This window comes from Bombina bombina, chromosome 1 (genome assembly GCF_027579735.1).
Source record: "Bombina bombina isolate aBomBom1 chromosome 1, aBomBom1.pri, whole genome shotgun sequence".
NCBI classification, from domain to species: Eukaryota; Metazoa; Chordata; class Amphibia; order Anura; family Bombinatoridae; genus Bombina; species Bombina bombina.
Genome location: NC_069499.1, coordinates 748,011,336 through 748,155,514, shown reverse-complemented (window position 1 = coordinate 748,155,514; position 144,179 = coordinate 748,011,336). Strand labels below are relative to the sequence as shown.

The window sequence follows — 144,179 nt, the reverse complement described above, 5'->3', positions numbered from 1 at the left end:
CAGGGGTAATTGCCCCAGTCCCACAGCAGGAACAAGGATTGGGTTTTTATTTAAATCTATTCATAGTACCAAAGAAGGAAAATTCTTTCAGACCAATTTTGGATCTGAAAATTTTAAATAGTTTTGTAAGACTCCCAACTTTCAATTTGTTGCACTTCCGTTTGGCCTTGCAACAGCACCAAGAATATTCTCAAAAGTTCTAGGTGCCCTTCTATCTGTAATCAGAGAGAAGGGTTTTGCGATGATTCCTTATTTGGACGATATCTTGGTACTAGCTCAATTTTTTCATTTAGCAGAATCTCACATGAAACAGCTTCTGTTGTTTCTTCAAATACATGGTTGGAGGATCAATTTTCAAAAGAGTTTCTTGATTTCCAGATAGATTCAGTGTCCATGACTCTATCCCTAAAAGAAAAGAGACATTTGAGATTGGTTTCAGCTTCAGTCTCTATCATTCCCTTCAGTGGCTATGTGCATGGAAGTTTTAGGTCTCATGATTGCAGCATCGGACGCAATCCCTTTTGTTTGTTTTCATATGAGACCTCTACAGCTTTGCATGTTGCACCAATGGTGCAGGGATTATAATCAGCTATCACAACTGATATACTTAAATCCCAGCACTTAACTCTCTCTGACTTGATGGTTAAACCATTATCTTATTGTTCAAGTGGCCTCCTTTGTTCATCCTACCTGGACTATGATCACAACAGATGCAAGTCTCACAGGTTAGGGAGCTGTTTGGGGGTCTCTGACAGCACAAAGAGTTTGGAGTCCTCGAGAGGTGAGGTTACCAATCAATATCTTAGAGCTCATCAGGCTCGGCCTCTATTAAAGAGAGAACTGTATATTTGGCTTCAAACAGACAATGTCATAACAGTGACGATGTCAATCATCAAAGGGGGACTCGCAGTCCCCTAGCAATGAAAAAAGTATCTTTAATACTTTCTTGGGCAGAATTCAACTCTTGTCTAATCACTGCGATTCATATATCAAGTGTAGACAATTGGGAAGCGGATTATCTCAGCCATCAGACTCTACATCCGGGGGAGTGGTCTCTCCATCAAGATGTATTCTGTTAGATTGTGCAGATGTGGGGTCTTCTAGACATAGATCTGATGGCCTCTAGTCTGAACAAAAAATTTCCCAGATACCGCTCCAGGTCCAGAGATCCTCAGGCGGAAATAATCGATGCTCTAGTAGTTCCTTGGTATTACCAACCTGCTTACATTTTTCTGCCTCTGGTTTTTCTTCCAATAGTGATCTCAAAGATAATAATGGAACAATTGTATGTGTTTATCATAGGACTCTATGTCTATGTTAATGAACTTTGCTTTGCCACTTCTGACCACTCTCAAGGGACATTGCTTTTGTACTCAGAGGGAAATTTTGTGTTGCATATCATAGCACAGACAAAATAATAAAATAGCTACCTTAAAAAAGATAAGATATTTTATAACCTCTGGCGCTGCAATAATGCTTCTAAAATTGGAAAATAGAAAATTGGATGAATGTGATATAACTTAATTTATTTAAAAATAGATCTCAATAAAAAGTTCTTGTAAAAAACTTCATTAAAATATTCCTCATTAAAAAATTCTCAGGCACACTTTGGTCTTAATGATAACATATGAACGTTTGCTAAATGTGCAAAAAATATATTTTTATTAGACACAAAATTAAATTAGATAAACAAATAGCTGATCAGCTAATAAAAATAAAAATAGTAATAATAAAAACAAATAGATAAGTGCAGTATCAATAAATAAAATAAAATAAACACAACAGAAATACACAATAAAACTTGATCCAAAGAAAGTCCATAAGCCTTCAAGGGTTAATGTTGTGGGTTTGATCCAGAGCGGAATGAATTCAGAAACTCCTTCAACAGCTGAGATGTTGAATGTCAATTGTAGCTGGAAGGGAGCTGAAATGACAATGAATCCAAATCAAAAGAACAGCAGAGAACCAAAATTAAGGTGCTCAATTTTACTTACACCGTGTTTTGGTCTCTGCAGCAGCGGTCAATCACTATAGAAATAGCAGTGGAAGCGGATGTTTCTTCAGTGTAGAAACCGATGTCGGATAACTGCTCCACTCAGGGATTCTCACAGTATCGAAGCCGGTCTGTAATGACTACGTCACGTAACGTCAGAATGGGCGGAGCAACGCGTTTCAGCCCGTTCAGGGCCTTTGTCAAGCTCCAGAAGAGAGTGTGGTAGGGTCTTTTATACCCATAACTTTTATGTTGATTGGTTGAGTGCCATAAGTAGGAGTGTCTTGCAATTAAAGACAAGGTTAGTGATGGCAGTGTGCGATAATGATACGTTGTTCATAAGTACAAATTTGTTACCATATTGCTATACAGTATATTGCCTTATCTGTCTCAATCAGTTTTTAGATACAATAAAGACGATCATACTTATGCAGGGTAGCTGTAAAAAGCAGGATTTTTTTTTCTTCATATTTAAGGCAGAGATATGCAGTGATGTATAGTCATATCTTAAAAAAAGAGATACATAATTTGTTATCACCAAGACCAAAGAAAAAAAAAGCACTCTTTATAAAAACTAGATAAAACTGTATATATAAAAGTTAATATCTTACAAATGGTCATCTAAAAAGAACTAAAAAAGGGAACTAAAAGAATCAAAAGGATTTTAAATTGCAATATTATTAACCCTATATATAAAAAACTTTTGTGGGAAAAAATATATATTTCTCTTGTTAAGTGTATCCAGTCCACGGATCATCCATTACTTATGGGATATATTCTCCTTCCCAACAGGAAGCTGCAAGAGTCCACCCACAGCAAAGCTGCTATATAGCTCCTCCCCTAACTGCCATTCCCAGTCATTCTCTTGCAAGTCTCAACATAGATAGGAGGTCGTGAGAGTCTGTGGTTTTTTATACTTAGTTTATTTCTTCAATCAAAAGTTTGTTATTTTTAAATGGCCCCGGAGTGTGCTGTTTATCTCAGGCAGTATTTGGAAGAAGAATCTGCCTGCGTTTTTTCTATGATCTTAGCAGACGTAACTAAGATCCAGTTGCTGTTCTCACACATTCTGAGGAGTAAGGTACTTCAGAGGGGGAATGGCGTGCAGGTTTTCCTGCAAATAAGGTATGTGCAGTAAAATATTTTTCTAAGGAATGGAATTGACTAAGAAAATACTGCTGATACCGAAGTAATGTAAGTACAGCCTTTAAATGCAGTGAAAGCGACTGGTACCAGGCTGATTGATAGAGATATATGCTAAGGTATGTGCAGTAATATATTTTTCTAAGGAATGGAATTGACTAAGAAAATACTGCTGATACCGAAGTAATGTAAGTAAAGCCTTAAATGCAGTGATAGCGACTGGATCAGGCTTATTAATAGACATACATACTCTTATAAGAATGTGTTTTAAAACGTTTGCTGGCATGTTTAATCGTTTTTTAACATATGTTTGGTGATAAAACTTATTGGGGCCTAATTTTTCCACATGGCTGGCTTAAATTTTGCATAGAAACAGTTATAGGGAAGGTAATCCACAGCTCAGCTGTGGCAGTTTTGTTGTGTCTGTTTAAAAAAATGTCGTTTTTTTTTTTTTATCTGTTTTTTGCATTAAGGGGTTAATCATCCATTTGCAAGTGGGTGCAATGCTCTGTTAACTTATTACATGTACTGTAAAAATTTCGTTTGATTTACTGCCTTTTTTCACTGTTTTTCAAATTTTGACAAAATTTGTTTCTCTTAAAGGCACAGTAACGTTTGTTATATTTGCTTGTTAACTTGATTTAAAGTGTTTTCCAAGCTTACTAGTCTCTTTATTAGTTCTAACATGTCTAACATAGAGGAGGCTCTGTGTTTATTATGTTTAAAGCCATGGTGGAACCCCATTTTAGAATGTGTACCAGATGTACTGATTTCATGTTAAACAATAAAGATCATTTTTTGTATTTAAAAACATTATCACCAGAGGACTAACTCTCCCCACGTGTCAGACCCTTTGACTCCCGCTTTAGGGACTCACGCTCAAATGGCGCCAAGTACATCAAGGGCACCCATAGCGTTTATTTTACCAGAGGATTCTGTCGAGGGGGAAGTTATGCCGACTAACTCTCCCCACGTGTCAGACCCTTTGACTCCCGCTCCAGGGACTCACGCTCAAATGGCGCCAAGTATATCAATGGCGCCCATAGCGTTTATTTTACAAGACATGGCTACCTGAAATTAAAGGAAAGCAAAACAGCTCTGGGGGTAGATACAGAGCATACAGACGCTTTAAGAACCATGTCTGATACTACCTCACAATATGCTTAGTCTGTGGGTGATATTTGTGACTCAGGGAAGATGATTTAACCTGATTCTGATATTTCTACATTTAAAATTTATGCTTGAGAACCTCCACTTGTTGCTCAGGGAGGCTTTAGCTGCTCTGAATGAATGTGTACAATCGCAGTGCCAGAGAAATTGTGTAGACTGGATAAATAATATGCAGTGCAGGTGTGTACTTATGTTTTTCCAATACCTAAAGAGGTTTACTAAAATTTTTCATAAGGAATGGGATAGACCAGGTGTGCCGTTCTCTTCCCCTCCTATTTTTTAGAAGAATGTTTTCTAATAGTTGCCACCACACGGGACTTATGGCAGACTGTTCCTAAGGTGGAGAGAAGAGTTTCTACTCTAGCTAAGCGTACCACTACCTCTGGCGAGGACTGTTGTGCTTTTTTAGATCCAATGGATAAAAAATGTTTATTCAACAAGGTTTTATCCTGCAGCCCCTTGCACGCATTGCTCCTGTCACTGCTGCTGCGGCGTTCTGGTTTGAGTCTCTTGATGAGGCTTTACAGGTTCCATTGGATGAATATATTTGACAAGCTTAGAGCACTTAAGCTAGCCAATTCCTTTGTTTTCTGATGCCTTTGTTCCTTTGACTAGACTAACGGCTAAGAATTCTGTTTTTTACTATACTGGCGCGCAGAGTGCTATGGCTTATATCATGGTCAGCTGTCGTGACTTTAATAAATAAGCTACTTAACTTCCCTTCAAGGGGCAGACCCTATTCAGGCCTAGTTTGAAGGAGATTATTACTTATATCACTGGAGGAAAAGATCATGCCCTTCCTCAGGACAGGTCCAAATCAAGGGACAAAAAGGCCTAATTTTCGTGCCTTTCGAAAATTCAAGGCAGGTGTGGCATCAACTTCCTCTAAGGCAGACAACCGGACCTGGAACAAAGATAAGCAGGTCAAGGAGCCTGCTGCTGCCTCTAAAACAGCATGAGGAACGGACCCCTATCTGGTAACGGATCCTATAGGGGGCAGACTTCATTCTTCGCCCAGGCGTGGGCAAGAGATGCCCAGGATCCCTGGGCATTGGAAATTATACCCCAGAGATATCTTCTGGATTTCAAAGCTTTCCCCCCCAAAAAAGGGGAGTTTTTGCCTTTCACATTTATCTGCAAACCAGATAAAGAAAGAGACATTCTTGCATTGTGTACGTGACCCATTCAGTTCCAATAGAGGAACAGGGACACAGTTTTCCTCAAATCGGTTTGTGGTTCCCAAGGAAAGGAAACCTTCAGACCTATTTTGGATCTAAAAGATCTTAAACAAATTCTTTAGAATTCTATCATTTAAGATGGAAACTATTCGTACCATCTTAACTATGATCCAGGAGAGTCAATAGAGGACTACAATGGATTTGAAGGATGCTTATCCTCACATTACGATGCATAAAGATCACCATCGGTTTTTCAGGTTTGCCTTTCTAGACAGGCATTACCAGTTTGTAGCTCTTTCCTTTGGGTTAACTACAGCCCCTAGAATCTTTATGGAGGTTCTGGGGTCACTTTGGCGGTCCTTAGGCCGCGGGGCATAGAAGTGGCCCCTTATTTAGACGACATCCTGATACAGGCGTCAAACATCCAAGTTGCCAAGTCTCATACGGACGTAGTACTGGCATTTCTGAGATCGCATGGGTGGAAAGTGAACAAGGAAAGAGTTCTCTATCCCCAATATCAAGGGTTTCCCTCCTAGGGATTCTGATAGATTTTGTAGAAATTAAAATTTACCTGACGGAGTCCAGGTTGTCAAAGTTTCTAAATTTCTGCCGTGTTCTTCATTCCATCCGCGCCCTTTGGTGGCTCAGTACATGAATGTAATCGGCTTAATGGTAGCGGCAAGGGACATAGTACCGTTTGCACGCCTACATTTCAGACCACTGCAACTATGCATGCTCAGCCAGAGGAACGGGGATTACACAGATTTGTTCTCCTGTTAAATCCGGACCAAGAAACCAGAGATTCTCTTCTCTGGTGACTATCTCGGGTCCATCTGTCCAAGGGTATGACCTTCCGCAGGTCAGATGGGACAATTGTTACAACAGATGCCAGCCTTTTAGGTTGGGATACAGTCTGGAACTCCCTGAAGGCTCAGGGATAGTGGACTCAGGAGGAGACCCTCCTTCTAATGAATATTCTGGAACTGGGAGCGATATTCCATGCTTTTCAGACTTGGCCTCAGTTAGCAACTCTGAGGTACATCATATTTCAGTCGGACAATATCACGACTGTGGCTTACATCAACCATCAAGGGGGAACAGAAGTTCCCTAGCAATGTTAGAAGTCTTAAAATAATTCACTGGACAGAGACTCACTCTTGTCTAAAAGCTATCCCTATCCCAGGTGTTGAGAACTGGGAGGCAGATTTTCTAAGTCGTCAGACATTTCATCCGGGGGAGTGGGAATTCCCTCCGGAGGGGTTTGCACAAGATCAAGCAGGAGAGTGCTTTGGTGCTTTTGACAGCGCCTGCGTGGCCACGCAGGACCTGGTATGCAGATCTGGTGGACATGTCATCCTTTCCACCACGGTCTCTGCTTCTGAGACAGGACCCTCTACCTCAGGGTCTTTTCAACCATCTAAATATAACTAATCTGAGATGGACTGCCTGGAGACAGAACGCTTGATGTTATCAAAGCATGGCTTCTCCGAGTCAGTAATTGATACCTTAATACAGGCATAAAAGCCTGTCTCTAGGAAAATTTAACATAAGATATGGTGTAAATATCTTATTGTTATGAATCCAAGGGTTACTCATGGAGTAAAGTCTGGATTCCCAGGATATTATCTTTTCTCCAAGATGATTTTGAGAAAAGGGTTGTCAGCTAGTTCTTTAAAAGGACAGATTTCTACTCTGTCTATTCTTTTGCACAAGCGTCTGGCAGGTATTCTAGACGTTCAGGCATTTGGTCAGGCTTTGGTTAGAACCAAGCCTGTGGTTAAAAATGTTGCTCCGCCATGGAGCTTAAAGCTGGTTCTTAAGGTTCTTCAAGGAGTTCCATTTGAACCTTTTCATTCCATAGATATCAAACTTCTATCTTGGAAAGTTCCTTTTTGGTAGCTATTTCCTCGGCTCATAGAGTCTCCGAGTTATCTGCGTTGCAATGTGATTCTCCTTATCTGGTTCTCCGTACGGATAAGGTAGTCCTGTGTACCAACCTGTGTTTTTACCTAAGGTGGTATCTAACAAGAATATCACTCAAGAGATTGTTGTTCCATTCTTGTATCCTAATCCTTCTTCAAAGAAGGAACGTCTATTACACAATTTGGACGTGGTTCGTGTTTTAAAGTTTTACTGACAAGCTACTACAGATTTTCATCAAACATTCACCTTGTTTGTTGTCTATTCTGGACAGAGGAGAGGTCAAAGGACTTCAGCAACCTCTCTGTCTTTTTGGTTAAAAAGCATAATTCATTTAGCTTATGAGACTGCTGGACAGCAGCCTCCTGAAGGGATTACAGCTCATTCTACTAGAGCTGTGGTTTTCACTTAGGCCTTTTTTAAATGTGGCTTCTGTTGAACAGATTACAATACGGAGTCTTGGTCTGCGTTTCATACTTTTTCAAATTTAACAAATTTGATACCTTGCTTCTTCTGAGGCTATTTTTGGGAGAAAGGGTTTTTTACAGGCAGTGGTAACTTCCGTTTAAGTACCTGCCTTGTCCCTCCCATCATCCGTGTACTTTAGCTTTGGTATTGGTATCCCATAAGTAATGGATGATCCATGGACTGGATACACTTAACAAGAGAAAACATAATTTATGCTTACCTAATAAATTTATTTCTCTTGTAGTGTATCCAGTCCACGGCCCGCCCTGTCACTTTAAGGCAGGTAATTTTTCCATTAAACTACAGTCACCACTGCACCCTATGGTTTTCCTTTCTCTGCATGTTTTCGGTCGAATGACTGGTAATGGCAGTTAGGGGAGGAGCTATATAGCAGCTTTGCTGTGGGTGGACTCTTGCAGCTTCCTGTTGAGAAGGAGAATATATCCCATAAGTAATGGATGATCCGTGGACTGGATACACTACAAGAGAAATAAATTTATCAGGTAAGCATAAATTATGTTTTGCATATATCAAGGCCAGCGCATATATACACATATACAATGGTGCTTAAAGGGATAAATTAAGCACAATAGCCAAACAGTAGTTGTGCACACAAATGTGTATATCTTTCCTTTGTCCACATATACATGTGCATATATTTTCAGACACTTGTTGGATTTTCAAAGATTGTTTTATTTTTATTTTTATTTTAATATTAAAACGTAAAAAAATCTTTTATGTTAAAAATTGGAGAGTTGAAGTTGAAAATGAGAATGAAAATAGATTAACCTAATTAATTCTAATCTCTCAGAAAGCAACCTATATCAAAGTCAATATTTAAATCATTGGGTTGTAATGTCTTTAAATCAAAAATCCATTTTGTTTCTTTTTTGATTAAGTCAGACTGAATATTGCCACCCCTCCAATGTGGTTTAACTTTCTCTATTCCTATATATGAGAAATGGGCTAAATTCCCATTATTACATGCAGGAAAATGCTTTGGTACAGGGAGGTCTTTATTCCTGTCTAAATCATATTTTTCAATGGACCATATATGCTCCCGTATACGGTCACGTAATGGTCTTTCCGATTCGCCTATGTACTGTTTGCCACATTGGCATTGTATTAGGTAAACTACAAATCTATCAGAGCATCTTATAGTATCTTTAATCTTAAAGGACTTTCCTGTTGTATTAGATGTAAACTCCTTTTGTTTCCTAGAATGTTTGCAGGACTTGCATGTTAAGCAGGGAAAGAAGCCATTCATTTTCTTGCCTGTTAGGTCCTGCTGTGATTTATTTTTATTCTTATTTTTATTTTTATTCTCAGTAGGTGCTAAAATTGTTTTCAGGTTGCGAGCCCTTTTATAAACAATTTGCGGTTTAGCTGGTAAAATAGAACCCAATTGTTCATCATTCTTTAAAATCCCCCAATGTTTTTTTAGAATTTTTTCTACTAGATATTTGTTGCTGCAGTACCCAGTAATAAAAGGGATAAAGGTATTATCATTCCTTCTTTGAATTTTATTTTGAGATCTCGTATTGTTTTGAACTAAATCCTGTCTACTAACTTCTCTTACTTCCATACGTACTTTTTCTATTTTATTAGCATTATAACCTCTCTCTATAAATTTTTGTTTCAGCTTATCAGATTGGGCATTAAAATCAGTTAGATTTGAACAATTTTTCTTTACACGTAAAAACTGGCCTTTAGGAATATTCTCAATCCACCTTGGGTGGTGACAGCTGGTATAATGAATATAACTGTTAGCATCTACACTTTTAAAGTGTGTTTTAGAGAGAATTTTACTATTAACGGGAAATAATTCTAAGTCCAGAAAACTAATGTTTTGACTACTTTTTTCGTATGTAAACTTCAGATTTAATTCATTATTGTTCATCGAAGCAACAAATTCTTCTAGTATACTTTCTTCCCCTCTCCAAATAATGAGGATATCGTCTATATAACGTTTGTATGACACCAGGTTTGCTCCAAGGGGGTAGTGGATAAAAATGTTTGTTCCCAGTATCCCATAAATAAATTAGCGTAACTTGGAGCAAACCTGGTGCCCATAGCCGTTCCTCTTTCCTGATTATAAAATTGATCCATATAACTAAAAAAATTGTGTGTTAAAATAAATTCTATTGAATCTATTAAAAAAGATTTTTGTTCACTTTTGATAGTACTATCAGTGTCTAAAAAGTGTCTAACTGCTCGTAGGCCATCTGCATGGTTGATGCACGTATATAACGACGTAACATCACACGTGACAAGAAGAAAATCCTCTTGCCACGGGGTGTTTTCTATTAATTTTAATACATGCGTTGAGTCTTTTAGATAAGAGGACAAAGATCTAACATATTTCTGGAGGAAAATATCTAAGTATTCGGAAAGGTTAGCTGTAAGGGATCCTATTCCTGATATAATCGGCCTGCCGGGTGGGTTTGCCAAACTTTTATGAATCTTTGGCAAACAATAAAGTAAGGAGATTTTAGGAAATTTTGGAAGTAAGTAATTCATTTCTTTAGCATTAAGTATGCCCTTATTTAGTGCTCCATTTAAAAGTGTTTTTAGAACATCAGAATATCTCTTAGTGGGGTCATTTGCTAATTTCTTATAGGTTTCATTATCTTTAAGAAGATTATCACAGATTTTATGGTAATCAATAGAATCTAAAATTACTATGCTTTATTATCAAATCATCACTCTCCAGTTCTTTAATAACCTTTAATTGTTTCTTATTTAGATTACTGTGTGTTTTGTTAATTTTTTCTTCAGTTAGATTCTCAATATCTCTTAGCACTAATTTTTCAAATGTCTCTAAAAAAGGGCCTTTATCTTGTTTCGGACCTAACAGGCAAGAAAATTAATGGCTTCTTTCCCTGCTTAACATGCAAGTCCTGCAAACATTCTAGGAAACAAAAGGAGTTTACATCTAATACAACAGGAAAGTCCTTTAAGATTAAAGATACTATAAGATGCTCTGATAGATTTGTAGTTTACCTAATACAATGCCGATGTGGCAAACAGTACATAGGCGAATCGGAAAGACCATTACGTGACCGTATACGGGAGCATATATGGTCCATTGAAAAATATGATTTAGACAGGAATAAAGACCTCCCTGTACCAAAGCATTTTGCTGCATGTAATAATGGGAATTTAGCCCATTTCTCATATATAGGAATAGAGAAAGTTAAACCACATTGGAGGGGTGGCAATATTCAGTCTGACTTAATCAAAAAAGAAACAAAATGGATTTTTGATTTAAAGACATTACAACCCAATGGTTTAAATATTGACTTTGATATAGGTTGCTTTCTGAGAGATTAGAATTAATTAGGTTAATCTATTTTCATTCTCATTTTCAACTTCAACTCTCCAATTTTTAACATAAAAGATTTTTTTACGTTTTAATATTAAAATTAAAATAAAAATAAAACAATCTTTGAAAATCCAACAAGTGTCTGAAAATATATGCACATGTATATGTGGACAAAGGAAAGATATACACATTTGTGTGCACAACTACTGTTTGGCTATTATGCTTAATTTATCCCTTTAAGCACCATTGTATATGTGTATATATGCGCTGGCCTTGATATATGCAAATATATATTTTTTCCCACAAAAGTTTTTTATATATAGGGTTAATAATATTGCAATTTAGAATCCTTTTGATTCTTTTAGTTCCCTTTTTTAGTTCTTTTTAGATGACCATTTGTAAGATATTAACTTTTATATATACAGTTTTATCTAGTTTTTATAAAGAGTGCTTTTTTATATTTTTTCTATATTTTAATATTTTAATATATATCTTTTTATATTTTTTCTTTATATATATCAAATAATAGTTTTATTATGATGAATTGGATGGATTGTGATTGATTTATTTATTTATTTTAGAACAATGTTGTTCTTTGGTCTTGGTGATAACAAATTATGTATCTCTTTTTTTAAGATATGACTATACATCACTGCATATCTCTGCCTTAAATATGAAAAATAAAATCCTGCTTTTTACAGCTACCCTGCATAAGTATGATCGTCACTATTGTATCTAAAAACTGATTGAGACAGATAAGGCAATATACTGTATAGCAATATGGTAACAAATTTGTACTTATGAACAACGTATCATTATTTGTAACTGTCTTATCACACACTGCCATCACTAACCTTGTCTTTAATTGCAAGACACTCCTACTTATGGCACTCAACCAATCCACATAAAAGTTCTGGGTATAAAAGACCCTACCACACTCTCTTCTGGAGCTTGACAAAGGCCCCACACTGAAGAAACATCCGCTTCCACTGCTATTTCTATAGTGATTGACCGCTGCTGCAGAGACCAAAACACGGTGTAAGTAAAATTGAGCACCTTAATTTTGGTTCTCTGCTGTTCTTTTGATTTGGATTCATTGTCATTTCAGCTCCCTTCCAGCTACAATTGACATTCAACATCTCAGCTGTTGAAGGAGTTTCTGAATTCATTCCGCTCTGGATCAAACCCACAATATTAACCCTTGAAGGCTTATGGACTTTCTTTGGATTAAGTTTTATTGTGTATTTCTGTTGTGTTTATTTTATTTTATTTATTGATACTGCACTTATCTATTTGTTTTTATTATTACTATTTTTATTTTTATTAGCTGATCAGCTATTTGTTTATCTAATTTAATTTTGTGTCTAATAAAAATATATTTTTTGCACATTTAGCAAACGTTCATATGTTATCATTAAGACCAAAGTGTGCCTGAGAATTTTTTAATGAGGAATATTTTAATGAAGTTTTTTACAAGAACTTTTTATTGAGATCTATTTTTAAATAAATTAAGTTATATCACATTCATCCAATTTTCTATTTTCCAATTTTAGCAGCATTTTTGCAGCGCCAGAGGTTATAAAATATCTTATCTTTTTTAAGGTAGCTATTTTATGGTCTCACAGGTTCTGGTGTGCAGATCTTGTCCAAATGTCCAGTTGTCACTTACTCTAAGACCAGACCTTCTGTCTCAAGGCCCGTTTTTCCATCCGGATCTCATATCTCTAAATTTGAAGGCACGGAAATTGAATGCTTAGTACTAAGTCATAGAGGTTTCTCTGACTCTGTGATTAACACTATGATACATGCTCGTAAGCCTGTTTCAAGGAAAATATATCACAAGGTTTGGAAAACCTATATTTCATGGTGTTCCACTCATGGTTATTCTTGGCATTCTTTTAGAATTCCTAGGATTCTTCAGTTTCTTCAGGATGGTTTGGATAAAGCTTTGTCTGCCAATACTTTGAAAGGACAAATCTCTGCTCTTTCTGTTTTATTTCACAGAAAGATTGCTAATCTTCCTGATGCTCACTCTTTCGTACAGGCTTTGACTCGTATCAAACCTGTTATTAAATCTATCTCTCCTCCTTGGAGTCTTAATTTGGTATTAAAGACTTTGCAGGCTCCTTCTTTTTAGCCTATGCATTCTTTGGACATTAAACTACTTTCTTGGAAATTGTTATTCCTCTTGGCTATCTCTTCTGCTAGAAGAGTTTCTGAATTGTCTGCTCTCTCTTACGTGTATCCTTATCTGATTTTCCATCAATATAAAGCTGTTTTGCAAACTTCGTTAAAATTTTTGCCTAAAGTTGTGAATTCTAACATCATTAATAGGGAAATTATTGTTCCTTCCTTGTGTCCTAATCCTAAGAATACTCTTGAAGATCTTTACATTCTTTGGATGTGGTAAGAGCTGTGTGGTATAATGTTGATTCTACTTAAGATATCAGACAGACTTCTAGTCTGTTTTTTTCTGCTTCCAGAAAAGGTCAGAAAGCCTCTGCCATTTCTTTGGCATCTTGGTTGAAACTTCTGATTCACAAAACTTATTTGGAGGCGGGGCAGTCTCCGCCTTGACATTTTTTGCGTGTTCGGAAGCAGCTTTTGGTAAAAAGGTTCTTCGAGCAGCTGTCTCAGTTTGATTCTAGTGCCTATGATTTAAGTTTTTTTGAATTTTTAAAAAAACTTACTTAATTTTTTGGATTTAATTTCTCAGCGGAAATAGCTGTTTTTATTTTATCCCTCCCAATAGTTACTTGTGGACTTCCACATCTTGGGTAATATATCCCATCAGTAACTAGCTTGTGGACTCTCGCCACCTATATGAAAGAAAAACAGAATTTATGCTTACCTGATAAATTACTTTCTCCAACAGTGTGTCCGGTCCACGGCGTCATCCATAACTTGTGGGAATATTCTCTTCCCCAACAGGAAATGGCAAAGAGCACAGCAAAAGCTGTCCATATAGTCCCTCCTAGGCTCCGCCCACCCCAGTCATTTGACCGACAGACAGGAGAAAAAAACAGGAGAAACCATAAGGTGCCGTGGTGACTGTAGTTAAAGAAAGAAATTCATCAAACCTGATTAAAAAACCAGGGCGGGCCGTGGACCGGACACACCGTTGGAGAAAGTAATTTATCAGGTAAGCATAAATTCTGTTTTCTCCAACATTGGTGTGTCCGGTCCACGGCGTCATCCATAACTTGTGGGAATCAATACCAAAGCTTTAGGACACGGATGAAGGGAGGGAGCCAATCAGGTTACCTAAACAGAAGGCACCACGGCTTGCAAAACCTTTCTCCCAAAAATAGCCTCCGAAGAAGCAAAAGTATCAAATTTGTAGAATTTGGCAAAAGTGTGCAGGGAAGACCAAGTCGCTGCCTTACATATCTGATCAACAGAAGCCTCGTTCTTGAAGGCCCATGTGGAAGCCACAGCCCAAGTAGAGTGAGCTGTGATGCGTTCAGGAGGCTGCCGTCCGGCAGTCTCGTAAGCCAATCGGATGATGCTTTTCAGCCAAAAGGAAAGAGAGGTAGCAGTAGCTTTTTGACCTCTCCTCTTGCCAGAATAAACGACAAACAGAGAAGACGTTTGTCTGAAATCCTTTGTTGCTTCTAAATAGAACTTTAAAGCATGAACTACATCTAAATTGTGTAACAAACGTTCCTTCTTTGAAACTGGATTCGGACACAAAGAAGGCACAACTATTTCCTGGTTAATATTCTTGTTGGAAACAACCTTTGGAAGGAAACCAGGTTTAGTACGCAAAACAACCTTATCTGAATGGAACACCAGATAGGGCGGATTACACTGCAAAGCAGATAACTCAGAAACTCTTCTAGCAGAAGAAATAGCAACCAAAAACAGAACTTTCCAAGATAACATCTTGATATCTATGGAATGTAGAGGTTCAAACGGAACCCCTTGAAGAACTGAAAGAACTAAATTCAGACTCCAGGGAGGAGTCAAAGGTCTGTAAACAGGCTTGATCCTGACCAAAGCCTGAACAAAAGCTTGAACATCAGGCACAGCTGCCAGTCGTTTGTGTAACAAGACAGATAAAGCAGAAATCTGTCCCTTTAGAGAACTCGCTGATAATCCCTTATCCAAACCTTCTTGGAGAAAGGAAAGGCTCCTAGGAATTTTGATCTTACTCCATGAGAATCCCTTGGATTCACACCAACAGATATATCTTTTCCATATTTTATGGTAAATTTTTCTAGTTACAGGTTTTCTGGCTTGTACCAGAGTATCTATTACAGAATCCGAAAACCCACGCTTAGATAAAATCAAGCGTTCAATTTCCAAGCCGTCAGCTGGAGGGAAACTAGATTTGGATGTTCGAATGGACCTTGTACTAGAAGATCCTGTCTCAAAGGTAGCTTCCATGGTGGAGCCGATGACATATTCACCAGGTCTGCATACCAAGTCCTGCGTGGCCACGCAGGAGCTATCAAGATCACCGAGGCCCTCTCCTGCTTGATCCTGGCTACCAGCCTGGGAATGAGAGGAAACGGTGGAAACACATAAGCTAGGTTGAAGGTCCAAGGCGCTACTAATGCATCCACTAGAGTCGCCTTGGGATCCCTGGATCTGGACCCGTAGCAAGGAACCTTGAAGTTCTGACGAGACGCCATCAGATCCATGTCTGGAATGCCCCATAATTGAGTCAACTGAGCAAATATCTCCGGGTGGAGTTCCCACTCCCCCGGATGGAATGTCTGACGACTCAGATAATCAGCCTCCCAGTTTTCCACTCCTGGGATGTGGATCGCAGATAGGTGGCAGGAGTGATCCTCCGCCCATTTTATGATTTTGGTCACTTCTCTCATCACCAGGGAACTCCTTGTTCCCCCCTGATGGTTGATGTAAGCAACAGTCGTCATGTTGTCTGATTGGAATCTTATGAATCTGGCCTTTGCTAGTTGAGGCCAAGCCCTGAGAGTATTGAATATCGCTCTCAGTTCCAGAATGTTTATCGGGAGAAGAGACTCTTCCCGAGACCATAGCCCCTGAGCTTTCAGGGAGTCCCAGACCGCGCCCCAGCCCACTAGACTGGTGTCGGTCGTGACGATGACCCACTCTGGTCTGCGGAAGCTCATTCCCTGGGACAGGTGATCCTGGGTTAGCCACCAACGGAGTGAGTCTCTGGTCTTCTGATCTACTTGAATCACTGGAGACAGGTCTGTATAGTCCCCATTCCACTGTTTCAGCATGCACAGTTGTAATGGTCTTAGATGAATTTGCGCAAAAGGAACTATGTCCATTGCTGCAACCATCAACCCTACTACTTCCATGCACTGAGCTATGGAAGGTCGTGGAACAGAGTGAAGAACTTGACAAGTGTTTAGAAGCTTCGACTTTCTGACATCTGTCAGGAAAATCTTCATTTCTAAAGAATCTATTATTGTCCCCAAGAAAGGAACTCTTGTCGACGGAGACAGGGAACTTTTTTCTATGTTCACTTTCCATCTGTGAGATCTGAGAAAGGCCAGAACGATGTCTGTGTGAGCCTTTGCCTTTGAAAGAGACGACGCTTGTATCAGAATGTCGTCCAAGTAAGGTGCCACTGCAATGCCCCTTGGTCTTAGAACCGCTAGAAGGGACCCGAGGACCTTTGTGAAAATCCTTGGAGCAGTGGCTAGCCCGAATGGGAGAGCCACAAACTGGTAATGTTTGTCCAGAAAGGCGAACATTAGGAACTGATGATGATCTTTGTGGATAGGAATATGTAGATACGCATCCTTTAGATCCACGGTAGTCATAAATTGACCCTCCTGGATTGTAGGTAAAATCGTTCAAATAGTTTCCATTTTGAACGATGGCACTCTGAGAAATTTGTTTAGGATCTTTAAATCCAGAATTGGTCTGAAAGTTCCCTCTTTTTTGGGAACTACAAACAGATTTGAGTAAAACCCCATTCCTTGTTCTACGGTTGGAACTGGGTGTATCACTCCCATTTTTAACAGGTCTTCTACACAATGTAAGAATGCCTGTCTCTTTATTTGGTTTGAAGATAAGTGAGACATGTGGAACCTTCCCCTTGGGGGTAGTTTCTTGAATTCCAGAAGATAACCCTGAGAAACTATTTCTACTGCCCAGGGATCCTGAACATCTCTTGCCCAAGCCTGAGCGAAGAGAGAGAGTCTGCCCCCTACTAGATCCGGTCTCGGATCGGGGGCTACTCCTTCATGCTGTTTTGGTAGCAGCAGCAGGCTTCTTGGCCTGCTCACCTTTGTTCCAGCCTTGCATAGGTTTCCAAGCTGGTTTGGTTTGTGAAGCATTACCCTCTTGTCTAGAGGCTGCAGAGTTGGAGGCCGGTCCGTTCCTGAAATTGCGAAAGGAACGAAAATTAGACTTATTCTTGGCCTTGAAAGGCCTATCTTGTGGGAGGGCGTGGCCCTTACCCCCAGTGATGTCTGAGATAATCTCTTTCAATTCTAGCCCAAAAGGGATTTTAAGCAATTTTGTCTTGGAAGATACATCCGCTGACCAAGACTTTAGCCAGAGCGCTCTGCGCGCCACAATTGCAAACCCTGAATTTTTCGCCGCTAATCTAGCTAACTGCAAAGCGGCATCTAAAATAAAGGAATTAGCTAACTTAAGTGCGTGAATTCTGTCCATAACCTCCTCATACGGAGTCTCTCTACTAAGCGACTTTTCTAGTTCCTCGAACCAGAACCACGCTGCTGTAGTGACAGGAATAATGCACGAAATAGGTTGCAGGAGGTAACCTTGCTGTACAAAAATCTTTTTAAGCAAACCCTCCAATTTTTTATCCATAGGATCTTTGAAAGCACAATTATCCTCAATAGGAATAGTAGTGCGCTTGGCTAGTGTAGAAACTGCCCCCTCGACCTTAGGGACTGTCTGCCATAAGTCCTTTCTGGGATCGACCATAGGAAATAATTTCTTAAATATAGGAGGGGGGACAAAAGGTATGCCGGGCTTCTCCCACTCCTTATTCACTATGTCCGCCACCCGCTTGGGTATAGGAAAAGCGTCGGGGTGCACCGGAACCTCTAGGAACTTGTCCATCTTGCACAATTTTTCTGGAATGACCAGGTTGTCACAATCATCCAGAGTAGATAGCACCTCCTTAAGCAGTGCGCGGAGATGCTCTAATTTAAATTTAAATGTCACAACATCAGGTTCTGCCTGTTGAGAAATTCTACCTGAATCAGAAATTTCCCCATCTGACAAAACCTCCCTCATGGCCACTTCAGATTGGTGTGAGGGTATGACAGAGCAATTATCATCAGCGCCCTCCTGCTCTACAGTGTTTAAAACAGAGCAATCGCGCTTTCTCTGAAATGCAGGCATTTTGGATAAAATATTTGCTATGGAGTTATCCATTACTGCCGTCAATTGTTGCATAGTAACAAGCATTGGCGTGCTAGAAGTACTAGGGGTCTCCTGCGTGGGCAAAACTGGTGTAGACACAGAAGGAGATGATGTAGAACTATGTCTACTCCCTTCATCTGATGAATCATCTTGGGCAACTATACTATCTGTGGCAGTACTGTCCTTACTTTGTTTGGACGCTATGACACAATTATGAAGGGGGAGACAAATTGGCTTCCATACATACAGAACATAGTTTATCTGAAGGCACAGACATGTTAAACAGGCTTAAACTTGTCAATAAAGTACAAAAACCGTTTTAAAACAAAACCGTTACTGTCTCTTTAAATTTTAAACAGGGCACACTTTATTACTAAATATGTGAAAAACTATGAAGGAATTGTTCAAATTTAACCAAATTTTCACCACAGTGTCTTAAAGCATTGCACCCCAAATTTCAGACCTTTAACCCTTAAAATGACGAAACCGGAGCCTTTAACATTTTTAACCCCTCTACAGTCCCAGCTACAGCCTTTGCTGCGACTTTACCAAACCCAGGGGGGTATACGATACCAAATGAAGCCTTCTAGGAACCTTTTCAACTACTTTCAGACCCACACACATGCAGCTGCATGTCCTGCTCTCAAAAGTAACTGTGCAGTAATGGCGCGAAAATTAGGCTCTGCCTACTACAGAGAAGGCCCTTCCTGACTGGGAAGGTGTCTAAACCAGTGCCTGACGTAAAAAAACGTTCCCCAAAGTTTATAAAGTGTGAATTTCAACATCAAGCTGTATAAAATGCCCAAATAAAGCAATCGATCTAGCCCATAAAAGTGTCTACCAGTTTTATAGCCCATATTAAGCCCTTTATTCTGTTTGAGACTAAGAAAATGGCTTACCGGTCCCCATGAGGGGAAATGACAGCCTTCCAGCATTACACAGTCTTGTTAGAAATATGGCTAGTCATACCTTAAGCAGAAAAGTCTGCCAACTGTTTCCCCCAACTGAAGTTATCTCATCTCAACAGTCCTATGTGGAAACAGCAAACGATTTTAGTTACTGCTGCTAAAATCATACTCCTCTTACAAACGGAACTCTTCATCTTTTTCTGTTTCAGAGTAAATAGTACATACCAGCACTATTTTAAAATAACAAACTCTTCATAGTAGAATAAAAAACTACAACTAAACACCACATACTCTTCACCAACTCCGTGGAGATGCTGCTTGTTCAGCGGCAAAGAGAATGACTGGGGTGGGCGGAGCCTAGGAGGGACTATATGGACAGCTTTTGCTGTGCTCTTTGCCATTTCCTGTTGGGGAAGAGAATATTTCCACAAGTTATGGATGACGCCGTGGACCGGACACACCAATGTTGGAGAAACATAATTTATGTAAGAACTTACCTAATAAATTAATTTCTTTCATGGTGGCGAGAGTCCACGAGACCCACCCATTTTATTTTAGTAAAAAGCACATTATTTATCATGTTCCTCTTTTTTATGCTTTTACTCCTTATACACCTCACTTACTTGGCTATATGTTAAACTGAGGTATGAGTGAGGTGGGAGGTGTATTTTCAGGCATTTGAGGTTTGGGAAACTTTGCCCCCGCCTGGTAGGAATGTATATCCCATCAGTAACTAGCTCAAGGACTCTCGCCACCATGAAAGAAATTAATTTATGATGTAAGTTCTTACCTAAATTATGTTTTCATGCTCTTTATCAGTGAATGCCAGTATCAGTGGAATTATCTAAATGTGCCTGCATGTAAAAGTATTAGTTTGCATGGATTTGCCTTTGAACAGGACAGTAAACGCCTTGAGATTTTTTAAAATAAAATGTTTAGTTATGCATAATCAAACAGCTTTGCACTGTATTCAATACTTATTTTGCACACTTTTCACGTAATTTAGTTCTAAAAATTTAGCGATTTCTAATTCTCAAAATTTTAAATGCACCATGTTGACTTCTCAAGGCTTACTCTGATACATATTTGTCACTAATTGGCTTTTTTTTTTTTTATTGACCAACAAAACAGAAGGTATGATTATACAATGATGCCGGGTAATTCAAAACATAGAAAAAAAAGACTTCACAAGGTCTAAGAACAATGTTATGTCAGTCACAAATCAAGAATAAAACAAAACAGGATATTCCAAAATAGGATCAACATGACATAAATCTTTTATATAAATATACATAACGATTCATTCCGAATCTATTATTATTATGAATTAAACCTTGGAGCCCCAAGATAATTATACCAAATATCCCATTTATACCTATTGTTGGGGTTATACTTATAATATGGGAAAAAAGAAAGAAACGAAAAAAGGAAGAGAAAGAGAGGGGGGAAAAAAAAGAAGAAAAAAAAGAAAAGAACTACAAAAGGCCCACTATGCTCTGCACCCCCTCCCCACTCCGATCTCCCTTCACTATAGGATATTTTTCCATTCTACAGGATACCAGTCGGTTGTTAAAATTGCTAGAACTAATTGGCTTTTTTAGATGACAACTGCAAAACAATGCACTTTATACTAACTTTATGACCATTACTAACCTTGTTGTCTGTGGACTGAAGCCCAGATTGGTGGAATTTGACTGTTGATAAATATGTGCAGTAAAAAGGATGTTCATTTATTTTAAAAATATTAAGGGGTCGTTTAACAAACAGAAGATGCTGCTTCTGACCCCAATAGTTTCTGGTCCGCCAGAAACAGAAGTTAAAAAGCAGTGGTGGCGGACTGCAATCATCCTGATCCGATCAGGATGATTGACACCCCCCAAATGTGCAGGGGGCGGCATTGCACAAACATATTTTTCAAGAAATGCTTGTGCAATGTTAAATCCTGACAACGTGTACTGTTAGCATTTAGCGAGGTTGAGCGGATATGATTTAATAAATCTACCCCTTTGACGTGACATATATGTTATTCTATAGCAGCACAACAGAATTTTCTTTTAATTACAAAATGTTCACTGTAAACTAATGTGTTGAGCTGTCTGCATTCAGACGAGGTGGCTTTTGCAGGTCTGCATGCAGACGAGGTGGCTTTATTAGCAGGTCTGCATGCAGACGAGGTGGCTTTAGCAGGGCTTCATGCAGACAAGGTGGCTTTAGCAGGTCTGCATGCAGACAAGGTGGGTTTAGCAGGTCTGCATGCAGACAAGGTGGGTTTAGCAGGTCTGCATGCAGACAAGGTGGGTTTAGCAGGTCTGCATGCAGACGATGTGGCTTTAGCAGGTCTGCATGCAGACAAGGTGGCTTTAGCAGCTCTGCATGCAGACGAGGTGGGTTTAGCAGGTCTGCATGCAGACGAGGTGGGTTTAGCAGGTCTGCATGCAGACAAGGTGGGTTCAGCAGGTCTGCATGCAGACGAGGTGGGTTCAGCAGGTCTGCATGCAAAGTGGCTTTAGCAGGTCTGCATGCAGACAAGGTGGCTTTAGCAGGTCTGCATGCAGACGAGGTGGGTTTAGCAGGTCTGCATGCAGACAAGGTGGCTTTAGCAGGTCTGCATGCAGAAGAGGTGGCTTTAGCAGGACTGCATGCAGAAGAGGTGGCTTTTGCAGGTCTGCATGCAGACGAGGTGGCTTTAGCAGGTCTGCATGCAGACGAGGTGTGTTTAGCAGGTCTGCATGCAGACGAGATGGCTTTAGCAGGTCTGCATGCAGTCGAGGTGGCTTTAGCAGGGCTTCATGTAAGCACTAATGTTTTCGACTGTATGCAGCTTTTGTTATCAGAATAAGCACACTGAGTTTGGCCAATCTGTGGACAAGCATGTTTATTTCAGCTGTACATTAGCAGTTAGTTATTGTGGCCTCTGTATAAGCACGCCAAGTCTGAGTGTGCACTTTTTTTCTGCCAATTCTGTGCATATCCTGGTTTCAGTGGGTTCTGTGTGAGTCAGTGGTTTGTATGTAAAATGGGCTGGCTTGAAATGTCTGTTTGCTATAATGCTGATGTAAGCAGCAATGTATGAATGTATACGGATTACATCAGGCCTGCTCTGTGTGTATTGTTTGCACAAGCATGTATGTGTGCAGGTCTACTAGTTCTAAGTTTATATGTGATTCGTTCACTAGGTCTGACATGATAAATCCCATGTGTTAGAGTGCAGATGGATTGATCAATAGATTTGTGCAACTTCCTGGTTGCAGGTTTCAAAAGTACTTTATTTGAACACAAGGGTTTTAATGTCAGTGCAGGCATTCTGTATTCTGCAGGTCTGTGCGTGAGCAGTAGTCAGCAGTATGGGGTAAATGTATTAAATGCCGGGCGGACATGATTCGCTGTAACGAATCATGTCCGTCCGGCATCGCTAAATGCCGACAGCATACGCTGTCTGTATTTAACATTGCACAAGCATTTCTTCTGAAATGCTTGTGCAATGCCGCCAACTGCACATTTGTCTAGGTGTAAATGTGCTTGGGGCAACTGCTATGTGCATGTGTGTCTGTGTTTAAAGGCACAGTAATCACTTTTTAATTACTTAACAACAGAGTTCAAACTATATTAGAACAGATTAACACCTCATTTGCAGAAACTGATTAACAAATTCCTCTCATCACTTTCTTTATGCGTGGATCCAGTCTTGAATAGTGAGTGGAGACGACAGGGCTTTCAACTAATTGACTTCAGTAGATAAAAAAAACTGCAAAATCCACTTTTTTAATTTTCAGACTTAAGGGGACAGTCTACTCCAAAAATGTTATTGTTTAAAAATATAGATAATCCCTTTATTACCCATTCCCCAGTTTTGCATAACCAACATGGTTATAGTAATATACTTTTTACCTCTGTGATTACCTTGTATCTGAGCATCTTCTGACAGCCCCCTGATCACATGACTTTTTAGTTATCATCTATTGACTTGCATTTAGTACTGTGTTGTGCTAAATCTTAAATAACTCCTCGGGCGTGAACACAATATTATCTATATGGCTCACATGAACTAGCACTTCCTTGCTGTGAAAAGCAAATAAAAAACCACGTGATAAGTGGCTGTCTTTAGTGGTTTAGAAATAGGCTGGAATTTAGAGGTTTAAAGGTTATAAAGTATATTAATATAACAATGTTGGTTGTGCAAAGCTGGGGAATGGGTAGTAAAGGCGTTATCTATCTTTTTAAACAATAACAATTCTGGTGTAGACTGTCCCTTTAAATTAAAAGGAAAGGGAGCAAAATAAATAATGAAAGTATATTGCAAAGTTGTTTTACTATGCATCATTTAGCTTTTTGTATTTCAAAGTGTTTACTGTCCCATTTAGTGGACGTGTGTGAGCTTGCTGGATTCAGCTAACCTCATTTTGCATGTGATGTTATTAATAGACAAATGTGTAACAGGAGGGCATATTTAAAGTGACAAAGAAGGCCATTTATAAATAGGGCTATTTGACTCCAGCATAACTTTATTTAAAAAGGAAAAAAACAACAACACAATTTTCCTTTATACAACTACTGAAAATGTTTACTTGAACTTTATTATCCCCCTTTCTGCAAAACCCAGTGGCCAATTTCTGAGCACTGGAAGAAGTTGACTGATATGCACTGTGTGCTGGCTTGATCACAAGTCAACTGCACACATGGTGCATTAATATTTAATACGCTCCAAGATTTATACTGAATACATACTAAGGGGCCGATTTATCAAGGGCCGAATGGCCCCTGGTGCCTCTGTTTCCTCGCGTGCTTACAGGCTCACCGGAAACAGCAGTTATGAAGCAGCGCTCTTAAGACCGCTGCTCCTTAAGTGGTCCGCTTCCTCTGAGGCTGCGGACATCAATCCACCCGATCCTATACGATCGGGATGATTGACACCTCCTGTTAGCCATCTGATTGGCCGCAAATCTGCAGGGGGCGGCATTGCACAAGCAGTTCACCAGAACTGCTTGTGTAATGTTAAATGCCGACAGCGTATTCAGCGATGTCTGTCGGACATGATGCACTACAGCGTATCATAACGGACAGACATTGATAAATCGGCCCCTAAAGCTCAACATTTTGCAATAAAATAGAAGGGCATGAGAAGGGGGCGGATAGGATATATATATATATATATATCTTATATAAATATCTCTTATAAATATATCTTATTTTTATTACTGTTTTCTTTTGATTAGTTTAGAATTACTTAAGAGTACTTATTATAATTATAAAACCCACATAATATAGGTACATTACAATTATTTGAACATTTAATGGTCACAATGTTCTTGCCTAGACTGAGATTAATGTAAAATTATACATTCAAGTTGGTGTAGTACTATATTGCTTGATTTATGTAGGTTATTTGTGTCTGTTCTGTGTGATTAGACATATTATATATTACACAGTAGTACCAATTGTTGGATATAAATAAAATGGTTATTATAATTATAAAACTTTAGAAATGCAGGTACATGATGGGTAATTGCATATTTAGGGCCAGATTACGAGTGAAGCGCTAACAGTTACCACTCGTATTACGAGTTGAATGTAAACGCAATCACTTGAGCGCAATCGCAATTTACGCTAGAATGATTACTGCGTCCTCAGAGCTCTGGTTAACTGTTTTGCAAAACAAAAAAGTTGCATCAAAAATACATTACAAAGTACAGTTACACTCATAATAAAACCATCCGACCAAGTGCTTTAACACTGAGATACATACATATACATGTCTAAAGATGGATATATATAGATATTTATATTTATGTGTGTGTGCATATGTATTTATGTATTTACAGACATACTGTCTATACACATAAATACATACATACATATGTATATATATATATATATATATATATATATATATATATATATATATATATATATATATATATAAATGTATTGGAGCCCTTTGCAGAAGCATACTGTATGTATGTAATATTCATATTTAATAAAGGTTTTAACTATGTATTTATTGTAAATATTTCACATTCCAATGTTCTGGGGAAAATTTTCTAAGTATTTATTATATATATATATATATATATATATATATTTATTTATTTATGAATAAATAGAAAATATTCTGTTATGTGAAGAACATTGGAATATGAAATATATATTAATACTGTTTCAGGGGCATATGTACATATGCTGAGCATGCCCAGTGCACCTGCATTCAACCACTCCTGCTCAGAGTCATTGGTGGAGTGTATCATGTCAGCACAACTTATTTTTGCATCATACAAACCACCAGGGCTCACTGATCAGGTGCAGTGTTTGAATGTGGGTGCACTGGGCACAAGCAGCATATGTACGTATACCTCTGAAATTAAATTCACTCATGCACGTTTTGGTTTTGACTATTATAGCCTGACTCTGTATAAGAATGTGCTGGTTTCAGGTCTCTGTAGTATCAAGCTGTAGTTGTTTGCAAGGTTTTCTCATCAGATCCGTGTGTAAGCCTGCAGCTTTCAGCAGGGTTGAGTGCAAGCATTCAAGCAGCAAAAAGAGAAGTATTAGGTATACGGGCCGTTAAAATCACAATATATTAAGTATTAGTAAAAGTGCACAAAATTCATCCAACAGGATAAGACATAAGTAAGATCATAAGTAAGATCTAACAATATGAAGCATCAAGTTTTGCCACTTTTCTTGGAAAAAAATACCTGCCATTCTAATTAGCATACAGAATTATGCAGCATAACTCAGAGACTAACACCTAGATTACGAGTTTTGCGTTGGAGGCTGTGCAGTGCTAACGAGCAGTTTATGTTCACCGCTCACTTACAGACAGCGCTGGTATTACAAGTTTTTACAAACCAGACAAGAAGTGAGCGTTAAGCAAAATTTTGCTCATTACTGCACTCCAATACCAGCGCTGCTTACGTGCTCGTGCACGATTTCCCCATAGGAATCAACGGGGAGAGCCGGCTGAAAAAAAGTCTAACACCTGCAAAAAAGCAGCGTTTAGCTCCTAACGCAGCCCCATTGATTCCTATGGGGAAATAAAATTTATGTTTACACCTAACACCCTAACATGAACCCTGAGTCTAAACACCCCTAATCTTACACTTATTAACCCCTAATCTGCCGCCCCCTACATCGCCGACATCTGCATTATTTTTATTAACCCCTAATCTGCCGCTCCGGACACCACCACCACCTACATTATACTTATGAACCCCTAATCTGCTGCCCCCAACATCGCTGACACCTACATTATAACTATTAACCCCTAATATGCCGCTCCAGACACCGCCGCCACCTACATTATATTTATTAACCCCTAATCTGCCGCCCCCAACGTCGCTACCACTATTCTAAATGTATTAACCCTTAAACCTAATTCTAACCCTAACCCCCCTAACTTAAATATAATTTAAATAAATCTAAATAAAATTCCTATCATTAACTAAATTATTCCTATTTAAAACTAAATACTTACCTGTAAAATAAACCCTAAGCTAGCTACAATATAACTAATAGTTACATTGTATCTAGCTTAGGGTTTATTTTTATTTTACAGGCAAGTTTGTATTTATTTTAACTAGGTAGAATAGTTACTAAATAGTTATTAACTATTTAATAACTACCTAGCTAAAATAAATACAAAAGTACCTGTAAAATAAAACCTAACCTAAATTACACTAACACCTAACACTACACTATAATTAAATTAATTCCCTAAATTAAATAAAATTAGCTAAAGCACAAAAAAAACAAACACTAAATTACAGAAAATACTAAACAAATTACAAGAGATTTAAACTAATTACACCTAATCTAACCCCCTAACAAAATAAAAAAGCCCCCCCAAAATAAAAAAGCCCTACCCTACACTAAATTACAAATAGCCCTTAAAAGGGCCTTTTGCGGGGCATTGCCCCAAAGTAATCAGCTCTTTTACCTGTAAAAAAAATTACAAATCCCCCCCAACATTAAAACCCACCACCCACACAACCAACCCTACTCTAAAACCCACCCAATACCCCCTTAAAAAAACCTAACACTAACCCCTTGAAGATCACCTTACCGGGAGAAGTCTTCATCCAACCGGGCCAAAATCCTCTACGAAGCCGGGAGAAGTCTTCATCCAAGCTGGGCGAAGTGGTCCTCCAGACGGCATATTCTATCTTCATCCATCCGGCGCGGAGCGGGTCCATCTTCAAGACATCCGACGCGGAGCATCCTCTTCCTTCCAACGGCTAACACTGAATGAAGGTTCCTTTAAATGACGTCATCCAAGATGGTGTTCCTTCAATTCTGATTGGCTGATAGAATTCCATTAGCCAATCGGGATTAAGGTAGAAAAAATCCTATTGGCTGATCCAATGAGCCGATAGGATTGAGCTGGCATTCTATTGGCTACTTCAATCCTATTGGCTGATTGCATCAGCCAATAGGATTTTTTCTACCTTAATTCCGATTGGCTGATAGAATTCTATCAGCCAATCGGAATTGAAGGGACCATTTAAAGGAACCTTCTTTCAGTGTTAGCCGTCGGAAGGAAGAGGATGCTCCGTGTCGGATGTCTTGAAGATGGACCCGCTCCGCGCCGGATGGATGAAGATAGAAGATGCCGTCTGGATGAAGACTTCTGCCCGTCTGGAGGACCACTTCTCCCGGCTTGGATGAAGACTTCTCCCGGCTTCGTTGAGGACTTTGGCCCGGTTGGATGAAGACTTCTCCCGGGAAGGTGATCTTCAAGGGGTTAGTGTTTTTTTAAGAGGGTATTGGGTGGGTTTTAGAGTAGGGTTGGTTGTGTGGGTGGTGGGTTTTAATGTTGGGGGGGATTTGTAATTTTTTTTACAGGTAAAAGAGCTGATTACTTTGGGGCAAAAGGCCCTTTTAAGGGCTATTTGTAATTTAGTGTAGGGTAGGGCTTTTTTTATTTGGTAAAAGAGCTGATTACTTTGGGGTAAAAGGCCCTTTTAAGGGCTATTTGTAATTTAGTGTAGGGTAGGGCTTTTTTTATTTTGGGGGGGCTTTTTTATTTTGTTAGGGGGATTAGATTAGGTGTAATTAGTTTAAAAATCTTGTAATTTGTTTATTATTTTCTGTAATTTAGTGGGGGTTTTTTGTACTTTAGCTAATTTTATTTAATTGTATTTAATTTAGGGAATTAATTTAATTATATTGTAGTGTTAGGTGTAATTGTAACTTAGGTTTTATTTTACAGGTACTTTGTATTTATTTTAGCTAGGTAGCTAGTACATAGTTAATAACTATTTAGTAACTATTCTACCTAGTTAAAATAAATACAAATTTGCCTGTAAAATAAAAATAAACCCTAAGATAGATACAATGTAACTATTAGTTATATTGTAGCTAGCTTAGGGTTTATTTTATAGGTAAGTATTTAGTTTTAAATAGGAATAATTTAGTTAATGATAGGAATATTTATTTTGATTTCTTTTAAATATATTTAAGTTAGGGGTGTTAGGTTTAGGGTTAATAACTTTAATATAGTGGCAGCGATGTTGGGGTCGGCAGATTAGGGGTTAATAAATGTAGGTAGGTGGCGGCGATGTTAGAGCCGGCAGATTAGGGGTTAATAATATTTAACTAATGTTTGCGAGGCGGGAGTGCGGCGGTTTAGGGGTTAATATATTTATTATAGTGGCGGCGATGTCCAGTTCGGCAGATTAGGGGTTAAAAATTTTATTTTAAGTGTTTGCGATGTGGGAGGGCCTCGGTTTAGGGGTTAATAAGTAGTTTATGGGTGTTAGTGTACTTTTTAGCACTTTAGTTAAGAGTTTTATGCTACGGCGTTGTAGTGTAAAACTCTTAACTACTGACTTTAAAATGCGGTACCAGTCTTGACAGGAGAGGGTCTACCGCTCACTTTTTGGCAGACTGGTAATACCGGCGCTATGCAAGTCCCATTGAAAAAAGAAGATACGCAATTTACGTAAGTGGATTTGCGGTATTTCCAAGTCTGGCCAAAAAAGTGAGCCTGTACCTGCAAGACTCGTAATACCAGCGGGCGTTAAAAAGCAGCATTAGGACCGGCCAACGATGCTTTTTAAGCCTAACGCACAACTCGTAATCTAGCCGTAAAACTACTAGGACTTAATTTAAATGATTGTTTATTTCAAATTAGAATCACACACAGGTTTAAAATATGTTTTACAATAAACAGGTCATTTTTTTTTTACTATATTTATTCTATCTACATTGACCTGAGCCCCATATATCTGCCATGTCGGTAAAATGCTGGCTGAATGGTATCTTGTTTCAGTTGGTCTGTGTGCAAGAGTACTGAATATAGTTGGTGTAAATAGGTTCTGTATGTAGAAGGGTTATCAGCTCATACTCAACACAAGTTTGAATTTTCTTTCTTATATTTATTATTAGATTTAAGATACAATTAATTTGTATTGAACCAGACTTGATTCATGTGTAAACTTTCATAATACTGGAAAACAAACAAAGTATTAAAAAAAAAAAATTCATTTTCAATAAAAGTAATTTATAGGCATACACACATATAAAATGCAGTTTCAATTCACAGATATCGTTAAACAAAAGATTCTCGCTCATCCATAATGGACTAACTGGTAAAATTTTGCAGCCATTCAATTACAGTAGTTAAACAGTTAAAATATATTATTCCACAGTTTTGCATTTGAAAACTGCCAAGTCTTTCTGGTGGGCATAGTTTGGCCCCATTGGAGTATATAGCAGTCCACATTCATAATGAAATAAATGTACACAATAAATGTCCGATGAAATGCGATTTCATGTTCTTAGCACGACCATTGTTATAAGACCTGTAAAACAAGAAACAGGAAAAGTTTATGGATCGATCTAAGTGCAACAGCAAACAGGGGCAATTTCAATGTAGAATAGGGACAATCTGAGAACCAGTACAGCGTAGCATCATTTTAGATAAATTCTCAAAAACTTGTGCTTATGCAAAATATAATATATATTAAAAGGGACGTGCAACCCAAATTTTTTCTTTCATGGTTCAGATAGAACATACAATTTTAAACAATTTTCCAATTTACTTCTATTATCACATTTCCTTCATTCTCTTGTTATCCTTTGCTGAAGTGCAGCAATTCACTACTGGCACCTAGTTGAACACATCTAGTGAGAAAATGTGTGCAGGCCCCATTCACCAACTAGCTTACGTTGCTATAGGATATGTACATATTCTTTTTTAACAAAAGTACATTTGAAAATAGAAGTGAAATTAAAATAACATGCTTAATCTGAATCATGCAAGTTTTTTTCATTTTGACTCTCGTATCCCTTTAAAGAATGAAGTAAACATTTCTATATGGCGATAATTATTTATACAGCTTTTTTAATTTTATTTAAAATATCACTTTAATATATTTGAATAATAAAACATCTTTTATAAATTAAATTTTTTTTATGTAAAGTTCTCTATCTCTAGCAATGTATGCACAACTGATCAGTGCATTTGGGACTGGAATTATGCGCCAATGGACATCAATACCTAGGTATGTAAAAAGTATATCCTAATAATTTGAATATACATTTAAAATGTTTTATTTTACTTATTTTGTGCAAAAACATAATTGTTTTTACCTGATAAATTAATTTCTTTCTTGATGGTGAGAGTCCATAAGGCCTTATTTATGGGAAGTTCATCTCCTGACCACCAGGAGGAGACAAAGGCACCCTACACCAGAGCTTTAAGTATCCCTCCTACCCTTTCTCTCCTAGTAGTACGTATAGCCAAGGATAGGAGGAAGAAATAAGAAAGATAGTAGGGTAAAGAAGTGAAAACTAGGACTGCATTATTTTTTTTGGGCGGGTTTGTTGACTCTCAACATCAAGTAAGAAATGTATTTATCAAGTAAGAATAAATTATGTTTTCTTTCTTATGGTGGTGAGAATCCATGAGACCTTACTGTTGGGAACCAATACCCAAGCTGTGGAGTTCACACAAAAAAAATGGGTGGGACAAAAAAGGTAAAGGCAGGCACCTTTTATCAGGAACTACTGCCTGAAGGACCTTCCTTCAAAAAGCCGCCTCTGGAAAGAATGTAAACAAGACCAGGTTGCAGCCTTGCAAATTTGTTTAACGTAAGCCTACAAGGCCCAAGTAGTAGAAACAGAACAAGCAGAATGAGCTGTAATTCTTAAAGGCACCTGCTGGCTCGCCTCCAAGTAAGCTCTATGAATCAAACTTATTTTATTTTGCAAGATTATATCCATTTTATTAAAAGAAAAATGTATTATATAATTGTTTGTTTACATTATTTTTTAGCTCTTTTTTTTTTTAAAACATTTTTTAAACAAGCTTTATTGTAAGTAAACAACAATACAGAGACAATATTAACGACACATTCAGGAGATGTTTTTTACAGCATTAAATGTTTGCCCTGCTATGTTGCACGGCTTCAGTCCTCAGAGAGGTGAAGAAAGGTCTATCAAAAGTCTTGTGATGTAGGTGAGGTTTGAAAGTCCAGCAAATTTGAACTTGTTATATTACTTTTGCTTTAATAGTACAGGTAACATTGGTATTGTCAATATCTTTTAGTGGATAATATCGGTGATACATCAAGCCTTGGTCAATAGTGCAGTGATAACTTAGGTCCCTATTCTCTTTACACACTAAATAGGAAAGACATGAAGGAGTTAGAAGGGAGGAGAAAGGGGAAGAAAAGAAAGGGGGAGCATGTGTATATTGAGAATAAAAGGGGAGGTCAAAGAAAAAAAATGGGTGGGGGGGGACGAGTGGTGGAGATTCACGCACAGATATGTGGGGGATAAGGGGAGAATAGTGTGATGGTAGAATTTGAAGTTCTCTGGTATTGTATGGGCCCATAGGGTCTTGAGCCATGATTAAAGATCTTTGACTTCACATGTTAACAGCATAAGCTTGTGTGTCACCACTTTGCCTGTTTTCAGATAGTGAAACTTTTTCCAGCCGAAGCATGTCTCCAACCCTAGCCTTTCACTCCCGCAGACTTAGAGTTTGTTGTGATTTCCAGTACTTAGGTATGAGCCCCTTAGCCCCGTTCAGCATCAGATGGAGCAGGCGTTGTTTGGCCTCCCCGATGGCCTTGAGAAATTCATAATACACTATCTATGATTCAAACTTTTAACCAAGAAGCTAAAGAAACAGAGATAGCCTTTTGGCCCTTGCGTTTACCTGACAACAAAACAAAATAACTGGAGGACTGACGGAAGTCCTTAGTAGCCTGTAAATGATACTTTAATGCCCTGACCAAAACCAGATTATGTAACAGTCTCTCCTTTGATGATTTTGGATTAGGGTATAAAGATGAAACAACAATCTCCTGATTAATATTTTCAGAAGATACTACCTTAGGCAGAAATCTAGTACTAACAAGTATGCAACACTGCTTTGTCCTGATGAAAAACTAAATAAGGAGGCTCACAAGAAAGAGCATATAGTTCTGAAACTCCTCTGGCTGAAATAAAGGTAACAAAAACAAAACCTTCCAAGACAACAATTGAATATCCAAAGTATGCATAGGTTCAAACTGAGGATATTGTAAGACTCTAACAACCAAATTTATACTCCATGGAGGATAAATAGACTTTATAACAGGTCTGATTTTAACCAGAGCCTGAATGAACGCCTGAATATCAGGAAAACAAGCTAGTTTCCTATGCAACAAAACAGAAACATTTGAGGTATGACCCTTAAGAGAACTAGCCAATAAACCCTTATCTAGGCCATCCTAAAAAAATTGTAAGATACAAAGTATTCTAGCAGAATGCCAAGAATAACCTTTTAATACTTTGAGGTAAATTCGTCTGGTGACAGGATTGCGAGCCTGAATCAAAGTCTCTGTAACAGAATTAGAAAAATCTCTTTGAGAAAGGACTTAGGGGCCGATTTAAAAAAGTGTGAGCGGACATGATACGATGTAGCATATCATGTCCGCTGCACATCGATAAATTACGACAGAATACGCTGTCAGCATTTATCATTGCACAAGAAGTTCTTGTGAACTGCTTGTGCAATGCCGCCCCCTGCAGATTTGCTGCCAATCGTCCGCTAGCAGGGGGTGTCAATCAACCCGATCGTATAGGATCGGGCGGATTGATATCCGCAACCTCAGAGCAGGCGGACAAGTTATGGAGCAGCGGTCTTTAGACTGCTGCTTCATAACTGCTGCGGAAACAGGGGCATCAAACTCCATTCGGAGCTTCATAATTCGTCCTCTAAGAGTTCAATGTCCAAGCAGTTAAACTGAGAGACTGGAGATTTTAAAAAGAATGTACCCTCAGAGTGCTGCACATCCAAACTAGATTGGCGTACCATGTTCTGCCAGGCCATGCAGGGTCTATTAGGTTTGTTGAAATGTGTTCCTGCTTGATCCGAGCAACCACTCTAGGTAGCAGGACAATTGGAGGAAGCAGGTAAACTAGATAAGGCCAAGAAGCTGCTAGTGTGTCTACCAGTTACACCTGAAGATCCCTACCCCTGGGATATTAATGGCTGAGATGATACATTGATAAACCTCTGCCCAATGTAGGATACGAGAAACCTCCTTCATTGCTAAAGGACTGTGTGTATCCCCCTGATGATTGATTTAGGTCACCACCGTGATATTGCCTGACTGAAAGCGAATGACGGAAACTGAACTGAGTAGTGGCCAGGCCTGGAGAGCCCTGAAGATCGCACACAGCTCCAGGACATTTATTGGAAGATCCACTTCATGAGGCAGCCAAAGGCCCTGAGCACTTTGAGATCCCCAGACTGCTCCCCTGATAGGCTAGCATCTGTGGTAATTATTAACAACGATGGACAAAGGAACCCCATAGCCAGAGATACAGGAATGCTGGCCATCAACCAGGACAGAGACTGTCTGATGGGTCAAGATGAATCAACAGATATAGGTTGGAGTAATCTCCATTCCACTATCTCAACATGCAAAGCTAGAGGGGACGCAAGTGAAACCTTGCAAACGGAATGGAACGTCTGATGCCGCCACAATCAGGTCTACAAACTCCATGCACTGAGCAATAGAAGGATAAGAACATGACTGTGGGTATTGACAGGCTGGCTGTAGCTTGAATTTGCATTTATTTGTCAAAAATAGATCCTGGGAGAAGTGGCAAGATCAAATGGAAGAGCTATAAATTGATAGTGTCTGTCAAGAATTGCAAAATGGAGGAAACAATGATCCCTGTGTATCGGAATGTGTATATAAGCATCCTTCAATCTAATGTTGTCATAAACTAAACTTGAAGTACTAGCAGCAGAATAGATCTGACGGTTTCCATCTTGATGGAAGGAACTCTCAAAAATCTGTTCAAAGATTTTAGATCTAGAATGGCCCTGAACGCGCCCTCCTTTGGGGCAATGAGCAGATTGGACTAGAAACCCTTCCCCTGATACTCCACCGTAACTGAGACAATGACTCCCATATCCTCCAGAGTATCGGCTAGTACTCTTATGGGTTCTTTGAGATATGAGACCCTGACCGGAAACCTATTGAGCAACCCTGAGACACAATATCCATCAACCAAGGATCCTGAACAGATTGAAACCATGCCTCATGAAAAAGGCTTAATCTGCACCCTACTGGAGGAGAGTCCGGATAGGGTGCCGCACCTTCATGCAAACTTGTTATTGGAAGTGGACTTCTTAGTCTGCTTGGATTTGTTCTAGACCAGATTTAGTCTCCTGATAGGTTTGGAAGACTCTGGTTTCTGAGATGAAGACGAACCCTGGTTCTTAGACTGGCAAATGGAGCAAAAGAGATTACCAGATTTGCCCTTAGGTCTAGTTTTCTTGTCCTGGGGCGAAAAAGCTCCTTTGCCATCCATCACTGTGGAAATAATAAGCCAGGGCCAAACAAGACATCAAAAACCATGTCAGATGATCATGATTTCAACCAGAGAACCCTCCTAACGAGAATAGCTAAAGCTGTATTTATTGCATTAATGCGAATTATCTAAATGACTGCTTCACAAATAAAAGAATTTGCTATCCTTAAGCAAAGGATGCGTTCCTAAATATCCTCTAGGGATGACTCTTCTGAGACTAGGTCAGATAGAGAATCACACCAGAAAAATGCAACTCTTGCAACAGCAGCTATACCTACTGCTGGCTGAAATAACAATAAAAAAAAAGTAAAAAAAGCCTTCTTAAGGAAACCCTCTAGTTTCCTGTCCTTTCCTCAAGTGGGTCAAGTCCAGCAGCTACAGCACCAGTCTGCTCCATTACCACAGAAAATGTGCACAGATAATAACTTAAAACATTACTTTTAAGAAAGGTGTTGCAAGGAAAACAGACAATAAAGTCATGAGAATTCTAGCAATACATGAAGTAGCCATAACACTCTCTAACACTGCCATAGAGACTGAGGGATAAAATACATTTTCCAAAAATGAAGAAAGGCAGAAGTAGCTAGAATAACTCCCAATGCCAACACCCCAGCTCATGGTATAGGATGCCACTTACCCTCTCTGGTAACAAAAACAGTGTGGATGGAGAGCTCCTGCTGCACACTATGGCTGTGATGAAAGAGAACAGGAAGAGGCGGGTTGTGCTCCAATACGCTGTGCTTGGCAGGAAAATCAATTAAATCACTCCTGCCTGGCTTGAAAATACTGCACAAAGTCTCCTTCTGCCTCTTGACTTGATTGCAGTATCTGGCTCCATTAGCGCTCCTGAAAACAGCCCTCTGCTGAGAGATGAGCACTAACCTGTGGATATTTAAAGGATCCGCAACTAAAAACCTATATCACCAACATATATTTTCTTCACAAAAATTTCAGGCACAAATAGTAACCCCTTTTGCACAAACATCCAACTAAGCACTCTGCCCCTGTGGATTTGACTATAGGGAACCCTTTAAGTGTAGATGATACAGGGAGGCCCAGAAGTACCCTGCTGCTTGGGTTTCTCTAAGCCTGTGGGCTGTGTGAGACAAACTATACTCACCAATATAGAGTCCCCTACACTGATCTAACCCAACTGTCACTTCAGATGGTGCAGTAGAGTACTAAGGGAGTACGTCTTCATGGCCCATCAGGTGGAGGATGAAGGAACTGTCAAAGTGACATCCGTCGCCGGCTTGTGACCATAACTCAAAGAAGGAGATTTACATTGCATAGCCACAACTCTCCTACGTCCCTCTTTTCCAGGAACTATCCATGGAGGGACTGTCTCCAAAATTCTTCAATAAATTTAGAACACCTCTATCCTTGCCCTCTCCTTGACGACACAAATAACTACTGGGAGGGAAAGGGAAATAGGAGGGACACTTAAATCTCTGGTGTAGAGTGTATTTGCCTCCTCCTGCTGGCCAGGAGATGAACTTCCCATGCGTAAGATCTTGTGGACTCTCACCACCATAATAAAGAAATATAAGCCGTCCTTTTTTATATTCTAAAAAAAAAAAAGCAAACATCGTTGGTTTAAACAACAAGAAGATAGCTTTATAGTTTATTCAAGCCATAGAGAAGGCAGTTACCATTTTTCACATCTGTTTATGTCTGATAATTTGAGTAGCATCAAGCATCAGATTGAGCAACTAACTGTTCTATAGCTATATATGATGGTAAATGAGCAGTAAATTCACAGATACATCATACAATTTTAAAGAAATGTCCTTATTTTCTCTGGCTATCCCAATGTGTTGAGTTAGCAACCTGTAGTGCATTGCTGCTCCCTCAACAAGGGATACTAAGAGAATGAACCACATTGTATAATAGAATTAAATTAGAAAGTTGTTTAAATTTAAATCATGAGAGAAAATAAATGGATTTCATATCCCTTTAAAGGAACAGTACACATCTTGTAATTACATTTATCTGCAGTCTTCCAATTGATAACAATATAATAAGATAACATATTAGCAGAGTCTGAAATATATTAGAAGAAATTAGCACCTAGTGCACTGCAATTGTTTTTCAATGGTCAATCTCTAACTCTACCTACCACTTTCCTTATGTGAAGGAGCCTATCTGAAGTTATTGGCTCCTTCAGTAAGGAAAGTGTTGAGATGGCAGGGTTTGCCATGCCCCTGTGTTAATAAAATCTCCAGTGTTTGGAATCAGCAGAAAGGATTAGATAACAAACTGCAAATGACAAAGACATATGTAGCAAGGTTAGGCTTGTGTAGCCTGCCATATGCTATTGCATTTTTACTATGTATAATTAAGCATTTTATATTAGAACATCAAAGTGTTTACTGTCCCTTTAATGGTAATCACTGGTTATACAATATCAGACGTCTAGAAAAAGGAATGTTAAATCCATTATAAATGGACATGACACAACAGGCCGAACAATAGCTCTATAAATCTTCTTGCTTCTTATTTGTTGAAAAGGAAAAAAATATGTAAACTATTCAACTAAGAGATCAAAAACATAGATAAGTAGCTATAATTCCAGCTAATCCGTAAAATGTAATGTATATAGAGTGTGTTATATTCAGTGAATTTGGGATCTTATGTAAAGTATTGTCTTGATGGGACAGTTTTATCTGAATGATATCAATGCTATTTGTTAATGAAGACTGTTCTCAGAACTAGCTCATACCTGATCATTGTGTCATTAAACTTCAATATTATGTGTGCTGCAGTTTAAGCTGATAGCTTATCAAAACATTCTTAGGGGTAGATTTATCATGCAGCGTATCGGAAACATAAGCTAAGAAGCAGCGGACTGCAATCCTCCCGATCGGATACGATCGGGATGATTTACACCCCTGCTAGCGTCCGCGAATGTACAGGGGCGGCATTGCACAAACATTTCACCAGAAATGCTTGTGCAATGATAAATGCTGACAGCATATGCTGTCTGCATTTATCGATGTTGGGCGGACATGATCCGCTACAGTGGATCATGTCCATCCGACATTTGATACATTTACCCCTTAATGTTATTAAAGGGATACTAAACCCACATTTTCTTTTTCATGATTCAGATAGAAAGTTGCTTAAAATATCATGCTCTAATTTACTCCTATTATCAATTTTTCTTCGTTCTCTTGCTATCTTTAAAAAGCAGGAATGTAAATCTTAACAGTCAGCCAATTTTAGGTTCAGCACCATGGATAGCGCTTATTTATTGGTGTCTTACATTTAGCCACCAATAAGCAAGCATAACCTAGGCTCTCAACCATAAATGGCCCAGCTTCTATGCATCATATTTCTGCTTTTTAAATAAAGATAGCAAGAGAAAGAAGAAAATTTTATAATAGGAGTAAATTAGAACGTTGCTTAAATTGGGTTTAGTGTCCCTTTAATAAAAACAGTTAAAGGACCATAATAGTCGAAAAATGACATAATTAAATGATTTGCACATTTTAGAATGCAGGAGAATCTCATAAACAGACCCTATAGAGAATAGGTCTATATAGAAGACTATAAAAGACACTATTAACTCTGTGTCTGTCTATCTGCTTTACCCAGTGTTTTGCTCTCTCTTAACTCTTTATTCTCTAGTATTTTGTTTTATTGCCATTTATGTAGTTTAAACTTTCCTGTGTCTGTTTTCCACTTGTGATAAGAAGGTGCTATATCCACTGTATTCTCCTGTAGTACTGCTATTACCCATACATTGGATACCCCTAGCTTGCCAGGGTATATGTATTTGCAGCATGTGAGTGGAGTTTATAAGTGCACTTGAGTTATACACAAGTTATACACAAGTTATACAAAGGCGTGGACAACTTATAAATAGGTACGTATTTCTAAGAATAAGCACCTGTTAATAAGTTGTCCAATCTTTCCAAATTTCCCGTCAGTTCAACATGCTACACTTTTCTATTCCTGCCTTTACCTTATTCTCCCTTTTCCTTAAAGTCACAGCGCCTACTTTCACAAACAGCACTCAGACTATTCATATCTCTCCTTCTCTTCTATAGTCTCCCCTCTACAACACACATGAACTCTCTTCCTATCTAATATCACTCAGCCAACCATTCTCCACTGATACTAAACTTAGACACTCACATAAGACACTCTCATTCTCTTTCTCTTATCAACTTTATTCTCCTTGCAGCTGGGGATATCACGCTAACACAGCTTCACCTTCTGCTTCTTTCTACTCACTACCATGAATGATACCTCCAAAATCTTGCCCACGTAATCCTCTCAACCTCATTACCCTCACTTCTGTTAATACTTTGTAAATCTCTTGTGCCTTTAGAATGCCGTTTTGTATGCAATAAGCTAAATTTTATTCATGACCTATTAATTTCACTATCATTTAACCTGTTAGCCCTCACATTGGCTCCCCTCCTCTAACACAACTGCTGTAGCCGAACATGTCTGCTGTCTCTTCTAACCCTTACCACATTTGTTGTCCTCTACCAGTGGACAACATCTCCAACCCACTCTAAAGGAAACTTAATTGACCTGGTCTTCACCAATCTCTGTGCCATTTCCAAGTTCTCATTCAATTAAACGATGACCGACATCTTTCAACTCCTATTATCTCTAGGTCCCTCTCTTGCGCTGCTCCTGTCCACTGGAACTCTCTACCCTGCTCTTTGAAAACCCACCTATTCAGAGAGGCTTACCATCTCTCCTCTGTTTTTCATTCTACCCAAAATAAATCATGGACTGCCTTACTGCTGCAACTACAATCCATGTGACAAGCTACCCCAAACCTTATGTCTCTGCAGGGCCGCCATCAGGGGGTGAATAGGGTGACTCCTGTTAGGGGCCCAGTGGGCTCCATGAGGCAAGCACAACTATTATTTAAAAACATTTTATTTTTTTTTACATTTTGGCAGCCACCAGAGGGCGCTACAGCATATTTCTATTGAGTAAAGCATTAGCATTTGAGAGGATTTCTGAGTGTGCACTAAACCACTATTCACAGTGTGAGACAGACTTGTACAGTGTGTGCCTGAGTCAGGCAGCAGATCACTTTCATTTGCAGAGTAGGTAGGACTTACTTAGAAAATGTTTTTTTTTAATTTATTTATTTGTGCAATTTCAGATTGTAACTTCAGTGTGGTAGTTGTGTGGTGGGGCCAGGAGTCCATAAAAACACATTTTGTTAGCAATATGCAGCAGTGTATTTATTATTATTTGACAATGCTGTAGAAATTTCTATATTTAAAACTATGCAGAAATGTTTCCTCCTCAATACACAAAATAGTAGGTGCCCTTTTGGCAGCTATGATTTTTTTTATTTATATATATATATATATATATATATATATATATATATATATATATATATATATATATATATATTACATTCCAGTTTACTGCCCATTTATGCAAGGACTTTCCAGGAGGCATTTTATCTAAGATCTGCATAAAATGTTATACTCTCAGGCTAAGATTGCTCAGTGTTTGAAATGAGACAGGTTAAAGGGACACTGAACCCAAATTTTTTCTTTTGTGATTCAGATAGAGCATGTAATTTTAAACAACTTTCTAATGTACTCCTATTATCAATTTTCTTTGTTCTCTTGCTATCTTCATTTGAAAAAGAAGGCATCTAATTTTTTTTTGTTTCAGGACTGTGGACAGCACTTTTTTATTGGTGGATGAATTTATCCACCAATCAGCAAGGACAACCCAGGTTGTTCACTAAAAATGGGCCGGCATCTAAACTTACATTCTTGCAGTTCAAATAAAGATACCAAGAGAATGAAGACAATTTGATAATTGGAGTAAATTAGAAAGTTGCTTAAAATTGCATGCTCTATCTGAATCACGAAAGAAAAAAATTGGGTTCAGTGTCCCTTTAACACTGTTCCGTTTACACTACAGCTGACCTAATTTTGAAATTCATACAAACAAGCCTAAATCCTGCATTTAACCATATTTAATGGTATGAGACCTAGTGCAACAGCTTATAGTTCCACCAAGACCATATAGAGTACAGCATTTTCAAAATCCATAAGTACAGTTGACAGATTGTAACATTTGTACACCAGTGGTGCTCTTGGTTGGGGAAAATGGAGTGGAAAAAAAAAACCAAACATATGTCAACTTTTCAAAAGTACTTTTCTTCATCTACCCATTCTGACAGATCAATAATGTATCATTTTGAATTCACAGAAGTATTTTTGTTTGCACATTTACAAATATGATTCTTTAAAAAGTGATCTCTTAATTTCTAATATTTTTTTATCATGCATGTCACACACTGCTGGTGTAGGGGATGGCAATGTGCAGAAATGTTACCTTCTGTGGGTGTCTGTGTTTATGTCTTTGTGTTTTTGTTGGTGTCTCTATAAGTGTGTATTTTTTTCTGTGGATCTCTGTGAGGGTTTGTGTGTCTGTCTTTATGCATTTCTGTGGATGTCTCTGTGAGGGTGTGTGTATGTATGTCTTTGTGTGTTTCCTGTGGGTGTCTCTCTCTCTCTGTGTGTATGTCTTTGTGTGTTTTCTGTGGGTGTTTGTGAGTGTGTATTTCTTTTTTTGTTTTCTGAGGCTGTCTCTGTGGGTGTTTACTTGGGTATATGTGCAAGTTTGTGTTTTGAGTTTGTGTGTGTCCATTATCTGTTCCTTTTTAGGACATTTTGACCTTACTACTGATTATTCACATCTTTCTACAGACTTTGAGACTAATTAGACCTTTCTGGAAGTCACCAATCTACCACTTAACCTTTAAATTATTGTTTAGGCAGTTCAGAGCCCTTCCTTAAAGCCACTGCATGCTCTTGACATCATATGGTTGTTATCTTCCTTGACCAAAAGATAATGAGAACTCCATATTTTGTCTTGTAAATCTCGTTTTTGGACAAAACTGTAGTCTACCTCATTACTTGTCAGGTCAATGTAAACAAGTGCTGAGTGTCTGTGTGGGTGTCTGTGTCTGAGTGTGTTTCTTTGTGTGTCTGCTAGAGTGTCTATATGTGAATCCTTATGTGTGAGTGTGTGTGTGTTTCTTTGTGTGTCTGCTAGAGTGTCTATATGTGAATCCTTATGTGTGAGTGTGTGTGTGTGTTTCTTTGTGTGTCTGCTAGAGTGTCTATATGTGAATCCTTATGTGTGAGTGTGTGTGTATCTTTGTGTGTCTGCTAGAGTGTCTATATGTGAATCCTTATGTGTGAGTGTGTGTGTGTGTTTCTTTGTGTGTCTGCTAGAGTGTCTTTATGTGAAACCTTATGTGTAAGTGTGTGTTTCAGTGTATGAGTGTGTCTGTGTGTTTCTGTGTTTGTGTGTTACTACCTTTACAGCATTTCCAAGTTTGACTACACTTAAGCATAAAGTGCATATACGTTTTAGTCACTTGGTCAAAAATTGCACATGTCAAGGGGGTGGGAAGGGGCTGTTTCTCTGCACCCTTGACCTGTAAACTGTAAGCTCTTCGGAGCAGGGCCCTCCTCTTCTGTACCAGTTTTGTTTAGTCTGTTATGTATTTGTATCTTTTTCATTGTATATCCCTATCTCTGTACCCAGCATTACGGACGTTAGCAGCGCTAAACAAATAAATGATGATCATAATAATATTAAGACTATGTTATTTGCATTCTAAATTGTTTGCCTGTTGAAACTACCACCTATACTGAAAATATATGTGTAAATATATATGTAAACAAGATCCAGTCTCCCAGAAGGAGGTAGTACCCAGTGTGTGAATGCAATAAACTCTTATCAGCTACTTGTCTGATTACCTGGTCCCTTTGATGTTTCCCAATGACAAGAGAGCAGAGAGAGAGATACAGGGAAGGACAGACGATAAGGAGGCCCCTGTATACATAAAATAAGCAGGTCTGCTCTTCCTACAGGCTCAAAACATTTAAATGGTCATGTTCTTGAGAACAATGGATTGAGATTTCAATTAGCAAAAAGAGCTTATTAAAATACAAACATAAACACAAATAAGAGTACAGCATTTTCAAAATCCATAAGTACAGTTGACAGATTGTAACATTTGTACACCAGTGGTGCTCTTGGTTGGGGAAAATGGAGTGGAAAAAAAAAACCAAACATATGTCAACTTTTCAAAAGTACTTTTCTTCATCTACCCATTCTGACAGATCAATAATGTATCATTTTGAATTCACAGAAGTATTTTTGTTTGCACATTTACAAATATGATTCTTTAAAAAGTGATCTCTTAATTTCTAATATTTTTTTATCATGCATGTCACACACTGCTGGTGTAGGGGATGGCAATGTGCAGAAATGTTACCTTCTGTGGGTGTCTGTGTTTATGTCTTTGTGTTTTTGTTGGTGTCTCTATAAGTGTGTATTTTTTTCTGTGGATCTCTGTGAGGGTTTGTGTGTCTGTCTTTATGCATTTCTGTGGATGTCTCTGTGAGGGTGTGTGTATGTATGTCTTTGTGTGTTTCCTGTGGGTGTCTCTCTCTCTGTGTGTGTATGTCTTTGTGTGTTTTCTGTGGGTGTTTGTGAGTGTGTATTTATTTTTTTGTTTTCTGAGGCTGTCTCTGTGGGTGTTTACTTGGGTATATGTGCAAGTTTGTGTTTTGAGTTTGTGTGTGTCCATTATCTGTTCCTTTTTAGGACATTTTGACCTTACTACTGATTATTCACATCTTTCTACAGACTTTGAGACTAATTAGACCTTTCTGGAAGTCACCAATCTACCACTTAACCTTTAAATTATTGTTTAGGCAGTTCAGAGCCCTTCCTTAAAGCCACTGCATGCTCTTGACATCATATGGTTGTTATCTTCCTTGACCAAAAGATAATGAGAACTCCATATTTTGTCTTGTAAATCTCGTTTTTGGACAAAACTGTAGTCTACCTCATTACTTGTCAGGTCAATGTAAACAAGTGCTGAGTGTCTGTGTGGGTGTCTGTGTCTGAGTGTGTTTCTTTGTGTGTCTGCTAGAGTGTCTATATGTGAATCCTTATGTGTGAGTGTGTGTGTGTTTCTTTGTGTGTCTGCTAGAGTGTCTATATGTGAATCCTTATGTGTGAGTGTGTGTGTTTCTTTGTGTGTCTGCTAGAGTGTCTATATGTGAATCCTTATGTGTGAGTGTGTGTGTGTGTTTCTTTGTGTGTCTGCTAGAGTGTCTTTATGTGAAACCTTATGTGTAAGTGTGTGTTTCAGTGTATGAGTGTGTCTGTGTGTTTCTGTGTTTGTGTGTTACTACCTTTACAGCATTTCCAAGTTTGACTACACTTAAGCATAAAGTGCATATACGTTTTAGTCACTTGGTCAAAAATTGCACATGTCAAGGGGGTGGGAAGGGGCTGTTTCTCTGCACCCTTGACCTGTAAACTGTAAGCTCTTCGGAGCAGGGCCCTCCTCTTCTGTACCAGTTTTGTTTAGTCTGTTATGTATTTGTATCTTTTTCATTGTATATCCCTATCTCTGTACCCAGCATTACGGACGTTAGCAGCGCTAAACAAATAAATGATGATCATAATAATATTAAGACTATGTTATTTGCATTCTAAATTGTTTGCCTGTTGAAACTACCACCTATACTGAAAATATATGTGTAAATATATATGTAAACAAGATCCAGTCTCCCAGAAGGAGGTAGTACCCAGTGTGTGAATGCAATAAACTCTTATCAGCTACTTGTCTGATTACCTGGTCCCTTTGATGTTTCCCAATGACAAGAGAGCAGAGAGAGAGATACAGGGAAGGACAGACGATAAGGAGGCCCCTGTATACATAAAATAAGCAGGTCTGCTCTTCCTACAGGCTCAAAACATTTAAATGGTCATGTTCTTGAGAACAATGGATTGAGATTTCAATTAGCAAAAAGAGCTTATTAAAATACAAACATAAACACAAATAAGCATAAAGGAGCAATTTCCCATACTGCTGCTGATATAACAGGCCATTGAGAACACATTAGGGAGAAACCAATTTTACAGTATAGTGTCCCTTTAACTTTTCTAAAATGTTCAGAGGATAAAAATTATAAATGCATAGCACATGATCTGATAATTCTTACTTTGTAAACCAAAGGTTTTAACAATTTACACTTATTCAAAATTGTTGCAGAATATAATTTTCTTTTTTTTTTAATCAAGCAGAATGTGTTATTTTAAAAACATATTAAAGTAAGAAAGTAACACTTGAAAAACTACACAATTTAGTCTATGAAGAAACTGTAAATAAATGTGCATTTAGGTGTCTGGATAAAAATAATCATGTTTCTTAGGGAACTGATCCGTTTTAAACTGCACAACGTACAAAATCACAGTACAGAATAAATGTGAACGGTGTATTAAGAAATGTGTTTCTCTCATGGGGAATTGCACTGCGTAAAAATAGATCTGACTATACCTAAAACATAGGCAGCCACAAGTTTCTGATTCACACTTAAGTGGAGGTAGAGAGGCACCATGGATTCCATTTCCCCTAAGGTGGGCATCATCAGTGCAGCAATGCAAACCATGCCAAGGAAGACCATCAATAGGCTCGGCCCTGAAGAGGAATTTCTTACATCTACAAAATAGAACACACTTTTTTTTAGATGCAAAATCATGTTTCTATCTGATTCCTTATATACACTTATGTAGCAGACTGAAGTTGACCCTACAGTCATTTTATATACAGTAGAGATATATTGAAAACAGGAATACATTTTCCAAAATAAACACACACGTTTAAATGTACAAACACACATGCACACTTATATACAGTATGTACAAACACACATGCACACATATATACAGTATGTACAAACACACATGCACACTTATATACAGTATGTACAAACACACATGCACACTTATATACAGTATGTACAAACACACATGCACTTATATACAGTATGTACAAAAACATATGTATGTATATAAACATATAGAGTATATGTATACAAGCACACCTACACACATTTAAACACACACATATATATATGTATATATATATATATATATATATATATACTCCAAAGAAACAACTTGCACCCGGTTTCTTCAATAAGGATGTTACCACTTTATTCACATATTGTGGTACACTTCACATCCAAAAACATCTGTTTTTGGATGTGAAGTGTACCACAATATGGCCTAGATTACGAGTTTTGCGTTAGAGGCTATGCGGTGCTAACGAGCAGTTTTGTCTCACCACTCACTTTCCTACTGCGCTGGTATTACGAGTTTTCAGAAACCCGGCATTAAAAAACAAGAAGTGAGCGTTGAGCAAAATTTTGCTCATTACCGCACTCCAATACCAGCGCTGCTTAAGTCAGCGGTCAGCCGGTCGTACGTGCTCGTGCACGATTTCCCTATAGGAATCAATGGGGAGAGCCGGCTGAGAAAAAGTCTAACACCTGAAAAAAAAGCAGCGTAAAACTCAGTAACGCAGCCCCATTGATTCCTATGGGGAAATAAAATTTATGTTTACACCTAACACCCTAACATGAACCCCGAGTCTAAACACCCCTAATCTTACACTTATTAACCCTAATCTGCCGCCCCCGACATCGCCGACACCTACATTATATTTATTAACCCCTAATCTGCCGCTCCAGACACCGCTGCCACCTACAGTATATGTATTATCCCCTAATCTGCTGCCTCCAACATCGCCAACACCTACATACTATTTCTTAACCCCTAATCTGCCGCCCCCAATGTCGCCGCAACCTACCTACACTTTTTAACCCCTAATCTGCCGCCCCCAACGTCACCGCCACTATAATAAACATATTAACCCCTAAACCGCCGCACTCCCGCCTCGCAAACATTAGTTAAATATTATTAACCCCTAATCTGCCGTCCCTAACATCGACGCCACCTACCTACATTTATTAACCCCTAATCTGCCGCCCCCAACATCGCCGCAACTATATTAAAGTTATTAACCCCTAAATCTAAGTCTAACCCTAACACCCCCTAAATTAATTATAATTTAAATAAATCTAAAGAAAATTACTATGATTACCTAAATTATTCCTATTTAAAACTAAATAATACTTACCTATAAAATAAACCCTAAGCTAGCTACAATATAACTAATAGTTACATTGTAGCTATCTTAGGGTTTATTTTTATTTTACAGGCAAGTTTGTATTTATTTTAACTAGGTAGAATAGTTATTAACTATTTAATAACTACCTAGCTAAAATAAATACAAATTTACTTGTAAAATAAAACCTAACCTAAGTTACACTAACACTACACTATAATTAAATAAATGAACTAAATGAAAAGGAAATTTATGCTTACCTGATAAATTGATTTCTTCTATGATACGACGAGTCCACGGATTCATCCTTACTTGTGGGATATTATCCTCCTGCTAACAGGAAGTGGCAAAGAGCACCACAGCAGAGCTGTCTATATAGCTCCTCCCTTCTCTCCACCCCCAGTCATTCGACCAAAGGTATAGGAAGAGAAAAAAAAGGTAAAAGGTGCAGATGTGACTGAAGTTTTGAAAACAAAAATATAATATGTCTAAAATGAGGAGGGCCGTGGACTCGTCGTATCGTAGAAGAAATCAATTTATCAGGTAAGCATAAATTTTCTTTTCTTCTACTAGATACGACGAGTCCACAGATTCATCCTTACTTGTGGGATACAATACCAAAGTAACAGGACACGGATGAACGGGAGGGACAAGACAGATACCTAAACGGAAGGCACCACTGCTTGAAAAACTTTTCTCCCAAAAATAGCCTCCGAAGAAGCAAAAGTATCAAATTTGGAAAATTTGGAAAAGCTATGAAGGGAGGACTAAGTCGCAGCCTTACAAATCTGTTCAACAGAAGTATCGTTTTTAAAAGCCCATGTGGAAGCCAACGCTCTAGTAGAATGAGCCGTAATTTTGTCAGGAGGCTGCTGTCCAGCAGTCTCGTATGCCAAACGGATGATGCTTTTCAGCCAAAAAGAAAGAGAGGTAGCCGTAGCTTTTTGACCCCTACGCTTTCCAGAATAAACAATGAATAGAGAAGATGTTTGACGGAAATCCTTGGTCGCTTGTAAGTAAAACTTCAAGGCACAAACCACGTCCAAATTATGTAACAGACGTTCCTTCTCAGACGAAGGATTAGGACACAAGGAAGGAACAACAATTTCCAAGATAAAAGCTTAATATCCATGGAATGCATAGGTTCAAACGAAACCCCTTGAAGAACATTGAGAACTAAATTCAAACTCCATGGCGGAGCAATAGGTTTAAACACAGGCTTGATTCTGACTAAAGCCTGACAAAAACACTGAACGTCTGGGACATCCGCCAGACGCTTGTGTAGTAAAATTGACAAAGCAGAAATTTGTCCCTTCAAGGAACTAGCTGATAATCCGTTCTCTAATCCTTCTTGGAGAAAGGATAAAATCCTAGGAATCCTAACCCTACTCCATGAGTAGCCCTTGGATTCGCACCAATAAAGATATTTACGCCATATCTTATGGTAAATGTTCCTAGTGACAGGCTTTCGAGCCTGAATCAAAGTATCAATGACCGACTCAGAGCATCCCCGCTTAGATAAAATCAAGCGTTCAATCTCCAGGCAGTCAGCTGCAGAGAATTTAGATTTGGATGTTGGACCTTGGATGAGAAGGTCCTGTCTCAATGGCAGTTTCCACGGTGGCAGAGATGGCATGTCCACTAGATCTGCATACCAAGTCCTGCATGGCCACGCAGGCGCTATCAGGATTACTGAAGCTCTCTCCTGTTTGATTCTTGCAAGCAGACGAGGTAGGAGAGGAAATGGAGGAAACACATAGGCCAGGTTGAACGACCAAGGTACTGCTAGAGCATCTATTAGTACAGCTTGGGGATCCCTTGATCTGGACCCGTAACTATGAAGTTTGGCATTCTGACGAGATGCCATCAGATCAAATTCCGGTGTGCCCCATTGACGGATCAATGCCGCAAACACCTCCGGATGGAGCTTCCACTCCCCCGGATGAAAAGTCTGACGACTTAGAAAATCTGCTTCCCAGTTCTCTACTCCTGGGATATAGATTGCTGATAGGTGGCAAGAGTGAGTCTCCGCCCATCGGATTATCTTTGAAACCTCTATCATCGCTAGAGAACTCTTTGTTCCCCCTTGATGATTGATATATGCCTGAAGCGCATTGAATATTGCTCTCAATTCCAGAATATTGATTGGTAGAAGAGACTCCTCCTGAGTACAAACATCCTGAGCCTTCAGGGAATTCCAGACTGCACCCCAGCCCAAGAGGCTGGCGTCCGTCATCACTATAACCCATGCTGGTCTGCGGAAGCACAGATCCTGGGACAGATGATCCTGTGACAACCACCGAGTCTCTGGTCTCTTGATCCAGATTTATCTGAGGAGATACATTTGCATAATCCCCATTCCACTGTCTGAGCATGCACAGCTGCAGTGGCCTGAGATGAAAGTATGCAAATGGAACGATGTCCATTGCCGCTACCATTAATCCAATGACCTCCATACACAGAGCCACTGATGGCCAAAGAAGGGACTGAAGCGCTCGGCAAGTATTTAGAATCTTTAACTTTCTGACCTCCGTCAGAAATATTTTCATGTCTACCGAGTCTATCAGAGTTCCCAGGAATGGAACTCTTGTTAGTGGAACCAGTGAACTCTTTTCTATATTCACTTTCCAACCGTGAGTTCTTAGAAAAGCCAACACAATGTCCGTGTGAGATTTGGTTTGATGGTAAGTTGACGCCTGAATCAAAATATCATCCAGATAGGGCACCACTGCTATGCCCCGTGGCCTTATAACCGCCAGAAGGGACCCTAGCACCTTTATAAAAATTCTGGGAGCTGTGGCCAACCCGAAAGGAAGGGCCACAAACTGATAGTGTTTGTCCAGGAAGGCGAACCTGAGAAACTGATGATGATCCTTGTGGATAGGAATGTGAAGATACGCATCCTTCAAGTCCACGATGGTCATATATTGACCCTCCTGGATCATTGGCAAAATTATTCGTATGGTCTCCATCTTGAACGATGGGACTCTGAGAAATTTGTTTAGAGATTTGAGATCTAAAATCGGTCTGAAGGTTCCCTCTTTTTTGGGAACCACGAACAGATTTGAGTAAAAACCCCGCCCTGTTCCAGTTTTGGAACTGGACAAATTACACCCATGGTATAGAGGTCTTCTACACAGCGTAAGAACACCTCTCTTTTTGTCTGGTCTACAGACAAACGTGAAAGATGAAATCTCCCTCTTGGGAGAAAATTCTTGAATTCTAGTCGATACCCCTGGGTCACAATTTCTAATGCCCAGGGATCCTGAACATCCCTTGCCCAAGCCTGAGCGAAGAGAGAAAGTCTGCCCCCTACTAAATCCGATCCCGGATCGGGGGCTGCCCCTTCATGCTGTCTTGGTAGCAGCAGCGGTCTTCTTAACCTGTTTACCTTTATTCCAGGTCTGGTTAGGTCTCCAGACTGACTTGGATTGTGCAAAATTCCCCTCCTGCTTTGTGGCGGAGGAGGAAGTAGAGGGTCCACCTTTAAAGTTTCGAAAAGAACGAAAATTATTTTGTTTAGCCCTCATCTTAACAGTCTTGTCCTGAGGAAGGGCATGACATTTACCTCCAGTAATGTCGGAAATGATTTCCTTTAGTTCAGGCCCGAATAGGGTCTTACCTTTAAAAGGAATAGCTAAAATTTTAGATTTTGATGACACATCAGCAGACCAAGACTTAAGCCATAACGCTCTACGCGCTAAAATGGCAAAACCTGCATTTTTTGCCGCTAATTTAGCCATTTGAAAAGCGGCATCGGTAATAAAAGAATTAGCTAGCTTGAGAGCCTTAATTCTATCCAAAATATCATCTAATGGGGTCTCAACCTTAAGAGACTCCTTTAGAGCCTCAAACCAAAAAGCTGCTGCAGTAGTAACTGGAACAATGCACGCTATAGGTTGTAGAAGAAAACCCTGATGAATAAACAATTTCTTTAAAAGACCCTCTAATTTTTTATCCATAGGATCTTTGAAAGCACAACTGTCCTCAATAGGTATAGTTGTACGCTTAGCCAGAGTAGAAATAGCTCCCTCCACCTTAGGGACCGTCTGCCAGTAATCCCGAATGGTGTCAGATATGGGAAACATTTTCTTAAAAGTAGGAGGGGGAGAGAACGGAATGCCTGGTCTGTCCCATTCCTTAGTAACAATGTCCGAAATCCTTTTAGGGACTGGAAAAACATTAGTGTAAGTAGGTACCTCTAGATATTTATCCATTTTACACAATTTCTCTGGTGGTATTACAATAGGGTCACAATCATCCTAAAACCTCCCGGAGTAACAGGCGGAGGTGTTCAAGCTTAAATTTAAAGGCTGTCACGTCCGAGTCTGTTTGAGGGAACACATTTCCTGAGTCTGAAAGCTCTCCCTCAGACAGCAATTCCCCTACCCCCAACTCAGAACACTGTGAGGGTACATCGGAGATGGCCAATAAAGCATCAGAGGGCTCAGCATTTACTCTAATACCGGACCTACTGCGCTTACCCTGTAAACCTGGCAGTTTAGATAATACCTCTGTTAGGGTAGTAGACATAACTGCAGCCATATCTTGCAGAGTAAAAGAATTAGACGCACTAGAAGTACTTGGCGTCGCTTGAGTGGGCGTTAAAGGTTGTGACACTTGGGGAGAATTGGATGGCATAACCTGATTCTCTTCAGACTGAGAATCATCCTTAGACATACTTTTATCACCTAAAATATGTTCTTTGCAATGTAAGACCCTTTCAGTACATGAGGGACACAATGTAAATGGGGGTTCCACAATGGCTTCTAAACACATAGAGCATTGACTTTCCTCAATGTCAGACATGTTGAACAGGCTAGTAATAATCACAAAAAGTCTTGAAAACACTTTATTTAATGAAAAAAAAAACAATTTTAAAAACGGTACTGCGCCTTTAAGAAGTAAAAAAAGCGCACAATTTTTCCAAAACTAGTTTAAAATGTTATAACTCTCACAATTTTAGCATATATGTGACTTATCTTGTAACCTAAGATTGCACCACAAGTAAGGGACAAATTAACCCTTTATGAGAAAAACGTTACCCAAAAACGTTATAAAAAATAGATTAGCAACCCCCTGCACTTCGCCACAGTTCTGCTGTGGCGCCTACCTGCCCTCAGGGGTCTGAGAAATCTCACTATCACTTCATTAGGCTATGTCTTCAGCTTAGGCCCACCGGAGCTGGAGCTTGCTGCCTTCATATGAAAATCAACTGCGCATCTGAGGCGCAGGCCCCGCCCATCCTATGCGATGTCTCTCTGCCTAATAAAACCGCTGTAAAGCGGTGTAGGAACTAGCCATGTGGGTTTTTTGTATTCACAAATAACACCTATAAGCCATGTGAAACCCTCCAGTGCCATTAAACATAAAAATGTTTCCTCATAAAAACGTTATGTTGCCATTAAACATAAAAAATGTTTCCTCATAAAAACATTATGTTGTCAGTGTCAACCATGCTGCCATTCCTTTGCTGCATTTTAGCCCATAACATACAGGTCCCAGTAATACCCCTTCATATATGTAGGATTACTGCTTACCCCTTCCCTCATGGGAACTATGTCAGCCAGTTCTGAAATACATAGGCCTAGATTTAGAGTTCGGCGGTAGCCGTGAAAACCAGCGTTAGAGGCTCCTAACGCTGGTTTTAGGCTACCGCCGGTATTTGGAGTCACTCAAAAAAGGGTCTAACGCTCACTTTTCAGCCGCGACTTTTCCATACCGCAGATCCCCTTACGTCAATTGCGTATCCTATCTTTTCAATGGGATCTTCCTAACGCCGGTATTTAGAGTCGTTTCTGAAGTGAGCGTTAGAGCTCTAACGACAAAACTCCAGCCGCCGGAAAAAAGCAGGAGTTAAGAGCTTTCTGGGCTAACGCCGGTTCATAAAGCTCTTAACTACTGTACCCTAAAGTACACTAACACCCATAAACTACCTATGTACCCCTAAACTGAGGTCCCCCCACATCGCCGCAACTCGAAGAAATTTTTTTAACCCCTAATCTGCCGACCGCCACCTACGTTATACTTATGTACCCCTAATCTGCTGCCCCTAACCCCACCGACCCCTGTATTATATTTATTAACCCCTAACCTGCCCCCCACAACTTCGCCGCCAGCTACCTACAATAATTAACCCCTAATCTGCCGACCGCAAAACGCCGCCACCTACGTTATACTTATGTACCCCTAATCTGCTGCCCCTAACACCGCCGACCCCTATATTATATTTATTAACCCCTAATCTGCCCCCCTCAACGTCGCCGACACCTGCCTACACTTATTAACCCCTAATCTGCAGAGCGGACCGCACCGCTATTATAATAAAGTTATTAACCCCTAATCCGCCTCACTAACCCTATCATAAATAGTATTAACCCCTAATCTGCCCTCCCTAACATCGCCGACACCTAACTTCAATTATTAACCCCTAATCTGACGACCGGAGCTCATCGCTACTATAATAAATGGATTAACCCCTAAAGCTAAGTCTAACCCTAACACTAACACCCCCCTAACTTAAATATAATTTAAATCTAACGAAATTAATTAACTCTTATTAAATAAATTATTCCTATTTAAAGCTAAATACTTACCTGTAAAATACATCCTAATATAGCTACGATATAAATTATAATTATATTGTAGCTATTTTAGGATTAATATTTATTTTACAGGCAACTTGGTAATTATTTTAACCAGGTACAATAGCTATTAAATAGTTAAGAACTATTTAATAGTTACCTAGTTAAAATAATAACAAAATTACCTGTAAAATAAATCCTAACCTAAGTTATAATTAAACCTAACACTACCCTATCAATAAATTAATTAAATAAAATACCTACAATTACCTACAATTAACCTAACACTACACTATCAATAAATAAATTAAATACAATTGCTACAAATAACTACAATTACATAAACTAACTAAAGTACAAAAAATAAAAAAGAACTAAGTTACAAAAAATAAAAAAATATTTACAAACATAAGAAAAATATTACAACAATTTTAAACTAATTACACCTACTCTAAGCCCCCTAATAAAATAACAAAGACCCCCAAAATAAAAAAATGCCCTACCCTATTCTAAATTAATAGAGTTAAAAGCTCTTTTACCTTACCAGCCCTGAACAGGGCCCTTTGCGGGTTAGGGTTTGGGCCTGCAAAAGAGCTAACTGCTCTTTTAAGGGCAATGCCCATCCAAATGCCCTTTTCAAGGCAATGGGGAGTTTAGGTTTTTTTAAATAGTATTTTATTTGGGGGGGTTGGTTGTGTGGGTGGTGGGTTTTACTGTTGGGTGTTTGTATTTTTATTTTACAGGTAAAAGAGCTTATTACTTTGGGGCAATGTAATAAATCTAAATATAATTTAGTTTTAAATAGTAATAATTTAATTAATTATAGTAATTTTATTTAGATTTATTTTAATTATATTTAAGTTAGGGGGTGTTAGGGTTAGACTTAGATTTATGGGTTAATACATTTACGAAGTTTACGTAAGTCGTTTTGCGGTAATGCCAAAATAGTGTGCTGTGACCCTAAACCTTCAAGACTCATAATACCAGCAGGCGTAAAAAAGCAGCGTTAGGACCTCTTAACGCTGCTTTTTTACCCTAATGCACAACTCGTAATCTAGCCGCAAGTGAATAAAGTGGTAACATCCTTATTGAAGAAACCGGGTGCAAGTTATTTCTTTGGAGTGTGTTTGGAGACTCTGCACCGGCCATTATTACCTTACAGGGAGTGCTAAGGTTGTGTAAGATATGTATGTATGTCTGTATATGTATATATATATATATATATATATATATATATATATATACACACACACACAATATGATTTTATGCTTGTGGGGAATGTCACTGTACACCAGCTGTGGAAATTCTGCATCAGTTAGCGTCTATCCCACAGGCAAGTAGTACACAAAAATTGATTTTTTTTGTTTTGAAATAAATAACTTTCATTGAAAACCTTTGCCATGCACAAACATTTGTTACATATTAGTCCCCTTCACTGCTAAGCCTTTTTCACATCCCGGTGCAAAGCTGATTTTAAAGGGACATACTACCCGTATGCTTAATCACTTGAAAGTGCTGCAGCATAACTTTAAAAAGATGACAAGAAAATATCACTTGAACATCTCTATGTAAAAAACAGAATTTATGCTTACCTGATAAATTGCTTTCTCCAACGGTGTGTCCGGTCCACGGCGTCATCCTTACTTGTGGGATATTCTCTTCCCCAACAGGAAATGGCAAAGAGCCCAGCAAAGCTGGTCACATGATCCCTCCTAGGCTCCGCCTACCCCAGTCATTCGACCGACGTACAGGAGGAAATATGCATAGGAGAAACCATATGATACCGTGGTGACTGTAGTTAGAGAAAATAATTCATCAGACCTGATTAAAAAACCAGGGCGGGCCGTGGACCGGACACACCGTTGGAGAAAGCAATTTATCAGGTAAGCATAAATTCTGTTTTCTCCAACATAGGTGTGTCCGGTCCACGGCGTCATCCTTACTTGTGGGAACCAATACCAAAGCTTTAGGACACGGATGAAGGGAGGGAGCAAATCAGGTCACCTAAATGGAAGGCACCACGGCTTGCAAAACCTTTCTCCCAAAAATAGCCTCCGAAGAAGCAAAAGTATCAAATTTGTAAAATTTGGCAAAAGTGTGCAGTGAAGACCAAGTCGCTGCCTTACATATCTGGTCAACAGAAGCCTCGTTCTTGAAGGCCCATGTGGAAGCCACAGCCCTAGTGGAGTGAGCTGTGATTCTTTCAGGAGGCTGCCGTCCGGCAGTCTCATAAGCCAATCGGATAATGCTTTTAAGCCAAAAAGAAAGAGAGGTAGAAGTTGCTTTTTGACCTCTCCTTTTACCAGAATAAACAACAAACAAAGAAGATGTTTGTCTGAAATCTTTAGTAGCCTCTAAATAGAATTTTAGAGCACGGACAACGTCCAAATTGTGTAACAAACGTTCCTTCTTTGAAGCTGGATTCGGACACAAAGAAGGTACAACTATCTCCTGGTTAATATTTTTGTTGGAAACAACTTTCGGAAGAAAACCAGGCTTAGTACGCAAAACCACCTTATCTGCATGGAACACCAGATAGGGCGGAGAACACTGCAGAGCAGATAACTCTGACACTCTTCTAGCAGAAGAAACTGCAACCAAAAACAAAACCTTCCAAGATAATAACTTAATATCTATGGAATGCAAGGGTTCAAACGGAACCCCTTGAAGAACTGAAAGAACTAGATTTAGACTCCAGGGAGGAGTCAAAGGTCTGTAAACAGGCTTGATTCTAACCAGAGCCTGAACAAACGCTTGAACGTCTAGCACAGCTGCCAGCCTTTTGTGAAGTAAAACAGATAAAGCAGAGATCTGTCCCTTCAGAGAACTTGCAGATAATCCTTTCTCCAAACCTTCTTGTAGAAAGGATAGAATCTTAGGAATTTTTATCTTGTTCCATGGGAGTCCTTTAGATTCACACCAACAGATATATTTTTTCCATATTTTATGGTAAATTTTTCTAGTTACAGGCTTTCTGGCCTGAATCAGAGTATCTATTACAGAATCTGAAAACCCACGCTTTGATAAAATCAAGCGTTCAATCTCCAAGCCGTCAGTTGGAGGGAAACCAGATTTGGATGTTCGAATGGACCTTGAACAAGAAGGTCCTGTCTCAAAGGTAGCTTCCATGGTGGAGCCGATGACATATTCACCAGGTCTGCATACCAAGTCCTGCGTGGCCACGCAGGAGCTATCAAGATCACTGAAGCCCTCTCCTGATTGATCCTGGCTACCAGCCTGGGAATGAGAGGAAACGGTGGGAATACATAAGCTAGGTTGAAGGTCCAAGGTGCTACTAGTGCATCTACTAGAGTCGCCTTGGGATCCCTGGATCTGGACCCGTAGCAAGGAACCTTGAAGTTCTGACGAGAGGCCATCAGATCCATGCCTGGAATGCCCCATAATTGAGTTATTTGGGCAAAGATTTCCGGATGGAGTTCCCACTCCCCCGGATGGAATGTCTGACGACTCAGAAAATCCGCTTCCCAATTTTCCACTCCTGGGATGTGGATTGCAGATAAGTGGCAGGAGTGATCCTCCGCCCATTGAATTATCTTGGTCACTTCTTCCATCGCCAGGGAACTTCTTGTTCCCCCCTGATGGTTGATATATGCAACAGTCGTCATGTTGTCTGATTGAAACCTTATGAATTTGGCCTTTGCTAGTTGAGGCCAAGCCTTGAGAGCATTGAATATCGCTCTCAGTTCCAGAATGTCTATCGGGAGAAGAGATTCTTCCCGAGACCATAGACCCTGAGCTTTCAGGGGTTCCCAGACCGCGCCCCAGCCCACCAGACTGGCGTCGGTCGTGACAATGACCCACTCTGGTCTGCGGAAGCTCATTCCCTGTGACAGGTTGTCCAGGATCAGCTACCAACGGAGTGAATCTCTGGTCTTTTGATCTACTTTAATCGTCGGAGACAAGTCTGTATAATCCCCATTCCACTGTCTGAGCATGCACAGTTGTAATGGTCTTAGATGAATTCGTGCAAAAGGAACTATGTCCATTGCTGCAACCATCAATCCTATTACTTCCATGCACTGCGCTATGGAAGGACGAAGAACAGAATGAATTACTTGACAAGAACTTAGAATTTTTGATTTTCTGACTTCTGTCAGAAAAATCCTCATTTCTAAGGAATCTATTATTGTTCCCAAGAAGGGAACTCTTGTTGACGGGGACAGAGAACTTTTTTCCTTGTTCACTTTCCATCCGTGAGATCTGAGAAAGGCTAGGACGATGTCCGTATGAGCCTTTGCTTTTGACAGAGACGACGCCTGAATCAGGATGTCGTCCAAGTAAGGTACTACTGCAATGCCCCTTGGCCTTAGAACCGCTAGAAGGGACCCTAGTACCTTTGTGAAAATTCTCGGAGCAGTGGCTAATCCGAATGGAAGTGCCACAAACTGGTAATGCTTGTCCAGAAAAGCGAACCTTAGGAACTGATGATGTTCCTTGTGGATAGGAATATGTAGGTACGCATCCTTTAAATCCACCGTGGTCATAAATTGACCTTCCTGGATGGTGGGAAGGATCGTTCGAATGGTTTCCATTTTGAACGATGGAACCCTGAGAAATTTGTTTAGGATCTTGAGATCTAAAATTGGTCTGAATGTTCCCTCTTTTTTGGGAACTATGAACAGGTTGGAGTAAAACGCCATCCCTTGTTCTCCTATTGGAACTGGATGAATTACTCCCATCTTTAACAGGTCTTCTACACAATGTAAGAATGCCTGTCTTTTTATTTGGTTTGAAGATAATTGAGACCTGTGGAACCTTCCCCTTGGGGGTAGTTCCTTGAATTCTAGGAGATAACCTTGAGAAACTATTTCTAGTGCCCAAGGATCCTGAACATCTCTTGCCCAAGCCTGAGCAAAGAGAGAAAGTCTGCCCCCCACCAGATCCGGTCCCGGATCGGGGGCCATCCCTTCATGCTGTTTTGGTAGCAGTGGCAGGTTTCTTGGCCTGCTTACCCTTGTTCCAGCCTTGCATCGGTCTCCAGGCTGGTTTGGGTTGTGAAGTATTACCCTCTTGCTTAGAGGATGTAGAATTAGAGGCTGGTCCGTTTCTGCGAAAGGGACGAAAATTAGGCTTATTTTTAGCCTTAAAAGACCTATCCTGAGGGAGGGCGTGGCCCTTTCCCCCGGTGATGTCTGAAATAATCTCTTTCAAATCAGGCCCAAACAGTGTTTTACCCTTGAAAGGGATGTTAAGCAATTTTGTCTTGGAAGACACATCCGCTGACCAAGACTTTAGCCAAAGCGCTCTGCGCGCCACGATAGCAAACCCTGAATTTTTCGCCGCTAATCTAGCTAATTGCAAAGCGGCATCTAGAATAAAAGAGTTAGCCAATTTAAGTGCTTGAACTCTGTCCATAACCTCCTCATACGAAGATTCTTTATTGAGCGACTTTTCTAGTTCTTCGAACCAGAAACACGCTGCCGTAGTGACAGGAACAATGCATGAAATTGGTTGTAGAAGGTAACCTAGCTGAACAAACATCTTTTTAAGCAAACCCTCTAATTTTTTATCCATAGGATCTTTGAAAGCACAACTATCTTCTATAGGGATAGTAGTGCGTTTGTTTAGAGTAGAAACCGCCCCCTCGACCTTGGGGACTGTCTGCCATAAGTCCTTTCTGGGGTCGACTATAGGAAATAATTTTTTAAATATAGGGGGGGGAACAAAAGGTATGCCGGGCCTTTCCCACTCCTTATTTACTATGTCCGCCACCCGCTTGGGTATAGGAAAAGCATCGGGGGGCACCGGAACCTCTAGGAACTTGTCCATCTTACATAATTTCTCTGGAATGACCAAATTGTCACAATCATCCAGAGTAGATAATACCTCCTTAAGCAGTGCGCGGAGATGTTCTAATTTAAATTTAAATGTTACAACATCAGGTTCAGCTTGTTGAGAAATTTTTCCTGAATCTGAAATTTCTCCCTCAGACAAAACCTCCCTCCTGGCCCCTTCAGATTGGTGTGAGGGTATGTCAGAACAGTTATCATCAGCGTCCTCTTGCTCTTCAGTGTTTAAAACAGAGCAATCGCGCTTTCTCTGATAAGTAGGCATTTTGGATAAAATGTTTGCAATAGAATTATCCATTACAGCCGTTAATTGTTGCATGGTAATAAGTATTGGCGCACTAGATGTACTAGGGGCCTCTTGTGTGGGCAAAACTGGTGTAGACACAGAAGGGGATGATGCAGTATCATGCTTACTCCCCTCATTTGAGGAATCATCTTGGGCAATATCATTATCTGTGGCATCATTGTCCCTACTTTGTTTGGACACTATGGCACAATCATCACATAAATTTAAATGGGGAGAAACCTTGGTTTTCATACATATAGAACATCGCTTATCTGATGGTTCAGACATGTTAAACAGGCTTAAACTTGTCAACAAAGCACAAAAAACGTTTTAAAATAAAACCGTTACTGTCACTTTAAATTTTAAACTGAACACACTTTATTACTGAATATGTGAAAAAGTATGAAGGAATTGTTCAAAATTCACCAAAATTTCACCACAGTGTCTTAAAGCCTTAAAAGTATTGCACACCAAATTTGAAAGCTTTAACCCTTAAAATAACGGAACCGGAGCCGTTTTTACATTTAACCCCTATACAGTCCCAGGAATCTGCTTTGCTGAGACCCAACCAAGCCCAGAGGGGAATACGATACCAAATGACGCCTTCTATAAGCTTTTTCAGTGGTTCTTAGCTCCTCACACATGCATCTGCATGCCTTGCTCTCCAAAAACAACTGCGCATTAGTGGCGCGAAAATGAGGCTCTGCCTATGACTAGAAAAGGCCCCCATCTGAAAAAGGTGTCCAATACAGTGCCTGCCGTTTTTTTAAAACAATCCCCAAGACTATAATAACTATTTAGAGTTATAATCTGCAAAATATGCTTATCAAAGTAATCGTTTTAGCCCAGAAAAATGTCTACCAGTTTTTTAAGCCCTTATGAAGCCCTTTATTCTTTTACTTAATCTAAGAAAATGGCTTACCGGTCCCCATAGGGAAAATGACAGCCTTCCAGCATTACATAGTCTTGTTAGAAATGTGGCCAGTCATACCTCAAGCAGAAAAGTCTGCCAACTGTTTCCCCCAACTGAAGTTACTTCATCTCAACAGTCCTGTGTGGAAACAGCCATCGATTTTAGTAACGTTTGCTAAAATCATCTTCCTCTTACAAACAGAAATCTTCATCTCTTTTCTGTTTCAGAGTAAATAGTACATACCAGCACTATTTTAAAATAACAAACACTTGATTGAAAGATAAAAACTACATTTAAACACCAAAAAACTCTTAACCATCTCCGTGGAGATGTTGCCTGTGCAACGGCAAAGAGAATGACTGGGGTAGGCGGAGCCTAGGAGGGATCATGTGACCAGCTTTGCTGGGCTCTTTGCCATTTCCTGTTGGGGAAGAGAATATCCCACAAGTAAGGATGACGCCGTGGACCGGACACACCTATGTTGGAGAAAATGATATGATAAAATATATTTTGCCCCAAATTTTCTTCAGCTAACATTAGTAAGTGGTCTGTGAGCAGTTATCCTTCAGCTACTGCCAGCTGGAAAAATAAAAGCCAATCAACTTAATCAGTGCTGATGTCACACTTTGCTTTATTGTAATCACGAAATTTCATAGTAAATTTCCTTATACTGGTGAAAGAAAAAATGTGACTGAGCCTGCACATGCCATATGCACGCTCCCTTGCAAGTCACAGGACTAGAATCCTGATTGGCTGTTTATAGTCCCTTAACAATGGGATGTGGCTACTGAGGAAACTTTGAGGTAAAACATCCCAAGACAAACAGAATGACTTTATACACCATCCTGGAGTCATCTGACGATCATAAAACTACTGTAGAAGTCATTTGCACATCATCAGGCTTGTAAAGTCAGCTAAGGTAAAAATTCTGGCTGATGACTTCAGAATGATTATCAGATTACCTTACTGATTACTTTACAAGCATGAACATCCAGTAAATGACTCTAGAGTCATCTCATTTAAATATTTCGGCCTGTGGGCATACTTAAGGGTGGCTTCTGATGACTAGTCTGGAGTCATCGATTACATCAGAATGACTCCAATAAGATCATCCTTTTTGACTAGGGATCTTCCTTTTTTTACATAGAGATGTTCAGGTGATATTTTCTAGTCAGCTTGTTACTGCTATGCTGCATCACTTTTAAGTGCCTTTAACATTTAGGTATCATGTCCCTTTAAGCTGTTTTTTTGTTGTTTTTTTTGCTGTTGCTGCTGCTTACAACAGTATTGTAAGTCATTTTTTCAGTGAGCAACACAAATAATATGTTGAATTATTTTACAGCAGGCCCAGCAGATTCAATATATACTATTATTATATTTTTATTTTATGATGTCAGAAGACATGTATATTTTTGTTAAAGGGACTTTTAGGTCAAACCTTAAATGCACATAGATTAATTATATCCATGAATAGAAACATATTTGCAATATACAGTACATGTATTGGCAAACATGCTTCTATTAAACGTTATAACTGTTAGTGTTAACATTTTTCTCTGCATGTGAAGCATAGCTAGATATTCTCAGTGCACCAGCATTTTGTGTTATGTCAGCAATTAACAAATTGAGTCATTATCAGATGGTTCAAGCACCTTAGGCTCTCTGAGCAAATGCTGGTGCACGGTGCATACTTAAATACACATCTGAAACAGCTATAGATTTTATTAGAAGCATTTTTACAAAAATGCTTCTATTCAAAACTGAAATGTATCCATGTGGATTCCGATTTTGTCTGGAAGGTCCCTTTAAGATGTTAGTAAATAGCATTGCAAATAACCAGGTGTTACTGTGATCACCTTACTAATTGTCATCAAGGATAACCAAATACAAAAGAAAGGCCCATACAGGCTTTTTGGGGTTATAATATAAACTAGAAAGACCCCTTTGAGCTAGTGCAGAAACAGCATTTAAAACAACATTTTAAATATGCTGCCTGTGGTGGAAACAATGTCCTGTGTGCAATTCAAAATGATATACATGTCCCGTTCACATGATGAATTTTACCACACTGACATCTATCTTGTAAAATTTGTATTTCTTTTATTCATTTTCTAGAACACTTTACAAACCTGGCTGACATGGTGGCTGTTCAAAGAAGACACTTTCAGCTAAATGTTCTTTCATTCTTTTATCCTCCTCGTCATTGTGCTGTTGTTCCTTTGAGGACGGAAGGAGAGTGGCTATTACCTCTTTGCGTCCCAACGCCTTTCTCTGGCTTTGTTCAGATACTTGAAGACGGAATTTGTCAATGACACCAAAGTGATTGGCTCGGACATCTTTATGGCGAATAACACTGAGAAGCAAAATTACGGAGGTCACTTAAAACGTAGGGAATCACAAAACACAAACTCTAGCCAATCATTTTGTACGGTGAAAATGAATGCACATTTCAAATTATTCTTATTATATTAATTAAATAGGCTTTTTGATTGTCTCAAACATATTTGTTTTTATAATTTGTTGATGTTAACCTGCTCAGACTTGTGTGGTTCAGTCACTGGAATGGTTACATCAAATTTAAATTGAAAGCTTGAATAAAATAGATATTATTATCAACAATATTATATAAAATTATAAATACATAAGATACAAATACTAATCAAGCAATCTAGGAACATTATTTGTATTTATTTGACTAATCCTTTGCTTCCTATTGTGTTGTATATGGTGTGCTGTACTACCCCCCCCCTCCCTTATTTGCTCTGGTTAGTCTCAGTTTATGGAGATCTGCACAATGCTCTCCCACAGCTTTCTCAAGCAACAGTATCTAGCAGCAACAGCAAGGAGAGAGGGAAAATAATCTTGTGTAATGGCAGTCACACAGCACTGAAACATTAAAGAAGGTACATAAAAGTGCTTAAAGGGACAGTAAACATCTTGTAATTACAAGATATTTCTGTTGTGTTGCTATAGAAAAACATATCAGCCAGGTCTAAACATTTTTAAAACAACTTAACATAGTGTTTGCTGCGATTGTTATTCAATAGCCAAACTCCACCCACTACTTATCAATCTGGGCTTGAATCCTCAGAGGACAAGGCTAGCCTTGGTTGTAATGTTAATATAAAAGTCATTGTTTTACAGTCCTTATCTGTTAAAGCCAATGAGAGACAGATATGTAGCAGGGTTAGTCTTTAGAGTGCCTTTTCATTTATGAGAATTAGAAATGCCTCAATTTTTAGAACTAAATAACATGACAATGGGGAAAAATAAAAGTATATTGCAAAGTTGTTTTACTATGCATAACTAAACATTTTATATTAAAATTTCAAAGTGTTTATTGTCCCTTTAAATAATCAAATATGGCTGCCACTACGGGTGTATTTTTGCCTATGGAATGTAAGTTTATAGCTACAGAAATAGATTTATGAGGCAACAACTTCGCAGCATCCTGACTTGCTGCATTCCCAGATTTACTAAATATGTCATTTTTAAAAAAAATAATTTAACTTCTTTATTGGGGAGGCTCATAGGCACAGCAAGAAACCCCTTGGAAGCATTTGTTAGGTGGGGGTAATGTGACTTTTTGAAAGGGGTTATCACTGTGCGTTATGTTGCCTGGAAAAGCCTATGTATGGCTACCTGGAAGGGTTAATAGCTATCAATATGTAAAAAGGCAAAACGAAATGGATGGCGCTGGTCTTGATATGTAGTTAATTTCTAATGATAGATAGAAATGGACTTGATGTACAAGTTAAATCCGACAAAATGCAAACCTTTTCACTTGTTTTTATTGCTCTTGAAAAAGACGCTTGAGCGTTGAAACGCGTAGAGCTAAAATAAACCTTTTTATCTCTTATATTGGGAATCATTCTTTCCTGTGACAAGCCGGACTTTCTACTTTGTATAAGTAAGTTACTACATGATTTACAACAAAAGTTATTACCTTGAAATCAAAAAAATACTTTGCTCAGGTCTTTTTAAACTTTAGGACTTTGGATATATAGTAATATCGGTGCTGAGATATAATAATGCTAATACTATATAAAAAAAGAAAATAAAGATATCTCACACCAGCACTCTTAGTCCAATATGTTTTACTTAGTAACAGATAGTTTACAAATGCTTAAAACTATCTACTGTGCACAGTTAACATAACTAATACTTAGGCAGAGCATATGTAACAGGTTTATACACCCTATTAACATACAAAAGAATATTGAAACAAAAAAGGAAAAGGAAATATAAATAAAACATAAAATACTGAGGTAAATGCTCGCAATCAAAACAACAGATTATGATGAATAATAAAGTTCATGAGATAAAGTTCAGCGTAAATATACTTATCGTTGGCCAACGTAAATGCTGTATAGTAGCTGTCCTTGAAATAACAAGTTATCCCTTGAACCGATCATCAAAGATAAATCCACATAATTTGTAATCCGCCTGTGGCTTTTCTTTCGGTAAGAAGCAGTTTCTTCTCTGTAGCAAGGTGATCCTGGAGGGGGCTGCGTTCCACAGCCGAAGGCCGGTTGATCCCGGCACACACAAGCCGTGGCGTGTAATGTAAACGTAGCGATACTTCCTCCCTCTACACTCTGTTACTTGCTTATTTGCTGCTTGTCAGAAAGTCCTTCCATAGGAGCTGAACACTGTTTTGAATCTTCACAGTTGTACAGGCTATTGTGGGCGTTCTCCTCACTCTCGCTCAGATCAAACTGAGCCGTTAGAGCTTTTTTATCTCTTATATTGGGAATCATTCTTTCCTGTGACAAGCCGGACTTTCTACTTTGTATAAGTAAGTTACTACATGATTTACAACAAAAGTTATTACCTTACTGCTGATGGGGTTTTAATCCTTTTCCAGCCCAGCTGATAACACCTTTGAAAATTACCTGTTGATCCTTTGGAGAGAGACACACCTTAGAAGCTGAACTCACATTACTAAAGGAGTGAGTATATTGCACATTATTTTGTCGGATTTAACTTGTACATCAAGTCCATTTCTATCTATCATTAGAAATTAACTACATATCAAGACCAGCGCCATCCATTTCGTTTTGCCTATTGTCTGTACAGTCCCTGGGGAGAGACTGAGGAAGGGCAGCGGTCATCTGTATATTCTAACAAGGAGAGTATTGTTTTTTAGCACATTGTGTTGAGCATATTTTGTTTTTGTTAACATCTGACCTGTTTGCCACACATATTTTTGTACACAGCTATCAATATGTGGCTATCTGAAAGGGGTTAAAATGTGTCTCTCTTTGTTCAGTTGTCAGCAAGGAAAATATTACATATCTAGGTAGAAGCGGGAAGTGAGGGGAGGCAGAAAGCTTTTCTGTGCCTTTTATGTCAGTTGAAAATCTAAAATGAAACTGGCTGCCATCTTACTGTGATCTATATATTTATATTTATGATGTAAGTACACATTAAACAAGAAATCATTCACCATTCCACTTAGTCTGTGTCCCCAGACTGATGTATAACATCCATATCATTTGTTTTCTTATGTATAATTAAAGCACTAACGCTAAATTAATCACACTACCCTGAAACAGAGTATCTCAGTTACAAGTGACTGCACTTGATGTATGTTGTTAGTTAGCAAGATATGTAATAAAAAAAACATTCAACCATTTACAACCATTTACAACCTTATGAGGCCAACTGAAAGCATACACGTGCTAATTAGAAGTTAAAAATGCTAATATTTCGATACCTGCACCCAGTGTTTGAAAAAGTATAGCCCAGATAACAAGCGGAGCACTATTGATAACGCAGGGTGCTGCACTCGGTTTAGAGTGAAAATTGATATTACAAACCCATAGTAAAGAAGAATGATCAGAGAATGTTTAGCGCAGTCAACATCACTTTTGCACTCCCTATACATTCAGTGGATATTGCGCCCGCGTGACTCATATTTCAAGTTGAAAGTTATATGTTGTGCTTGAGCAAAACGCATAAAAGCGCCAAAATCTTAATTTTTACAATAATTTGTGTAATTTAGTAGTTCTCTGGGGTTTGTTTTTTTGTCTTAAACACCATTAAAACCTTCAACACTAAAGTGGAATGTCCTTGTACTGGCGTTCTGTATTATGCAAAGTATAACATATACTTTTACAGGACTATCGGTCCCTTCTTACATTTTATCTGTCCCAATTGTTCTGAAATGCGGCGATACTGTGTAACTGAACTGCAAGACAGAACATCTGGAAACCAGTGCAATTTTTTTAATCTGGACTCAAAAGTTAAAAAAAAGATAGATTCTTGTAATGTGTCTATATGAACTTAAATTACTACCTGTGTAATCACACAGAAAGGGCATTTAAAGAGCAGCAAAGGGCCCGATTTACTAAACCACAAGGGTGTTTTATTGCTTTCTAGGTCCTCAGAAAAGTCTGTGGAAAATGCCTGTGATAATAAGTAGTCACACTTTTATGATATAAGGGTTTGAAACGAGACCATAGGTTATATTTGCGCATTGATCTTTTTGTTATTTAACTAGGCCAACAAGGCCGGTGCCTAGAGCGCCAGATAGGGGATTATTTGGTGCTGCTAACTCTATACAGTAAATTAAATTATATAGGTGCACTGCTTACAATTTTTAGGGTAATCACTTATCAATGACAGGGACATAAGATGCCTTTGAGGAAAGATATCTGGCACTGTAATTTAAAAATGGGGCCTCATATAATTCTGTTTTTTATTTTTTTTATGAAAGAACACTTCTCTCTGTATCTAGTGAATCTTTATTTTTTTTTACGAAAGAGCACTTCTCTCTGTATCTAGTGAATCTTTATTTTTGGCACATTTATTGTCATTACATGAACAGAAGACTGACTACTAGACAATATATTTCTTCTTTGCCTTGCTTTTTTTCTTACAAAAATATCAAAGGATTGGTTACTCTAAGGAATGCTAATAATTGCTAACACAGAGCAAGCTGACAAAAATAAAAATGTCAGACAATATGAAATAACTGAATAACATTTAAAATGTATGTTTATCATTTGCTGCTACCCAACAACAAAAAATGCAGTTTCTTTGTACTTATAGCTTCATAATAATGCATTGCATTACCAAACCAATCAATGCTTTTCTGTTTTTCACATTATTTGGAGTCCAGTCCAGACAATTAACAGTTATTCTATGATCACTTTAGTTGCACTGTCATCACAAAAATTCTGCTTTCTCCTATTTCATACAGATAACATTTTCATTTTGTGTAGCAGTAGTGTACTGCTATACAAAATGAAAATATGTTATTTGTATCAAATAGGAGAAAGCAGCATTTTCTGAGGGCAGCAGGATTCTGAGTACCTAGGGCAGCACAAAACCTAAATACGCCGCTGAACTAAGCTGTTTAATTTTGAATGGTTTTGACATTGTTAATGTTCATGTAGTATCATACAAAACATTTTTTATAAATACCATTAATGTTCTTTCATGTGCATGCATGATAGAAATAATTTACACATGTAGTTAGAAGATCTATACTTCAGAATGAGTGAATATCGCTTTTACTACACTGACGGTTATTGCAGCAAAGGCATATTTACTTTAATTAGTGCTATATTATACTTACATATCAACACAGCATTGAGGTTTCACTGCACCAGCAGCATCTACTACAGCATATTTATTGGGTGATGTACAAAGAACTAGAAAAAAAAAAATATAATAATAATACTGTAAAATCATGACCAGTATTGATCACTAACATATCATACACTTTGTTTCCATTTACATGCCATTTTATTGTCAAGCCGTAGTCAGTAGCAGACCTACTCAACAGAGGGCACTGGTGCAAAATTCTTTTGGGCCTCTCAAAGGTAACTTAGTAATAAGCAATTATAATAATATACATGCTACATTGAATAATCATTTTGACTCTATACAGCATAGAAAATAGACAGATGGACCAGCAACCTACACTAATAAAAGGCTCCCCTATATTAGGATTCTGCACATTCTACAAATACCTATGTATAAACTGGCTGCTATGGGCCCCCCGGCACTAGGGCCCTGTTGCCACTGCACCTTCTGCACCAATGGTAGTTCCACCCCTAGAAGCTAACCTATGCACAGTAGGGACCACTCTAAGCTCAGTGTTAGATTTCGTTGAAGACCCAGGAAGCACTAAAAAGAAGGATGCGAGTGCAGCTGGAGTCCAGGGCAAAGAATCTAAGGTTTAGCGTTGCTGACACTGTGGGGTGTACTGTGTACATCTCAATGCCAGAATGGATTAAGTGGGGTGTGCTAAGTTTAGCGCACAGGATCTGCAGACTTCTAATAAGGTTGTGAACTGTGTGACCAGCACTGAAGATACGCTCTGTATCCAAAGTGACCCTATGGTCTGCTCTCCTGGTTTTGACCAGAGCGTGTACCTTGGTTTATGTATTTTGCCTGTACTTTGATTTATGTACTAATAAACTGGTTGCTGACTTTTGGAACAGAACTTTTTATTATTTATCTGCCTACCCCTTTTGCTGTAATGCCTGGCTTCTGTCTGTTAGTCTGGTATTTGACCCTTGTCTAAACACTGAGGATTCTTTTGGATATTCCTTGGCTGCCAACATCTGCCTAGGGACAACCTCGGCCTGTTCCTGACAATTGCCTGCAACACATCTCCTGCAAATTTGAAATTTGGTTCCAGTGTATAATCAAGGTAAATCCCTTTCTCCCTTATTTATTATTTTTTAAAATCGTTATTTTCTTCCCTCCTTATGTCCCTCCTATCTGGTGATCTTCCTCAGTCTAAAAACACAATATATTAATAATAGTGCAAATTATTCATGGTGAATGGATGAATTAACGTGGACTTTTAGGCTAAGATCCCAAATTCAGCAAATACTTTTTCTATATTAAGATTTTAGTGACTCAAAATGATTAAATTAGCAGAGATAGATATTACAAATTCAGTTGGCCTTTTCTCTCCTTCTTTAGCTCCTAAAGAGTCTAAATAGGCAATAGGCACAGAGAAAGAAGAAAAAACAGCAAATTGCTTTCTAGACTTATCCTAGAAATGATATACCTAAATAATAGTAAAAGAGTCACCAGTCTTGTATAGATCTAATGGTAATGTAGCTCAAATATATGTAGAATCAATTATTTAACTCTAATATACAGTTTAAATGTATATTACTTTCTAGGTTATTGAGCTTAAACTAATATTCTTTTTCTCCTTACTCTATAGGGAGAAAAAAGCGGAAAAAAATAAATTATACAGTATTAATTATCCTTCACTAGGCACCAAACATAAAAACAGCATAATCCTTTTTAAACAAAAACTTTTTGTAGACCACAGACTAAGATATTCAGGCCAGTGTCCCTCTCTGCATTGGGTAGAGGTGGTGCCGATCGTTGGTAGTGTGGAAGGGTTAGGAGGGAAACGGGTGGGCAGTCCATGCATCACTGGAGGGGGGAGGGAGGGGCGGTAACAGGTGGGACCGCTACATGCCGAAAAAAAAATCAATGGGGGGAGGGAGAGGGGGTCCTAGAACGGAGAGGGGGAATAGAGGGTAGGGTTTATGTAAATAAAGAGATACATAGATAGAAAACTGTGTACTGGCAGACAGCTGCTAGTACCTAAGATGGGAGACACTAGTTAGAGGGAGGAGGGTTAGAGAGCTTTTTGGGAGGGATCAGTGTGGTGGGAAGGTAAGTATATAATTTCAAAGTTTGTAAAAAAAAGTTAACAATTTTTTTAACCCTTTGAGTGCTAAGATTTTTGAATATTTTTTAATTTTTTTATTTTTTGAATATTTTTTTTTAAACTTTTTTATTATTATTTTCAGACCCGCAAGACTTACACGGTTAGGCAATTACCTTTCCAATGGTGGGTCTTGGGGGTCTGTAGCTGCTTAGATGCCTGAGATACAGGCTTCTAAGCAGCATGCCCCCTGCTCCTATACTTAACATTGTTAAGTATAAATAAAGTTGTGCGTTGACGCCATCACGTTATTGCGCGTGACGTCACCACGCAAAACGGGAAGCCCCGGCGATGCCTGTCACTCTACAGGCACGATCGCCGGGGTAGGAGCGGGTGGGAGCCACCAGATCTCCCTCAAGTTGGGAGAGTGCTTGTGACGGCTCTGAGCCGTCATTAGCACCAGAGTGGGAAACTTTGTAACGGCTCAGAGCCGTCATTAGCACTCAAACAGGCCCATTTATCAAAGGGCTTGCGGACCTGATCCGACACTGCGGATCAGGTCCGCAAGACCTCGCTAAATGCGGAGAGCAATACGCTCTCCGCATTTAACATTGCACCAGCAGCTCACAAGAGACAATCGGCCGCCAGCAGGGAGCTGTCAATCAACCCGATCGTATTCGATCGGGTTGATGTCCGGCGATTCCTGTCCGCCTGTTCAGAGCAGGCGGACAGGGTTATGGAGCAGCGGTCTTTAGACCGCTGCTTCATAACTTGTGTTTCTGGCGAGTCTGAAGACTCGCCAGAAACACGGCCCTTCAAGCTCCGTACGGAGCTTGATAAATGGGCCTGAAAGGGTTAATATGATCGCATTTTGCAGTGAAACGGTGGCATGAAATATACGAAAATGGGCCCAGATCAATACGTTGGGTTGTCTACTAAAAAAAATATATATAGTTTTGATAGGTAAATAAAAAAAAAACAAAGCTCTATTTCTGTTTAAATTAGAGGGCCACTAAACCCAAAATCTTCCTTTCATGATTCAGATAGAACAAACAAATTTAAACAACATTACAATTTACTTCTATTATTTATTTTGCTTCATATTTTAGATATCCTTATTAGAAGAAAAAGCAATTCACATGGGTGAGCCAATCACATGAGGCTTCTATGTGCAGCAACCAATCAGCAGCTACTGAGCATATCTAGATATGCTTTCCAGCAAAGAATATCGAGAGAATAAAACAAATTAGATAATGGAAATTAAAAAGATGTTTAAAATTGCATTCTCTTTCTAATTCATGAAAGAAAAAATGTGGGTTTCATGTCCCTTTAAGTGATGACAAAAATGCTAAATATTCTTTGGTCTTTTGGGCAAGTTTTATACTGAAATGCTTGGTCCTTAAGGGTTTAATGACCTGTGAGTGCTCTTATGTCATCCTTTACACGCAAACACACACACACACATATATAGCGAGTATGGGTGTTAGTTTTTTCCAGTTTTTGCGCTCCATTTTAGTCTATGGGGGAATACGTTAATGCAGTTGGAATATTCTAAGTTCTACTTGCGCACAACGGGTTTTCACTCACGTGTTAACTTTTTACTTTCAACTAATGCAACCGGACAAGAGAAAAAAGCGCTAATTTGCACCCCACTCATAATCTATTACTTAATGCTTCTATTTCATTTTATCTAGGTAGTTGTATAAAAAAACTGTAGAATTTACTTTAGTAATTCTTTCACTTTCTTAGGATCTGAAAGGCACTGTGCTGAAACCACATCTGGCAACAGGGGAGTAAACATATGTCTATCCGTTAAACACATTAAATTACTGCACTTGCCTAGTGAAAAATAATGGAAGATCCTGGTGTAATTCATTCTGAGCTCATCTCCAGGCAACTACTGAAGTGTTAGGCAATAGCACATAAAATGGAGTTTCTAACTTAACAGTATCTAATTATTTTTAACAGGGACAGAATTGTCTATACATATGGCTTTATTTGTCTCCAGTCTTCTTTCACATGAATTTAAAATATCAGAACTCTTTGTACCTTATCCTTAAAGGGATAGTCAACATTAAAATTGTTATTGTTTAAAGATAGATAATGTCTTTACTACCCATCCCCCAGCTTTGCACAACCAACATTTTTATATTACTATACTTTATAACATTTAAACATCTACATTTCTACCTGTTTCTAAGCCACTACAGATAGCCTCTTATCACACACTTTTTTATTTGCTTTTCACAACAAGATACTGCTAGTTCATGTGGGCCATATAACTAACGTTGTGCTCTCTCCCGTGGAGTTGTGGTTGACACTGCACTAATTGGCTAAAATGCAAGTCAATAGATAATAAATAGCTATGTGATCAGGGGGCTGTCAAAAGAGGCTTAGATACAAGGTAATCACAGAGGTTAAAAGTATATTAATCTAACTGTGTTGGTTATGCAAAACTGGGGAATGGGTAATAAAGGGATTATTTATCTTTTTAAACAATACAAATTTTGGTGTTGACTGTCCCTTTAACATTCCCCAAAGCTTTACTAATATTTTAGCCAAAAAATGTAATGCACAATCTTGTTAGGAAATATACTGTTCCTTTTATACAGTAATGCCTTTAATGGAAGCCTTTCTCAAGTCTGACAAGTCCAGCAAGTTACTATTTAAATCCTTAGACTATTCAGTTGCATGTTTACTTCATAAACATCAAACTGAACACAGCAAACAGTAAACGTGCATTTCAGCACATTTATATGCTTTGCTTTTTTTCTGTAGAACCTTTTCTTTTAAATAAAGTTAATGTAGATACCAAGTAAAAAAAACACATAATATAACATGATCGTAATAACGTCACAACCAGTGAAACTATATTTAAAGGAACATGAAACCCAAAACATTTTCTTTCAAGATTCAGATAGAGAATACATTTTTTAACAACTTTTCAATTTAGTTCTATTATCTAATTTGCTTCATTTTCTTAGTATCCTTTGTTGAATAAGCAACAATGCACTACTGGGAGGTAGTTAACACACTGGGTGAGTCATTAACATGAAGCATATATGTGCAGCAACCAATCAGCAGCTCCTGAGCCTACCTAGATATCCTTATCAACAAAGGATACCAGGAGAACCAAACAAATTAGATAATAGTAGGAAATTAGAACATTATTTAAAATTACATGCTCTATCTGAATCACAATGGATAAAAATGTGGGTTTCATATCCCTTTAAAGTAGGTTTTTTTTAAACCAGGTAAGTCTATACATATTTTATATTTCAGAGAGTCATTTTTTTTAACTTAATTTGTGCAGGGCTCATTTCTTCTATCACAGCCCCACAAGGGTGCTGAGGTCTCTACAGGAAGGCATATATAGCTTGATGTTATAAATCTTCTAGATCAACTTGAGCTGGCTTTCTCTAGAATTCACTAAACAATAATAGTTAGTTTCTTGCCCATGGTGAGAAGAGGTCAGAATGCAACTTAAGTTCTTAGCAGTTTCTTTATGTTACTACAGACAGTGGCTACACTGAGAATTTCTAAGTGCTCCTTTTGCAAGAAAACATGTTGTTTGTGGGGGGTTTTAACACAATCTGTTTCTTTTTATGTTTACTTTGATTAACATAGTTGTTTCCCCTCGCCTGTAATTATATATGAAATATTTCTATCTTTGTCCTCTCTTCACTATTATTACTGCCATGACCTGGCTGCTATAATGAATGTTACCACACAACTGAAAGAGTAACTACACACCCACACACGCTAACTGTATACATGCACCCATAGCAACTCATAAACACATTTGTGTAACAACATATGATGGCTCAAAATTAATTATACCCTTCAGAAACTTACCTTTAAATTTTAAGGCAAACTCGTAAGGGTTATATAAAGTTAACACCTGTTTGTGTGTTGACTGATCATCTGCGTAAAAAAGAAGTTCTGTAGGAAAAACAAAAACTGGAAGGTTTCCTTCCACTAGTTCTGGCTGCCTTTTTTGTTGCTGCATTGGCACTGAATCTTTGTTTCCTCGACTGCTCTTTGTGTCCCAGGGAATTTCCCAATTCTCTTTCTGATGCTGCTGAGACCTCTAGTGCATTTTGGCAGTTCTGCAGAAGCAAAGAAACACTTTATCCTTGTTTGAACCAGAATAACAGAGCTTAAAGCACAAAGGCATATTACATTGTATGGCATGTAATAAAAGCATCTGTAGAAGAAAGCTTTAGTACCTTAGCTAATGTTATAAGAAGTAGATATACTACAATCAACATAAACGCAATACATTATATCTTGCTCAATTTTCTCCATCTTATCTCTGAAGATTTCACACATAATAAAAGTTGAATGGAAGTGAAATGGTAAATAAAAGTTGTGACATTGCACGCGTAACAAGATAGTGCATGCAGTGGCAGATACCCATGAATAGTTTTGGGTCTTAAGTAGTCCATGAATAAGCAAGGCGTGTGTTTAGATAGGCTGGGGGTGGCTAGATAGGCTAGGGTGTGGCTAGATAGGCTAGGGGTGGCTAGATAGGCTAGGGGGTGGCAAGATAGGCTGGGGGTGGCTAGATAGCCTAGGGGGTGGCTAGATAGGCTGGGATGTGGCTAGATAGCCTAGGGGGTGGCTAGATAGGCTGGGATGTGGCTAGATAGGCTAGGGGGTGGCTAGATAGGCTAGGGGGTGGCTAGATAGGCTAGGGGTGGCTAGATAGGCTAGGGGGTGGCTAGATAGGCTGGGGGTGGCTAGATAGGCTAGGGGGTGGCTAGATAGGCTGGGGTGCGGCTAGATAGGCTAGGGTGTGGCTAGGCTAGGGTGTGGCTAGATAGGCTGGGGGTGGTTAGATAGGCTGGGGGTGGTTAGATAGGCTGGGGTGTGGCTAGATAGGCTGGGGGTGGCTAGAAAGGCTAGGGGGGGCTAGATAGGCTAGGGGGTGGCTAGATAGGCTAGGGGGTGGCTAGATAGGCTAGGGGGTGGCTAGATAGGCTGGGGGTGGCTAGATAGGCTAGGGTGTGGCTAGATAGGCTGGGGTGTGGCTAGATAGGCTAGGGTGTGGCTAGATAGGCTGGGGGTGGTTAGATAGGCTAGGGTGTGGCTAGAAAGGGTGGGGTGTGGCTAGATAGGCTGGAGTGTGGCTAGGCAGTAGAAACAGTTATGGAGGTGTAAACTAAAAGACTGGAGGCAGGTTTACAACCATGTAGAACCACCTCTGACCGTATGTCCTATTAAACTGTAGAGGAAATGTATCATTTTGGCTAGAATTGAGATTATCTTGCAGACCCCAGTGAATATTCTAAGAAAATCGGCTAAACTAGGGGATCCCACCTTTCTGGGAAAAAAAATATATTGGCCATGCCAAATAAGCATAAATAAGTATCCCGCATAAATCAGCAACTAAAGCTGCTAAGAATGAGCAAGAATTAAATTATCTTTTTTTTTTTTTTAATTAGAGTCCCACACTGGACCTTTATTTCTATGTTTATTCTTTAATAGCTATATTGACCTGAAACTTAAAAATATCGACCATGAAGTCGATCACAATCTATTGGCGATTTGCTCCTGAAAACGTTTCTTGTTTTCTAACTGAATTGGGAGCTGAATTTCTCGAATGATCACAATGCTATATTGAACTAACAATGCTCATTCCAGTTTACTTAGCAAGCATAGAGGCATGTCCCCTATAAAAACCCATTCATAAAGGCGCAATCTTGTTTAAGGGTCTCTCTGCAAGATACAAAGCAGCAGCAAGGCAGTGGGGTCACAAATTACAGTTTAAAAGAAGTTAAAATACTGTAATATATATATATATATATATACACACACACACACACACACACACACAGTACTGTGTAAAAGTCTTAGGCCACCATTAGTTTTGTTGTTTTAGCAAAGTTTTAATGACCATCCATATTTATTTTTCGGTCTCTTTATTAAGATACAAACAGAAAATACAGGAAATTTGTGCACAAAATATAAAAAAAACAAAAAAAAACACAATTTCAAAACAAAATGCCTTCTTCAGGTATAAGTCAGTATTTAGTTTGACCTCCCTTGGCACTAAGCACATCTTGAACTCATTTTGGGAAACTGTCCTAAAGTTTTCTGAAGTAATCTTCGGGTATATTATACCAGACTTCTTTCAGCAATTCTCAGAGTTCTTATTAAGATTCACGTTGTTTTTTATTTCTTTCTCTGTCTAGGTGATCCCATATTGCCTCTATAATATTCAGGCCGGTCCATGACTGTCAGTGTTTTATCAGCTGTTTTTCTCTCTAAATATGATTTCACTGCATTAGCAGTGTGCTTGGGATCGTTATCATGCTGAAAAATAAAACCATTTGTCAACTCCATAATACTTTTTAACGCTGATCTTCATTCCAATTTTTGTGAGCTTTAGCATATTTTAGCCATTTTCCCCTGTTCCCCTTCCGAAAAAATGGTTTCTTGGCTCCTACCCCATCCACAAAGACAATTCCTGATCAAGCTTCTTCTGACTGTAGAAGAGTCAACTTGGCATCCCGATGAAGCTGCCGGATGTGAGACAGGGCAGTTCTTGGTTTCACTTTGGAAACCGGGGCATTTGTCACGAAGGAAAATATTTCAGAGAAACAGTGAGGCAAAGCTCCAACCCATGAGAATCCTGCAATAAGCGGAATGGTTAGGAGCTCTGGTGTTTTATACTACACTTATTTCACTATAAATATAATAAATGTATTGTGTAATGTTTATTTTGAGACAACAGCACCAGCAGGGCCACAATTTACATAGAACAAAAATATTTATATTTAAATATTTTGTACTTTGACTATGATCTGAACTGGGGTCTCTGTCTTTTGTACATTGAGTATGATCTGAACTGGGGTCTCTGTGTTTTGTACATTGAGTATGATCTGAACTGGGGTCTCTGTGTTTTGTACATTGAGTATGATCTGAACTGGAGACTCTGGGTTAAATCCGCTCCACTTTGCGCGATCTGGTTAGCATACTATTACAACTTTGCGAACCGTGTTAATGTACTCTCCCGTGGACTTCAAGTACTCTCCCATAGACTTCAATGGAGAGAGAAACATGGAACAAACAAAACTAACACCCCTACTCATAACCTGCCACATAGCACACTGCAAAGTCCCCACTAGATTATTAACCCCTAAACAGCCACACACCCATCGAAAGTAACATGCTACACTATAAACCCCTAAACTGCCACAGTTTGTGGGTTACTTCGCAGTATGGGTTGTGGCGCTTTAGGGGTTAATAGTGTACTGGGTTACTTTGTGGTGGGTGTTGTGGCAGTTTAAGGGTTAATAGTGTATTGGGTTACTTTGCGGAGGGGGTTCTGGGAGTTTAAGTGTTAATAGTGTACTGGGTTACTTTGCAGTGGGGGTTGTGGCAGTTTAGGTGTAAATAGAATAGTTTAGTGCAACTGTTTAATCTGGCCAAACTTTTTATGCAACCTTTTTAGCGTTAAATGCGATTGGGTTTGAGCAATAGCCTTTACTTTCAACTTGTAATACGAGTGGACATCATTGTCACCCATAGAAAATATGGGGAGGATAAATTTACAGAGAGTTCACGCAAACAAATCTGCGGTAATTTAAACAGCGCGCCACTTGTAATATGGATTTGAGCTTAAAAAACACTGCAGTCTAGCAATCACATTTACACTCCCCGCACTAACGATAGCGATCCACTTGTAATCTGGCCCTCTGTATTTTGTTCTTTGAGTATGATCTGAACTGGAGACCCTCTATTTTGTACTGTGAGTATGATCTGAACTGGGGTTTCTGTATTTTGTACTGTGAGTATATATGAACTGGGGTTTCTGTATTTTGTACTGTGAGTATATATGAACTGGGGTTTCTGTATTTTGTACTGTGAGTATATATGAACTGGGGTTTCTGTATTTTGTACTGTGAGTATGATCTGAACTGGGGTTTCTGTATTTTGTACTGTGAGTATATATGAACTGGGGTTTCTGTATTTTGTACTGTGAGTATGATCTGAACTGGGGTTTCTGTATTTTGCACTGTGAGTATGATCTGAACTGGGGTTTCTGTATTTTGTACTGTGAGTATGATCTGAACTGGGGTTTCTGTATTTTGTACTGTGAGTATGATCTGAACTGGGGTTTCTGTATTTTGTACTGTGAGTATATATGAACTGGGGTTTCTGTATTTTGTACTGTGAGTATGATCTGAACTGGGGTTTCTGTATTTTGTACTGTGAGTATGATCTGAACTGGGGTTTCTGTATTTTGTACTGTGAGTATGATCTGAACTGGGGTTTCTGTATTTTGTACTGTGAGTATGATCTGAACTGGGGTTTCTGTATTTTGTACTGTGAGTATGATCTGAACTGGGGTTTCTGTATTTTGTACTGTGAGTATATATGAACTGGGGTTTCTGTATTTTGTACTGTGAGTATGATCTGAACTTGAGACTCCACAAAGTCTAAACCTCCATAGACATAGTAGGAAAAAATAATTTTGTTGACACAAATGAGAGAGCAGTATTTACACATGCAAAATATTATTTTTTGCCTGACGAACCTTAAAGGGGCATTCTAGTGCAAAAACTTATGTGCTCTAATTTGTTAGAACACGTAATTTTTGAACTAGTGACTTTCCAACTTTATGTGTTTAACTCCTGTAAAGGGGTTAAACATAGAAGTAAAGTAAAGTTATGGGGCTACATAGAATCGATTGTCCCAAGCAAGACATAGCGATTGAGACAATCGCTGGCTGTATAAAGCTTGGGAGCTGCAGTGCTTATGCCTACTGATCACAACTTTATCTATGTGTTTAACCCCTTTGTAGAGGTTAAACACATAGGGCTAGATTACAAGGGGCACGCTATTGTTAGCACGGGTCGCAATAACCAATACTGCGCCCGCTCTCATTTGTGCACATATTACAAGTTGAAAACAAACGTGTTCATTCAAGCACACACAAATTTTGCTCATCGGGCTTATGACCTAAGCATAAAGTGTAAGAGTTGAAAACTATTGTGCACCAAACACAACATAAATAAATTAGAATGAAGTGTTACACTCTTATGTACACTATCTGATAAAAAAATACTCATATAAATATTATTTAAAAATTTATATCAGGGTTAAAAGGTATATGATATATGACAATGTATTTGAATGGAAAGGGCTATATTGCATGTGTATATATATATATATATATATATATATATATACACACACACACCTTGCTAGTACCGGGTTGGACCCCCTTTTGCCATCAGAACTGTCTTAATTCTTCGTGGCATAGATTCAACAAGGTGTTGGAAACATTCCTTGAGATATTTTGGTCCATATTGACATGATAGCATCACGCAGTTTCTGCAGATTTGTCAGGTGCACATCCATGATGCAAATCTCCCATTCCACCACACCCCAAAAGTGCTCTTTAGGATTGAGATCTGGTGACTGGAGGCCATTGGAGTACAGTGAACTCATTGCCATGTTCAAGAAACCAGTTTGAGATGATTTGAGCTTTGTGACATGGTGCATTATCTTTCTGCAAGTAGCTGAAATGATGGGTACACTGTAGTCATAAAGGGATGGACATGGTCAGCAAACAATACTCAGGTAGGCCATGGCGTTTAAATGATGCTCAATTGGTCCTAAGGGGCCCAAAGTGTGCCAAGAACATATCCCCCACACCATTACACCACCACCAACAGCCTGAACCGAATATACAAGGCAGGATGGATCCATGTTTTCATGTTGTTTACGCCAAATTCTGACCCTACCATCTGAATGTCACAGCTGGAATAGAGATTAATCAGACCAGGCAACCATTTTCCAATCTTCTATTGTCCAATTTTGGTGAGCCTGTCCGAACTGTAGCCTCAGGATTGGCACCCGGTGTGGTCTTCTGCTGCTGTAGCCCATCTGCTTCAAGGTTTGACGTGTTGTGCATTCAGAGATGGTATTCTGCATAACTTGGTTGTAACAAGTGGTTATTTGAGTTACTGTTGCCTTGCTATCATCTCAAATCAGTCCGCCCATTTTTCCTCTGATATCAACAAGGAATTGTCGTCCACACAACTGCTGCTCACTAGATATTTTCTCTTTTTCAGACCATTCTTTGTAAACCCTAGAGATGGTTGTGTGTGAAAATCCCAGTAGATCAGCAGTTTTTAAATACTCAGACCAGCCCGTCTGGCCCCAACAACCATGCCACATTCAAAGTCATTTAAAGGGACAGTCAACACCAGATTTTCTGTTGTTTTAAAATAGATAATCCCTTAATTACTCATTCCCCAGGTTTTGCATAACCAACACAGTTATAATAATAATACATGTTTTACCTCTGTTATTACCTTGTATCTAAGCTTCTGCAAACTGCTCCCTTATTTCAGTTCTTTTGACAGACTTGCATGTTAGCCAATCAGTGCTCACTCCTCGGTAAAATATGTGCAAGAGCTCATTGTTATCTATATGAAGCACATGAACTAATTCCCGCTAGAGGTGAAAAACTGTGAAAATGCATTTAGATTAGAGGTGGCATTCAAAGTCTAAGAAATTAGCATATGAACCTCCTAGGTTTAGCTTTCAACTAAGAATACTAAGAGAACAAAGCAAAATTGGTGATAAAAGTAAATTGGAAAGTTGTTTAAAATTACATGCCCTATCATGAAGGTTTTTTGGACTTGACTGTCCCTTTAAATCCCCTTTTTCCCCATTCTAATGCTCGGTTTGAACTTCAGCAAGTCGTCTTCACCACATCTAGATGCCAAATGGCATTGAGTTGCTGCCATGTAATTGTTTGATTAGCAATTTGTGTTACCAAGCAATTGAACAGGTGTACCTAATAAAGTGACTGTTATATATATATATATATATATATATATATACACAGTATCTCACAAAAGTGAGTACATCCTAAACATTTTTTGTAAATATATTATTATATCTTTTCATGTGACAACACTGAAGAAATGACACTTTGCTACAATGTAAAGTAGTGAGTGTACAGCCTGTATCACAGTGTAAATTTGCTGTCCCTCAAAATAACTCAACACATAGCCATTAATGTCTAAACCGTTGGCAACAAAAGTGAGTACACCCCTAAATTAAAATGTCCAAACTGGGCTCAATTAGCCATTTTCCCTCCCTGGTGTCATGTGACTCGTTAGTGTTACAAGGTCTCAGGTGTGAATGGGGAGCAGGTGTGTTAAATTTGGTGTTATCGCTCTCACACTTTTTCATACTGGTCACTGGAAGTTCAACATGGCACCTCATGGCAAAGAACTCTCTGAGGATATGAAAAAAATCATTTTTGCTCTACATTAAGATGGCGTAGGCTATAAGAAGATTGTCAAGACCCTGAAACTGAGCTGCAGCACGGTGGGCAAGACCATACATCAGTTGTACAGGACAGGTTCCATTCAGAACAGGCCTCGCCATGGTCGACCAAAGAAGTTGAGCGCACATGCTCAGCGTCCTATCCAGAGGTTGTCTTTGGGAACTAGACGTATGAGTGCTGCCAGCATTGCTGCAGAGGTTGAAGGGGTGGGGTGTCAGTCTGTCAGTGCTCAGACCATATGCCACACACTGCATCAAATTGGTCTGCATGGCTGTCGTCCCAGAAGGAAGCTTCTTCTAAAGATGATGCACAAGAAAGCCCCCTAAACAGTTTGCTGAAGACAAGCAGACTAAGGACATGGATTACTGGAACCATGTCCTGTAGTCCGATGAGACCAAGATAAACTTATTTGGTTCAGATAGTGTCAAGCGTGTGTGGTGGCAACTAGGTGAGGAATACAAAGACAAGTGTGTCTTGCCTACAGTCAAGCATGGTGGTGGGAGTGTCATGGTTTGGGCCTGCATGAGTGCTGCCAGAACTGTGGAGCTACAGTTCAATGAGGGAACCATGAATGCCAACATGTACTGTGACATACTGAAGCAGAGCATGATCCCCTCCCTTCAGGGACTGGGCTGCAGGGCAGTATTCCGACATGATAAAGAGCCCAAACACACCTCCAAGATGACCACTGCCTTGCTAAAGAAGCTGAGGGTAAAGGTGATGGACTGGCCAAGCATGTCTCCAGACCTAAACCCTATTGAGCATTTGTGGGGCATCCTCAAACGGAACGTGGGGGAGCGCAAGGTCTCTAACATCCACCAGCTCTGTGATGTCGTCATGGAGGAGTGGAAGAGGAGTCCAGTGGCAACCTGTGAAGCTCTGCTGAACTCCATGCCCAAGAGGGTTAAAGCAGTACAGGAAAATAATGGTGGCCAAACAAAATATTGACACTTTGGGCCCAATTTGGACATTTCCACTTAGGGGTGTACTAACTTTTGTTGCCAACGGTTTAGACATTAATGGCTGTGTGTTGAGTTATTTTGAGGGGACAGCAAATTTACACTGTTATACAGGCTGTACACTCACTACTTTACATTGTAGCAAAGTGTCATTTATTCAGTGTTGTCACATTCAAAGATATCATAATATATTTACAAAAATGTGAGGGGTGTACTCACTTTTGTGAGATACTGTATATACATACACACACACTAACTATATTGAAAGGGCTATAATGTAAGGTCTACTCTAGAGCAGCAATGCACTATTGCAACCTAGCTACAGACATCTGTGTGTAGCCAGCAATCACCTCATCACTACCAGTAGTGTATTGCTGATCTTGAGCCTTGCTATGCTTTTCAACAAAGGAGAGAATTAAAGGGACAGTTCACCCAAAAACTTTCTCCCCTTTAAATTATTCCCAATGATCCCTTTTACCTGCTAGAGTGTATTAAATTGGTTGCAAGTAGCTCCTTTACTCATATTTCAGCATTTGAAATAGCTGATTTAGCTTGTGGTTTCCCAACCTATACTGAAAGTTTTGATACTGGCGTATACGCTATTGAATAGCCTAAGTAAACACAGCCAGCAGAAGAGATTACACCCTCAGTGGGGGGCATGATAGTTAAGTAATAAAATGATAATTTTCCATTGTTCTCTCTATGTATTGAGCTTTGGTGTTCCAGACAAATATAAGATAAGAAAGCAAGTCTGTGTACATAAAAGTGATAACATAATGAGATCTGATATTACCTGAAGCTCAACCCATTGTAATAGGCTGTGGTTTCAAAGCACAAAACCAGCTACTTCAGATACACAAATAAACCCGAAAATATTTTATACTCTGCAGTTGGTATAACAAGTCATTTAAAATACATTTATGGAAAAACAATTTTACAGTGTACTGTCCCTTTAAGTAAATTTCATAATGGACGTAAATTTAAAAAGTCTCTTAAAATGACATGCTCTGTATAAACCATGAAAGATGTAACATGATTGTTAAAGTAAAAAAAATATTTACAGTTTGGAGTGTGTTTTGGAGTTGTGAATTTCAACAAACATAGATGTGAGATTGTGAGGTATTCCATGTCCTGAGCATTCTGGAAACTTTAAAAAGACCTTTAGCAGCATCACATATAGAAGGATACTGTTGAGCATCACTGACACAGGTTAAATTTGTTTACAAGCAATCTCTGTAAATTATTTTCACTGCCATTGGTGTCATTGAGAATTATGGTTGGTGATCTACAGTCTCTGACTGTATTGCCTGCAAGATATTTTGCTTCAGGAATAGGCTAAGTTTCTTAAGCTTACAAGCTCTGGTTCAGCACCTGGGTAGCGCTTTCTGATTGGTGGCTAAATGTGATCTTTGTGCAAAAGAAATCCAATAAAGGTTTGTGCTAAAACAATGCACATAAATCAATTTTAATTCACTAATTTGTTCTAAGAATTCTTAAACTTAAAAAAAAATATGTTATTAGTGTTAGAAATGTCTTTAGAAATTGCCAAGATGTGTACCATATTGTGGTACAAACAAATCTACCTTCATGAACCACATGTACCGTCGAAGCAGATTTTGTTTTTATTCCACACTTTCAGTCTATCTGGTCAGTGTGGCCAGGCTAGTACTGAAATCTATACATCTGCGATATACTGAAAAGAGTAACTTACAAAACCAGTATAAACCCTTAGATGATCATAACGTACAAATTAGATATCAGTTATTATGATCTGGTTTTGAAAGCAGCATCTGCACATGCTCACAAAATTCCTTTTATTTTCACAGGCTCAGGATTTGCTAGAACTATGCCAACAGTTGTCCTGACATATGTATAACTGCAGGATAAATTAAGTTAGGAATCCCTATAGAGAGGATGGGACATTTAAGGGTGGAACCCCTGTTGGTATGGAAGGTCAATTCTAAGACATTGTTAGAAATATGGCCCCATGTAGGGGTTAGCATTTGGGTCTTGTAAGAGTCTTGCTTTTGGTAAATGAGTGTGGCATCCATGGGTGCTTGACTTGAGTGTCACATGTAGTGGAGGTCACTGTTAGGGGGTTGGTTGTGGTGGGCTAAGGATACTGTTAAGGTTAAAGGGATATGAAACCCAACAACAACAAAAAAGTTTTCAATTTACTTCTATCATCAAATTTGCTTCGTTCCCATGGTATTCTTTGTTGATGAACTACCTAGGTAGGCGACTGGAGTATTACATGGCAGGAAATAGTGCTTCCATCTAATGCTCTTGTAAATGGATAACTATGACTATGGTTGCCACCCGTCCCTTAAAATGCAGAACACTTATAAGTTACACATGTTGCAGGGTGTGCAGGGAGGAATATGAATAGTGCTGTCCAGAAGCACAATACATGTTCCTCCCTGCACACCCTGCAGCATGTGTAACTCATAAGTGTCCAGGAAAACATGACTGAGGTGGCAACCCTACTCTAGACATGTGCATGCTGCTGGGCTTATGTCCCTGCTTTTCAACAAAAGATACCAAGAAAACAAATAACATCTGATAATGGAAGTAAATTAGAAAGTTGTTTAAAATTGAACAATCTATCTAAATCACGAAAGAAAACGTCTGTGTTTCATGTCCTTTTATGTGATAGGAGGGGTCTCAAATAGGTTTAATAACCTGAGGTCAAGGTAAAGGTTAAAAGAAGTCAGTAAAATCAAGGTTATGGGTTAAAGCAATAAGCTGTCATAGAGTTTAAGGGCATTTGGGAAAAAGAGTGGTATCTTAAAGGTTAATGCAGTGGGTGAATGGTGGTAATGGTTAATGTGTTCATGGGAGTCCAGTAGCTTAAAGGGACATGAAACCCACATTTTTTTCTTTCATGATATAGAAAGAGCATTCCATTATAAACAACTTTCTAATTTCATTCCATTATCAAATTTGTTTTATTCTCTTGATATTCTTTGCTGAAAAGCATATCTAGATAGGCTCAGTAGCTGCTGATTGGTTCCTGCACATAGAAGCCTGTGCATTGCTTTTTCTTCAACTAAGGATATCTAAAAAATGAAGCAAAATAAATAATAGAAGTAAAATGTAATGTTGTTTAAATTTGTATTCTCTATCTGAATCATGAAATAACTTTTTTGGGTTTAGTGTCCCTTTAAGGGTTGATACTATGGGGTTTAATGGTGATTTAAGTTTAAAGTAGTGGGTAAAGGTTAATATGGAAGAAAGCATAAACAAGTAGACCTATATCAATGATTAAGTTTTTGATGCATTTTTTTAAGTTGAAATCACCACTACATTTAGCCACCAATCTGCAAGCGATACCCAGGTGCTGAACCAAAAATGGGCAGGCTCCTAAGCTTACATTCCTGCTTTTAAAATAAAGATACCAAGAGAACAAAGAAAAAATGATAATAGAAGTAAATTAGAAAGTTTCTTAACAGTACATGCTTTATCTGAATCATGAAAGAAATAAACATTGAGGCCCCCAGTTATCAAGCCGTCAACCTCAAATACGCTGGAATTCTGCAGCGTATTTGTGGCGAGGCTGATTCGCCCTTAGTTATCAAGCCCTGCTGCCCGGCAAAAGTAGAATTTTGTGACGTAAGCTTCGATCCGCCGGACTCAGTCCGACACAGATCGATTCTTACGTCACTCCAGATGTTCCCCACACAAGTTCGGCACAATCTGACTACTTTTGCTCCTAGACCCCGCCGCAACTATAATAAATGTATTAACCCCTAAACCGCCGCTCCCGGAGCCCACCGCTACCTACATTATACCTAGTAACCCCTATCCTGCCCCCCTATACCGCCGCCACCTATAATAAAATTTTTAACCCCTATCCTGCCGATCCCGGACCCCGCCGCAACTAAATAAATTGTTTAACCCCTAAACCGCCGCTCCCAGACCCCGCCGCCACCTATATTAAACTTATTAACCCCTAATCTGCCCCCCCTACACCGCCGCCACCTATAATAAATTTATTAACCCCTATCCTGCCCCCCCTAACCGTCGCCACCTATAATACATTTATTAACCCCTATCCTGCCCCCCTACACCGTCGCCACTATAATAAAATTATTAACCCCTAAACCTAAGTCTAACCCTAACACCCCCCTAACTTAAATATTAATTAAATACATCTAAATAAATATTATTCTTATTAACTAAATTAATCCTATTTAACCCTTTCGTGACAGGGTTAAAGTGCCTACATCGGAACAACTGTTCCGATGTAGACAAATTGAAACTACGCGATCGTGCATACGATCGCGAGATTTCAATTATTGGATCGCATCTGGGGGGCGTCCCTACAATCCTAGGAACGCCCTCCAGACCGCGATTAAATCCCTGAAGCACAGAAGGCTTCAGGACAGCCGTTAGTTATGACGTTCCATTCCGTCATAACGGCTTTAAAGCCCAGTCTAATTATGACGGAATGGAACGGCATAACGGCTTTAAAAGGTTAAAACTAAATACTTACCTATAAAATAAACCCTAATATAGCTACAATATAACTAATAATAATATTGTAGCTATTTTAGGATTTATTTTTATTTTACAGGCAAATTTCAATTTATTTTAACTAGGCACAATAGCTATTAAATAGTTATTAACTATTTAATAGCTACCTAGTTAAAATAAAGACAAATTTACCTATAAAATAAATCCTAACCTAAGTTACAATTACACCTAACACTACACTATCATTAACTAAATTATTCCTATTTAAAACTAAATACTTACCTGTAAATTAAACCCTAAGATAGCTACAATGTAATTAATAATTACATTGTAGCTATTTTAGGATTTATATTTATTTTACAGGTATTTATTTTAGCTAGTTAGAATAGTTATTAAATAGTTATTAACTATTTAATAACTACCTAGCTAAAAGAAATACAATACAATAAAATTACCTGTAAAATAAATCCTAACCTAAGTTACAATTAAACCTAACACTACACTATCATTAAATTAATTAAATAAATTAGCTACAAATAACTACAATTAAATACAATTAAATAAACTAACTAAAGTACAAAAAATAAAAAAAACTAAGTTACAAAAAATAAAAAGTTACAAACATTTAAAAAATAATACAAAAATTTTAAGCTACTTACACCTAATCTAAGCCCCCTAATAAAATAACAAAGCCCCCCAAAATAAAAAAATGCCCTACCCTATTCTAAATTACGAAAGTTAACAGCTCTATTACCTTACCAGCCCTTAAAAGGGCCTTTTGCGGGGCATGCCCCAAAGTATTCAGCTCTTTTGCCTGTAAAAAAAAATACAACCCCCCCAACATTAAAACCCACCACCCACACACCCCTACTCTAACCCAAACCCCCCTTAAATAAACCTAACACTACCCCCCTGAAGATCAATAATAATATTTATTTAGATGTATTTAATTAATATTTAAGTTAGGCGGGTGTTAGGGTTAGACTTAGGTTTAGGGGTTAATAATTTTATTATAGTGGCAACGGTGTAGGGGGGGCAGGATAGGGGTTAATAAATTTATTATAGGTGGTGACGGTGTAGGGGGGGCAGATTAGGGGTTAAAAAGTTTAATATAGGTGGCGGCGGGGTCCGGGAGCGGCGGTTTAGGGGTTAAACAATTTATTTAGTTGCGGTGGGGTCCGGGATCGGCAGGATAGGGGTTAAAAAATTTATTATAGGTGGCGGCGGTATAGGGGGGGCAGTATAGGGGTTACTAGGTATAATGTAGGTGGCGGTGGGCTCCGGGAGCGGCGGTTTAGGGGTTAATACATTTCTTATAGTTGCAGCGGGGTCTAGGAGCGGCGGTTTAGGGGTTAATAAATTTATTTAGTTGCGGGGGGCTCCGGGGGTGCCGGTATAGGGGGTAGAACAGTGTAGTTTAGTGTGGGTGCTTAGTGACAGCTTATCAATAAAGCTGTAGAAAAGCCAAAGAGCAGCGAGATCGGATGAGTGAAAACTATCACAGTCCACTGCTCATCGCCCTGTACTTGGTGCGCGGCTTTTTGACAGCTTTTTTGATAACGTTGGCGATATTATTCAGGTCCGCAGCGGCGATGGTAGGCGAGCTTAGGCGGGCCGGCGAAGGCAGGTAAGTAGACACGTTGATAACTAGGCCTCTGGGTCTCATATCCCTTTAAAGGGACAGTCAACACCAGAATTTTTGTTGTTTTAAAAGATAGATAATCCCTTTATTACCCATTCCCCAGTTTTGCATAACCAACACAATTATAATAATACACTTTTTACCTCTGTGATTACCTTGTATCTAAGCATCTTCTGACAGCCCCCTGATCACATGACATTTTATTTATTATCTATTGACTTGCATTTTAGTCAATTAGTGCAGTGTCTGCCACAAGCCAAGGGCGTTTACATGAACTAGCTCTCCCCTGCTGTGAAAAGCAAATACAAAAGCACGTGATTAGAGGCGGCCTTCAAGGGCTTAGAAATTATCATATGAGCCTTCCTAGGTCTAGCTTTCAACTAAGAATACCAAAAGAACAAAGCAAAATTGGTGATAAAAGTAAATTGGAAAGTTGTTTAAAATGACATGCCCTATTTGAAACATCAAAGTTTTTTTTTAACTTGACTGTCCCTTTAAATGTATTTCACTTTTTTTTTTATACTAAATTCTTCGACTACATCAACTGATCATGTATCATCATTATTTTCTTTAAATTGCCATCTTTTTGGTGAGAACAAAACAATAAAGCAGTTGGAAAGGAGTTTGAGTTTCATGTCTCCAAAAAAGCTCTTAAACGGTTGCTTATCAGGCAACAAAAATACACTTAATAAACCGATTGTGCAAGTTAAATTCTAAATGATTTTCCCTTGGGTGTTGTCATTTAACACAAACAATAACGGCTAGATTTGGAGTTTTGTCGGTAACGAACCGAAAAACTAACGCCGCGTTTTACTGGCCGCACCATAAAAATAACTCTGGTATTGAGAGTCCACAGAATGGCTGCGTTAGGCTCCAAAAAAGGAGCGTAGAGCATTTTTAACGCAGCTTCAACTCTCGATACCAGAGTTGCTTACGGACGCGGCCAGCCTCAAAAACGTGCTCGTGCACGATTCTCCCATAGAAAACAATGGGGCTGTTTGAGCTGAAAAAAAACCTAACACCTGCAAAAAAGCCGCGTTCAGCTCCTAACGCAGCCCCATTGTTTGCTATGCAGTAACCCTTCCGACGTCTGCACTTAACACTCTAACATGTACCCCGAGTCTAAACACCCCTAACCTTACACTTATTAACCCCTAATCTGCCGCCCCCGCTATCGCTGACCCCTGCATATTATTATTAACCCCTAATCTGCCGCTCCGTAAACCGCCGCTACTTACATTATCCCTATGTACCCCTAATCTGCTGCCCTAACATCGCCGACCCCTATATTATATTTATTAACCCCTAATCTGCCCCCCACAACGTCGCCTCCACCTGCCTACACTTATTAACCCCTAATCTGCCGACCGGACCGCACCGCTATCATTATAAAGTTATTAACCCCTAATCCGCCTCACTAACCCTATCATAAATAGTATTAACCCCTAATCTGCCCTCCCTAACATCGCCGACACCTAACTTCAATTATTAACCCCTAATCTGCCGACCGAATCTCGCCGCTATTCTAATAAATGTATTAACCCCTAAAGCTAAGTCTAACCCTAATACTAACACCCCCCTAAGTTAAATATAATTTAAATCTAACGAAATTAATTAACTCTTATTAAATAAATTATTCCTATTTAAAGCTAAATACTTACCTGTAAAATAAATCCTAATATAGCTACAATATAAATTATATTTATATTATAGCTATTTTAGGATTTATATTTATTTTACAGGTAACTTTGTATTTATTTTAACCAGGTACAATAGCTATTAAATAGTTAAGAACTATTTAATAGCTAAAATAGTTAAAATAATTACAAATTTACCTGTAAAAGAAATCCTAACCTAAGTTACAAATAAACCTAACACTAGACTATCAATAAATTAATTAAATAAACTACCTACAATTACCTACAATTAACCTAACACTACACTATCAATAAATTAATTAAATACAATTGCTACAAAGAAATACAATTAAATAAACTAGCTAAAGTACAAAAAATAAAAAAGAACTAAGTTACAAAAAATAAAAAAATATCTACAAACATAAGAAAAATATTACAACAATTTTAAACTAATTACACCTACTCTAAGCCCCCTAATAAAACAACAAAGCCCCGCAAAATAAAAAATGCCCTACCCTATTCTAAATTACTAAAGTTAAAAGCTCTTTTACCTTACCAGCCCTGAACAGGGCCCTTTGCGGGGCATGCCCCAAGAAGTTCAGCTCTTTTGCCTGTAAAAAAAAAACATACAATACCCCCCCCAACATTACAACCCACCACCCACATACCCCTAATCTAACCCAAACCCCCCTTAAATAAACCTAACACTAAGCCCCTGAAGATCATCCTACCTTGTCTTCACCTCACCAGGTATCACCGATCCGTCCTGGCTCCAAAATCTTCATCCAACCCAAGCGGGGGTTGGCGATCCATCATCCGGTGCCTGAAGAGGTCCAGAAGAGGCTCCAAAGTCTTCATCCTATCCGGGAAGAAGAGGCGATCCGGACCGGCAACCATCTTGATCCAAGCGGCATCTTCTATCTTCATCCGATGACGACCGGCTCCATCCTGAAGACCTCCACCGCGGACCCATCTTCTTCCGGCGACGTCCAACTGCAGAATGGCGGTTCCTTTAAGGGACGTCATCCAAGATTGCGTCCCTCGAATTCCGATTGGCTGATAGGATTCTATCAGCCAATCGGAATTAAGGTAGGAATATTCTGATTGGCTGATGGAATCAGCCAATCAGAATCAAGTTCAATCCGATTGGCTGATCCAATCAGCCAATCAGATTGAGCTCGTTAAAGGAGCTCCATAAAGGAACCGTCATTCTGCAGTTGGTAGCTGGCTGCGACGTTGTGGGGGGCAGATTAGGGGTTAATAAATATAATACAGGGGTCGGCGGTGTTAGGGGCAGCAGATTAGGGGTACATAAGGATAACGTAGGTGGCGGTCGGCAGATTAGAGGTTAAAAAAATGTAATCGAGTGGCGGCGATGTGGGGGGACCTCGGTTTAGGGGTACATAGGTAGTTTATGGGTGTTAGTGTACTTTAGAGTACAGTAGTTAAGAGCTTTATGAACCGGCGTTAGCCCAGAAAGCTCTTAGATGTCTAACGCTCACTTCAGAAACGACTCTAAATACCGGAGTTAGGAAGATCCCATTGAAAAGATAGGATACGCAATTGACGTAAGGGGATCTGCGGTATGGAAAAGTCGCGGCTGAAAAGTGAGCGTTAGACCCTATTTTGAGTGACTCTAAATACCGGCGGTAGCCTAAAACCAGCGTTAGGAGCCTCTAACGCTGGTTTTCACGGCTACCGCCAAACTCCAAATCTAGGTCTAAGAGATTAAACAAATTATAAAGATATATAGATATTATTTATTTAAGACTAGAAAAAAAACATTCTTCAGTGATTACATTTTTATGCTCCAATTTATTCATTAACAAAATATGATAAATATTGGGTGTCGCTGCTACAGGAATACTCTAACTACATAGAGGCTCTTGCAATACACTGAGAAAACATTTAACCATGACTCGTATTCTGATTATTGTTAATGATTACCTATAGAAACAAAATAATAAATACCGTGTGAGTATACTAAATTCCTGCAGGATAAGCTTGTAGACTGTAAACATATCAGCTGCACTTGCTTTTTAAAACCTGTGCAGTAATCACTGTTTAAACATGAAAAAACATAATTTATGCTTACCTGATAAATTCCTTTCTTCTGTAGTGTGATCAGTCCACGGGTCATCATTACTTCTGGGATATTACTCCTCCCCAACAGGAAGTGCAAGAGGATTCACCCAGCAGAGCTGCATATAGCTCCTCCCCTCTACGTCACTCCCAGTCATTCGACCAAGGACCAACGAGAAAGGAAAAGCCAAGGGTGAAGTGGTGACTGGAGTATAAATTAAAAAATATTTACCTGCCTTAAAAACAGGGCGGGCCGTGGACTGATCACACTACAGAAGAAAGGAATTTATCAGGTAAGCATAAATTATGTTTTCTTCTGTTAAGTGTGATCAGTCCACGGGTCATCATTACTTCTGGGATACCAATACCAAAGCAAAAGTACACGGATGACGGGAGGGATAGGCAGGCTCTTTATACAGAAGGAACCACTGCCTGAAGAACCTTTCTCCCAAAAATAGCCTCCGATGAAGCAAAAGTGTCAAATTTGTAAAATTTGGAAAAAGTATGAAGCGAAGACCAAGTTGCAGCCTTGCAAATCTGTTCAACAGAGGCCTCATTCTTGAAGGCCCAAGTGGAAGCCACAGCTCTAGTAGAATGAGCTGTACTTCTTTCAGGAGGCTGCTGTCCAGCAGTCTCATAAGCTAAACGAATTATGCTACGAAGCCAAAAAGAAAGAGGTAGCGGAAGCTTTTTTGACCTCTCCTCTGCCCAGAGTAAATGACAAACAGAGAAGACGTTTGTCGAAATTCCTTAGTTGCCTGTAAGTAAAATTTTAGAGCACGGACTACATCCAGGTTGTGCAGTAGACGTTCCTTCTTTGAATAAGGATTTGGGCATAAAGAAGGAACAACAATCCCTTGATTGATATTCCTGTTAGTAACTACCTTAGGTAAGAACCCAGGTTTAGTACGCAGGACTACCTTATCCGAATGAAAAATCAAATAAGGAGAATCACAATGTAAGGCTGATAATTCAGAGACTCTTCGAGCCGAGGAAATAGCCATTAAAAATAGAACTTTCCAAGATAACAACTTTATATCAATGGAATGAAGGGGTTCAAACGGAACGCCCTGTAAAACATTAAGAACAAGGTTTAAACTCCATGGTGGAGCAACAGTTTTAAACACAGGCTTAATTCTGGCCAAAGCCTGACAAAAAGCCTGGACGTCAGGAACTTCTGACAGACGTTTGTGTAACAGAATGGACAGAGCTGAGATCTGTCCCTTTAATGAACTAGCAGATAAACCCTTTTCTAAACCTTCTTGTAGAAAAGACAATATCCTAGGAATCCTAACCTTACTCCAAGAGTAACCTTTGGATTCACACCAATATAGGTATTTACGCCATATCTTATGGTAAATCTTTCTGGTAACAGGTTTCCTAGCCTGTATTAAGGTATCAATAACTGACTCAGAAAATCCACGTCTTGATAAAATCAAGCGTTCAATTTCCAAGCAGTCAGCTTCAGAGAAGTTAGATTTTGATGTTTGAAGGGACCCTGTATCAGAAGGTCCTGTTTCAGAGGTAGAGACCAAGGTGGACAGGATGACATGTCCACCAGGTCTGCATACCAAGTCCTGCGTGGCCACGCAGGTGCTATTAGAATCACTGATGCTCTCTCTTGTTTGATTCTGGCAATCAATCGAGGAAGCAACGGGAAGGGTGGAAACACGTAAGCCATCCTGAAGTCCCAAGGTGCTGTCAGAGCATCTATCAGGACTGCTCCTGGATCCCTGGATCTGGACCCGTAACGAGGAAGCTTGGCGTTCTGTCGAGACGCCATGAGATCTATCTCTGGTTTGCCCCAACGTCGAAGTATTTGGGCAAAGACCTCCGGATGAAGTTCCCACTCCCCCGGATGAAAAGTCTGACGACTTAAGAAATCCGCCTCCCAGTTCTCCACTCCCGGGATGTGGATTGCTGACAGGTGGCAAGAGTGAGACTCTGCCCAGCAAATTATCTTTGATACTTCCATCATAGCTAGGGAGCTTCTTGTCCCTCCCTGATGGTTGATGTAAGCTACAGTCGTGATGTTGTCCGACTGAAACCTGATGAACCCCCGAGTTGTCAACTGGGGCCAAGCCAGGAGGGCATTGAGAACTGCTCTCAATTCCAGAATGTTTATTGGCAGGAGACTCTCCTCCTGACTCCATTGTCCCTGAGCCTTCAGAGAATTCCAGACGGCACCCCAACCTAGAAGGCTGGCGTCTGTTGTTACAATTGTCCAGTCTGGTCTGCTGAATGGCATCCCCCTGGACAGATGTGGCCGAGAAAGCCACCATAGAAGAGAATTTCTGGTCTCTTGATCCAGATTCAGAGAAGGGGATAAGTCTGAGTAATCCCCATTCCACTGACTTAGCATGCACAGTTGCAGTGGTCTGAGGTGTAAGCGTGCAAAGGGTACTATGTCCATTGTCGCTACCATTAAGCCGATTACCTCCATGCATTGAGCCACTGACGGGTGTTGAATGGAATGAAGGGTGCGGCAAGCACTTTGAAGTCTTGTTAGCCTGTCCTCTGTCAGGTAAATCTTCATTTCTACAGAATCTATAAGAGTCCCCAGGAAGGGAACTCTTGTGAGTGGAACGAGTGAACTTTTCTTTTCGTTCACCTTCCATCCATGTGACCTTAGAAATGCCAGCACTAACTCTGTATGAGACTTGGCAGTTTGAAAGCTTGAAGCTTGTATCAGAATGTCGTCTAGGTATGGAGCTACCGAGATTCCCCGCGGTCTTAGTACCGCCAGAAGAGCACCCAGAACCTTTGTGAAGATTCTTGGAGCTGTAGCCAATCCGAATGGAAGAGCCACAAACTGGTAATGCCTGTCTAGGAAGGCAAACCTTAGGTACCGATAATGATCTTTGTGAATCGGTATGTGAAGGTAAGCATCTTTTAAAATCTACAGTGGTCATGTATTGACCCTCTTGGATCATAGGTAAAATTGTCCGAATAGTCTCCATCTTGAACGATGGAACTCTTAGGAATTTGTTTAGGATCTTTAAGTCCAGGATTGGTCTGAAAGTTCCCTCTTTTTTGGGAACCACAAACAGATTTGAGTAAAACCCCTGTCCCTGTTCCGATCGTGGAACTGGATGGATTACTCCCATTAACAAGAGCTCTTGTACGCAGCGTAGAAACGCCTCTTTCTTTGTCTGGATTGTTGACAATCTTGACAGATGAAATCTCTCTCTTGGAGGAGAGTATTTGAAGTCCAGAAGGTATCCCTGAGATATTATCTCTAGCGCCCAGGGATCCTGAACATCTCTTGCCCAAGCCTGGGCGAAGAGAGAAAGTCTGCCCCCCACTAGATCCGATCCCGGATCGGGGGCCCTCAATTCATGCTGTTTTAGGGGCAGCAGCAGGTTTCCTAGTCTGCTTGCCCTTGTTCCAGGACTGGTTAGGTTTCCAGCCTTGTCTGTAGCGAGCAACAGCTCCTTCCTGTTTTGGTGCAGAGGAAGTTGATGCTGCTCCTGCTTTGAAATTACGAAAGGAACGAAAATTAGACTGTCTAGTCTTGGCTTTGGCTTTGTCCTGAGGCAGGGCATGGCCTTTACCTCCTGTAATGTCATCAATAATCTCTTTCAACCCGGGCCCGAATAAGGTCTGCCCTTTGAAAGGTATATTAAGCAATTTAGACTTAGAAGTAACATCAGCTGACCAGGATTTTAGCCACAGCGCCCTGCGTGCCTGAATGGCGAATCCTGAATTCTTCGCCGTAAGTTTAGTACGGCCTCCAAAATGAATGTATTAGCTAGTTTATGGACTCTAAGCCTGTCCGTAATGTCGTCCAGAGTAGCTGAACCAATGTTCTCTTCCAGAGACTCAATCCAGAATGCCGCTGCAGCCGTGATCGGCGCAATGCATGCAAGGGGTTGCAATATAAAACCTTGTTGAACAAACATTTTCTTAAGGTAACCCTCTAACTTTTTATCCATTGGATCTGAAAAAGCACAGCTATCCTCCACCGGGATAGTGGTACGCTTAGCTAAAGTAGAAACTGCTCCCTCCACCTTAGGGACCGTTTGCCATAAGTCCCTTGTGGTGGCGTCTATTGGAAACATTTTTCTAAATATCGGAGGGGGTGAGAACGGCACACCGGGTCTATCCCACTCCTTAGTAACAATTTCAGTAAGTCTCTTAGGTATAGGAAAAACCTCAGTACTCGTCGGTACCGCAAAATATTTATCCAACCTACACATTTTCTCTGGTATTGCAACTGTGTTACAATCATTCAGAGCCGCTAACACCTCCCCTAGTAATACACGGAGGTTTTCCAGTTTAAATTTAAAATTTGAAATATCTGAATCCAGTCTGTTTGGATCAGAACCGTCACCCACAGAATGAAGTTCTCCGTCCTCATGTTCTGCCACCTGTGACGCAGTGTCTGACATGGCCCTAATATTATCAGCGCACTCTGTTCTCACCCCAGAGTGATCACGCTTACCTCTTAGTTCTGGTAATTTAGCCAAAACCTCAGTCATAACAGTAGCCATATCCTGTAATGTGATTTGTAATGGCCGCCCAGATGTACTCGGCGCTACAATATCACGCACCTCCCTCTGAGCGGGAGATGTAGGTACTGACACGTGAGGCGAGTTAGTCGGCATAACTCTCCCCTCGTTGTTTGGTGAAATTTGTTCAATTTGTACAGATTGACTTTTATTTAAAAGTAGCATCAATACAGTTAGTACATAAATTTCTATTGGGCTCCACTTTGGCATTGCAACAAATGACACAGGTATCATCCTCTGAATCAGACATGTTTAACACACTAGCAAATAAACTTGCAACTTGGAAATACAATTCAATTAGAATAATATTAAAACGTACTGTGCCTTTAAGAAGCACAGAAGATCTATGACAGTTGAAAATTAATAAATTGAAACAGTTATAGCCTCAATCCTTGTAAACAACACAACTTTAGCAAAGGTTTAATCCCATTAGCAAAGATAACAAATTCTGAAAGCAGGAAACAAATTACAGAAAAAACGTTTTTTATCTCAGTCAAACTATAATTCTCAAAGCTCTGCTGAGAGAAATTACCTCCCTCAAAATAAGTTTTGAAGACCCCTGAGCTCTGTAGAGATGAACCGGATCATGCAGGGAATACAATGAGTTGCTGACTGAAATATTTGATGCATAGTAAAAGCGCCAAAAAACGGCCCCTCCCCCTCACAACACAGCAGTGAGGGAGAACAGAAACTGTCAGAAAAACAGATTAAGCAACTGCCAAGTGGAAAAATAGTGCCCAAACATTTATTCACACAGTACCTCAGCAAATGAAAACGATTTTACATTCCAGCAAAAACGTTAAACATAATCTCTAGTTATTAAACAGCTTTATGTATTTCTTACAGTGTAATTCTAGTGAAGTACCATTCCCCAGAATACTGAAGTGTAAAGTATACATACATGACATTATATCGGTATGGCAGGATTTTCTCATCAATTCCATTGTCAGAAAATAAAAACTGCTACATACCTCTATGCAGATTCATCTGCCCGCTGTCCCCTGATCTGAAGTTTACCTCACTCCTCAGATGGCCGAGAACAGCAATATGATCTTAACTACTCCGGCTAAAATCATAGCAAAACTCTGGTAGATTCTTCTTCAAACTCTGCCAGAGAGGTAATAACACACTCCGGTGCTATTTTAAAATAACAAACTTTTGATTGAAGATATAAAACTAAGTATAATCACCATAGTCCTCTCACACATCCTATCTAGTCGTTGGGTGCAAGAGAATGACTGGGAGTGACGTAGAGGGGAGGAGCTATATGCAGCTCTGCTGGGTGAATCCTCTTGCACTTCCTGTTGGGGAGGAGTAATATCCCAGAAGTAATGATGACCCGTGGACTGATCACACTTAACAGAAGAAACAGATGTGATTGTATGCTGCAAACACTGAAGCAATTAATTTAGATCAGCAGGTTAAAGTGAAGGTAAACTTTGATGAATGAGCCCGTTTTTTAAAAATACTATTAAAAACAGGCCGGGGCATTTTCATTCATCAAAGTTTAGAAAGCAGCCGTTTTGATTAAAAACTTACCTTTGTTCTTTTCACAGCCAGAGCAGCTTCCCCCACCCGGAGATCCTCTCTTCAAACGTCATCAATGACTAATCACGGCTTTCCCCCCAGGGGACTCATTGCCTGAGGCCATGCTGTGATCGGAGGAAGCTGGATTAGTCATTGATGATGTGTGAAGAGAGGATCTCCGGGTGGGGGAAGCTGCTCTGGCTATGAAAAAATCAAATCAAAACGGCTGCTTTCTAAATTCTTCAAAGTTTACCTTCACTTTAAAAGGACATTCCAGTCAAAATTTAAATGCACATAGATCAGTTACATCTTTGGATAGAAACATATTTGCAATAAACATATATTGGCATTAATGCTTTTAGTAAAATGTATCACAATTTTTTTAGTGTTAGCATTTCTCTTTGGACGTGCATGTGAAGCATAGCAAGATATTCTCAGTGCAGCAGTATTTTAAATACTGTAGCTGCTCAGAGAGCTAGTGAGACTTGTATCATGTCAGCAATGATTCAAATTGAGTTGTTACCAAATGATAAAGCAGCTTAGGCTGTCTAAGCAAGTATTGTGTTTAAAGGGATAGGAAACTTCTATATATAATAAATATTATTAAAGTTCTCTTTTCTTTCCTTGCAATTTTAATTCTAAATTTAAATCTGTGCCAAAACCATTTTATATTCATTACATGGCCCTATTACAATGTTCTACCTAGGTAGAAACATTATGGCAGCCCGCATGCATAGCTAAACTATTTTATTGCAAAAGCATGCGCAGAATCGCCCTCCTCTGTCCACTTACCCAGCGGAGCGTCACGCTCTAAGCGCCGGATGCCGGTGTCATGCGATTAAAAAAAAAACAAATATGTTGGCTGTGTATTTCTGTACAAAGTGCGCATGTGAAAATAGCAAGCGTGCATGCTAAGGGGACAGACATTACATCACAGGCATATTAAAATGAACGGACACAGCCGCTTCTCCATTGGATGGAGCGGGTGGAAGTTGCATTAGCATAAACTCTTCCTCCTTTTATGGGCAGTCGTTACTGCTCGTTTCAAGATAACTTAAACATTATATTGAAGGTATGTAGAAGCGTTGGTTGTAAACAGGGATAGGTACAGAAAAAGGCTGTGGCGGACATTTTCCAAAGTACAGACCTTAGTGAAGGACACCAAGGTACATTTGAAATTAAAAACATTATTTTATAGTGCTTGGTGTTGTTATACTGATGCAGATACCACTGATCCTATAACCAGCCCTCCTCTAGCTATACGCATGTGCCAGTGTCACTACTGTGTCATTATATAGCGCTGGGTGTTATTATACTGATGCAGATACCACTAACCCTATAACCAGCCCTCCTCTGGCAATACCCATGAGCCAGTGTCACTACTGTGTCATTATATAGCGCTGGGTGTTGTTATACTGATGCAGATACCACTGATCTTATAACCAGCCCTTCTCTGGCTATACCTATAAGCCAGTATCACTACTGTGTCATTATATAGCGCTGGGTGTTATTATACTGATGCAGATACCACTGACCCTATAACCAGCCCTCCTCTAGCTATACGCATGTGCCAGTGTCACTACTGTGTCATTATATAGTGCTGGGTGTTATTATACTGATGCAGATACCACTGATTCTATAACCAGCCCTTGTCTGGCTATACACATGTGCCAGTGTCACTACTGTGTCATTATATAGCGCTGGGTGTTATTATACTGATGCAGATACCACTGACCCTATAACCAGCCCTCCTCTAGCTATACGCATGTGCCAGTGTCACTACTGTGTCATTATATAGTGCTGGGTGTTATTATACTGATGCAGATACCACTGATTCTATAACCAGCCCTTGTCTGGCTATACACATGTGCCAGTGTCACTACTGTGTCATTATATAGCGCTGGGTGTTATTATACTGATGCAGATACCACTGACCCTATAACCAGCCCTTGTCTGGCTATACCCATGTGCCAGTGTCACTACTGTGTCATTATATAGCGCTGGGTGTTATTATACTGATGCAGATACCACTGACCCTATAACCAGCCCTTGTCTGGCTATACCCATGTGCCAGTGTCACTACTGTGTCATTATATAGTGCTGGGTGTTATTATACTGATGCAGATACCACTGACCCTATAACCAGCCCATCTCTGGCTATACCCATGTGCCAGTGTCACTACTGTGTCATTATATAGCGCTGGGTGTTATTATACTGATGCAGATACCACTGACCCTATAACCAGCCCTTGTCTGGCTATACCCATGTACCAGTGTCACTACTGTGTCATTATATAGCGTTGGGTGTTATTATACTGATGCAGATACCACTGATCCTATAACCAGCCCTCCTCTGGCTATACTCATGAGCCAGTGTCACTACTGTGTCATTATATAGCGCTGGGTGTTATTATACGGATGCAGATACCACTGACCCTATAACCAGCCCATCTCTGGCTATACCCATGTGCCAGTGTCACTACTGTGTCATTATATAGCGCTGGGTGTTATTATACTGATGCAGATACCACTGACCCTATAACCAGCCCTTGTCTGGCTATACGCATGTGCCAGTGTCACTACTGTGTCATTATATAGTGCTGGGTGTTATTATACTGATGCAGATACCACTGACCCTATAACCAGCCCTTGTCTGGCTATACCCATGTGCCAGTGTCACTACTGTGTCATTATATAGCGCTGGGTGTTATTATACTGATGCAGATACCACTGACCCTATAACCAGCCCTCCTCTGGTTATACCCATGTGCCAGTGTCACTACTGTGTCATTATATAGCGCTGGGTGTTATTATACTGATGCAGATACCACTGACCCTATAACCAGCCCTCATCTGGCTATACCCATGTGCCAGTGTCACTATTGTGTCTTTGTATAGAGCTGGGTGTTATTATACAGATGCAGATACCACTGACCCTATAACCAGCCCTCCTCTGGCTATAGGCATGTGCCAGTGTCACTACTGTGTCTTTGTATAGAGCTGGGTGTTATTATACAGATGCAGATACCACTGACCCTATAACCAGCCCTCCTCTGGCTATAGGCATGTGCCAGTGTCACTACTGTGTCATTATATAGCGCTGGGTGTTATTATACAGATGCAGATACACATCCAGTATTTCACTCAGGGTTTATTTATTCCATAATTTATCACCCAATATTGCTAGCAGTCTCTTGACAAGCCACTAACTTTATTCACACTACATTTTTTTTTTATTCCTATTATTTAGTCAGAAAGAAAAGATATAATACAGTTGTGGCGGACACTGCAAGGGCTAGTCACAGACACCAATATCCGTGTACGGGCACCTTGCCTATCCCTGGTTGTAAACAAAAATAGTTTTATTTCATTACTTATTTAATGTTAATTCAAATAAAGTCTTTTATTTAAGCACGCATGTAGAAGAATTTCTAACCCTTTAAAATGCTGGTGCACGGAGCATATTTAAATACAATCTTGAAACAGCTATAGCGTTTACTGGAAACATTTTTGCTAATACATGTATATTGCAAAAATGCTTCTGTGAACCACTAAATGCAGTAGAATTGCATAATGAATAAGTACATAATAAAAAGACAATGATTTAACACCTATTCTCAATTTCAAATAAGCAGTCGACTAGATTATATGTCTGGCAAATTTATTTTTTCTCCTATTTTCTGCCACCCCCTGTACCATGTGACAGACATCAACCAATCACAGACTAGTATATGTATACCCTGTAAGCTTGTGCACATGCTCAGTAGGATCTTGGTCCTCAGAAAGTGTGCTTATAAAAAGACTGCAAATTTTCGATAATGGAAGTAAATTGGAAAGTGTCTTACAACTGCATGTTCTTTCTGAATCATAAAAGTGTATTTTGACTTGAGTGTCCCTTTAATATTATACAAAAAAATAACTATGAAATACATAAATGTATTTATACTTACAGGATGTATGGGGCTCTAACCCCTTAATACAAAAACATTTATTATACACTTAACAAGAGAAAACATAATTTATGCTTACCTGATAAATTTATTTCTCTTGTAGTGTATCCAGTCCACGGATCATCCATTACTTGTGGGATATTCTCCTTCCCAACAGGAAGTTGCAAGAGGATCACCCACAGCAGAGCTGCTATATAGCTCCTCCCCTCACTGCCATATCCAGTCATTCGACCGAAACAAGACGAGAAAGGAGAAACCATAGGGTGCAGTGGTGACTGTAGTTTAATTAAAATTTAGACCTGCCTTAAAAGGACAGGGCTGGCCGTGGACTGGATACACTACAAGAGAAATAAATTTATCAGGTAAGCATAAATTATGTTTTCTCTTGTTAAGTGTATCCAGTCCACGGATCATCCATTACTTGTGGGATACCAATACCAAAGCTAAAGTACACGGATGATGGGAGGGACAAGGCAGGAACTTAAACGGAAGGAACCACTGCCTGTAGAACCTTTCTCCCAAAAACAGCCTCCGAAGAAGCAAAAGTGTCAAATTTGTAAAATTTGAAAAGGTGTGAAGCGAAGACCAAGTCGCAGCCTTGCAAATCTGTTCAACAGAGGCCTCATTTTTAAAGGCCCAGGTGGAAGCCACAGCTCTAGTAGAATGAGCTGTAATCCTTTCAGGGGGCTGCTGTCCAGCAGTCTCATAGGCTAAGCGTATTATGCTCCGAAGCCAAAAGGAGAGAGAGGTTGCCGAAGCTTTTTGACCTCTCCTCTGTCCACAGTAAACGACAAACAGGGCAGATGTTTGACGAAAATCTTTAGTAGCCTGTAAGTAAAACTTCAAGGCACGGACTACGTCCAGATTATGCAAAAGACGTTCCTTCTTTGAAGAAGGATTAGGACACAATGATGGAACAACAATCTCTTGATTGATATTCCTGTTAGAAACCACCTTAGGTAAAAACCCAGGTTTGGTACGCAGAACTACCTTGTCTGAATGAAAAATCCGATAAGGAGAATCACAATGTAAGGCAGATAACTCAGAGACTCTTCGAGCCGAGAAAATAGCCATCAAAAACAGAACTTTCCAAGATCAAACTTTAATATCAATGGAATGAAGGGGTTCAAACAGGACTCCCTGAAGAACTTTAAGAACCAAGTTTAAGCTCCACGGGGGAGCAACAGTTTTAAACACAGGCTTAATCCTAACCAAAGCCTGACAAAATGCCTGGACGTCTGGAACTTCTTCCAGACGCTTGTGCAAAAGAATAGACAGAGCAGAGATCTGTCCTTTTAAAGAACTAGCTGATAAGCCTTTGTCCAAACCCTCTTGGAGAAAGGACAATATCCTAGGAATCCTAACCTTACTCCATGAGTAACTCTTGGATTCACACCAATAAAGATATTTACACCATATCTTATGGTAGATTTTCCTGGTGACAGGCTTCCGAGCCTGTATTAAGGTATCAATGACTGACTCGGAGAAGCCACGCCTTGATAGAATCAAGCGTTCAATCTCCATGCAGTCAATCTCAGAGAAATTAGATTTGGATGATTGAAAGGACCTTGTATTAGAAGGTCCTGCCTCAGAGGCAGAGTCCATGGTGGAAGAGATGACATGTCCACTAGGTCTGTATACCAGGTCCTGCGTGGCCACGCAGGCGCTATCAGAATCACAGATGCTCTCTCCTGTTTGATTTTGGCAATCAGTCGAGGGAGCAGAGGAAACGGTGGAAACACATAGGCCAGGTTGAAGAACCAAGGAGCTGCTAGAGCATCTATCAGCGTTGCTCCCGGGTCCCTGGACCTGGATCCGTAACAAGGAAGCTTGGTGTTCTGGCGAGACGCCATGAGATCCAGTTCTGGTTTGCCCTAACGATGGACCAGTTGAGAAAACACGTCCGGATGGAGTTCCCACTCCCCCGGATGAAAAGTCTGACGACTTAGAAAATCCGCCTCCCAGTTCTCTACGCCTGGGATGTGGATCGCTGACAGGTGGCAAGAGTGAGACTCTGCCCAGCGAATTATCTTTGAGACTTCTAACATCGCTAGGGAACTCCTGGTTCCCCCTTGATGGTTGATGTAAGCCACAGTCGTGATGTTGTCCGACTGAAATCTGATGAACCTCAGTGTTGCTAACTGAGGCCAAGCCTGAAGAGCCTTGAATATTGCTCTTAACTCCAGAATATTTATTGGGAGGAGTTTCTCCTCCTGAGTCCACGATCCCTGAGCCTTCAGGGAGTTCCAGACTGCGCCCCAACCTAGAAGGCTGGTATCTGTTGTTACAATCGTCCAATCTGGCCTGCGAAAGGTCATGCCCTTGGACAGATGGACCCGAGAAAGCCACCAGAGAAGAGAATCTCTGGTCTCTTGATCCAGATTTAGTAGAGGGGACAAATCTGAGTAATCCCCATTCCACTGACTTAGCATGCATAATTGCAGCGGTCTGAGATGCAGGCGCACAAATGGCACTATGTCCATTGCCGCTACCATTAAGCCAATTACTTCCATGCACTGAGCCACTGACGGGCGTGGAATGCAATGAAGGACAAGGCAAGCATTTAGAAGTTTTGATAACCTGGACTCCGTCAGGTAAATTTTCATCTCTACAGAATCTATAAGAGTCCCTAGGAAGGAGACTCTTGTGAGTGGTGATAGAGAACTCTTTTCCACGTTCACTTTCCACCCATGCGACCTCAGAAATGCCAGAACTATCTCTGTATGAGACTTGGCAATTTGAAAGCTTGACGCCTGTATCAGGATGTCATCTAGATACAGAGCCAGCGCTATGCCTCGCGGTCTTAGAACCGCCAGAAGTGAGCCCAGAACCTTTGTAAAAATTCTCGGGGCAGTGGCCAACCCGAAGGGAAGAGCTACAAATTGGTAATGCCTGTCTAGAAAGGCAAACCTTAGGAACCGATGATGATCTTTGTGAATCGGTATGTGAAGGTAGGCATCCTTTAAGTCCACTGTGGTCATGTACTGACCCTCTTGGATCATGGGTAGGATGGTCCGAATTGTTTCCATTTTGAATGATGGAACTCTGAGGAATTTGTTTAAGATCTTTAGATCCAAGATTGGTCTTAAGGTTCCCTCTTTCTTGGGAACCACAAACAGATTTGAATAAAATCCCTGTCCTTGTTCCGTCCGCGGAACTGGATGGATCACTCCCATTACTAGGAGGTCTTGCACACAGCTTACGAATGCCTCTTTCTTTATCTGGTTTGCTGATAACCTTGAAAGATGAAATCTCCCTTGTGGAGGAGAAGCTTTGAAGTCCAGAAGATATCCCTGAGATATGATCTCTAACGCCCAGGGATCCTGAACATCTCTTGCCCACGCCTGGGCGAAGAGAGAAAGTCTGCCCCCCACTAGATCCGTTTCCGGATAGGGGGCCGTTCCTTCATGCTGTCTTGGGGGCAGCAGCAGGCTTTCTGGCCTGCTTGCCCTTGTTCCAGGACTGGTTAGGTTTTCAGGCCTGTCTGGAATGAGCAACAGTTCCCTCTTGTTTTGAAGCGGAGGAAGTTGATGCTGCTCCTGCCTTGAAATTTCGAAAGGCACGAAAATTAGACTGTTTGGCCTTTGATTTGGTCCTGTCCTGAGGAAGGGTATGACCCTTGCCTCCAGTAATGTCAGCAATAATTTCCTTCAAGCCAGGCCCGAATAAGGTCTGCCCCTTGAAAGGAATGTTGAGTAATTTAGACTTTGAAGTCACGTCAGCTGACCAGGATTTAAGCCATAGCACCCTACGTGCCTGGATGGCGAATCCGGAATTCTTAGCCGTTAGTTTAGTCAAATGAACAATCGCATCAGAAACAAATGAGTTAGCTAGCTTAAGCGTTCTAAGCTTGTCAATAATTTCATTCAATGGAGCTGTCTGGATGGCCTCTTCCAGGGCCTCAAACCAGAATGCCACTGCAGCAGTGACAGGCACAATGCATGCAAGGGGCTGTAAAATAAAACCTTGTTGAATAAACATTTTCTTAAGGTAACCCTCCAATTTTTTATCCATTGGATCTGAAAAAGCACAACTGTCATCAACCGGGATAGTGGTACGCTTTGCTAAAGTAGAAACTGCTCCCTCCACCTTAGGGACCGTCTGCCATAAGTCCCGTGTAGTGGCGTCTATTGGAAACATTTTTCTAAATATAGGAGGTGGGGAAAAGGGCACACCGGGTCTATCCCACTCCTTGCTAATAATTTCTGTAAGCCTTTTAGGTATAGGAAAAACGTCAGTACACACCGGCACCGCATAGTATCTATCCAGCCTACACAATTTCTCTGGAATTGCAACTGTATTACAGTCATTCAGAGCAACTAATACCTCCCCAAGCAATACACAGAGGTTCTCAAGCTTAAATTTAAAATTAGAAATCTCTGAATCAGGTTTCCCCGAGTCAGAGATGTCACCCACAGACTGAAGCTCTCCGTCCTCAGACGCAGTATCAGACATGGCTCTAACAGCATTTGCGTGCTCTGTATCTCTCCTAACCCCAGAGCTATCACGCTTGCCTCTTAATTCAGGCAATCTAGATAATACCTCTGACAGGGTATTATTCATGATTGCAGCCATGTCCTGCAAGGTAATCGCTATGGGCGTCCCTGATGTAATTGAAGCCATATTAGCGTGCGTCCCCTGAGCGGGAGGCGAAGGGTCTGACACGTGGGGAGAGTTAGTCGGCATAACTTCCCCCTCGACAGAACCCTCTGGTGATAATTCTTTTATAGATAAAGACTGATCTTTACTGTTTAAGGTGAAATCAATACATTTAGTACACATTCTCCTATGGGGCTCCACCATGGCTTTCAAACATAATGAACAAGTAGGTTCCTCTGTGTCAGACATGTTTAAACAGACTAGCAATGAGACTAGCAAGCTTGGAAAACACTTTAAAACAAGTTTACAAGCAATATAAAAAACGTTACTGCGCCTTTAAGAAACACAAATTTTCCCAAATTTTGAAATAACAGTGAAAAAATGCACTATAGTTACACTAATGAAATTTTTACAGTGTATGTAATAAGTTAGCAGAGCATTGCACCCACTTGCAAATGGATGATTAACCCCTTAATACCAAAAACGGAATAACAAATGACAACTCTACTGTGGCTTTTTACCTCCCTCAATACGACTTTTGAAGCCTTTTGAGCCCTTCAGAGAAGTCCTGGATCATGCAGGAAGAAGCTGGATGTCTGTGTCTGTAATTTTTGCTGTGCAAAAAAACGCCAAAATAGGCCCCTCCCACTCATATTACAACAGTGGGAAGCCTCGGGGAACTGTTTCTAGGCAAAATTCAAGCCAGCCATGTGGAAAAAACTAGGCCCCAATAAGTTTTATCACCAAACATATGTAAAAAACGATTAAACATGCCAGCAAACGTTTTAAAATACACTTTTATAAGAGTATGTATCTCTATTAATAAGCCTGATACCAGTCGCTATCACTGCATTTAAGGCTTTACTTACATTACTTCGGTATCAGCAGCATTTTCTAGCAAATTCCATCCCTAGAAAAATATTTTAACTGCACATACCTTATTACAGGAAAACCTGCACGCTATTCCCCCTCTGAAGTTACCTCACTCCTCAGAATATGTGAGAACAGCAAAGGATCTTAGTTACTTCTGCTAAGATCATAGAAAACGCAGGCAGATTCTTCTTCTAAATACTGCCTGAGATAAACAGTACACTCCGGTACCATTTAAAAATAACAAACTTTTGATTGAAGAAATAAACTAAGTATAAAACACCACAGTCCTCTTACGACCTCCATCTTAGTTGAGAGTTGCAAGAGAATGGATATGGCAGTGAGGGGAGGAGCTATATAGCAGCTCTGCTGTGGGTGATCCTCTTGCAACTTCCTGTTGGGAAGGAGAATATCCCACAAGTAATGGATGATCCGTGGACTGGATACACTTAACAAGAGAAATATACTTTATGCACAAAATACACTTCTTATAAAAAGGGGCATTGCCAGAACTGAGGGGCCTTGAGTGCCTTTGGAAGAATGACAGTTATCTCTCTATTCAATGACATTTAGGGTGCTCTCTTGGCTATAAAACAAACTTCAGCACTCACATATAAAAAATAAAATGGGCAAGTCACCTCCCTTTTGAATAGGTCACACATCAAGATAGCTATCAGAGATCACCTAGCTCAATCATATGCATGTAGTACGTTCACAAGACAAAAATCCAGCTCTGAAAATAGCCAAATGCTGCTGGTGGCGGCCATATTCGGCATTCGTTTCCTAACGAAACCCCCAAATGCACATGCCTGGCATATAATGTAAAATCACTGGGGCTTGTGCTGCCCTTTTTTTAAGACCCAATATTTGCAGTCTTGCTGACAACTTTATGCCTGTTTTAAAAATATTTTCTGAAAATAAATAATCATCTAAAAAAACAAACATGATTTGTGTGGGCAACTATAAAGAAGAAACAAAACACTAAAAGTTATATATAAATGCAATAAATACAAAAGAATAAACTGATAAGTTATAGGAGTCATAAATGTCTCTGCACTAAAAGTTTTACTTACTGGTTAATAAAGGCCACTCTCATAGCTTTTTTGATGCAAAGGGAGAAGCCTTCCCTAGCCTGGCAAAAAATAGTTTATTCGAGTCTGATAAACATAGAAAAATAGATTTTGACAGCAGCTAAGAACATGAGGCCCATCAAGTCTGCCCATATTTCCAATAAAGTGTAGTTCATAGGATTGACTTATGCTTGTTTGTCGATAAAACGTTTAATGGAACTTTAGTCCACAAATCAACTACCCTTTCTTGACAATTGCCTGATATTTTGGACCTGGAGCTTCTAGATGGGTGTAAAATATTATACTATAAGAAAGTTTTCCTTTGTGAAGCCATAAGTGGGTTAATACTTCTTTTATTTTGGGCACCTTTCCATAGAACAAGCTAATACAGCTATGTTCATTTTCAGACCCCAAGGGGTTTAATGAACTGTGGTCATACTCACATATGGGAGAGGTTTCTTCTTCTCTGCTATACTATGGGCCAGGTCGTAGGTGTTTCAAAGGATTTCATTTCCTGTGCAGTACCATATATACTGGTAGCCTTCAAATTATATTTTCTGTATATTTGGGGCTTTTACAGGGGGTAGGTTTTGAGTTTCGCCAATTATACATGTTTCTACATTTTATTAACCCAATGTCAGATTTATTTAAAGCTACCCTTGATCTAAGTTTTTTATGCAATATTATTCTATATATAGGTTTCCCTATACCCAGATTAGATAATATCTTACCATTTATGTACAGAGATGCAAATTAGGTTCTTTTTATTTCTTGATCAAGACTTCCTCCTCTTACTTAGACTTCCAGATGGGTTTTGTCCTCTGATCCCTTAGATATGGAAATCCTCAGAATCTAGCCGGTTTGTGACATTTGATGAAGACTTGTGGCAGACTTAGGGCCACAGTGATCACAAGGAAATTATGCCATGATGAAATTTACCATGTAAACTTTTTTATGCCCAAGTAGGAAATGAGCCTGAGTTGAGTTGTGCATGTGATAAGTTAAATACAGAAATGTGGTAACATGAATATTACTTCCCTCTTTTTTTATAATATAAGTGGCACAATATTAGTGAATTAAGTGTGTGTGTTTTCTCTAAGTTGATTTTTTTTATTATTTCCAAAGATTTGCTGAATTTGCTTTCAGTAAAATTGAATTTTAAAATAAATTCCTGCAAACAGAAAGCCATAGTTGATACCAGTTTGTCATATTTTGGGATGTTCTTGATTGCTTTATAGTTTTTTTTTAACCTAATAATACTTACATGTTGTGGCGGGGGTACTTAGGGCAAAACATTTATGCTTCTAGGGGTACCTGCTACAAAAAGGTTGAGACACACTGCCCAAATCAATCAAATCCTTCAGCCTGCCTTGAATGTAAATATTTCTCTTGTTAAGTGTATCCAGTCCACGGATCATCCATTACTTATGGAATATATTCTCCTTCCCAACAGGAAGCTGCAAGAGTCCACCCACAGCAAAGCTGCTATATAGCTCCTCCCCTAACTGCCATATTCAGTCATTCTCTTGCAAGCCTCAACATAGATAGGAGGTTGTGAGAGTCTGTGGTGCTTTCTACTTAGTTTATTCTTCAATCAAAAGTTTATTTTTAAATGGCACCGGAGTGTGCTGTTTATCTCAGGCAGTATTTGGAAGAAGAATCTGCCTGCGTTTTTCTATGATCTTAGCAGACGTAACTAAGATCCATTTGCTGTTCTCACACATTCTGAGGAGTGAGGTACTTCAGAGGGGGAATGGCGTGCAGGTTTTCCTGCAGATAAGGTATGTGCAGTAAAATATTTTTCTAGGAATGGAATTGACTAAGAAAATACTGCTGATACCGAAGTAATGTAAGTAAAGCCTTAAATGCAGCGATAGCGACTGGTATCAGGCTTATTAATAGAGATACATACTCATGTAAAAATGTGTTTTAAAACGTTTGCTGGCATGTTTAATCGTTTTTTAACATATGTTTGGTGATAAAACTTATTGGGGCCTAAGTTTTTTCCACATGGTTGGCTTAAATTTTGCATAGAAACAGTTTCCTGAGGCTTTCCACTGTTATAGTATAAAAGTTACAGTTGGTGCAGTTAAAATTACAAACAGTGACATTTAGCTTCCCTCAGCAGTCCCCTGCATGCTATAGGACATCTCTGAAGGGCTCAAAAGGGCTTCAAAAGTAGGAGCTGTTATGACTGTTTAAAACATATTTTTCGTTTTGTTAATCTGTTTTTTGTATTAAGGGGTTAATCATCCATTTGCAAGTGGGTGCAATGCTCTGCTAACTTGTTACATACAATGTAAAAATTTTGTTAGTTTAACTGCCTTTTTTCACTGTTATTTCAAATTTTGGCAAAATTTGTTTCTCTTAAAGGCACAGTAACGTTTTATATATTTGCTTGTTAACTTGATTTAAAGTGTTTTCCAAGCTTACTAGTCTCATTATTAGTCTGTTCTAACATGTCTGACATAGGGGAAGCTCTGTGTTCATTATGTTTTAAAGCCATGGTGGAACCCCATCTTAGAATGTGTACCAGATGTACTGATTTCATGTTAAACAATAAAGATCATTTTTTGTCTTTAAAAACATTATCACCAGAGGATTCTGTCGTGGGGGTAGTTATGCCGACTAACTCTCCCCACGTGTCAGACCTTTTGACTCCCGCTTTAGGGACTCACGCTCAAATGGCGCCAAGTACATCAAGGGCACCCATAGCGTTTCTTTACCAGGGGATTCTGTCGAGGGGAAAGTTATGCCGACTAACTCTCCCCACGTGTCAGACCCTTCGACTCCCGCTTCAGGGACTCACGCTCAAATGGCGCCAAGTACATCAAGGGCGCCCATAGCGTTTATTTTACAAGACATGGCAAAGGTGGTGAATAATATTCTGGCAGCAGTATTAGTCAGACTACCTGAAATTAAAGGAAAGCAGTTAGCTCTGGGGGTAGATACAGAGCATACAGACGCTTTAAGAACCATGTATGATACTACCTCACAATATGCTTAGTCTGTGGGTGATTTTTTTTTTTTACTCAGGGAAGATGATTTAACCTGATTCTGATATTTCTACATTTAAAATTTATGCTTGAGAACCTCCACTTGTTGCTCAGGGAGGCTTTGGCTGCTCTGAATGAATGTGTACAATCGCAGGGCCAGAGAAATTGTGTAGACTGGATAAATAATATGCAGTGCCGGTGTGTACTGATGTTTTTCCAATACCTAAAGAGGTTTACTAAAAAAATGTTTAATAAGGAATGGGATAGACCAGGTGTGCCGTTCTCTTCCCCTCCTATTTTTTAGAAGAATGTTTTCTAATAGTTTCCACCACACGGGACTTCTGGCAGACAGTTCCTAAGGTGGAGAGAAGAGTTTCTACTCTAGCTAAGCGTACCACTACCTCTGACGAGGACAGTTGTGCTTTTTAGATCCAATGGATAAAAAATGTTTATTCAACAGGGTTTTATCCTGCAGCCCCTTGCATACATTGCTTCTGTGGCGTTCTGGGTTGAGTCTCTTGATGAGGCTTTACAGTTAAGCGACTCCATTGGATGAATATATTTGACAAGCTTATGCTAGCCAATTCCTTTGTTTTCTGATGCCTTGTTCATTTGACTAGACTAACGGCTAAGAATTCTGTTTTTTACTATACTGGCGCGCAGAGCGCTATGGCTTATATCATGGTCAGCTGTCGTGACTTTAATAAATAAGCTACTTAACTTCCCTTCAAGGGGCAGACCCTATTCGGGCCTGGTTTGAAGAAGATTATTGCTTATATCACTGGAGGAAAAGGTCATGCCCTTCCTCAGGATAGGTCTAAATCAAGGGCAAAAAAAAAAAAAAAAAAAGTCTAATTTTCGTACCTTTTAAAAACTTCAGGGCAGGTGTGGCATCCTCTTCCTCTAAGGCAAAACAAGAGGGAATTTTTGCTCAGTCCAAGGCGGTCTGGAGACAATCGGACCTGGAACAAAGATAAGCAGGCCAAGGAGCCTGCTGCTGCCTCTAAGGCAGCATGAAGGAACGGACCCCTATCCGGTAACGGATCCTATAGGGGGCAGACTTTCATTCTTTGCCCAGGCGTGGGCAAGAGATGCCCAGGATCCCTAGGCATTGGAATTTATATCCCAGAGATATCTTCTGGATTTCAAAGATTCCCCCCCAAAAAAAGGGGAGATTTCGCCTTTCACAATTATCTGCAAACCAGATAAAGAAGGAGGCATTCTTACATTGTGTACGAGATCCATCCAGTTCCAAGAGAGGAACAGGGACAGAGTTTTTACTCAAATCTGTTTGTGGTTCCCAAGGAGAGGGAACCTTCAGACCTATTTTGGATCTAAAGATCTTAAACAAATTCCTCAGAATTCCGTCATTTAAGATGGAAACTATTCGTACCATCTTAACTATGATCCAGGAGAGTCAATAGAGGACTACAATGGATTTGAAGGATGCTTATCCTCACATTGTGATGCATAAAGATCACCATCGTTTTTCAGGTTTGCCTTTCTAGACAGGCATTACCAGTTTGTAGCTCTTTCCTTTGGGATATCTACAGCCCCAAGAATCTTTATGGAGGTTCTGGGGTCGCTTTGGCGGTCCTTAGACCGCGGGGCATAGAAGTGGCCCCTTATTTAGACGACATCCTGATACAGGCGTCAAACATCCAAATTGCCCAGTCTCATACGGACGTAGTACTGGCATTTCTGAGATCACATGGGTGGAAAGTGAACAAGGAAAGAGTTCTCTATCCCCAATCTCAAGGGTTTCCCTCCTAGGGACTCTGATAAATTCTGTAGAAATGAAAATTTACCTGACGGAGTCCAGGTTGTCAAAGTTTCTAAATTTCTGCCGTGTTTTTTTTTTTCATCCCATCCGCGCCCTTCGGTGGCTCAGTACATGAATGAAATCGGCTTAATGGTAGCGGCAAGGGACATAGTACCGTTTGCACGTCTACATTTCAGACCGCTGCAACTATGCATGCTCAGTCAGAGGAACGGGGATTACACAGATTTGTCCCCCTGTTAAACCTGGACCAAGAGACCAGAGATTCTCTTCTCTGGTGACTGTCGGGTCCATCTGTCCAAGGGTATGACCTTCCGCAGGTCAGATGGGACAATTGTTACAATAGATGCCAGCCTTTTAGGTTGGGATGCAGTCTGGAACTCCCTGAAGGCTCAGGGATAGTGGACTTAGGAGGAGACCCTCCTTCTAATAAATATTCTGGAACTGGGAGTGATATTCCATGCTCTTCCGACTTGGCCTCAGTTAGCAACTCTGAGGTACATCATACTCAGTCGGACAATATACACGACTGTGGCTTACATCAGCCATCAAGGGGGAACAGAAGTTCCCTAGCGATGTTAGAAGTCTTACAATAATTCACTGGACAGAGACTCACTCTTGTCTATCAGCTATCCATATCCCAGGTGTTGAGAACTGGGAGGTGGATTTTCTAAGTCGTCAGACTTTTCTTCCGGGGGAGTGGGATTTCCTCCGGAGGTCAAGACCAAGCAGGAGAGGGCTTTGGTGTTTTTGACAGCGCCTGCGTAGCCACGCAGGACCTGGTATGCAGATCTGGTGGACATGTCATCCTTTCCATCACGGTCTCTGCTTCAGAGACAGGTCCCTCTACCTCAGGGTCCTTTCAACCATCTAAATAGAATCAATCTGAGATGGACTGCCTGGAGACTGAACGCTTGATGTTATCAAAGCATGGCTTCTCAGAGTCAGTCATTGATACCTTAATACAGACATGAAAGCCTGTCTCTAGGAAAATTGAACATAGATATGGTGTAAATATCTGATTGTTATGAATCCAAGGGTTACTCATGGAGTAAAGTCTGGATTCCCAGGATATTATCTTTTCTCCAAGATGTTTTTGAGAAAAGGGTTGTCAGCTAATTCCTTAAAAGGGGACAGATTTTTACTCTGTCTATTTTTTTGCACAAGCGTCTGGCAGGTATTCTAGACGTTCAGGCATTTGGTCAGGCTTTGGTTAGATCCAAGCCTGTGTTTAAAACTGTTGCTCCGCCATGGAGCTTAAACCTGATTCTTAAGGTTCTTCAAGAAGTTCCGTTTGAACCTTTTTTGTTCCATAGATATCAATCTTTATCTTGGAAAGTTCCTTTTGGGTAGCTAATTCCTCGACTCGTAGAGTCTCCAAGTTATCTGTGTTACAATGTGATTCTCCTTATCTGGTCCTTCGTACGGATAAGGTAGTCCTGCGTACCAACCTGGGTTTTTTCCTAAGGTGGTATCTAACAAGTACATCACTCAAGAGATAGTTGTTCCATGCTTGTATCCTAATCCTTCCTCAAAGAAGGAACGTCTATTACACAATATTGGACGTGGTTTGTGCTTTAAAGTTTTACTTACAAGCTACTACAGTTTTCATCAAACGTTCACCTTGTTTGTTGTCTATTCTGGACAGAGGAGAGGTCAAAAGACTTCAGCAGCCTCTCTGTCTTTTTGGTTAAAAAGCATAATTCATTTAGCTTATGAGCCTGCTGGACAGCAGCCTCCTGAAGGGATTACAGCTCATTCTACTAGAGCTGTGGTTTTCACTTGGGCCTTTTTAAAATGTGGCTTCTGTTGAACATATTTACAAGACGGAGTCTTGGTCTGCGCTTCATACTTTTCAAATTTAACAAATTTGATACCTTGCTTCTTCGGAGGCTATTTTTGGGAGAAAGGGTTTTTTACAGGCAGTGGTAACTTCCATTTAAGTACCTGCCTTGTCCCTCCCATCATCCGTGTACTTTAGCTTTGGTATTGGTATTCCATAAGTAATGGATGATCCGTGGACTGGATACACTTAACAAGAGAAAACATAATTTATGCTTACCTGATAAATTTATTTCTCTTGTAGTGTATCCAGTCCACGGCCCGCCCTGTCACTTTAAGGCAGGTCATTTTTTCATTTGAACTACAGTCACCACTGCACCCTATGGTTTTTCCTTTCTCTGCATGTTTTCGGTCGAATGACTGAATATGGCAGTTAGGGGAGGAGCTATATAGCAGCTTTGCTGTGGGTGGACTCTTGCAGCTTCCTGTTGGGAAGGAGAATATATTCCATAAGTAATGGATGATCCGTGGACTGGATACACTACAAGAGAAATAAATTTATCAGGTAAGCATAAATTATGTTTTTGCGCCCCATGCCAGGTTTATGGGGAGCAGTCAGCGGACACTGTACGTCCTCTGCACGGATGTAACATTACACAAACGCTTGTGCAATGCCGTCCGCTTCTCTAGAAAAGGGCCTGTCAATCACCCGAATGGGGTGTTTTACATCCGCTGCCTCAGAGGTGCTGGAGAGGGGCAGTATTCGGATGACCGCTGCTTCTTACATTCAAGGAAGCAGTTTGGCAAGATGCTGTGAGCTTCCTGTACTTGCTGAAGTGTTTATACCAGTACAAACAGTGCCAGAGCTGAAACAACATGGGACTAATGTAAAAACTGGCTATTAAAGTACTACAGCTGTATGAAATATATAAAAGAGTGACTGCTTTATATGGTTGTTCAATGCCAATTTCCTGGATATGTGGAAGTGCAATCAGCAGCACATCTGAGTTGTGCGCCTATTGCTGCTGATTGGATCAGTGGCAGGTTTAGCTCGGAATCAGCAGTGCACCGCAGGTCCCGAATGGAACATCGACTGTGTGTTTAACACACAGTAGAGCAGGGTAGATAGTGAAAGAATAACCTCCTCTATCAGATTAGAGCACGTCATTTTTCAACTATAATGGCCGCTTAACTACATATTTATGCTTTTAAAAGCATTGGGTGCTCTGCATTTTATTTGATATCCTATGCTGAAAATAAAACTTTTGTTGCTACCATATTTTACTTGCGCCATCACTTCTAGCTCCATGCTTGTTACAGGGACTGTGCTCGGATAGATTGTGGTGTCACTCAGCAAACTGCATAAGCTGCTTGATAAAATGGTTTAGTGATGTGATAAAATAGCTAGTTTAATTATAGATAACTATTAACTGATTAAAGGGACAATCTAAACCGGAATTTTTAATGTTTAAAAATATAGATAACCCCTTTATTAACTATTCCCCAATTTTGTACAACCAACATGGTTATATAAATATACTTTTTACCTCTGTGATTACCTTGTATCTAAGCCTCTGCAGACTGCCCCTTATTTCAGTTCTTTTGACAGATTTGCATTTTAGACAATCAGTGCTGACTCCTAGGTAACTTCACGGGCGTGAGCACAATGTTATCTATATGGCACACATGAACTAAAGCTCTTTAGTTGTGAAAAACTGTCAAAATGCATTCAGATAAGAGGTGGCCTTCAAGGGCTAAGAAATTAGCATATGAGCTTACCTAGGTTTAGCTTTCAATTAAGAATACGAAGAGAACAACACAAAATTGATTATAAAAGTAAATTGGAAAGTTATTTAAAATTACATGCCCTATCTGAATATTGAAAGTTTATTTTTGACAGAGAATCATAAAAACTGACATTTAATATATAAACAAAAAACACAATTTTCTCTCAGTCCTGCTTTAAGTGAATCTGTGCTCCTTTGTATGAGCGCCCTACGGTGACCACCTAGTCTGCCTTATGGAAGCATCAACCCTGCTGTCTTATAATGAATCTTTTTAGTAGCTGCTTTCCTTTAACCCTTTCAGTGCTAACGACGGCTCAGAGCCGTCGCAGAGTTTCCCACTCAGGTGCTAACGACGGCTCAGAGCCGTCGCTAGCACTCTCCCACCTTGAGGGAGATCTGGGGGCTCCCACCCACTCCTACCCCGGCGATCGGGCCTGTATAGTGACATGCATAACCGGGGCTTCACGTTATGCGTGGTGACGTCACGCGCAATGACGTGATGGTGTCACCGTGCAACTTTATTTAAAAATGACAATGTTAAGTATAGGAAAAGGGGGCATGCTGCTTAGAAGCCTGTATCTCAGGCATCTAATCAGCTACAGACCCCCGGAGACCCACCGTTGGAATGGTAATCGCCTAACCTTTCCAACAGTGTAAGTCTTGGGGATCTGAAAAAAAAAAAGAAAAAAAATAATAATATAAAAAATAAAAAACCCTTAAAACAGCTTAGCACCCAGGTGGGAAAGGTCTTAGCACTCAAAGGGTTAAGCTAGAAAAAGGCAGACATAAATGCAATATTTAGCAAAATATACCGGCAACTTGAAAAAAAAAAAGATCGATGTAAATGCAGGGGCATCTCTGTTTTTTAGTAAGGGATCTGGGAGGGGGAGGGATGTAGATTATTTAGGGGGGCCATCTACACTACAGAAAACAAATATTTTATATTAAAAAAGTAAAAAAACTATTTTGGGGAGCAAATTGGGTACTGGCAGACAGCTGCCAGTACCCAAGATGGCGGCAAATAGATAGAGGGGGAGGGTTAGAAAGATGTATGGGGGGGATCAGGGAGGTTGTGGGGTAAGGGGGGATCCATCACTGCAGACTGTATGACAAAAAATAAAAAAAAATATTTTTATTTCAGTGCTGGCAGACTTTCTGCCAGTACTTAAGATGGCGGTGACAATTGTGAGGTGGGGAGGGAGCTGTTTGAGGGGGGTCAGGGGGGGGGGGGATCAGGGGGTGGGATGTGTCAGGTGGGAGGCTGATCTCTACACTAAAGCTCAAAATTAACCCCACAAGCTACCTAATTAACCCCTTAACTGCTGTGCATATTACAAGTGTGGTGCGCAGCAGTATTTAACGGCTTTATTATTACCAAAAAGCAACACCAAAGCCATATATGTCTGCTATTTCTGAACAAAGGGGATCCCAGAGAAGCATTTACAACCATTTGTGCCATAATTGCACAAACTGTTTATAAATAATTTCAGTGAGAAACCTAAAATTGTGAAAAATTTGTTTTTTTTTTAATTTGATCGTATTTGGCGGTTAAATGGTGGCATGAAATATACCAAAATGGGCCTAGATCAATAATTTGGGTTGTCTACTACACTACACTAAAGCTAAAATTAAACCTAAAAGCTCCCTACAAGCTCCCTAATTAACCCCTTCACTGCTGGGCATAATACACGTGTGGTGTGCAGCAGCATTTAGCGGCCTTCTAATTCCCAAAAAGCAACGCCAAATCCATATAGGTCTGCTATTTTTGAACAAAGGGGATCCCAGAGAAGTATTTACAACCATTTATGCCATAATTGCACAAGTTGTTTGTAAATAAATTCAGCGAGAAACCTAAAGTTTGTGAAAAAAATTGTGAAAAAGTCAACAATTTTTTTTATTTGATCGCATTTGGCGGTGAAATGGTGGCATGAAATATACCAAAATGGGCCTAGATAAATGCTTTGGGATGTCTTCTAAATATAAATATATACATGTCAAGGGATATTCAGGGATTCCTGAAAGATATCAGTGTTCCAATATAACTAGCGCTAATTTTGAAAAAAAGTGGTTTGGAAATAGCAAAGTGCTACTTGTATTTATGGCCCTATAACTTGCAAAAAAAGCAAAGAACATGTAAACATTGGGTATTTCTAAACTCGGGACAAAATTTAGAAACTATTTAGAATGGGTGTATTTTGGTGGTTGTAGATATGTAACAGATTTTGGGGGTAAAAGTTAGAAAAAGTGTGTTTTGTTTTCAATTTTTTCCTCATATTTTATATTTTTTTTATAATAAATTATAAGATATGATGAAAATAATGGTATCTTTAGACAGTCCATTTAATGGCGAGAAAAACAGTATATAATATGTGTGGGTACAGTAAATGAGTAAGAGGAAAATTACAGCTAAACACAAACACTGCAGAAATGTAAAAATAGCCATTGTCATTAAGGGTAAGAAAATTGAAAAATGGTCCGGTCATTAAGGGGTTAACCCCCAAATGACCACAGCACTTATCCATTTTCTGTCCGTTTGGACACAAAACACACTTTTTCTAATGTTGACCCCCAAAATCTGTTACACACCTACAACCACCAAAAAACACCCATGTTAAATAGTTTCTAAATTGTGTCCTGAGTTTAGAAATACCCAATGTTTATATGTTGAGGCATCGATATCGAGGCATCCCTGCAATAACGGGAAAGCGGCTGGAAGTGAGAAGGATCGCTTCCACCGCTTTTCAGAATGATGACGTACAGGGTACCCTGCACGTCGTCGGTCATTAAGGGGTTAATTTTGACTTTCCTATCCCTTTATGGCTGTTTTATGCCAGTGTGCTTTTAACACAGGCCTAGATTACGAGTGGAGTGCAAATATACAACCTTTATGAAGCGTTAACACGATTGGAGCACAATATTTTGTACTTCATTGTTGCTTTGCTATGAAAATATGTACAGTATACAAAATAACTTTAAACTATTTCAAACTTTACATTTCAATTCTCTCTAGAATGTATTTAGAGTGTAATGTAACTTTAAGCATTTTATTTTATTTTTAATTAAATGCCCTTTAAGGTAAAACTGCTGGTGCCAAAAATTTTAAGAATTGTGCAATTATTTTGTTGGTGAGTGAAAGCAACCAGAGTTTGGAAATGGGACAGCTGTTTCAGTGTGGTGTCATTTAGAGGGACGGATTTACAAGTCAGGTCAACGTACATCAACGCAGAACGTGCATCAAAGCAGGAAACATAGGTTAAATGAGTGCTTGGGCTACCGGATCACATTTCTTCAACTTACTAATGTTATTACTTCCTGCTTTACTATATGTAAATAAATACACGTGACTACTTTATGTTAAAGGGATAGTAAACACCAAAAATGTTATTGTTTAAAAAGATAGATAATCCCTTTATTTAACATTCCCCAGTTTTGCATAACCAACACTGCTATATACTTTTTACCTCTGTAATTACCTTGTATCTAAGCTTCTGCAGACTGCCTCATTATCTCAGATCTTTTGACTGACTTGCATCTCAGGCAATTAGTGCTGACTCTTGAATAACTCCACATGCGTGAGCACACTGTTATTTATATGAAACACATAAACTAGCTGTGAAAAACTGTCAAATGCATTCAGATAAGAGGCGGCCTTCAAGGGCTTAGAAATTAGAATATGAGCCTACCTAGGTTTAGCTTTCAAGTAAGAGAGCAAAGCAAATTTTATGATAAAAGTAAATTAGAAAGTTGTTTCAAATGACATGCCCCAGGCTTCTAGTATAGTGAAATATCTCAGTCAAAAAGTAAATTCCCTCAACATGCAAACAGCTAAAACTTCACAGTTAGATTTGTTTAAAAAAAGATACATGGAAGTCAAAATGAAATGATCATGATTCAGACAGAGCATATAATAGAGCAAAAAAAAAAAATTGACATGTTATAAAGATTTTACTTTTCTCTTAGTTTCCTTTGCTCAGACTTGGGGGTTGATTACAACGTATCAGTTAATAATTATCAGCAGGTTAAAGGCTACAGATGCAACATTTTTCAACAATCAGCCGTTTTCTTTGTTTATTGGCAGCACATTTTGCATTATTGGTTCAGTGGAAAATGGCCGCCCTATACGTAACATGTGCCACTCTTGTTTAACTGATCACAATCCAGATTCTCAACACATAACATTTACCAAATGTTAATTTTCACATTTCGGATTCTACAGTTAAAAGGACTTAACAAACCCTGGAGAACATTTTTAAATTTTTCTGTGATTACCCCAAAAAGTTTGGAAATGTAATATTGTGTGCATGGTCAAAACACATTTAAATTACCCATCAGCATACTGGGTGACATAAAGATGCAATGTCACCAAGCAGAAACAAGCTCTATCTGCTCAGTCAATTAAAAGATAATACTGATACACAATTTCACACTAATAGAAAAACACAAACATATATGCTGACTCTACCCATAATGTCCCTGTTCAAATCCCTTAAAAGAACACACACCTGTAACACAACAGGTAAACTGCACATATGTCCCTAACTAGCACTAATTAACACTATAAAAATGAATCAAGTAACATACAGGCCACTCAACTTGTGACATAATAAGTAAACCTCTGAATATCCTCATTGTGTTTGTCCTTGATCCTGCACATCTGGTTTTTGGATTACAAAATTGGGGGATTAACAATAAAGATAATGGTTTAATGCTGTTTACTGTGTGTAGTGATTAAAAATGTATAGGGAATTAAAAGCAGAAGCATTTTGGGATTGTGATCACAGGAAAAACACAGTGACAATACCATCCAAGTTCAATATTGTGGTCAACCCACATCTTCCTTTCTATTAGTTTTTTATACTGAGTTAGTTAGACTCAAAACTCTTGAGCACTTTGGGGTATATTTATTATAGTGCGAGCGGACATGATATGATGTAGCGTATCATGTCCGCTGCACATCGTATGCTGCGTATGCTGTCTGCATTTATCATTGCACCAGCAGTTCTTGTGAACTGCTGGTGCAATGCCACCCCCTGCAGATTCACGGCCAATCAGCCGCTAGCAGGGGGTGTCAATAAACCCGATCGTATTCGATCGGGTTGATATCTGTCCGCGCCCTCAGAGCAGGCGGACAAGTTATGGAGCAGCGGTCTTTAGACCGGCGAGGGAAACAAGGGGCATTGAGCTCCATACAGAGCTTGATAAATAGGCCCCTATATGTACAAACACTGTTGAAAACACTAGTGGACATACTTCAGTATGCTCTCATTGAGTAAATTCAAAGTACTAAATTGTGACATTCAATTCTGACTAACATGTCCTTTTAACTGAGGCTTTAGTCTGCAGGCACAGATTAACATTATAAGTAAAACAGATGAGGCTTCCTTACCTGTTACAACAATATTTTCCATGCTATGATTCACTCTGCAAAACATCAAAGACATGTACGGTAACAGCCAACAGGAACTGTGCTTTTAAATCCCATTTAAAGCAATGAATCATCCTGCACACAACAGGCAGATACTAAACTTCCTGCAGATAGGGAAAGCCTTGCAAAACCAAATAACTGCACAATCTGTGCTTACAGTAATTATGTTTTTGGCTGGATGATGAAATTGATTATAGTGCTGTAATAATCTTCCTAATTACTCAATTAATTTGTGGTCGGGCACCATTTTCCCTTTAATAGTATTTCTGAGCCATTGTTCTAAAATGAAATATATTATATGCTGATGATACCCAAATCTATCTTTCCTCTCCTGATATCTCTCCCTCTTTACTCAACTAGATTTCCAACTGCCTCTCTGCAATTTTCTCTTGGATGTCTTCATACTATCTCCAACTCAATCTGTCCAAAACTGAGCTGCTTCTTATCCCCCCCCCTCTTCGAGACATCCGACACCTGACATTTCTCTGATGGTTGGAGACTCTATTCTCAACACCTCACCCCAGGTTCGCTGCCTTGGGGTCACACTAGACTCAAAGCTCACATTCAACCCACATATACAAGCGCTTACCAAATCCTGCCATTCACACCTACACAACATTTCAAGAATTCGTCCCTTCCTTACTCAAAAAAACAACAAAAATACTTATTCATTCATTTGGCCTTCTAAAACACCGCCTCTCCTCCCTCCAATCTATTATGAATGCTTCAGCTAGACTCATCCACCTAAGTCGCCGATCTACATCAGCGACTCCGCTCTGCCAGTCTCTACACTGGCTCCCCATACACTCCAGAATACAGTTTAAAGTATTATCCCTAACTTACAAAGCACTAAACAGTCTAACTCCCAACTATATTTCCTCTCTTATCGTGAAATATTCCCCATCCCGTCCTCTTCGATCAACCTCTAACCAACGTCTCTACACTCCTGTTATCTCTACATCCCACTCCCACCTCCAAGACTTCACACGTGCTGCTCCTGTCCTCTGGAACTCTCTACCCTACTCCATAAGACTGTCTCCAACCTTGTATATCTTCAGACGCTCCTTGAAAACCCACCTATTCAGAGAGGCTTACCATATCTACTCCATATCTCATCCGAACCAAACTAATACATGAACTGCCTGACTCACTACTGCAAATACAACCGATGTAACAAGCTACCCCAATCTTATGTCTCTGCACCCTAAACCTGTAGACTGTGAGCTCTCCGGAGCAGAGCCCTCTTCCTCCTGTACCAGATTTCTTTAGTTTTATGTTTTGTATTTTTATCAAAAATGTTGTTATTGTATACCCCTATCATTGTACCCAGCCCTACGGAATTTAGCGGCGCTATACAAATAAATGATAATAATAATAATATGTAGTTAAGAGTCTCTAACAGATCTTGGAAGGAAAAACAAATAACAGATACTGCTCTATTTCCTGTGTTGTTTGGCTCTTTTCTAAACATCTGTGGTTCTCTCAGAGTAAAAAAATGGAATGGAAGGATTATATTTAATAAATACAGAGTTTGATGTGTACTGCTGACAATGCATCATAGATCATGAATTTTAAAAATGATATACATATTAACCCCTTAAAGGGATACTAAACCCAACTTTTTTTATTTCATGATTCAGATAGAGCATGAGATTTTAAGCACATTTCTAATTTACTCCTATTATCAATTTTTCTTTGTTCTCATGCTATCTTGATTTGAAAAAGCAGTACTGTAAGCTTTAGAGCCAGACCATTTTTTGTTCAGCACATGGGTAACACTTGCTGATTTGTGGCTAAATGTAGCAAACCAATCAGCAGCTCTACCAAGGTGCTAAACTAAAAAATGGGCCGGCTCCTAACCTTTTATTACTGCTTTTTCAAATCAAGATAACATGAGAACAAAGAAAAATTGATATTAGGAGTAAATTAGAAAGTTGCTTAAAATTGCATGCTCTATCTGAATCATGAAAGAAAAAATGAGGGGTTAGTATCCCTTTAACGACCAAGGACGTGCCAGGCACGTCCTACAAAAAGTGTCAGTTAATGACCAAGGACGTGCCTGGCACGTCCTCTGGGGTTTCAAGCGGTGGAAGCGATCGTGATCGTTTCCAGCCACTTTCAAGGTATTGCAGTGATGCCTCGATATTGAGGCATCACTGCAATAACCTTTTTTACCCACAGATCTGTGGCCCTCTCTGCATTGGCCAGAAATGGTGCAGATCGTTGGTGGGTGGGAGCCATAGCAGGGAGGCAGGTGGGCGGCCCATCGCTGGAGGGAGTTCCAGATCCTGTGCCAGAGTGTGCGGGAGCGTGCGGGGGGGCGAGCGTGCGATATTAAATCATATACTGACAGTCTCTGGTAAGGAGGAAGAGGGAGGTGGGAATAAGGCATAATCAGTGTTGGAAAGGGATCTGGGAGGGAGTATTGAGGGTGGCAGCTACACTACAGAAAAATGGGGTATTTATAATAAAAAAGGCCAGATTTTGAACAAACTGGGTACTGGCAGACAGCTGCCAGCACCCAAAGATGGTGGCATATAGGTAGAGGGGGGAGGGTTAGAGAGCTGTTTTGGGGGGTCAGGGAGGTTAGGGGCTAAAGGGGGATCCAACACTGCAGAATAAATATAAAAATAAATATATATAAAAAAAAAAGCCAGATATTATAGTACTGGCAGACTTTTTGCCAGTACTTAAGATGGTGGTGACAATTGTGAGGTGGGGGAGGGAAAATAGCTGTTTGAGAGGGGTCAAACAGCTATTGTTTGCTAGAACCTAAGATGGTGGTGACTAGGGGGGGGTGAGGGAGGAAAGAGAGCTGTTTAGGAGGGATCAGGGGCTGTGAGGTGTCAGGTTGGAGAATAATCTCTCCTCTACAGCTAAAATTAATCTTAGAAGCTACCTGATTAACCTTTTCACTGCCGGAAATAAAAGAAGTGTGGTGCACAGATGCAATTAGCGGCCTTATAATTACCAAAAAGTAATGGTAAAGCTATGCTTGCCTGCTATTTCTGAACAAAGGGGATCCAAGAGAATCTTTTACAATCATTTATGTTATGACTGCATAAGCGGTATGTACCGGTATATAATTTCAGTAAGAATCCTAAAATTTGTGAAAAATGTTACAATTTTTTCAATATAATCGCATTTGGCGGAAAAACAGTGGCATAAAATATACCAAAATCGGCCTAGATTAATACCTTGGGTTGTTTACTGAAGAAAAATATATAGTTTTGATAGGTAAATAAAAAAGAAACAAGACTCTATTTCTGTTTAAATGTATTCATAGCAAAAATGCTACAAATTCTCTGGTACTTTGGTAATGGTTTTCTCTAAAATTCCTGGTCCTGAAAGTGTTAAAGGGGCACTCAACCCAATTTTTTTCTTTTGTGATTCAGAGCATGACATTTTAAGCAACTTTCTAATTTACTCCTATTATCAAATGTTCTTCATTCTCTTGGTATCTTTATTTTAAATGCAAGAATGTAAGTTTAGATGCCGGTCCATTTTTGGTGAACAATCTGGGTTGTCCTTGCTGATTGTTGGATAAATTCATCCACCAATAAAAAGTGCTGTCCATAGTTCTGAACCAAAAAAAAAAAAAAAAAAAAAAGCTTAGATGCCTTCTTTTTCAAATAAAGATAGCAAAAGAACGAAGAAAAATTGATAATGGGAGTAAATTAGAAAGTTGCTTAAAATTGCATGCTCTATTTGAATCACGAAAGAAAAAGTTTGGGTTCAGTGTCCCTTTAAGTATCAGGACTGGCTTGCATGTTATCCAGTTTCACAGAACTTTGACGGGGGCAGGTAAATTTAACATATTGTTATTTCGAATGGTAGATTATGCCCATATATCTGGTATTTGACCCTTTGAGTAATCTCACCTATGTACAACAGCCCACATGAGCATATTAACCCATAAACTGCAAAAGAAGATGCACATATTAAATTTTATATATATATACAGGGAGTGCAGAATTATTAGGCAAGTTGTATTTTTGAGGATTAATTTTATTATTGAACAACAACCATGTTCTCAATGAACCCAAAAAACTCATTAATATCAAAGCTGAATAGTTTTGGAAGTAGTTTTTAGTTTGTTTTTAGTTATAGCTATTTTAGGGGGATATCTGTGTGTGCAGGTGACTATTACTGTGCATAATTATTAGGCAACTTAACAAAAAACAAATATATACCCATTTCAATTATTTATTTTTACCAGTGAAACCAATATAACATCTCAACATTCACAAATATACATTTCTGACATTCAAAAACAAAACAAAAACAAAAAATTAACATATATAGCCACCTTTCTTTGCAAGGACACTCAAACGCCTGCCATCCATGGATTCTGTCAGTGTTTTGATCTGTTCACCATCAACATTGCGTGCAGCAGCAACCACAGCCTCCCAGACACTGTTCAGAGAGGTGTACTGTTTTCCCTCCTTGTAAATCTCACATTTGATGATGGACCACAGGTTCTCAATGGGGTTCAGATCAGGTGAACAAGGAGGCCATGTCATTAGATTTTCTTCTTTTATACCCTTTCTTGCCAGCCACGCTGTGGAGTACTTGGACGCGTGTGATGGAGCATTGTCCTGCATGAAAATCATGTTTTTCTTGAAGGATGCAGACTTCTTCCTGTACCACTGCTTGAAGAAGGTGTCTTCCAGAAACTGGCAGTAGGACTGGGAGTTGAGCTTGACTCCATCCTTAACCCGAAAAGGCCCCACAAGCTCATCTTTGATGATACCAGCCCAAACCAGTACTCCACCTCCACCTTGCTGGCGTCTGAGTCAGACTGGAGCTCTCTGCCCTTTACCAATCCAGCCACGGGCCCATCCATCTGGCCCATCAAGACTCACTCTCATTTCATCAGTCCATAAAACCTTAGAAAAATCAGTCTTGAGATATTTCTTGGCCCAGTCTTGACGTTTCAGCTTGTGTGTCTTGTTCAGTGGTGGTCGTCTTTCAGCCTTTCTTACCTTGGCCATGTCTCTGAGTATTGCACACCCTGTGCTTTTGGGCACTCCAGTGATGTTCCAGCTCTGAAATATGGCCAAACTGGTGGCAAGTGGCATCTTGGCAGCTGCACGCTTGACTTTTCTCAGTTCATGGGCACTCCAGTGATGTTCCAGCTCTGAAATATGGCCAAACTGGTGGCAAGTGGCATCTTGGCAGCTGCACGCTTGACTTTTCTCAGTTCATGGGCAGTTATTTTGCGCCTTGGTTTTTCCACACGCTTCTTGCGACCCTGTTGACTATTTTGAATGAAACGCTTGATTGTTCGATGATCACGTTTCAGAAGCTTTGCAATTTTAAGAGTGCTGCATCCCTCTGCAAGATATCTCACTATTTTTGACTTTTCTGAGCCTGTCAAGTCCTTCTTTTGACCCATTTTGCCAAAGGAAAGGAAGTTGCCTAATAATTATGCACACCTGATATAGGGTGTTGATGTCATTAGACCACACCCCTTCTCATTACAGAGATGCACATCACCTAATATGCTTAATTGGTAGTAGGCTTTCGAGCCTATACAGCTTGGTGTAAGACAACATGCATAAAGAGGATGATGTGGTCAAAATACTCATTCGCCTAATAATTCTGCACTCCCTGTGTATATATATATATATATATATATATATATATATATATATATATATTGAACTTATGACCTTTATGGGGATGTGAAATGTCTCCTCCTTAAAACACAAGTGCACTGCCATCCTTACAGGATCCAAAAAAAATATTATATTCAATTCAGTATTCCTACCCGACAAAATTTAAGTGATGGTAAATCATAACATTTTTGAAACTCTAGGATTTACCAGTATATATAAAGGGGAATTTCAGTCATGAGCTGAGCGCCACCCAAAGCAAAAAGCTATTTTGGAAAAAATGAAAAGACCACTGCAAAATTATCAGTTTCTCAGGTTTTACTATTTATAGGTATGTGTTTATTCTATAAACTACTGACAACATTTCTCCCAAATTCCAAATAAAAATATTGTCATTTAGAGTATTTATTTCTAGAAAATGAAAACTGGTCAAAATAACAAAACAGATTCAGGGCCAGATTACAAGTGGGCACTAATTTATCGCGCGTCCATAAATGGGCAAATTAGCCCGTTTACTGGCACGCAATAAATAACTAGCCTTTACATTAGCGCTCAGAAAATGAACTGGAGATCTAAATGTCCCCCAATTTGCCCCAAATGTAAGAGTATTTTAGTTTTTAGGGGTTAAAAGTGGTGGTGTTAGAAAAAAAAAACGGCACTGAAAAGTGCCTTTACATTGCGGTCTATGGGGAACTGTGTGTTCCCTGTAAATATAGTTAGTATTGAAAAGAATCACCCCCTTGAAAATAATCACATTTTGTTGCTTTGCAGCCTAAAATAAAGACACAGTTTTTTTTTATCCAGTTGTAATTACTCAGTGCAACTTATAACATCCAAGTAAAAGATATAACACCAACATGTCAGGCAAAAATAAAGACAGTTCAAAAACAGAATTACTGAGTTGGAAAAAGGATCACCCCCTCCTAAAATTACTTGTAAACTCAATCAGGTGTAGCTAATCACCTTCTCAATGGCACACACAAAGCCATTTGACCTTTAACTGTGATCAGCTGTGGGCATATATATTAGCTCAGCATCAGTCCCTGGTAGTGCAACTGAAGCAAACAATCAACTATGGATGGCAAGGCACTGTCAAAAGATCTCTGGGATAATGTCATGGACAGGCACAAGTCAGGAGATGGATACAAGAAAATAGCAAAGGCTTTATCAATGCCTAGAAGCACAGTGAAGTATATTATTAAGAAGTGGAAGGTATTTGGTACAACATAGACACCTTCTGGATCAGTATGTCGCTCCAAACTGGATGAAAGAGCCAGGAGGAAACTGGTCAGAGAGGCTACCAAGAGGCCCACAGCAACTCTGAAGCAGTTGCAGGAATTTATGACAAAGAGTGGTCATTGTGTGCATGTGACAATATCACAAATTATCCACAAATGTGGCTTGTATGGGAGGGTTGCAAGAAAAAAGCCACTTCTCAAGAAAGGCCACATGCAGTCATGACTGAGCTTTGCCATAACACACCTATGAGATTCTGAGGCCACATGGAAAAAGGTGTTATGGTCAGATGAGACTAAAATGTAATTATTTGGCATCAACACCAAACGATATGTCTGAAGGAAATGCAATAGAGTTCACCATCCAAATAACACCATACCTACAGTAAAGCATGGAGGTGGTAATAACCTGTTATGGGGGTGTTTCTCTGCAGCAGGCACTGGAGCACTTGTCAGGGTAGAAGAAATAATGGATGGGGCAAAATATTGTCAAATTCTTGAGTAAAATCTGCTGCCCTCTGCTAGGAAGTTGTCAGTGGGAAGAAGGTTTACCTTCCAACATGACAATGACCCAAAGCACACAGTATAAATTACCACAAAGTGGTTGAAGGAGAAAAAGGTGAATGCCCTTGCATGGCCTAGTCAGAGCCCAGACTTTAACCACCCCGGGCACCATCAAACGGTCACCATCAAATGAAACGGAACTGGAGCAGTTCTGCAAAGAAGAGTGGGGAAATATTGCACTGTCTAGATGTGCAAAGTTAGTAGAGACATTTCCCAACAGACTAAAGGCTGTAATTAAAGCAAAAGGTGGTTCAACAAAATACTGACACAAGGGGGTGATCCTTTTTGCAATTCAATGCTTCTGTTTTTGAATTGTCTTTATTTTTGCCTGATATGTTGGTGTTATATCTTTCACTTGGATGTTATTTTCAAAGTAGGTGATTCTTTTCAATACCCACTGTATATATGTATATGCTTATATACATATATATTTATGTGTTAACATGTGTATATACACATATTAACACATAAATATATAAGTATATAATCATATACATATATTTTTACATTTTGCTGCCCATCACTGTACAACTTACCCCCTTTGCTGCGCTAGGTTCTTATGCTATGTCTCACGCCATGAGAACGAGGCTCCCATTGGAACCTAAGGAAGCGCGCTCTCATGAGCGCTAAGCTTCCGTGCAATGTGAACGCGAGGTTGCGTTCCCATTGCACCTAACTTGTAATGCCAGCGCTCATTCGTGTGCACTGGTATTACAAAGTGAAGCGGAAATATCGCTTTAGCGAAAGCGATATTTTGCACTCTACTTGTTATCTGGTTCTCAGTGTTTTCAGACCTCGAATAATGCAAAGAAAACAGGTTCATATTCATTTTTGAACATTGTCAGAGCAGAGGAAGCAAGTTTTCTTCCTGGATAACCTTGTACGTGGCTTGATTCATGCGCCCTTTACAATGCTAAATCTGCACGATTCTAGAACATCTTTTCTGATAAGTATAATTTTCAGCTTTGCCCAACACCTGGTCGTCTAATGGTTAGACAAAGCCCTGGAGGGGCCTACAAGCCACAGTGTCTCGCACCCACTGTGAAATTTGGTGGAGGATTGTGATTATCTGAGGGTGCTTCAGCAAGGCTGGGATCAGGGGCAGATTTATCATTGTGAATGATGTATCAAACACTGCATTTGTTTTGTTATTTTGACCAGTTATCACTTTCTGCAAATAAATGCTCTAAATGACAATATTTTACTTGGAATTTAGGAGAAGTGTTGTACGTAGTTTATAGAATAAAACTTTCTCTTTTAGATGGAGCAAATAGGAAACAAACATTTTGAGTATTAAGTTCCCTTAAGTGACATAATAATGATATGTTAGTTAAATATAATCATTAGTCTCTAAAAACACAATATAATCTTAAAGTGATTGTAAAGTTGAATGATTTAACCCCTTAAGGACATACGTCATACAGGGTACGTCTTGCACAAACTGGTCTTTAAAGACCAGCGACGTACCCTGTACGACGTTGGGGTTGAAAGCGGCTGGAAGCGATCCTGATCGCTTCCAGCCGCTTTCCGGTTATTGCAGTGATGCCTCGATATTGAGGCATCACTGCAATAACATTTTTCCCCATCCGATGCAGAGAGAGCCACTCTGTGGCCCTCTCTGCACCGGACATCGATGGCCGCAATCGTTGGTGGGTGGGAGCCGACGTGGGAGGCGGGTGGGCGGCCATCGATGGATTGCTGAGTGCAGAGGTGGGCGGGATCGTGGGCGCGATCACAAGGGGGAGGCGGGCGGGCGCGTGCACGGGGAGGGAGCGGGTGGGAACCATTACACTATGGAACAGAGTTTGTTTAAATTTAGAGGGAGAGAGAGGGAATAAAAACGTTAATACAAATAATCGAAGTGATCTGGGAGGGGGTGGGGGTTTAATCTGGGGGGGGAAGTTACACTACAGAAAAGTGTGGGGGGGAAATAAAAAAAAATTAATTTTTGTAAACTGGGTACTGGCAGACAGCTGCCAGTACCCAAGATGGCTCCCAATAATGTAGAGGGGGAGGGTTAGAGAGCTGTTTGGGGGGGGGGGAATCAGGGAGGTTTGGGGCTAAGGGGGATCCTACACAGCAGCATATATAACTATGCTAAAAAAATAATAAAAGATACCTTTTATTTTAGTACTGGCAGACTTTCTGCCAGTACTTAAGATGGCGGGGACAATTGTGGGGTGAGCTGTTTGGGAGGGATCAGGGGGTCTGATGTGTTAGGTGGGAGGCTGATCTCTACACTAAAGCTAAAATTAACCCTGCAAGCTCCCTACAAGATCCCTAATTAACCCCTTCACTGCTAGACATAATACACGTGTGATGTGCAGCGGCATTTAGCGGCCTTCTAATTACCAAAAAGCATCGCCAAAGCCATTTATGTCTGCTATTTCTGAACAAAGGGGATCCCAGAGAAGTATTTACAACCATTTGTGGCCATAATTGCAGAAGCTGTTTGTAAATAATTTCAGTGAGAAACCTAAAATTGCGGAAAAAATTATGGGTTTTTTTTTAAATTTGATCGTATTTGGCGGTGAAATGGTGGCATTAAATATACCAAAATGGGCCTAGATCAATACTTTGGGTTGTCTACTACACTACACTAAAGCTAAAATTAACTCTACAAGCTCCCTGCATGCTCCCTAATTAACCCCTTCACTGCTGGGCATAAAACACGTGTGGTGCGCAGTGGCATTTAGCAGCCTTCTAATTACCAAAAAGCAACGCCAAAGCCATATAAGTCTGCTATTTCTGAACAAAGGGGATCCCAGAGAAGCATTTCTGTGAGAAACCTAAATTTTGTGAAAAAGTGAACAATTTTTTTTATTTGATCGCATTTGGCGGTGAAATAGTGTCATGAAATATACCAAAATGGGCCTAGATCAATACTTTGGGATGTCTTCTAAAAAAAATATATACATGTCAAGGGATATTCAGGTATTCCTGACAGATATCAGGGTTCCAATGTAACTAGCGCTCATTTTGAAAAAAAGTGGTTTTGAAATAGCAAAGTGCTACTTGTATTTATTGCCCTATAACTTACAAAAAAAGCAAAGAACATGTAAACATTGGGTATTTCTAAACTCAGGACAAAATTTAGAAACTATTTAGCATGGGTGTTTTTTGGTGGTTGTAGATGTGTAACAGATTTTGAGGGTCAAAGTTAGAAAAAGTGTGTTTTTTTCCATTTTTTCCTCATATTTTATAATATTTTTAATAGTAAATTATAAGATATGATGAAAATAATGGTATCTTTAGAAAGTCCATTTAGTGGCGATAAAAACGGTATATAATATGTGTGTGTACAGTAAATGAGTAAGAGGAAAATTACAGCTAAACACAAACACCGCAGAAATGTAAAAATAGCCCTGGTCCTTCGGGGAAAGAAATTGAAAAATGGCCTTGGTCCTTAAAGGGTTAAAGCCCAGTATTTAAAAATGCTCTTAAAAACATGGATACTTTGAGTGATAAAATTTTACGATGCTTCTTTTTTAAAATACTTTTTTGCGTGCCCCCTTTGGTGTCCAACTTGTGGGGCATGCAACGATTGGAGGAAGCCGGATTTGTCATTGATATGCTAAATACAGAAGGAGATACAGGCGGAGGATTGGCACTCTGTTTACAGTAACAAAATAGTAAGTATTTTAAAAAAGAAGCGTCATTGTAAAGTTTAATGACTTAAAGTGAAAATCAACCATAGAGTTTTTGAAACGCTAGGGTTGACTGTTGAAACAAATAAAGGGCACTTTCATTCATGATGAAGTATAAGATACATCATGCAGAAAGTGCCTTTATTCGTTTTCAAACGTTCGCCGTTCTTAGCTGCTACATCAGCCCACGGCAAAAACCGGATTTACTGCACGGCTATTTGTTTCAACAGTCAACCCTAGCGTTTCAAAAACGCTATGGTTGACTTTCACTTTAAAGTGTCCATGTTTTAAAAAGTATTTTTAAATACTGGGCTACAATAACTTTAAATAAGATAACTTTTAATAATCAGTTTTGAGAATTCCAGGGTGTCCCTGGTTTTCACCCCAATTGTGTTCATAAACATCCTAATATGGGAGCAAAGGCTTTTGTCTTTACATCTTTTATAACACAAATATGAGTCATGTAGCATACTTATATGTTTTATTTGTTTATACTTTGCATTACTTTAGTTGTGATTTTTTTTAAATGTATAGAAAAGGCTACATGTAATTAATTTTCCTCATTTTTAAAGAAAGGTAGAAACGCTGTTCAGATAACGAGATAAATCTGCACATTATCCATTTTGCCTTATGTATGTGTTTATAACCTTGGTCTCTCTATATATCTCTGTTTTTTACAGCAACAGCACTGTGCTCATTTGTTTCCTTCATTCAACAAACACAGTGTCCCTCTCTTACACAACCCTCCCTTCTCATATGCGTAAGGCCTAACCTCATAAAAGCTCAGCCCAATCTCCACGTGGCTAACCACATGACCTTGTTTACAGGCTACTGCTGCAATCTGTCAGGCATTGGTTGAGGATGTCAAATACTCAGCAGTCACTCTGAATACAACAAAGCAGACCAAGGTCTGAATGTGCAGGGACACTGAGAGGCTGATTACCCTGAGATTCTAGGCCCAGAAACAACTCTGTAGGCCCACCCTGCTATAGGAAAACAAAAGGGCTCTGGATTACTTCAGAGAACAAAGGCAACAGATGATGACACATCTCCACCAAACATGGTTCTTCTGCTAATTTCACAGAGAATGACTCTTACTCATGCTTAGTTAATACCAACAGGCAGCACATATAATTACAAATTGTTTGTGCATAAAAAAATGTGTTAATGTATTCATTTGAACATTGCAAAACTAAAAAAATAGAAAAACAAGAAAGTATTGAACACTTAACCAAAATAATGTTGGTCCAAAATCCTGGAGCATTTAATATAGATTTAAAATGAATAATTATTTGTATTGGCATATATAAATTTTAACTCTTTTAATTTTCTATTTTAAAAAAAAAAGAGGGATGATAAAATGATATCCCTGGAAAAGAGTAAATATAGTATTAAAGACCTTATTGAAGAAATAAAATTAGCCTGCATTTCATGATAAATTACAATTCTCCCAATCTCATTAAATGTAACTGACAACACTATACCTAACAGCTGACACATTATGTAAATATGACGTAGATATGATGATTCAAAAGTGTTTTTTTGTAATAAGCATGAATGACGTTTTATGTTCATGCCCTGAGTGTCAAATATAATATATTGTGTTCTACAAATACAACTGTAGATGTGTTTATGAATGACATAAATATTTGAATGCTAATACAAGAAGGAACATTGTTTATGTACAAATTAAAAAACAGTGTATGTGAAACACACAGTACATTATACTCAAGTCACTCCCCAGGAACAACAGAACAATTTTGGAAATAGAAAAAAAAATGTGTATGTTTATATATAGATACACCAACCAGTCACTGACTCACTGTGATATTGTTTCAACCCACAAACACATCCTGTATATAAGGTTTTTATTGTTAAATAACAAATATTATTTATTGAGTATGATCAGGGTGTATGTTCATAACTGAATATGTCAGTATGATTTTTAATACAAAATAAACGCAGGGCCGGCTAAGATAAAGATAGATAGATGATAGATAGATAGATAGATAGATAGATAGATAGATAGATAGATAGATAGATAGATAGATAGATATACAAATGTTAATACATGTACAATAAATAATATAACGGGATACTTTATATATAGAAGGTACTCGCGTGCATAAACACATTTATTTAATTGGAACCAGCATGATTTTCACCTATACTGTGTGTTTAAGACTCTCGGTAACAGTGACAATGCCTGTGCACAGCCTCCCGGTGTACCCGGGTCATATGAGGCTGTAGATCGCTCATTCCCGGTAACAGCATTCACATAATCTCACTACCACCTGGACCTCGTACTCTGCAGGGACTGTTCTGCCTCGCTCTTCAAACCACTACCGCTAGCCCTAAAGCCCTCCCTCTCCCGGTTACCTCTTGTCTCGGTGTCCCTAGGTCCTTTGTTAGAAGCCTGTGGCCGCAGCACCGCCCCGGAGCTCGTGACGTCAGAGCAGCTCCTGCTGTAGATGCTGACAGTTCCCCCGCCTCCTGTGTGTCACTCTGGGAGCAAATAAGTAGTAGGAGTTCAATGGGTTTAGATTCTCTATAGGCTTCTCCCAATTCTCCAGTTCTAAATGTCTTACTAAGCAGGCGGCTTGTTTATATAAAGGCGAGAGAGCAACATAGGAATTGATGATACAACGAGATCTGAGAACTGTTTATAGAGATTTATTTTTATTTTCTTTCTACACAGTCATTCGAAGTCACTGGAGTAAATTCCTTAACAACCATGTCCAACCTTTCCAGTTTGTACGTTACTATAAAGGCCTTATTCACTAAAAAGTGGAAAGGTGTGAACAGCAGTGATTGGGTTTTACAAAACGCCATGAAAATTGGATAGGCACCTTAGTTCATCTACTGAGAACAAACATACTTACTGGTATATATTCACTAATAACCTTTCTCTCCAGTCTCACCAATTCCTCTAAACCCAATTCATTAAAGTTTAAATGCATATCTGTTTAGAGAATGGGTTCTATGTATGAATATAATAACTGAGTATAGAACATTATTTTAGTGAATCTACCCCACCAAGTAAATTCTGGAAGAGTATAAATAATTTACTCATTCCTTACATTACTCTCTTGAGACCAACTCTTTAACTTAAAAAAGCTTGCAAAAAAGTCAAATTGAGGTGTGAGGTCAGAACTTTTACATAAAAACAGCAACCTAAACATCTAGGAGTGTCCCAAAGTGCATCAGGCTGTGTTTATAACGCCAGTCTTTTCAATTTAGTATAGTTATGGCCCTACCTGGAGAGCCTATACAATACTGAGCTCACAGTCTCTAAATTGGGGTTCATGGGCAATCTACAAATATTTCTGTGAAATAAAACATATTCCGCTGCACCTATTTTAAAGGGACACTGAACCCAATTTTTTTTCTTCCGTGATTCAGATAGAGCATGCAATTTTAAGCAACTTTCTAATTTACTCCTATTATCACTTTTTCTTCGTTCTCTTGCTATCTTTATTTGAAAAAGAAGGCATCTAAGCTTTTTGTTTGGTTCAGTACTCTGGACAGCATTTTTTTATTGGTGGATGAATTAATCAATCAATCAGCAAGGACAACCCAGGTTTTTCACCAAAAATGGGCCGGCATCTAAACTTACATTCTTGCATTTCAAATAAAGATACCAAGAGAATGAAAAAAAATTGATAATAGGAGTAAATTAGAAAGTTGCTTAAAATATCATGCTCTATCTGAATCATGAAAGAAAACATTTGGGTTCAGTGTACCTTTAACTATGCCTAATAAAGATCTACTCCTGGGAAAAGGGTCACCTGGGGCACTGGTGGGTGGAGTGATTGTGACCAGTGGCGGTAGATCAGGAGTGTGCTTGTTTCCTGGCTGTGCTATGGCAGTGTCAGCATATCTACATTTTTCTAGTACCACAACATTTTTAGGTCGCTATTTTAGATGTTGACATCTTCATGTCAACATTGCTATCAGATAACCTTGTTTGCACAGTCAGCAAAGTATGGCACTACTTACTAGCATAGGTTTAATTTTGGATACAACAACGGCTGACAGATAAAAGTAGTGTTTGGCACATTCTTTTCCTAGTCACAAAGAGAAAGGAAGCAAATTAAGCAGCTCTCACCAAAGTGCTTGAAAGATCCATGGAGGGTGAGGTGGAACGACACTGATTGACACCAGGAAAATTATTACATTTAATATATAAATAAATAAATATATATATATGTAGAGAAAATAACTCATTGTGTAAACCCTTTACAAATCTAGACAAGTCAGAAGACTTGCTTTTACTTTTAAAAGCAAGTCTTCTGACTTGTCTAGATTTGTAAATGGTTTACACAATGAGTTATTTTCTCTACATTTTGGATTTAGTGGAGGATTTTAAATTCACTTTTCGCCTCCCCATATTTTAAATTGCTGTTATATATATATTTTGGTCTTAAATGTTAATGTGGTTTGATTATACACTAATAAAGAAAGCTTTTGGCACCAGTCAGTTATGGTAGTTTACCATCATCACTTTAAGATTGTGACCCCTTGTTTTGGTATTTCTTTTTTGTGGAAAATGCTTTCAGCTTCCACTTTATTAAGTCCCTTCATATATTTGAAGGTTTCTATCAAGTTAAAGTGATGGTGAATTTGCCCAACAGTTTCACATATTATGAAAGGTCTTCAACTAACTAGCATATCGATATGCTTATTTAGCACAAAAATCAACTGTACTTTAATTTTATCAGCGTTTTATTCACACTACATTACCTCATCTAATTCAGCCTCTCGCTACAATTTTCGTTTAGGCTTACTTGACTGGCAGCTGTTGTAGCTAATCGTAGCCTCACCATGCATCCCATGTAAACCAATTACTGCACGCTCCCGTGCTTGGAACTCTGCCTGTAATTTAAAATGCGCATGAGCAACCCTCTACCCTATTTGCGCAACATAAACAGTGATGCTTCATACTGTTAACAGTAAGTATGTGAAACTGTTGGGGCAAATTTACCATCACTTTAACTTTTTCCCTTCTTTCCTCTAAACTCTACATATTTAGCTCATAGAGTCTTTCTTTGTATGCCTTATATAGATCATGTACCATTTTAGTAGCCCTCCTTTGGGCAGACAGTTTCTAGTTTATTTATATCCTTCTGGCGATATGGTCTCAAGAACTGAACACAAGATTCGAGATGAGGCCTAACTAGTCTATCTATCTATCTATCTATCTATCTATCTATCTATCTATCTATCTATCTATCTATCTATCTATTGGGTACTTATAGAGCGCAAACTAATCACCTGTGAGGGTCTCAAGGCTCTAAAGGAAAGTGGAAAGGGGGAGGGTGGAGGACATGAGCGTTCAGTCAAAGAGCCAGGTTTTGAGGTCCTTTCTGAACTTTGTATGGGAGGTGGATTGTCTGAGGTGCAGTGGGAGGGTGTTCCATGTCTTTGCTGCCATGTGGGAGAAGGATCTTCCGCCTGCTGTGGATTTGCTGATGCGGGGGATGACTGCGAGTGCTTGGTCTGCCGATCGGAGTTGTCTGGCCGGGGTGTAGAAATTTATGCGGTGGTTGATGTATTCGGGTCTGATGTTGTGAAGGGCCTTTAACGCGTGGGTAAGGCGCTTGAAGGTTATTCTCTTGTTAATGGGGAGCCAGTGAAGGTTACTTAGGTGTTCGGTGATGTGGCATTGGAGAGGGATGTCGAGGATGAGTCTGGCTGAAGCGTTCTGGATACGTTGGAGTCTCTTTTGGAGTTTGATGGTGGAGCCTGCGTAGAGTGCATTGCCTTAGTCCAACCGGCTTCTGACGAGGTCGTGGGTGACTGTTTTTATGGTTTCGGTAGCGATCCACTTGAAGATTTTTCGTAGCAGGTGTAGAATGTGGAAGCATGTTGAGGTGATGGCATTGATTTGTCGGTCAATGGAGAGTGAGGAGTCCAGGATGAAGCCTAGATTTTGTGCGTGGTCGGTTGGGGTTGGAGGGTGACCGAGTGCTGTGGGCCATTAGGAGTCATCCCTTGTGGATTTATTGGGTCTGAGGAGGAGGACTTCGGTTTTGTCTGTGTTCAGTTTGAGCCGGTTGTCATTCATCCAGGCGGCGATTGTGGTCAGGCCTTCGTGGATGTTCTTTTTGGCGGTGGTGGGATCTCGGGTGAGTGAGATGATTAACTGGGTGTCGTCGGCTTAGGAGATGATGTTGAGGTTGTGGCGTCGGACGATGGCGGCGAGAGGGGCCATGTAGATGTTAAAGAGGGTGGGGCTCAGTGAAGAGCCTTGCGGTACACCGCAGTTGACTGGTGTGGAAGGGCGGGAGTCTGACCTTCTTGGTCCAGCCCGTGAGGAAGGATGTGATCCATTCCAGGGCTGTGCTGCGAATGCTGGCATCGTGTAGGCGGGTGCAGAGGGTGTTGTGGTCGACAGTGTTGAAAGCTGCTGAGAGGTCTAGGAGGATAAGGAGGATGAGAGTGATCTTTAAAGTGGCATATTAACCCTATTTTTGCTACACTGCTGCATTATGTACCAAATGTTAAATACTCTGAAATAATAATTCCAAATTCCTGTTCCTCTTTAGTTACAGTCAGTAATGCACCATTGAGACTATGATTGGCCTTTGGGTTTTTGGATTCGTCATCTGTCAATTGATGAATATGGCAGGCAGAGGAACTGCGCTTATCCTTATAGCATTACAAGGTAAATATCTCAGATGATAAGTATATACTACACATTTGATGAATGGAAGTCTCATTCATTTTTTAAATTCTATACTATTGACTTGAGCGACTATGCGCAAGTTTACATTCACTTTAATATGTGTGCATAACCACATCAGATGTGTTGTGTGTGTGTGGAGGGGGGGGGGGTTCTGTGTCAGTCTCTCATCTCTTCATATGTGGGAATCTGTTGGCGCTCTACAAATAACTGATAATAATAATAATGATAGGTAAGTGTATTTTATATTAATGGTATCACTCTCTTTTATCTGTGGTCAGATAGGCCAGACAGGCTGTTTGTTCACTTAGGAATTCTCGCAGTGTGCCTCCATTATTGAAGCTAAGCTTTGTGTGGGCTGCTCTCTTCTTTGCAGAATGTACTAACACAACACTCCACTGATATATCTGCTTGCTGTGTCAGTATAGTATCTAGGCTTACTATTCTCTCCTCCCCTTGCTTTACCTTGCAGCTACATAGTGTGTGCAGGTAAAAAAGCAACAGGACAGATTAAGGTAACTGGGGTAAAGAGCATTAGTATGGTCGGGGTCTGATGTAGGCACATAGCTATCAAAAATGAGCTGCCGGAGGCATGGGTCTGGCTTGAGGTCTAATAACGCCACAATGGCAAAAAAGGGTTGTAGGGTATAGTTTTGATAATGTGAAGTAGATGTGGGCATTTATATGGCAAAAAAAGTATTTGCATGGAAGCTAAGCTCTAATCTGGGGTCTGTTGTGAATTTACAGATGGCATAAAAATAAAGTGGTACTAAGGAAATACATTTGACCTGGGGTTTATGTGGACTCATAGCTTTCAAAAAGGTAAGAGGGGGCTCTGCTATGCTGTGGGTTCATAGTTTACATAAAATAATTATTATAATGAGCATACATTTGGTCTGGGGTCTACTCAGGGCTTATAGCAGACATTAGTGGGTGCACAGGGCATGTCATTAACTTGGCCTTGTCTCTGCTTTGATTTTAGCTCATAGCTGTTTAAAAATATATTAAAGGACTCCGTTGCACATAGAGGCTATAACTGTTCTACAATCTGTGGCACATTCAGGAATAGGGAACCCTGTCCAGCTGTCCCACAGCTCTCTTTGCAAATCCAAATCTGATCGAATGCCTGATCACACCCTGGAGAACAGACCTAGATTAATGGCAGACATTGGCTGTGAATAGGCTAAAAGGTAACAAAAATGCATGCCAATGATTTTTAATTAAAAATACAACTTTATATTCTAAACCCTTAAGAATGTTCTTGTATGCTTTTTATACCATCTTCTACTCCTCTGTTCTTCTATACCAGTAAACTGTTCCAAAAGGAATATAAGAAAATAATGTTCAGACCACTTGAACATTGACATAATCAGTGGCTTCTTTTAGACATTACATAATACACACTATTAAGAATGTTTATTTATAAATCATTTATAATTGTTCTCTTAGATTTATAGCTAATTCTCAGAGCTGTTTGTACAAGATCTTGTGGTATGGATTTCCTCTGATTATTTTACACGATTTTTGCTTTCCTGTCTTCAAATAGTTCATGAAGATGCAGCTTTAGTCATTGTTTGAATGGAATTTCTATAACACAACTACAAGACAGAGTCCTGGATTCAGTAATGTGAGCTATGAGCAGGACTAGGTGTACTTAGGGTTGCCAAATCGGCCATGTTTTCCTGGACAGTAATGAGTTACACATGCAGCAGGGCTAGCAGGGAGGAACATGTATTGTACTGTCCAGCAGCTCTATTCATGTGATGTCCAGAGGAACAATACGGCATGAAACACATAAGGACACGCCCCCTTTTTCCTTGTGTTTGAGTGTTTGTGTATTTTTTCTTTTTGGATATGTCGGAAAAAAAATAGCGTTTTTATTGGATATCCTTGTGTGCTGCCTCCTTTGACCTTTTGCTATTGCCGTGGGCACGCTCAGCCCTTCTTTGTGGCTTGAACCTCAGTGTTTGATGTTTCATGGACTGTTATTCCTGTTCCAAGCTGTCTGCATTTGAAATCGTTGCTGATCTGTACAGTTGCCTTTGGAGCCACGCTATCCCCCTTTCTACTCTAACAAGTTTCTCCCTGCCCACCCTGCATAATGTGTAGCTCATAACTGTCCAGTAAAATATGGAGGAGGTGGCAACCATAGGTGTACTGTATGTAGTGTCTGGATTGGATACAGAAGTCTATGACAACATATACTCACTTTGGAAGAAAGGGTACAATATACTGAGAACTGAACAGTAGCTGGAGATTTAAACATGTCCTTGTGTGCCAGCCAGGAGTTTACGCCACAAAACATAGGATTTTCCTAAAAGAATGATGGCTTAAAGTAAATGGTACACTAGATTTTTCTTTGCATAAGTGTTTTGTAGATTATCTATTTATATAGCCCATCTGGGGGTGTTTTTGTAACAAAGTATATTTTTGCTTTTTTTTAAATAACATTGTACTGATTTTCAGACTCCTAACCAAGCCCAAACAGTTTTAGATGTATACTGATGTATACAGACTCTTGCTTGCTCCTGTTTGTGTAATGGGTCTGTTCATATGCAGGGGAGGGGATTGTCTACTCTTCCTGCTTACCTAGCCCCTTTCAGTGGGTGTAACAGCCTAACCTCATCAATAGTGCTAAATTGGGAGTTGCTAAGTACGTTTTAAAAGAGTTTTATTCTGGATTTTTATATAATTATCTGTGCATATTATTCTTTATAATCATGTCCATTACATGCAGTTATATGAAAACTGGTGTATACTGTTTATTTATCATTTACTATCACGTGAACATGGAATCAGTATCATATAATCATGTGCTTTTAATCTAACAATTCTCATTAGAGTGAGTCTAGACAACATAAAGTTTGAACATCCAACCCTGCAACCACAGTGTCCCAAACTCATCAATAAAGCAGGAAGCCACAGAAAGCAGTTTCTGTGACAGAAGTTTCTAAGGCTTCCCCTTGCTGTACTGCTGCAGTAGTTAGATGGCTGACAGCTGAAGCCTATATTGGATCATGCAGAACACACACATCAGGTTATTTACAGGAAGCACAAATACAAGGATAGTGAATCCCCTTTTAAACGCACCTAAAATAGGTTTGCTTTACTAAGTAAGATGGAGAGGATACAGAAGCATTTGCTTAGGAATATCAGCCTGGCAGAGGCTTGAAGGCTGCCTCTTATCTCAGTGCATTTTGAGACTTTTCACAGCTAGACAGTGCTAGTTCATGTGTGCCACATATATGACATTGTGCTCACTCCTGTGTAGTTATTTATGAGTCAGCATTGTTTAGCAGTGAAAATTGTCAAATTGGACCAAAGTGTCAGCCTGATGAAACGGCCTCCAGCCGAGAAACGCGTTGCTGTTGTTTTTATCTTCACAATAAACAATTGTCATTTCTTTTACCCACACTTGTCTTGTGATATACCATCACTATTACTACTGCATATGTCAGCTGATTATAGCTATCCACTTTGGTTCCATATACCAATCTCTCACAAG

General features: G+C 39.5%; 1 protein-coding gene across 2 annotated transcripts; it reads right to left on the bottom strand.

Moving 5' to 3' along the window:
- Positions 1-29,801: 29,801 nt before the first annotated feature.
- Positions 29,802-136,511, bottom strand: MOSPD1 (motile sperm domain containing 1). Of its 2 annotated transcripts, XM_053699270.1 has the most exons (7): positions 136,369-136,425; positions 122,887-122,921; positions 74,371-74,624; positions 68,449-68,524; positions 62,993-63,216; positions 45,638-45,799; positions 29,802-30,248 (listed from the first exon to the last, which is right to left on the bottom strand). In XM_053699270.1, exons 3-7 carry the CDS (start codon positions 74,522-74,524, stop codon positions 30,217-30,219), a joined length of 648 nt encoding a protein of 215 aa, XP_053555245.1. In that variant the 5' UTR covers positions 74,525-74,624; positions 122,887-122,921; positions 136,369-136,425; the 3' UTR covers positions 29,802-30,216. The 2 variants fall into 2 exon arrangements, with proteins under 2 accessions (XP_053555245.1, XP_053555244.1); XM_053699269.1 differs by lacking the exon at positions 122,887-122,921 and having other exon boundaries at positions 136,369-136,511.
- Between the last annotated feature and the right edge of the window lie 7,668 nt (positions 136,512-144,179).

Coding starts and splice junctions, on each gene's coding strand:
- MOSPD1 (XM_053699269.1), bottom strand. CDS start 74,524: ATGCAGCAACAAAAAAGGCAGCCAGAACTAGTGGAAGGAAACCTTCCA. Junction 63,217..68,448: donor CCTCAATGCTGTGTTGATAT/GTAAGTATAATA, acceptor TTTGCTTCTCAG/TGTTATTCGCCATAAAGATG. Junction 45,800..62,992: donor ACAGCCACCATGTCAGCCAG/GTTTGTAAAGTG, acceptor TCTATTTTGTAG/ATGTAAGAAATTCCTCTTCA.